General features: G+C 40.4%; 5 protein-coding genes across 7 annotated transcripts; 3 read left to right on the forward strand and 2 right to left on the reverse strand.

The window, feature by feature from the left end:
• The first annotated feature begins 14,871 nt into the window (after positions 1-14,871).
• mtmr7b (myotubularin related protein 7b) lies at positions 14,872-29,866 on the forward strand. 2 transcript variants are annotated; one of them, XM_084345411.1, is made up of 14 exons: positions 14,872-15,162; positions 16,178-16,303; positions 17,918-18,080; positions 18,206-18,363; positions 20,377-20,505; positions 20,783-20,917; positions 21,291-21,423; positions 21,532-21,641; positions 23,166-23,291; positions 23,447-23,496; positions 24,192-24,392; positions 25,196-25,330; positions 25,776-25,902; positions 27,547-29,866. In XM_084345411.1, the coding sequence occupies exons 1-14, from the start codon at positions 15,139-15,141 to the stop codon at positions 27,919-27,921; spliced, it is 1,992 nt and encodes a 663-aa protein (XP_084201537.1). In that variant the 5' UTR covers positions 14,872-15,138; the 3' UTR covers positions 27,922-29,866. The 2 variants fall into 2 exon arrangements, with proteins under 2 accessions (XP_084201537.1, XP_084201538.1); XM_084345412.1 differs by having other exon boundaries at positions 25,776-25,948; positions 27,547-27,699.
• A 1,489-nt stretch (positions 29,867-31,355) lies between these two features.
• Positions 31,356-39,020, reverse strand: pmm2 (phosphomannomutase 2). The gene is made up of 8 exons (XM_084345430.1): positions 38,699-39,020; positions 36,938-37,049; positions 36,757-36,833; positions 36,463-36,554; positions 36,174-36,273; positions 35,335-35,410; positions 34,995-35,110; positions 31,356-32,453 (listed from the first exon to the last, which is right to left on the reverse strand). The coding sequence occupies exons 1-8, from the start codon at positions 38,771-38,773 to the stop codon at positions 32,349-32,351; spliced, it is 753 nt and encodes a 250-aa protein (XP_084201556.1). The 5' UTR covers positions 38,774-39,020; the 3' UTR covers positions 31,356-32,348.
• A 3,757-nt stretch (positions 39,021-42,777) lies between these two features.
• Positions 42,778-45,647, forward strand: LOC311274692 (high mobility group protein B2-like). Its single transcript, XM_084382581.1, has 5 exons — positions 42,778-42,886; positions 43,686-43,845; positions 44,281-44,429; positions 44,547-44,721; positions 44,925-45,647. The coding sequence occupies exons 2-5, from the start codon at positions 43,699-43,701 to the stop codon at positions 45,099-45,101; spliced, it is 648 nt and encodes a 215-aa protein (XP_084238707.1). The 5' UTR covers positions 42,778-42,886; positions 43,686-43,698; the 3' UTR covers positions 45,102-45,647.
• A 3,748-nt stretch (positions 45,648-49,395) lies between these two features.
• wdr17 (WD repeat domain 17) lies at positions 49,396-80,926 on the forward strand. Of its 2 annotated transcripts, XM_084364469.1 has the most exons (32): positions 49,396-49,484; positions 58,058-58,186; positions 59,274-59,457; positions 59,571-59,801; positions 60,019-60,129; positions 61,194-61,334; positions 62,163-62,285; positions 62,826-63,013; positions 63,124-63,292; positions 63,958-64,049; positions 64,846-64,928; positions 65,049-65,135; positions 65,354-65,518; positions 66,095-66,210; positions 67,786-67,872; positions 68,134-68,283; positions 68,370-68,500; positions 69,688-69,813; positions 71,953-72,108; positions 72,802-72,866; positions 73,668-73,800; positions 74,031-74,119; positions 74,324-74,423; positions 74,621-74,760; positions 75,635-75,746; positions 75,872-76,013; positions 76,738-76,840; positions 77,014-77,115; positions 77,976-78,074; positions 79,737-79,804; positions 80,102-80,199; positions 80,294-80,926. In XM_084364469.1, exons 2-32 carry the CDS (start codon positions 58,064-58,066, stop codon positions 80,411-80,413), a joined length of 3,834 nt encoding a protein of 1,277 aa, XP_084220595.1. In that variant the 5' UTR covers positions 49,396-49,484; positions 58,058-58,063; the 3' UTR covers positions 80,414-80,926. The 2 variants fall into 2 exon arrangements, with proteins under 2 accessions (XP_084220595.1, XP_084220596.1); XM_084364470.1 differs by lacking the exons at positions 79,737-79,804; positions 80,102-80,199; positions 80,294-80,926 and adding an exon at positions 78,546-78,642.
• Positions 80,927-84,460: 3,534 nt separating this feature from the next.
• hpgd (15-hydroxyprostaglandin dehydrogenase) lies at positions 84,461-102,757 on the reverse strand. Its single transcript, XM_084343356.1, has 7 exons — positions 102,417-102,757; positions 101,362-101,485; positions 98,587-98,693; positions 94,095-94,191; positions 87,167-87,243; positions 86,904-87,067; positions 84,461-85,108 (listed from the first exon to the last, which is right to left on the reverse strand). Exons 1-7 carry the CDS (start codon positions 102,507-102,509, stop codon positions 84,985-84,987), a joined length of 786 nt encoding a protein of 261 aa, XP_084199482.1. The 5' UTR covers positions 102,510-102,757; the 3' UTR covers positions 84,461-84,984.
• Between the last annotated feature and the right edge of the window lie 20,856 nt (positions 102,758-123,613).

The following is a 123,613-nucleotide window of genomic DNA, read 5'->3' on the forward strand; positions in this document are numbered from 1 at the left end:
TGGATCCAACATGGGTGATTGAGCAATCCACTGGCCCAGTAAAGCCAATAAGATGACTTCATGTCATTCACTGTGATGTGAGTGAATGACTGAGACCAATATTTAACATAGCCAATCTGGTTGATGTGAGAGGGTTAATTGTGATAAAATCATTAAGTATTGTTTGTAATGTTAGAGCACATTTACTGCAGAGTTCAGTCCAGTTGTATGGAACTACTCAGATCCTTTACTGAAAGGGAAGTAAGGAGGTCTCGAGAAAGACAGTTGATAGTTGAGTCTTAATTCCAGGTCATGAAATACTGCTGTCTGGTTTGGTGTCTTGGGTAAAAACATCATCGATTTAAAGAACATGAGTATTACCAGTAAAAAGTGACAAATGCATTGCAAGTAGGCTCAGGTACTTGCCATGCTAAATGGCCCGCTTCAGTGTGTTAAAATATGGAGCCTTCAAGGTCCCAAAACATTATATTTTTATCTTCAGATAGTAATTTGTACACACAAGTTGCAAATGTGTGAAACCAGATGAAAATAAGCTAGCACTTCTGTTAGTACTCCAACGTGAGTAATCAGCATGAGAACTGAGAACACCTGAGCAGGAATGTTGGGCATTTAATCTCTAACAAGGCATCATTAGCTGATCTTACATTTGTATGTTCATTAATAAGAGCAGTTAAAGAAATGTAGTCAAGTTAAGTACAATATTCATTTTGTTTCATTCAATGTAGAATAGAAGTATAACATAGCATGCATTCAAAGTTGATATACCCAAGTATAATACTTGAGTAAAGGTACTAAATTACATGTTGATGAAGGTTCATCCAGGTCATGTTAATACTAAGTGCTATATCATAGGCATCCAAGAGGTTTCTTCAGTTCTAACTAACTGGAGGGGAGTGGCCGGCTTTAAACCGTGTGTGGGTATGACCTTACAGAGTCATTAAGGTCACGTGTGAGTTGTTGACCAAACCGGCCTCCCTGTGGGTCGTTAGGCTAGGTGAGTCTAGTTACTTTACACCACTGGATCAGTATCACTGCCCCATGAAACGAAATACTCGCATAACCCCTGTATGCTGACTGCTTAGCACCAAACAGACAGTTAGCAACTAGCTTGTAAAAAACCAAACATTTAGCAGCTATTGAGTCACATTTTTTCTCAGGAGCTGGTAAAGCTCAAAACAGAGTTAAAAATGATAGTGAACATTGAACTGACATTCATGAGGTGACCATAAACACAGTACCAAATGACTGTTGAAGTTGTTCCGTTTCTGCGAGACGTGACTACAGACCTAGGGATGTTATATTAAAATCTGTACACAGTGTCGGATGCTGAGCCTCACTAATTCCTATGAAAGCTGCTCAGTGGTATTTTGAAGCCAAAATGGCTCGACTTCCCGGCTATAAAATTACCCAGATCTTCCATGTTGTGGGGCCCATAGAGCGTACACACTGGAGACTTTCGCTGACCAAGCTGGTTTACTTCCAGTTTCCAGTGCCTAGCTAATATGAATAGGGATAAAATAATTTAAACTTGTGGCTCTGCTAGACTTTCCCAATTTTATTGGACCTTTGCAGGGGATGTGACGCTCCTTATCCACCATTTTACACCTGCTTCTTTCACAATGTAAGCTTATGGGAAAAAGTCTTCTTGGGCCCCAGTGCATCACATGACGATGTAATCACATGGTTTGGCCACTATAAAAATTGTCTTCAAAGCCTGCTGCGCTTTCTCTGGGTTTGTACAGATCTCTGTTAGCCTACACTTTAGCCATAAAGTGTTACAAGTAATTTTGAATTAAATGATTACGCTTCATGAAAACTACTTGAGAAAGATGAATTTCAAAATTGTACATGTGATTTCTTGGCTAGGCTACACATTCATGGTCCAGCCCCACACCAGCTATTTTTCCTAATCTTTAAATACCACTACATAGGCTTATGGTTCCTCTCACTGACTTGTACTGCATTCACAAGTGATCACTGGCACTCAGTGTTTTCAATAGGCAAGGCTCTGAAACACAACATTAAACATGAAGCTAAAAATCAGCATCAGGATTTAAAATCTGTTTTTCATCCATATCCACATCATCTTCACATCTGAGTTTTTCATATTGCTTCAATAACTATCATAAAAACATATTAGTCTATGCCTACAATGTAACCATGAATGTACAGTGAAATATGGGACAGGGCCAAGTGTGTGTGAGAGTTGTGAGGACAATGTTGAGGTGAGTTAAATCCCAGCAGTCATTACATAGCACATGCTACAGCTTAAAGAAGAAAACACTGAAAACTTTCAACTTGACTGTGCACGCGAGTAGACAACAACAACTGTGTAGGCTTAACTACATGTACACGCAGTGCAGGTTTAATTGCACTGTAACCACACACACAAAAAGTTTTAGTGTTCCAGTTGCTCAAAATGTCCTGTGTGCTTCAAACTGCCTCTACGAGCCACACCATGGGACTTTACATTATGAATCTAAACATTTCTCCACGTTCTCACACCGCAGTGCAGACAGGAATGAACTAACACAATAATCTGATTAACTTTGGATCTTCAAAAGGCCTGAAGTACTCCACAAGTGAAGCCAAGAGGGTCGCATGGGCTGAATATTTAAGCTTTCGAAGCATGTAAAGGCTCAAGGGACAATACATGCGAGTACAAAACATGCACCACATACACACACTTTCGCAGATAAGGTTGATAAAGGAAATACTTACAGTAAATGACAAATTTAACACACAACCTATGGAGCAGTTTAGATGCAGCACCTGGTCATCAATGTTGTTATGGCTCCAAACATTTAGCAAGTCTTTAACTCGACCGCTCTGAGACAGCGTGTGTGTGTGTGTGTACACAAAGTAGTGACTTTACTGTGAAGCTGGCAGTGATGGCAGAAGACAACATCATCTCTCAGCCATTGGTCTTTGTGGAAACTCAGACTAAAATAGATAGTCTAATCAGTTCCTGCCTGTCTGACACAGGAAGTGTGAAGGGAAAAGTGTGTGTGTGTCTAGCTGTCATGATAAACAGTCTCATTGAGAGCACTGGCACCACTGGCTGCTCTCACAAACACCACAGCTCTTTTCTCAGGTGGATCTGAAATTTTCATCAGCATCATGCATTGATCCCAGCTGGATAATTGGCATTTCGGAGCACAAACAAAGGCATTTATGGGAACCGGTAGAAAAAAAAGAAATCTCCATCCAGATGTGCGTTTAAGCACCGTTTCAGAAATAATCTCTGTCCATACAAATAACCTGAAGACACAGATCTCAAGGACTGTCATGTACACTGGACATGCACTTGCCATTCTAAACCAGAAGCAGATTGTGTACTGTGGTTAGTTGCTTAGTTACAGAATAGACAATGAACTAGGCAGGGAAATGTGACTGCTCTTCACTGAATCTTTTTGGATAATGTGTCAGCAAAACATTGTCAGCACCTGTTTTTGTGTCTTTTTCATCATTGTATTATCAAATGTCCATTTGTGTCTTATTATAAGTCTATTGCCTTTTAAAAAGGTACGATGTGGTATTACGAGGACTGGATAGGCTTGCACTGGCTGGTTAGCACGCTAACGTCAGTAGACAAGCCTATTATCCCCTCATCCCTAATGTCTCTTGTTTGTGTATCTGCTTATATGTTTAATAGTTTGTACTTTCTGTTTAGATTACTGGATGGAATTTCATGTTCGACCCAGGAAGACTATAGAGGCACATTGATGTGCTTCTAACAGAGATCCTTAAATAAACATAAAGAGACATCTCTGCAACAAAGCAGGTACAAAGATGTCTATAGCAGTGGTCCCCAACCACCGGGCCACGGACCGGTATCGGTCAGGGGGTCATTTGGTTCCGGGCCGCACAGAAAGAATAATAAATTAATTTATTCAATTTCCGTTTTATTGACCATCACACTCTGAAAGAGGTTTTATTTTGAAAAAACAGATTCTCTTTTAATAACATCTGTCTCTTCCTCTTGACGCGCTTGGCACGTACCTGTCTCAGTCACCTTATACCAAAAAAATTAAGCCCTCAAGCTAACTAAAATGAGTAGAAAACAAACGTCTTTGGAGAGCTACTTTGCAAAGGGGAAAAGGCCCAATGATGAGACAGAAGAAGAGCCTACGACTGCCAAGAAAAAGAAAGCTACATGTAGGGAGAATGACAACTGTCTTCAAGTTGGCTGATAAAGTGGCTGCATTCAATGCCAAACTGGAGCTGCGGGCACGGCGGGTGAACAGAGGGACATTTGACATGTTTCAAACATTAGCAGGGATTTTGGAAGAGACTGAGCCTGGGCCCTCATTCTCCCACCTGGTGAAAGATCACCTATCTCTGCTTTCAAAAGAGTTGGAGCGTTACTTCCCAACGACAAATGACCCACGAAATGCGAAGGAATGGATCCGCAGCCCATTTGTAAACATGCCTGGTGCATCGAGCATGTCCACGCTGGAAGAGGATCAACTGCTGGAGATTGCAAACGACAGGGGCCTTAAAGGAATAGTTCACTCTAGAACGAAATTCAAATCATTATCGACTCACCCTCATGCTGATGAGAAGTCCGGTGTAGTTTTTATTCCTCAAAGTGCAGCTGGAGACCCGCAGGGGTACCGTCCTGCAGCAAAAATCCATATAACGGGCGTCAATGGTGTCCGAGAGGAAAAGGTCCATAAAAGTACACAAAAACTTTGTAATATTCCTCCATACTGCTCGTCCACTGCAATCCAAGTGTCCTGAAGTGGCGACATCCAGAGTTTAGTCGAAACAACGTCATGTAGTACATTTTTCTAGCCTTAACAGTCACTATACTATATCTGCCTGGAGGCATGCTCTCGCGTGCACGTGAGGTTCCCTCACACCCGCTCGCACTACGGATTTGGGTATGGATTTTTGCTGTAGGACGGTACCCCCGCGGGGGAATGAATGAATGTCCAATAATTCCACTGTTGAACAGAAGAAAAGTCGGACACAAGTCCACTGAAGTTGTTCCCCTGATGTTCATGAACTCTTCTCTGGTAAAAGAGCTCCAGGTATCACAGCAGAAGACAGAGTTTGTAAACAAAACAAGACAAAACAACGCGCACCAACACACCGAGGCAGCTGTCTGTGGCACCACCTTAGATCACCCAGCAGAACATGAGTTATTCTCCCCAACAACACCTGAAGGATATATAGTATCTGGCTCTTTAGTTGCTAAATGCTCCACTGTGTTCACCAGCCAGTCAATAACTTTGTATGCTATGACTATTTATATTTATCACAATATTTAGAATATTTATCACAGCTTTTTGATGAATACAGCAGCCTGCTGAGTATGACAACTATGCTGATGAGAAGTCATAAAACCAAAACGATGAGCTGAAAGTGACTAAAAGCTCCTTATATGCTTGCAGAGCAGAAGTTTTTCTGTGAGACAGTGCAGATCTGATCGCTTTGAACCAGCTCATCCTGATTGACAGTTAACAGTCACTGGTGTGGTGAAGACTGTTGTGGAAGTTTAAGGTGCGGTTAAAAAGGGTAAATGGCATCAAAGAGTGAAGAGTTGCTCTGTTCGTCCGTTCTTGTGGATAGTAGCTCCATTAATCACAACAAGTTACTATGTTCATCCAAATAACAAGTCTGGGCAGAGGAGGGTAGTCAATTACCTCATACACATTCACACACAAAAATGCCAATCAAGACTTTCTCACAGACACAGTTCTCCATGCACAGCCTCATCTGAGCACACAATCACACTCCTGAACAAGGAGTGGCTGTATTAGACTTGTAGAAACTTGGCACCACTTAGCTCTACTGCCAATGAGGCAAGTGCTCCAGAGTAGGTGACGAGACTACAACAGTTTGCACATACAGGATAACTCTATTTTTTAAGAAGAGCCACAATAAAAGTGTATCGTTAATGCTAGAAGCCGGGATTAAAATGGGTTAGCTGCAAGACAGAACACCAACTGATTCATCTTACTGTTAGTCAGTCTGAGTAGACAGAAGAAAGTGAGACTGAGCCAGAAAGATTCAAATTGTATATGCAACAACGGTATGTTAAAGCTGCTCTAGGCAGGAGTATTATGCATATACTAGAGATGCACCGATCGATCGGCAACCGATCGCAATCGGCCGATAATGCCCCTATCGGTTTTGATCGGAGTTCTCAAAATAGATCAAAGCAGGCCGATCAGATAACGTTTCAATATAGAGACAGTGCATTGACTGCATGCATTCCCACTTCTCAGACCCAGGTCTCCTAAGGGGGCGTGGCAGTCTCTACATTGAAAGGCGGGCAGGCGAGGAGGGAGGGGGAGAGAAAAAAAAAGCATCAACACTGAAAATGGCGTCGCCGGTATGGGAATTTTACAATGTGTCCGAAAAGGACAACAAATTTGCAGTTTGCAAGGTGTGTGCAAAGGAGATACCTCGAGGAGGAGTGCTACAAAAGAATTTCAACACAACGAACCTAATAAGACATTTGAAAGTTTCTCACATCGCGGAGTATACGGAGTTTTCGAAGTTGGCTGCTGCTAAGTCAGCGAAAGAAAAGGAGCGTGCAGCAACCCAGACGTCACTAACTCAGCTGACTGTAAGTTACAGTGTACATAGTTCTAATTCTCATTTGTATGACATATTTATTTTATTTTTCAACAAAAAAGATGTAGCTAAACTCCAAATTGTGTCTCTAAGAAAGAGCCTCTAGAGAGAGTAAAATGTTTATTGTTGGTGCACATAATCCATTTTTTATTTTAAGATATAATTACTTTTTCCACAGGAAAACTAAGGTTTATAGTTTACAACTTGTAAAATGAAATGTTTACTGTTGTCTGTGTTGGTGCACTGCACATGTTGTGTGTTGTTGTTGTTGTTGTACACAATTATTGCCACAAGAAAGCTTAAGCTATTAAGCTACAGTTACTATGTAAGCTTAGTCCAAGTTGTCTCTAAGAGTCTCAGCCTGCAATAAAACAGTGGTCAATTCATGATACTTTCTCATCTCCTAATTTTTATACTTAATAATACAATGTCAATGTTGTGAAGAAGAATCATTAATTAAATATATGAAAGTTACACAAGACAACAATATAGAAGAATTTATGGATTTGACGCTGTGATCGGTGATCGGCAATATCGGGATCGGCAGATACTGCTTTCGGTGATCGGTGATCGGTGATCGGTCCCAAAAATCCTGATCGGTGCATCTCTAGCATATACCAGTGTAATCAGCCTAAATCTACAAATATCATTTGTCTGACATTTTAGCTTATCAACAGTGGCATGTAGGCAACAGAATTTAATAAGAGCAGCGATCCAACTCCAAACATAGTAGTAAATATGAGTATAGCACCGATTTACAAAAGGTGACCAAAAGTCTGACACCACACTGAAATTCTCCAATATTGTCACATAAACCTGGAAATATTCAGAAAGTTTGAGGATAGAAAGGAGAAAGTGAAAGTGTCAGATTGTTATTCTAATGAGAGAGGGTCTTTCTCAGCATCAAATCATGACTAGACAAAAGGGTTCTAAGGGAGCAGTGCATGTACATCCATTATGTTGTACAGAAACTGGATCAGTTGTATCCAAAGCACGAGGAGGCAGAGCCATACTGAGCACAGCACACCATCAGGAGATCAATGCATCAAGCTCAGTTCACTGAGAGATAGAAAAGTTCATCACAGGTACAGAATTTACTAAATAAACAACACGAGTCCAATCAGCAGTGGTCCTGTCAGAAGGTGGGCTAAGAAATACCAGAGTTCCACGGTGGACGATGCAGAAAGTCCTATTTACTAATGAATCACAGTGATAGATTAGTGTCAGTAACAGAAGGGTGTATGTGAGGAGACGAACAGGAAAGAGAATGATACCACAGTGCTTCAAACCCACAGCGAAACCTGCTGGTGCGAAGATTCAAGTCTGGGACTGTTTTCAGAATCCTGCAGAGAATTGACTCCTGCCTGACTGAGGAGAAACACCACTCCATTCATGCTCCGACCTCTGGTTTGATCTTTGAGGAGAAGGTTTCATACTGCAACAGCATAACCAGCCAACACGCAATTCAAGGCTTTCACAGAACCACTTAAATACCAAAGAAGACCAAGGAGTCCTGACTGTCATGGACTGTCCTCCACAGTCACATGACCTCAACCCCATTCAACATTTATGGGGGGCTCTTGAAGACTGAGAAAGCCAAACATTCTGTGACATCACAAGAAGCTTTGTGAAACATTGTCAAATCATGCTGGGAGAACACGAGTCAGCAGGTTTCACACTTACTTGTGGAGTCCATGCAGCTTGAGTGCATACTGTCATTAAAGCAAAAGGTGGACAAATGAAATACTGAGATATTCTGACATTCATGGACATTTCGTACTCAAACTACTGAGCTGACATTATCATTGTGATGAATAAATAGTTTTACATTTGAAACAAATGCAAAATAGAAGTATTTTGAGCAGTGGTCAGACTTTTGGACCCTACCTTACAAAACAGTGGCTTGTAACTACAGAATTTAATTAGAGTAGAGATCCAACTCCAAAAAACTTTTAATACCCCTTTTCCACTGGTCAAAAAACCCACTTAAACCCACTAAGATCAGGCTTTTGTGTGCAATGGGAATGTGCACACTCTGCACCCAGGTCAACCGACTCTGCAGTGGACACTGGTTTTTAACACCTTGGCTCGGCTCAGCTTTGATCTAAACTTAAAGCTATGGTCTACGATTTGAAAGATTTGTTATTATTATTAACATCATTTAGATGGTGGTTATGACCCAATAGTACCACCTACACAATGTGAAGAGTAAAAGGAACCAAAAAAATCCATTCTCTCTAGTGTCTGTAAAACTGAAAAGAAATTGATCCAATAGGAACCATCCGGCCCGGATGGCTCCTATTGGATCAATTTTCCGATCCAATCCTCGCTCACTCTCCTGCTCCTGCTCACGTCTGGTCCCGACCCACTTCCGCATTTGAAACTACAAGCGGACAAGAGGTTTGTTTTGCCCTGAGCAGTTCAGCTGCCTCTGCTCGCCCCACCGACAAAGAGTCAAAGAAAGAAAGTCTGTCACTGAAAAGACACAAACCGGAGATGTGAAACAAAGAGGTCTCAAACCGAATAAACATCGGGTCATCGTTTGAACGGTGGCGAAAGGTCCGTGAAGAGATGGACCCGGTGCTGATACAGCGGCGTTTCTGTTGAGCAGGTAACCTTCGTCTCTATTGTGGATGTTGTGACACAGATAACTTTCATGCCGATGCTGCTTATGACTGTGAAAGCTGCCGTTAGTTTGTTTCTGTGTTATTAGACGGTGTCCGTCTCTGCAGTATTGTCAACACTTGTTTACTTGTTCGACGGAGACGTTAGCCTCTATGCTAGCATTGTAAGCTAACAACAAGCTAACATTGCTAACATGTTTACACCAAATCAGCCTATTTATTTGCTCGTGGCAGCTAAATGAAGCAGCAAGTAAGATGAATGAATGGATGGATGAAATCCCAACGCGAAGCGGAGGGGTTTCGGATTTATTTCCGGATTTTTATCTTATTTGTCCGGATTTATTTCTCCATAACAACCTCTCGCCCGGTCACTGCTCAGCTGTTTTGCTAACCCTCCTCCCGGTCTTGTCCGTTTGTTTTCTACGAAGCCTTTGCTAAATCAATATGATGGATTATCATAAACGCGTTACAATGTGTGTATGTGTGTGTCTTATCTGTCATAAACAAGAGATTACGGTTTACGGACACGTTTGTGCCGCGGTCTGTGTGAGTGTGTGTCCTAGCTGCTGTCTGGTGCTGCTCAGACAGCAGCTGGGACACACAAAGTTGCTCTGAGACTCACACAGGTTTGTTTTTCAGCCACAATGTGGAAGCGATCGTTGTGCTGAAAGCTGACGGCAGCATCCGTTAGTCTCTTGGCCCTCAGTAACTTTTAGAAGTGGCTAACTTAGCTGTTGTAACTTATTACGTAGCTGTAAGGTAACGTAGCTGTAGCATGCTAATGACGTTACGCTAGCTCGGCTGTGGAGCTTAGCTGTGGACATTGTAATGACTTACAAGATTTACGTTAGTTTCAACGTGCATTGTAATAACTTTATCTGTGAATCCGACATCGTTACTCCGCATTCAAAGCTGGGCTGTATTTGGTTTCTGCCGGCTTGTTGCTCTTGGTGCTTGTTGCGGGACGTATAAAGTTCGTTGAAGAGAGAGAAAAAAAAAAAAGCTTGTAGCCGGAGGGGGTGTGTCGCGGGACTCCGAGGGGAGAGCGATACGAGCTCGGAGGGGAGGGGTTAAGGAGCACAGAGGGGAGGGGTGTGTGTGTGGGGGGGATGCTTTTTTCAAACCTTTCTCAGATCGTAGACCAGAGCTTTAAGACCCAGGTAAACATGTTAAATTCTGCCGTGCAAAGTGGTGACGCGTCTCTTCTGTTACAACTGTTTCTGACGCGTTTGTGACGTAAACATCTCACCTGCTCAGCTGCTGGAAAACATTTTGCAGAAAATGTGGAGCAAGATCCTTTTGTTTGAACAATTATTTTATTTTTTTTAAAATGTGTGTGACTAATCCTAAGATGCCCTTTAAGCAGTGGGATTCAATGTGAGACTGAAGTCAAAAGATATGAGGACTGATTATAGGCAACAATCATTTATTCTGTGACTAAGAAGAGTGGGTCTACTTTGTTCACTAAAGGAATTCAGTATGGGCGACGAAGACAACTGTACATTGCAGATTGTGTTGCCTTATTCACACTTCTCTGCCAACATTTTTCACTTCAGGTTTAGGTCGTGCAGTCTTTATGGAATGGATTTTGTGTCTTTAATTTTGACCATTTTAAACCTAATAAGCTAATACTATTCTTTTAATTAAGTTAAATTCTTTAAGTAATCGTATGATTGGGTGGCATGGTACCCAGTCACATAATAACTGATCCCATTTTCATGGTTATAACCCAGGACTGTTAATGTTTCTTCTCATTCAGAGAATAACAAGTTTAATAAGATTAACTAAGAACTTAATACTGCTTGGTTGGAGCATTTCTTCCCGGACTCAATGTCGATGTAGACTTAATGTCTCTCTTTAAAGGTGATTATATCCATCAACACCTAACTCCCAGTATAACCTGTAAAAATCATGCACTGCAGGAGTATCAGCTGCAGTGATAAGCAATTCAAGACATGCACCAGCATCAGGAACTGCTGTGGTAGAGTGTACCGTAGTTTGTCAAGGACAGAAATAGATCACTGGAAGACTGAGAAGCATATCACCATGATGAAGACTCAAGCTGCAATGATCAACCCATTAGTGGATCAGAAGAAACTTAGTTGGCAACAATTTTGACAACTGACTGATCCTTTTAGTGATTTTTCCAACAAAAACATCAAACATTTTACTGGTTCCACCTTCTTATATGTAAAGGAATTTATGACATTATATAAACTGTACTAGGGTTTTGGACTGCTGGGTGGACAAAAGAAGAAATCTGAAGATATCACTTTGGGCTTTGGGAAATGCTTACAATGTGACATTTTATAGACTAAACAATTAATCGATTTATTGTGGAAATAATCAGTAGGTTAATTGATAATGAAAACAATGGTTAGTTGCAGCCCCACTAAATACTGGAAAGAAATAGTACCCCTTTGTCTTTAGGCTCAACGGGAAATGTTTATTGCTCAACTTAAAAGGTCTAAAACTTTTTGTTTTTTGAAAGGCAGAAATCAGCACTTAGAATGAAGTGACAGGTTGAGTTATTGTTCGCCCCATTACCTTGTTCTGTGGAATAGAAATTAGCATTCAGCACAGGGCTCAGAGTATGTGACAAAGAAGTGGAAGAGCCTCCTTGTATCACGCACACAAAGCGCTCGACCATTCCAAGAAGCACTGAGTCTTTATTTAATCCTGGGCAGCCCTGCCTGCAGGATGATGCAGAGGACAACCTGTTATGTAACACTCAGAATGCTGCTGCAGCACAAATGTCCATTACACACCGGCACACTTCACTGCATGGACACACACAATGGACACACAATGCCACAAGCAGCACCACGGACATTACTGCAGAATGCCACTCAGAAATGGCAGCAGGCGGCCGTGGACATCAGTAAAGTGAAGCCTCAACAGCCACATACAAACACTCATATATAGTGTAGGCTGGTGATGTAGTTGATAAGTGTCCACACATGCACAGTGCGTGCCAAAGAGCCAAGACACACACCTGAACACACACTGCACCTGTGCACACAGACATTAGGCCTAAGAAACATAAAATCACTTAAAATCCCTAAAAGAAAATCTGCTACTGACAATATACAGTAACAAGCCTGCTGATGATAAAACAGCACAGAGGATGGAACTTTGCTGGCTGCGATATAAACCCGACATTCCTCCTCCAACGATTACGCTACTGGTTGAAACCTGAAAAGCCTTGAAGAAGAAAGCATTAACTTTTGGCCCTTTATATATTAAAAACAAAACAAAACAATACACACACACAATAAAAAATATAAATATGAAAACGTTGGGTCGATTCGTGTCAACTTGTTCCCTTAGAGAAACGCCGACATCACTTTTCCTCGAAATACGTAGTTCACTGCAATAGGCAAGAGGTGACGCCAAACTCCGTTCAAAAAATTGTCAATTTAATGCGGTTTGACTGCAGCGATACTGTATGGTAGAACATACTTTAAGCTACTCTGCAAATATAGATCTCCTCCTTTGCTTCATCAAAGTGTAAATACAATGAAGCGGCACTTTTAGCAATTATTGCTAAAAAAGCTCGCTGTCTTTATTCCACCACACTACCACTGCCACGCAGGGCAATATCAGGCATCATCAACACATTATAAAGTTGAAATTGTGGAGCTTTCTGTATCATACGGATGCCGAATTTGCCATAGAAGTCTGTCGACCGCAAATAAGTGTTGAGTCAGTTTTAACGATGTACCTGCCTCCACCGGTAAACGAGTCAACACTAAACCCTCACATTTTGCAATGGAGTCAGTCATTGGTGTACCTACCTTTGGACGAAACAGCACATATCAGGCTAGTTCTCCACCCGTCATCATCAGGACAGCTAGGGTATCAGTGCAAAGTCACTCATGCACAAAATGTAAATATCAATGGACTAAACTATCACTTACCGTCGTAGCTATTAGCAACCTCCTGACTGCAGCTGTACCTGGATGCACACCGACCACAGGGGGGACGCGTTTACATCACATTTCTGACGCAGATTCTCCAAATTCCATCAAATATCCTGATTCCTTGTGGGCGGAAATGCTACTGACTTATTCCTTTTTACATGAGTGACCGCTGCAATCCTCCAGTCTGATCAGCTGAGTCACAAGGAACACACACACACACACACACACACACACCTGTGATAATCAGCGCTTAATAGATCTAAATAATCACCACACCCCCGGCCTGCTCACAGGTTCAGGGACTATGTTGGTAGGTGGAGGAATAAAGTTTGGTAAAAAGTTTATTTTAATGTAAGCAATGAATCAGTGAACTCCTGATGCTGATGTTGTAAAGCTGTTATCCTCTACAAACCTTTACTTGTATTACAATATATATTATTGTATAATTTTCTATTTCATCATGAATATTTGTTATTTCATGTCAATTCATTTTTATTGACAGTAGCTGATAATGGATGACAAAGTGCTCCACCTTACTGCAGATGTAATATACATTCAGCAGCACAGATCACCTTACCTCACCTGCCTACACGATGGATAGTTTTATTTCTAACACTGCCATCTAGTGGCCCAAAGAAGACTGACAGTGGAAGTACAAACAGTGGAATGGGAAACTGGTTCATATAATGGTGTAAAAATGAGTTGACAGTGTTGTTATAAAACAATGTCTCACTAACAATCTTAAAGTGCTATAGAGTGTCAGTGTTCAGTGCAGTGCAGTGCAGCTTAGTCATGTTACAGTTCAGGAAGTAAACCATTTACAGATTAGAAATTCAGATATATAAATGATGAGAGTGCAGTACAGATAACTAAAAACACAAATTATACAATTCTAACATATCCCAAGAAAATAGAACACAAATGAATGAAGGAGAATAAAACAAAAATGGGAAATTATTGGTTATCTTGTTGGTATCGGCCATGAGAAGCAGGTAATTAGTTACAAGTATTGGCTAAAAAATAAATATCTATCACTATTGAATATAACAAAATTGCACTTCGTCTTGCTGTAGAATGTTTCATTGAAACAACCAGGAAGTAGTAGTGATGTCATTTTATGAACTTACTAGACTTTTCATAAAAAGACTCACTGCCAATAAAATATAAAGTGAGACAACATTCATAAAACTGACAAACAGGTGAGAACCAACATGACACAGAATAGGACAGGAAAATGAAAATAAAATGACAAAATGGAAACACACTGAATATGTTTGGTATATAAAGAAGATTTTTTTCCTGTCTCGTGCGCTCAAAGACAGTCAGGTCAGGAGGGTGGAATTGCGCACGCGCAGCTGAGTGTGATCCTTGGAACGCACGAGCACGCTCTTGGCACGAGCTGTGAACTAGTATCAAGTGTGCAAAAATAAGTTATTTGACGCTTAGTCCCGATTTTCAAAATAAAACTCAGGTTTTAAATTGATACAGAACAACAGTCGATAGTAGTCATTTTCCCGCAAAAGTATCCTGAACAATGAACGATTGTTACCCATATACGCGCTTAAAAACAAGGATGCAGAAATGCTCTGTATAGTATAGGCTACTCTATCTGATTGGAATGCCAGTAATTTAATACAATTTTCCCTCTGAATATACTGGGTTTTATTTTGAAAGGCAGAACTGGTGGCCGTGCATGTAATGCTCGTTACCTTGACGGTGGTGTCGTTACTCAGTAACGCAGCTGTTATTAGGGACCGAGACAGAGGGAACTCGGGTACCGTTATCGCGGCCAGTGGTAGTCCTTTCCCTCCAGATTAACCGAACAAACCCGGGATACAGAGGGGCGGAAATCATGGGAAATAATCCAGGGCAAATGTGGAACAGCAGTCAGGGAGATTACACCTCATTTACTGGAGTGAAACAGGGAGTATAACCGCTGACGGCAAAACCACAAAACACGTCGGGCTGCTCTTTCTCCATCTCCACCATTTTGGTTGTCAGTGATGGAGCACATCCGGACGCCCAAGGTAACAACACTCTGTTTAAACCCCAGCTCATTCTTGGCTTCGTCTTTGTCTCGTCGCTCTCGCTGTGTCTATTCGTTTATCTTTATTTGGTGACACGCTCCGTCCTTCTACCAGCTCTACCTCCATCCATCTCTCCATCCCATCTCCCTGCCTCCGCCTCACGGAACAGTGTTCACCAATATATGTAAGACACCCCAGAACTGTCGTCTCACTGTTATCACGGGCTAGCCTGCACAAACACGTCCCTGGATGACTTCATGCTAGCAGTAACGCTGCGTGTTGTGTCGCCGTGGACTTTAAACCCTTGCGTGTGTTCAGGCTGTAGGACTGCCCCACAGGGAACAATCTGTATGAAGCTAACACCTTGTGTCCGATAATGGACCCAGCCACCGAGCTTGACTATTTATAAACACACCTGCGCATGTGGCTGTTATGATGCTCACGTGCTTCTCCCTCCTGCCTCCACAGGCGTGCAATTATTTTATTACTTAAGGAATATTAATATTCATCATACAGACGAGATATTTTGCCCTCGCACACCTGCCCAACCATGACGTAGCATTGGAGGAAATGCCACCATTTCCTCCTGCCTGCCATCCTGGCACAGGCACACAGGCCTCATATGGACCCCATCCAACTTATTCACTACATCATAATGGTCTGACTGTTTATAAAGGACATGCATGGGTTAACAGGGCAGGCAGAGAATGCAGGATCTGTAATGATACATGCATAACAGAGATCCTCATAGGTTCCCACACTTGACAGATGAGGCTATACCAACACCATGAGTTATTGAATGACCTTGATTTTCAGACACACTTTGATTTGAGCTCAGTAAACACTGTCATCTGTTGAGTCATGCCAGAGGATATGACAGGCTGTTTTACAGTTAAATAGCCTGTGTTTATGTGCATGTGTTGGTGAGTGAAGAGAAATGCCATATCTTAACTGTTCGTCGTGTTTGATCTGCATGTTTTTTCATCTCGGATTTCCGCTTGTGTGATTCTGGCAGGTGGAAAATGTGCGTCTCCTGGACCGGTCATCGGGCCAGAGAAAGGCCAGCGTTGGGACTCTGTATCTGTCTGCCACACACACCATCTTTGTAGAGAACAACCCGGAGACACGCAAGGAGACATGGGTAAGCTGGAAGTAGGGCCATGAGCACTTCCTATAACACTTCATACATGTCACAGTCTATGTGGATCAATCAATTTATTATATTAGTAATATTATTATCATCCATTTTATAGTATTTCTCCTCATCCATCATCATATCACTGATCACATCTCAAATAGCTTCCTCCAAAGTAAATCCTGACTTTCTTCTTAAATTTGCTGACTCACACCTCAGTCTTGCTCTTGATTGGCTGTTCCTAGAGCCGAGGCTGTCGACCAATACTGCTGCTCCATCTGTAGTGAATGGGCAATCTGATTTAGACACGTGTTGACAGTTCTTTACACAACATCCTACAGACATGCAGACAGATTCATAACTGCAAGTAAATGGGAATATGAAGACATGTTGTTACAAAAATATAACCTGAAGAAGCATTCGTTTGACAGGTAAACCTGCTGGATATGTTACTGAAACATCCAAATAGTTTCTCCGAGCAAGATGTCAAACATGGTAGTTTGAGTTGTGTGAGATGAGACAAGATCATTTAATCTTTTCATCCTTTGACTATTGAAGGAAGGCTGAATAAAGAATGTAGTATAGCTGCAGGCGACAACAGGCCACGCTCAGAGTGATGTTACTGCCAAAAATGTTCTGAGTCAAATTCAGGAAATGCATTTGTTTATTACTCAGATAGAAAATGAGAGATTATCACTGTATAAAAAGCATCATCGTTGAGTCATTTTTAGACTTTTTAATACAGAAATGTTACATAATATAGCGTTATATTCAGTAAACATGGAACAAAAGGAGAAGCGCATGAAAGTGAAAGCAGTTGAAGACATAAACCGATTACAGTGGCACACACCGGCCTCAGTGGTAGCCTTTGGCCTTACAGCTTCAATATGACATTGTGCAGCTCCTCCTCGTTTGTGTTATTACATTTGGAGGAGGATGGTGACAGGGTTCTGGGAAGGTGGTTATTTTTTAGATTAAGGTAAGTTTGAATCAAGCAGAGTGAAATCTCCATCTTCATATCTTTTAATATAAATCTCCCAAAGAGTTGCAATTATTTCATCACGGAGTGTGTGAGGGCTGAGTTTCAGATACAGGAAGAAAAGATGCCCCCTCTCCTCATGCAGGAGGTGGTGGAGGACACTGCCCCATCCATCTGGACCTGACTAGATAAAACAGGCATCCAGGGGTGTCAGATTTCACCCAACAGCCGCTGACTGCATTTGCAGGAACAAAGAAGACATATTTCAGTTAACTTGTGTCAAAACAAAGCAGCTAATAAAGCAACCGTCTACTTCTTCTTCTTCACTGCATGTGCTAAGAGAAGACGAGGAGCTTCCTCATTAACTGATGTTGACATTCCTTCCTAAATATTTTAGATCACGAGACAGATTACACAATATTGTGACGCGTGTTGATGCTGCTTTTGGTTTTTATTGTGCTGACTTGAGCACTTACAGATAAAAACCTAATTCAGTTAGTTATTAAGCCATTCACAAAAGGAACTGAGAGACAAAGTAGAGCATGTATATGCATGGATAAAGAATGTCCACAGAGGATAATGAGACGTGTGTGTGTGTGTGTGTGTGTGTGTGTGTGTGTGTGTGTGTGTGTGTGTCTCAGGTGCTGCACAGTATGGTGAGCAGTGTGGAAAGGCCACCCACCATTCCTGCAGGAAGTCAGCTGGTCCTGCGCTGTAAGGACTTCCGGGTCTTCCAGATCCTCATTCCACAGGAGAGAGACTGTATGGACGTCCACACCTCATTGGTCAGGTTGTCCCGACCAGGTGTGTGTATGTGTGGTTAAGTGTGTGTTGGTGTCATGTCACGTAGCTTTTGCAGTATGTTAAGCTCATTTAAAATACAGATTTAAAGTGACTCTCCTCTCCTCTCCTCTCCTCTCCTCTTTCAGAGAAATACAGTGAGCTGTACTGCCTGTCCTTTAATCCCAGTGTGAACAAAGAGGAGAGAGAAGAGTCATGGAACTGCGTAGACCTCATGGCGGACTACAAGAGGATGGGAGTTCCTAATAACCTGTGGGTCGCCACAGCAGCCAACAGTGAATACAGGGTCAGTCTCATGGTGACTTGTGCATGTGTAAAAATAAGAGTCAGGTATAAAAGTGTTTTTAAGAGGAATTGGAAAACTGCTCAGTTGTTATCTCTTAAATTATTTTTATAGAGTTGGGGGGTCTCAGTATGCTTGATGAAAGTGTTAGAGAATAAAGCTACTTCCTACATTACATTTCTGTAATATACTCTATGGTCTGTAGCTAACGTGTTTCTCTTGTTAGGTGCAGTGAGTATGCCCTGTACTGAGGACATTTACAAGGTCATAGATAAGATAGCACAAGCCTCCTGTCAGCCTCACTGACTTTCATCAGCAGCTACCTCCTCTAACATGTGGAGACCATACAGTCAACTTTTAACTCACATTAACTCACATTTCATAAGACTTTTGCTTTTAGATGGTTTATTACAGAAAGTTCATGAAACCCACGGTCAGTATAATCATACACTGTCACTGTTTGACTAATGGATGGAATTATAGTGGAAATAAAACTTTCAGCCTTTTTGCTGGGGACCCCCTGGAACCTCCTCCAGGACCCCTTGGGGTTCCTGGACCCCACTTTGAGAACCACTTCCATACAGGAATAGTTAAACATTTTGTAAAATCACCTTTGTTGCTGAGAGTTAGATGAGAAGATCAGTGCCACCAAGTATGAGGCTACCCCCAGCAGGTGGCTAGCTTAGTTTAGCACAAAAGCTAGATCTACTAGTCCCGGCAAAGAAATATTCCATCATATAACCCCCTGTAAAACACCAGTTTTTACACAGAGAAATACATTGTTTTCAGTAGTGAACTTCACAGGTGTTGTAAGCAGAACTAGGCTGTTTGTTTTTTGTTGTGCTAACCCAAGCTAACCGGCTGCTGGCGGTAGCTTTATATTTAGCGTACAGGCATGAGAGCATCTCAATCTCCTCATCTAACCCTCTGAAAGACAGAAAGCCATCCGCATGTTTCCCTGGTTTATGTTGAACTTCTTATTTTTTCAGTTAAAGTGTTTTCATTGCAGTGACACATACAACAGGTGATTGCACCATCATTTACTTCTCTCTCCTTCACTAACACATAAAACATTTAAACAGAGAGGAGAAAGTGATGCTGTTGATGTGTGTTTGGAATGATAGCTTATAGACTCCTAACATAATAATGCACATGGTTATCAATCCATGTTCCATAAGCAGGCAGAGTTATAGAATTTAATGTTTTTTACAGACTCAAATGAGATTTGTAGAATGAATTAATTTTTGATGAAGTAACACTGTTTTAATTTAAGATTTGGTTACTTTTCCTGACAGAAGTGTTTGCAGTGCATGGTCAGTTCATGGACTGTTAAACATCTGACGGTAACTTCCGTTGTTAAATATCAATATTAGGTCTGTGAGGGTTCAAATAACATAGAAGACTTTGAACCTAGTCAGAAATATCTTCAATAGTCAAAGCTTCAAGAAATGTATGTACAGGACACCACAGAACTGATGCATTACCTTACTCAGAGGCCTGTCACTTGGTGCTGGTGATTGTAGTAAGTATATCAGGAACAAAAAAATTAAGCAGCAGACTGACCATTGTAAGAATGTCTAGTAATCTTTATTAATGAATACTTTTGTCAGTGTTCTGTATTTTGGTCTTGGTCTGGCGATATTATCAGTCAACATTGGCCTATCACAGATTGATCGTATGTACGTACAGTATATGTTATAATAATAATAATTATATTAATAATATTGATAATAATAATAACTTTATTTAAAGAGCACCTTTAAAAACAGAGTTAAAAAAGTGCTTTGACAGATAAAGCAAACAGCAGGACATTCAGGATAAACAGTCAAGCCAAACACGAGGAAGCCGAGATTATTTTAAAACAAGAAGGCAAAAAAAAAGTAAACTGTTGGTAGGATGCTTGTGTTGAGTCTTTTCATAGGATTTATTGACAGTATAGCCAAACCAGGAACTCAAAAGAACACTTTTGTTAACTGTGAACTCATGTGTATGTTAACATGTGTGCGCCCTCTCCAGGTGTGTGAAACGTACCCCTCAGAAGTGTTCGTTCCAAAGTCGGCCACGCCTCCCATCATTGTGGGCAGCTCGAGGTTCAGGAGTCGAGGACGATTTCCTGCTCTGTCCTACTTCCACCAGGACACACTGGTCAGTGTGACACACATGCACACACATAGAGGAACTATTACATGAATAAATGTTTCTCAGAAGATCGGACTGTGAACTTTCCCTTTAAATAAGAGTTGAAGAGACAACATTATCCACATAATCTAAATCATATGGTGGAAATAAATGAATGCAAAGAGAGAGGATCTTAGCAAGATATGATGATGATGGTGGTGATGATGGTGGTGATGATGGTGATGATGATGATAATGTTGATGATGGTGATGATGGTGATGATGATGATGATTGATTGATACAGGCAGCAGTGTGCCGGTGTAGTCAGCCACTGTCAGGCTTCAGTGGACGCTGTCAGGAGGACGAGATGATGCTGCAGTCTGTGATGAAGTCCAACCCTGGCAGTGACTACATCTATGTGGTGGACACCCGGCCAAAGGTAACCCACACATGTTCACACACACACACACACACACACACCTTGGTGACCATGGCTCGGTGGTTCAATCCTGACCTCTGTAGTCTGCCTGTGTCCTTAGGCAAGATACTAAACCTCAACTTGCTTGTGTGTATGAATGGTTATTGCTCCTGATGAGCAGGTAGCCTCTGCCACCAACCAGTGTATGAATGTGTGTGTGAATGGCTGAATGCTGACTTGTGTTGTAAACTGCTTCAGCATTACTATATAAATGAAGTCCATTTACAATTTACTCACACACTTCCTCTGGCACAGTGAAAAATACCAATATGCAATGAGCTATACTATTCTCATACACAGTTCTGTGTGTGTGTATGTGTGTGTGTGTCTCCAGCTGAATGCCATGGCGAATCGGGCGGCAGGTAAAGGCTACGAGAACGAGGACCACTACACCAACATCAAGCTGCAGTTCATTGGCATTGAAAACATTCATGTAATGAGGAGCAGTCAGCAGAAAATCATTGACGGTAAGAAGAAGAGTGTGTGTGTGTGTGTGTGTGTGTGTGTGTGCGTGTGTGTGTGTGTGTGTGTATTTGTTTGTAAACCTTGAGTGTCCCTTTCTCTCTTTCATGCAGTGGGCGAGATGAGATCTCCATCCATGACTGACTTCCTGTGGGGTCTGGAGAACTCTGGGTGGCTCAAACACATTAAAGCCATACTAGATGCCGGGGTCTTCATATCCAGGGTGTGTACACACACACACACACACACACACACACGCGCACACACGCACACGCACACACACACACACACACACACACACACACACACACACACACACACACACACACACACACAGGCAGGCACTAGGGATGTAATGATTTTCAAAGTTTCTAGATTACAATGCATTAAATGATTTCACTATATTCTCTCTGAGGATAAGTAAATCACATGGACTGTTTTTAGAGCTTGTATTTGATGCTGTCCCCACAACATTTCTTTGTTGGCTTTAGTATTTAACAGTTGCTGCCTTTTCAAACATAAGTAGGTCTAATATAGTAACTAAATAATACAGAACAAAAGTTTTAGTAAAAATGAAAGAAATCAATTAAAAACATCTCTTATACTTGCTTTGCTGCCGGTTGGGGTGCATAGAGTGTGCGCACTCAAGACTTCTGCCAACTCGAGCCGACTAGCTTCCGGTTTAACACCCGGCTAACTTGAATGGGGATAAAATAATTTAATCGGGCTGCTCTTCTAGACTTTCTAAATTTTTTTGGACCTAACGGATCAAATCTGACAGTAAAACGAATAATTTTGCGAGGGGGTTGTGAGGCTCAAAAATAATTATCCACCTTTTTAGACGTGTCTTTCACAATGTTAGCTTATGGCAAAAAGTATTTTTGGGCGCAGTGCATCACGTGACGATGTAATAATTACATGGTTTGGCCACTATCAAAAGTGGCTTCACGGCCATTCAAGTGGAATTCGGATTTTATCAACCTGGGCGGGCTGCCCAACTAGAGCCTATGTATGAGTGACACTGTGTTCAAATTGCTGCTTCCCTAAGATGGACACACTCTTGATGGGTTAAGAATAAAACCCATGAGTAAATACAGCAAAGAAGCTGAGATGTTTTCAGCCTAATCACTTTTGGAGGTACACAAAATCAACTGTATGCCTCATGTCAGTCGTGTTATGGAAGTATTCACAACACAAAACAATACTTTCCATATTGTGTACGTCAGAGATGCTTTTCTCAATGGAAGACAGATACATAATAAAGATGCATGAGAAAAAGACTATTAAATGACAGATGAAAAGCCAATAAAAATGACACATGCAGCATTTTGATACAGCATTTTGGCCTAACTCAGCTCTTCAGTTAGTTCAAAGTTTACAAAATTCTGTGTGTACAGCACTGGATGCTTTCCCATCGGGGAAGTTGAGGTTCATTAGTGGGCTCCATGCTTGACCTCATTATAGCGGAATGGGTTCTGTAACTGAAAGAAGTAATCTGAGCCAAATTAAAAAAGGAGCCTGAATGTGAATTTGTCATGTGTTTGTATAAAACACCCTGCGTGCTGTCTCACTCAGTTCATCAACTGCAGGATCGAACCTTCCAGTGGAACTTATTTTCAGGCATTGATACTTTTATTCCAAACACTTTTCTATCGTTTGTGTTCCAATTGTAATATGACATTTCATTGTTATGTTTATTGACAGGGCCCAGGGCTGACAGTAACTCCCTCTGTGTCTCTCTTTCCAGGCAGTTGCTGATGAAGGCATCAGTGTGTTGGTTCACTGTTCAGACGGCTGGGACAGGACGGCCCAGGCCTGCTCTGTCGCCAGTATACTGTTAGACCCATTCTACAGAACCATCAAAGGACTCATGGTAACACACAGCACTGATGATCCCTCGTTCTTATTCTGAGGCTTTCTCGCTTCTTATCTAATCCTCTTCTTCCTCTCTACTCTTTCTCCTCCCTTCCTCTCCCTGCTTGTTGTATTGCCCTACTTCCTATTTCCTCTTCCTCTCCTCTCTCCTAGGTGCTTATAGAGAGAGACTGGGTTTCCTTTGGACACAAGTTCTCCCACAGGTCAGTAGCTTGGTCTGACTTCAACAGTGTCTGCAGAGCAACATCGTTACAATCATTCTGAGTGTTTTGTAAGATAGGCCAACCATTATCCTCCAATAGCTGAACCCAGTGGTTCCTTATTTTGCATGCATTTTTGCATTTTATGATGAAATTTGAAAGGAAATATTGAAATAAAACAAGAGTTAGCCATTTAAAATCATATTTTACAAACTACAATCAAAAAGTTCCAGGCAGCAGATTAATAGAAGTTGGATTTCCCTTTTGGTTAATTTGGTCTCTGTAGATGAAGTGTGTGTGACAGGCAGAGAGGCAGAGAAAATAGAAGGCAGAGAGAATAGAAGACAGAAAAATAGGTTTCAGGTCAACAAATTTGGTTCAGTATGAAAAACCAATTCCTATGTTTTTCCTAACTGACTGAGTTCCCTTTCTCCACAACTTAACGTGGAGAAAAGTTATAAAGGTATAAAATGTGTTTTTTAAACAAATCTATCTATGAATTTGTACAATCTCTGCTGCTCTTTAGTTGCTTTTTTGCACTGATGCTGTCTTAGTCACATCTTTAGAACTGAGAGTGCTGATTTCTGGCATACATGTTGCATCTCTGTCCTTTCAAAATTGAATAAATAATTGCGTAATTGGTTTTCTAAAGAGCGTGTGGTGTGATGGACAGTTAAGACAGAGCTGTGTCCCTGCAGATACGCTCACCTGGACGGAGATCCTAAAGAGGTGTCTCCCGTCATTGATCAGTTCCTGGAGTGTGTGTGGCAGCTGTCTGAGCAGTTCCCCTGTGCCTTTGAGTTCAACGAGCGCTTCCTCATCGCCATACACACACACGTCTACTCCTGCCATTTTGGGAACTTCCTGGGCAACTGCCAGAAGGAGCGCAGGGATATGAGGTGGGACTCACACATACAGTAGACACACTGGATGGTCTGAAGAGACTTGTTAAATCTGTGTAATCAGAAATAAGTACAGTAGGTATAGATTCATGAGTGTGTTTATTATAACTATTATTGAAATATTGTGTGTCATACATATACACACATACTTGATGTACACAGACATACACTCAAGCCGACATATGCACCTTACTGCCACTGATAATGTGTCTAAATAGTCAGATATTTACAGAACTGCTGGTTTTATTTCCACTCCGACACTGTTAAACTTCAGTGGTCTGGTTTTGTTTAGCTCAGCTCTTTTGTGGTTTGTAAAAATTGTCACAGTTTATAACCATAAAAGGTCAAAATGTGTAACTTTCCAGTCCCACTGAAGTTCAATTAGGAAGGTACAGAAAATAGCAGCGTGTGACTTTCTTAATGACGCAGGACAGTAACAATCATATAATCAATTCATTTAGGCTTCACAGTTGTCCTGTCCTGAGTTAACTTCTGCAGCTAAAGAGAAGATGATAGGGTGCTGAACTGTACCGTGTTAAATATTGAATATGTATTCACATAAAAATATTCCCAGACTCTGATACAGATTTCCATTTAAGTTTTAGCTGTGGGCTTTAGTATCGTGGAGCTATCTGTCATGTTAACATGTGGATGATTTCAGTTTGGCAGACGAGAATGTGTTTAAAGAATACATATGTGGAAAAGCAGCATGAGTCTCTCCAAACTCTTTTGTAATCCCAGTGCAGCTTCATACAGATGTTGACTATGCGTGGGTTGGTGTGTGTGTTGTCTGACTACAGGCTTCGTGAACGGAGTCATTCTGTGTGGCCTCAGCTGTGGAAAGACAGAGCTGAGTACAGCAACCCTCTGTACAAGGCCGAGATGAGCCAGACTCAGGGGGTCCTGAGACCCAACACCACCCCCTACTGCTTCAAGTGAGTTACTGCAGCATACACACCTACTGAAACCACATTACTGTGCTCTGCCACGGACTGCTCAAGCTATGTATGATAAATATGTAGTGGTTCATATGTAAAATCATAACATTTGTGTTGAGTCATGTCGTTTGATCGTTGAAAGGACAAAATAAACAATGCCTTTCTAAAATACAGTAAGAATATGTGACTAATATATTAATGTAACATATGTCTGGATTATATTATATTACAACTATTAATATATTATATTATTACTTTATATTATATTATATTACATTACTCCCGACAGCATTGTATGGATTCATACAGCAGAAATCCTTGTTCTTTCCTTTCCTCCATATCAAAACAGGATGTGTTCCTGCTCTTTGTCCCTCAGACTTAATCTACAAGAAATAAAAATAAAAGTATAAGTATAATTAATTCCCTCTCTCCTCGTCTTCAGAATGTGGAAGGGTCTCTACAACCACGTGGAGAAATCATCGCCTCCTCGCCAGTCACCTGCCGACTTCCTGTCTGCCGTGAGGGAGGAATCCCAGCAGTTGGAGGAGGAGCTGACCAATCACCAGGAGGTACCACCAGGAGGAACCGCCCACCACCACCCGGGCTCCAGACAAGGCATACAATACACAAAGACACCTCCTGCTCCGACACCACCGTCACCCCAATTCAACATCCATCTCTCCAAACAATCCGCCAATCTCTCAGAGTTTTATAAATCTAATGTCTCTGGTCCCATTTGTGCCCTCATCCAAACAAAAAAATACAACTGTAAACAACACACAGTACATGAAGACTAGCAGTGAATTAGGACTGTAAACAGAAAATCAGGCAGCACTATGTTTTCCTCATCCTGCAGGATTTGGAGGTGTTGAAGTTAAAATTTCCCAGTTTCCAACTGGAATTCTCAAAATGTAGTTTAACTTTTGTAAAAACAAAACAAAACCTGTCAAAATGTGCGTAGAGCACAATCAGAACAGAAGGAAAACGTACATAACATACATCTAATATACACACAGTACAACACTGAGCCTGAGGTGTGACAGTATTTCACAAATCTGAGGACAATAAATCTGCTTTATGCAACTAATGTCAAATGAAAACGACTGTTTACAGTATAACTGTGGGTTTGTAAGATTATTCGGATGACATCTCTGGCTTCTTGTTCAGGGAACACACTCTTGCTTACTGTTAATTCACTTGTGTGTTTAAGGTTCAGAGTGCAGCAGAAGGCTGTTTTCACATTCCTCTTTCTTTGTGTGTAACACAAGTTTAACAAATGTATGTATGAGCCAGATTTGTGACCTCACAACTACTTTGCAACTTTGCAGCCTGAAGTGCACATCGACTGAGAATGGAGGAGTAGGAGACATCTTCAATCCTGCAGTTTAACCTCTGAAATACTTGCATATTCATAGATTCTTAATGTATTGATTAGGGAGAAGGCGGATGTCATTTTAAGAATATTCAACTCATAAGTTTCACATTTTACTGGAAAAAACAAATCAGAAACAAATTATTATTTTATCTCATTGTATTCCCAAAGATAGGCACTCGAACGCTGCAATCATGCAGGATTTTCTAGAATAGATGACTAATCAAATGTATGTGAAGGTGCAATATGTAGGAACTGGCTACCTGTCAAATTCCTACTCAAAACAAAGAGGGCAGCATATCCTCATAGAAACCACTTACTGCTGCTAACTGTAGCTGCTATTAGCAAGTTAGCTCAGGTAGCTGTGCAGCTAGTCCGGACCAGGGGAGTGTTGGTGTTCACATTGCAAGCACAGGAGCTTTGGACCAGTAGAGGCCAAGGCTAACTGGTTAGCAGGCTAACTTCAGTCAATATCTCTGCAATACAAATCTAGGAGATCAAAAAACTGTTGTTTCTTCACATTCAGTTGATACTCGTATGTTTTGGCATGTTTTTGAATGCTTCAACTAAATTCTTACATAATGCCCCTTTAATATTTGTGGCTCCTCATTGGAGAATAATAAACCAAAGCCTGACATCCTCAGTCAGGTTAGAACAGCTAAGTGTCAGATACTGGTGTGTGTGTACAGTGTGTCCAACTGAAGTCCAGCCATCCACATTCCCCTTGTAGCCTGCTCAGCATACACAGTGAGAAAAGAGTTTATTAACGCTGCTGATAAATGACTGGACGACATCTCAGCTAGTTAAAGAAAGTGTATGTGTTTGTTCTGTCTGTCCACAGAGGATAGCAGCCCTGACAGGACAGCCAATCACGTGGGAGAAGATCACGGTTCCGAGGAGGAGGACTAGTCACCTGCGGCAGAGACACTGCGGGCCGGACCCGCCCACCACTTACACAGACCCAATCACCAGCCCTGCACAGGACAACAGTCACGCACTCTCCTCTGTAGCAGCCAATCACAAGGCTCAGACCAAGGACCCCGCCCTTACCCTGCCTCTAGGGCCGCACAGCCATCTGAAGAGTCACGACCCTGATGACCTCTCCACCTGCAGCGACCTGGAGTCAGGCGTGGCCGACCTCAGCAGCCGCTCATCCAGCGGCGGGGACGACAGAAAGGACCCGGACTCAGATGAGACTGTCTTTACTACCGCCTGACTGAAAAAAGGGAAAGCTGCCCTTTAGCTGGAAGATGAGAGAGGAAATCACATCGTCTTAAAGTAGATCCCCAAAATATTTATTGAAACAGCTGCAGAGGAGCAGAGAACGACTGTGATGGCTGCTGACTGACTGAGAGGTAGAGGGATTTTATGTTTTGTTTTCTAGTGGTCTAAAGGGAGATACCTCAATGGCTGGTTAACAGTGCAGCTTTTAGATGAAGGCACTGAAAGACACCATTTTAGTGTTTTCATTTGACTGTTTTTTAATTTCATATTTTGTTGCAGTAGGCCAGATAGGCTCCTTTTTTATACAGGGATGTTTTTAGGTAGGCTCAATTACTGTCATTTGTACACACTGTTACTACTGTGAGATGGACAAATGTTAATGAAACCAGCCTGGTGATGTGTGCCACAGGCTTGATGAGGGGAGTGAAACAATCTGATGAAACACTTGTAGATTTTCAGACGGAACAAACACACTCAGTCCATGTTTATCATGTCAGATACCTTTCTACATGGTGGAAGATTTGCTGAATCATTCATTTACAACCAGTCTTCCTTCTTCAGTGTAAATTAATATGCATAATAGTACTAGAAGTAACAGTATCTTGTCCGAGGTACTTCTTTGTCGGGCAGCAGATATCTTAACTTTAAGGAACACCCCCCCCCCAACCCCCATTATTATTATTATTATTATTATTGTTATTATTATCATTATTTCTTCTAACTTGTCCTGGACTCCTCAAAAAACATATTACTCCTTTAAACAGAAATCAGCCACTAGGGGTCAGTATTTAGGTTTGAACAGTTTGAATGTAACATATCAGTTCAGATCAGAGCCCAGAGAGTTCAGTAATGATAATGTGGATTCTCCAAAAGGCTCTTTTAAAGAATACAATATGCACTCTCAGCTATAAAAGTATGAGAGGAAGAGAAAAGATTGTCAGGCTGACCCAGTTAAAGCATTTGGTTATTAGATCAGATTATGAGGAGCAGGAATCAAAATGTGAACAAAAATATTTATGTTTACAACAAATGCTGCACTACAGCATTTTTCTTTTGTCTGTGTGCAATATATCATTTAAAAGCCATTTATTTTTGTTATGTTTGACTGTACTGTATAACGTTCAGTAAGGACCTGATGTCCACACAGATGTAAAAATACCAACTGAATTGTTCAGATGAGAAAGTGTTTATCATGAAATCCAGTGAAGTTAATGTTGAATATCAGTATATACACTATGTTTCACTGACGTCCGCTTTAAGAACTTGAGAGTTTATAGCTTGTGTCCTTCCAGGTGATCTGTAACTTTTGACATTCCCACTTCGATGAATTACCAACAGCAAGAACAAGTGTCTCAGTTTGTTTCATGGTCTTACACTGTCCAGAGGGGTCTCTCTGTGTGGAAGTACATTGTGATGTTGGTGTATTTAAAGCTGACAGTGAGCACCTCCTGTGGCTCCTTGTTCTACTCCTTGAATGTGTGTGGACAGAAACACACACTGACTGAGTCGTGCATCTTAAAGCTACCGACCGTTGGTGTGTTCACTGCTGAGTAGCCTGTGGGACTGAACAAAGAATGTGACCAAATATTTGAGCACATACTGTCATGTAGCCCAATTTTTAAACACTGAATATGACCAAGTCAAGAAAAACAGAAAAAAGGTTTTGCCCTTTTTCCATGTTGGTAGATTTGGAAAAGTTCTCGTATTTGCAGCTGTCGAGCAGTGTGGCAGATGGAAGAAGGCAACAGAAGAGCATTATAAATGTCACCATGCTGCTTGCTGTGTGTCACAACACTGACTGAATCTAAGGAGTTGAAAGTCCCGGGTTCTCCTCTCCCTCTCAACTTGTACATTTCACCATAGCCTGTGGTGTGTGTATACGTGTCCTGTATCCATTGATGTGAATGATGTATCAATAAATGCACTGTTAAAGGGAAGGATGTGCAGCATACTGAGTCTGACGTATTCTTCAACATGACATATGAAAGGCAGTTTGAATTGTTTGAACATCGTAACATTGAGAATTCTTCCTTTATTGGTTCAGATCAGTGCAAGCAATATGAGAAGGGACCGACAGTGAGAGAACTTTAAAATGTCAAGACCCTTTTCCCGCTCATGTCATGGATCCTTTTAGAAAATGAATCTGAAAACTTCTATTAAATTCATGGGACCATGCAAAACTCTATAGCTGTGCTCCAAATATGTTTCACATGATGATTTTTTCTTTTTCATCAAATTTAATATTTTTTGTGATTCTTTGTTGTATATGTATATTCTGAACTTAACCAATCATGTCTTTTTCACTGAATTGGGTTGAAAGTCTCCTGAACATCCAAGAGACCCTAAGTGTCATTTACAACATGAATTCATCTGAATAGTTGTCACTGAATATTTATGGTAATTAAATTAATAACAAATATTTTTTTACCCAAACAAAAAATATATCATTTTCAAAAATTCATATCTACACTACTGTTAACTTTGTTGCCACATAATGTTGCTTCTGTGTAGTATTAATTTAGCTCGCTCACATCTAGAAATGATCTGGTCCTTTATAAAAACCGGGTGCCACAGATCTTATTAAATACAGCTTTGGAGCTGAAAACAAACACCTTTTTAACATGATTATTTTCATTTCCTTTTAAACTTTTTTATGTGAAAGTTAATAATCATTGCAGACATATAGAATGTTAAAGATGTAATGTTACAGTACTCCATCATTTAATATATTTTTTAAACAAATCATTTTTCACTCTTTTCACTGTCGTAGTATTACATTCAGTGTTTTATTTCATCAGTAGATATTTGTTCTGTGTTGACTTCAAGCTTTTCTATCTGTCTGATACCTATTGAGCCTTTTTTTTTATTGGATTCAGGACATTATTAAGTCACACTGTGAAATGGTTTGGTCCGTTTTGTACTGGATGTTGTCATCCTGTTCCATATGCCAGGATATAATATTAATCTTAGTTCCATAGCTCAATACACACATATATTATTTCACAATTTAAAAATGTCTGAATTTTAAATTTATCTTACTCATTCAGCCACTGACCACAGAATACGTCCATGTAAGACTACAACATGCTGATGCTGCTTCTCACAGAGAACTCTCAGTCTGGCCATCAGGGAGCACCGACAACTACAACACGTCCTCTCAGGACATACTGTATCTTGGCTACGATTGTTAAATAAACATGTTCAAGGCATCCTTTGCAGGAATTGTTTTCGTTATACAGTTGAGTTTAAAAAAAAGAAAGGAAGCAAAATATTATTGTATTTTTAGACTTTCAAATATCAACATAGGCCTCAAAAATATCAGTGTCAGTGGGACTCCAAGCTACAAAGCATATATTCATTTTCATATATGATCTTTTTCAGTGGTGATTTATAATTCATAAGATACAAAAGAGACATGACACTGAGCACTGTTCCCTGCTTTTATTGCTCACTGTTCACATCATTCACAGCAGAACCCTAAATGTGTTGGGAACATCACACGACTGTGTAACACATTACTTCTCAGACACATTCTCACATTTAGCATAAAGAACCATAGGGGCCGAGTTAAAGTCTTTATGACCTCTTTCTGTCTGCTGCTGTGACTCTGCAGGAACAGTTACACAACATCACTAAGAATCATTTTGTACTTTTTGCTGTGTTCCACTGACAGCAACAACACTGTTTATGAAGCTTTTTCATATAAGCTGTTCCATAACTCAATCTGATGGCACCCAGCAAGTGATGTGTGTTCTTGTTCCAGTTTGTTCGGAGCGATGAGTGTAAACAAACAAAGATAAGAAATCTGCAAAGACTTAAAGATCAATCCAAAGAAATGGAAGCCATGGCACTGGCCACATTTGACTGACAGATCAGCTCTGAGGGAAAAAAGCAGCATCCAGGTGTGTTTGTTAGTGACATGGTTCCAGTAACTGCTCTACAATTCAAAATGACATGCTAACTACCAGTCCCCAGTCAGAGGCACAGTGGCTCATATGGCTGCTGTGGTTTAGTCAAAAGCATTCTGACCTGTAATACATGGAATGACAGATTCAAAGTGATTTCCAGGTGAAAATTAAAAGCTGCATTACTCTCTGCAAATGACTAGATTACATCAATGAGGGTTTTGGCTCAGTGTTTATCATTAGGTAATGCTGATTATAGGAAAAAACCCAACCAAAAATAAAACCCAACCAAAAATAAAACCCAACCAAAAATAACCAGAAATCTCACCTTTCCCTCGACATTACCAAGGACACCGTGACAGTGGTTCTTTCTGCATTAAATTATCATTATTATTTAATTTATGAAACCCTTAAGGTCAGATCTGAACACATGAAGCCTGTAAGACGTCTTTTCCTCTCTGTCTTGTAGAAGTGACGGGATCATAACAGTGATGGCTGTGAGCTGTGTCCTCTCTCATGAGAAGAAAAGCTGCTCACAAAGTCGTTGTGTGTCCTCTGGACAGGAGACTTCATGGCCGACGGTCCGAGGGTCGGAGTAGATCTCATAGTCGTTTCCTCCCTGGAAAACAGACAGACAGACAGACAGACAGACAGACAGACAGACAGACACACACACACACACACACACACACACACACACACACACACACACACACACACAAACAGATTAGCTTACCCAAACTTGGGTGATCTAAATCAGCACTATCTGAAAGCATCTGCTTGATGTTTGCACCTGGCAGAAGTTAATCTTTCTAACAGTGTTGAACATTGTGAAAGAGTCTATTTTAATCCAAACTTCCCATCCTAACCTAACCATACAGTGACAGAGAAAACTGAGATGAGACAGAAAATAACAAGTGAACTTTGTGTAAAAGTACAGCAATCTGTCCTCCCAGTGCCTTTCAAGCCACAACAGCTTGTTCCAAAGGCAGACTGAGTCGCTTTTTGCTCAGTTGCAATGACATCCCCTGAACAGCACTGATTATGATGTCCAAGGAACAACACCAACACATAAACTGTTGAATCGCAGATTACTCTAAGTCCAGCTGCCACACAAACAAATCCTGCTTCTGTGGGATATATGTGTGTCTGGATCTTCTTTCATTTATACATTCTGATGCGGATTTGTGGGAAAATGTCCTCAGGCTATCCCTCCTTCTGACTAAACCTCCAAACTCTCTCCAAAGAATAATGGTAATAAGTGTCCCTTCAAACAAAAGGCCTGGCCTGGTGGGTCAGCTGATACCTTGGGCCCCTGGGCCTGTGTAATGCCAGGGCCAAGAAAGTGCACTGTGCTTGAGCACGATACGGAGTGCTCACACTAGTCAAACAAACTGGACTGTGGGGGTTAAACGTGCTTTGGCACGGTACAGATTGCCTAGTGTGAGTGCACCATTTGTAGGTCAATGCAGTGATCCTTCCAACAACTGGATATTTTTGTCATTTACACAAATTTGTATGTTAGCTATTTTTTCTTCATAGTGCTGCCTCTGCCAATCAGATACAATCTTGTTTTTTAAAATGTATCATTGTGACCATTGTACCAAGAATGCCCTTCTTGCTTTGTGTCATTTTCTCTCCCCACCATAATAAGGAAAGAAAACATTATTGTGCCGTTGGTGAATAGTCATGAGAGGAGTACTGGAGAACTGAGAATGACGCTGTTCTGAATTTTGAAGCCACTGTTCTTGGATATTCTTTGTGTACTCACAGCAGTCTACTGTGACTGCACTGGATGAAAAGGGAGCTGTTTCTGAATGGGGATGGTCGTCAGTTAGAGTGATCCCTCATCAGGCCTCAACAACCCACCACCTGATGTGATCACTTTCACAGCAGCACAGCGTGCGAACAATCAGGTACTCTGGAACTCTGGAACAGTCTTGTATTGACCTGGGCGTTAACTCACAGTTTAACATAGTCAAACTATGAGTTGATGGGTGGTTAACAAATACATACAGCTTTCAATGGTTTGCACCCTGACTATTTTAATGGGATACACCTACACTCCCAAATCCTACAATGTTTTTGAACAGTTTTAAAACATCAAGAGTCCACACGTATTTTTGGAGACAATATTTTCAAATCCAGACAAGGGTTTTAGTAAGGTTTCATCATCTCTGTGCATAACACACTTAAAATAAACACCTATTACATGGCTGTGTACATACACTGAACATATGTATGCCGGTGTCAAAAGAAGGCAGGTTGTATACTCTGGTGGGTTGCCTGGTTACAGAAAATACTATAACGATCTGAGTGTCTTTCTAAATATGCACAATATAACACATACACAACACATACACAAGCGTTTGTGTGTCTCCCTCATTGTTTCAAAAATCTGTTTCTGCCCATCCAGAAGCACACTAAATTTTCCGAAATATCTTCACTTTGTAACAGTAAACATTTACGCCTGTATGAACGGCCAAGACGCAGAGATAAAGCTATGTTTTACGAAACACCCATGTACAATAAATCAAGAAGGGTCTCTTTAAACCACACTGAAGACACAGAGAGTGCATGATAAACAAAAAAAATTCATTACCTTTATAACCACGTCACACTCCACACTAAGCTTTACAAATACTGTTTGTGTGTATGTGAAAATGTGTTTTTCAGGTTGTTTTCACAAAGATCCCCATCCACAAGAGACGAAACAACAAGAAAACAAGTGAAAATCCGAGCTACAGTGTGAGGCAGGTGTGTTTAGAACATGTGTTACACTGTGGCTGAATTCACAACAATACATCTTTTCCATCTTGGTCTTGTTCATAGTGGCTCACAACCAAAGCCAAACATTTCAGAAGTGCTCCACAGACTGGATAAACCTGTTAGAGCTCAGCAAGGCAGATGGCAACAACTGAGAGAAAGGGCTGGGCTGAGATGTAGCTGGGTTGGTGTGGAGCAACATAATGATTAAAGGCTGTAGGTGTCAGCCACAGCACCAAGCACATATCATAGACTTCCGTGCATGAAGCATGTGGTCTAAAACCACCCATTCTTTGGCTTAGTACTCCGGCAGCTCTATTCATATTCTGTCTTTGGAAGAATCTACATGTACTCAGGAATCATTGTGCCGTCCTGCAGTAGTTAGCATACTCACAGGTTTGGTCTTGTCTCCAAAGAAGTGAATGGTTGAGTACTTGTCCTTCTCAACAATGCCCAGACAGAATCTCTTATCCCAACCGTCAGGAAACACGTCAAAGCTGATCTGACCTCCTGCAGAGAAACAAAGGCCCAGAGGCAGGGAGAGATGACGTGGAGGATTTACATCACACTGACACAGAAACACACACAGGTGACCTGATGAGTTGTAATAGCACACAACTCTGAAGCAGCTCCTGATGCCGTGACCCAGCAGGTTTAAACAGATTTAAGTTGCTTTCAAAAACAGATTCACTGTAAATACAATCTGTATTTATACAAAACTGCAGTTTACTCACCGATTGAAAAAGACAGTCCTTTCCCTTTGAACTCTTCCTTCAATATGGACACAAACTTCTCTCTGATTTTCTCTTTCTGTAAGAAGCAAACAAAAAATAGACAATTCCAGCCCCGCAGATTTCAGTAATTCTTAGCGTTGCCTCAAGCTGGCAATGATATAAGCAATGCTAAATAGAAGAAAGTACTATTTTACACGTGCATTCAATCACAATCTTTCTTTCCTGTAAATGTCTCTGCAAACACAAGGCAAGGTTTAAGGGGCTCTATGAAACAATTTCCCTACGCCAACAGAGGGCAACAGTAGCTAACGCTTGTATAGAAATGAAGTCTAAAGTTTACCAAAGTAAACCTAACGGCCGACTTTGAGCACAACACACAGATTCCACAGAGCCCCTGTAGAGTTGCATTACTTAATTTTTGGTTTCTGGTCTCTAGCCACCTGACAAATGTAACTAAAATGTTCCCTCTCCTTTTATCTCAGTTTTGGTCTCCATCAAATCCTGAAAAAACATCTGGCACTTTATTTGCTAAATGCTCCACTCTGTTCACCAGCTAGCCTCTGACTGATGTTTGGTAGCGAGCAGGTAGCAGGCAGTGGGTTTATCAGAGCGTTCGTAGCTTAAAGCAGTGAAAATGAACCAATACAGTAAACATGAGGGTCATAAAACCAAATCAATGCGCTGAAAGACAGTCCAGAAAGCTGTGGGGAACTGCTGAGTCAGGTGATAATTCTCCGCGGTCTCATCACTAAAGGTGACCACTATCACATCACACACAATGTTAACAGTGCAGCTTTAAATCCAACATTTTGGCTGGAGTGTGAATGTGTGAGTGCTACCTGATCGAGCTCGTAGAACTCTTTCCTCTCTTCCTGTGTACAGCTGCGTCCAATAGGGGAGACGTTCAACATGCCGTTACGAAATTCAATGAATGTCCCCCTGTAAAACATTACACATGACAGTTTAGTCTCATTCAGGCTAAACCACATCATTACTATACATGATTATTCTACACAACTTTCACAGCCTCAGCACTCCTCAATGCCCATTACATCAGGACTACAATACTGTAATTCCAAGCAACAAATAAATGTTGACATTGAGATCAGGACTCTGACATGTCTGTACCTCTTCTTGGGCAGTTTGATCTTGGCCATGTAGTTGAGACAGAAGTTGATAAAATCTTGCAGTAGCTCTTCTCCCATGTGGGCCTGGATGGACTGACAACAGCGAACAGACACAGTAAACTTCCTGGGTCCGGTCACCGGAGGTAACATCATCATATTCAGGATATCTTTGTATTTGTTTTTTATTAGATTACGATAGAAAATCATCTTTAATCTGTCTAACAAAGAATTTGATGTAACAGCTTAAAGCCTTTGCAAAAAAGTGTGTGCTTTGGACACATCAAGTAAGTCTTACCTGGACAGAGAGAAACTGTCCATTCCTATAGGCTTCAAGACCATTCTCAGCAAACACATAGTCCACTTTCTGGATCACTGCACACATGAACATACAGAAGAACAAAGAGTCCAACTGATTCAAACTTGAGGGATGGATGTGTATAACTGGTCTACTGCAGGGCTATAGGTGTGTGTCTCACCATCATCTCCCAGCTGCTCTTTGATCTTGACGAGGTCCGACCCTCCCACCACTCCCACTCGAACACAAGTCCTCAGCTTCTGAAGGAACTCTGTCATCTCTGGAGACACACGCTGTAAACACACACACACACACACACACACACACACACACACACACACACACACACACACACACACCAGTTTGTGATGTTTTCCAGTCAGGATGCTTTTCATTCTTTCAAATTCCCACTTAAAAAAAACCTGTGCTCACTTTATTCTTCAGCCTTTTACAATTGACTGAGACTGTCTATCATTAGTCATAGTACAATCACCTATTTGATATTTCTAGTGGTGTTATAATATTTTGTGAGGCCGTGATTGTAATTTAGGTTACCTGTTTTTTGTCTGTTGCACAATTGTGATTACTAAACCCTCTTATGATGCATTGTGCCTTTTTTCACAATAATGCTCCACACACAGTTAACACATACGGTAGTAATGCACAATCACACTACCGCCAACTCAGAAAACAGACATTAGCACAGGAAGATAAACATGCAGTGGTCTGTTGGGTCTTAATGAATAAGCAGATACTGACTAACAATGACTAGATCATTTGTTCCAGTAAAATGTAAGTAATTAATAACACATTATATATATTCACTACTATACTATTATGAACACATCAACACTATTCTATTTTTTTAACTCTAATTGATATTGATAGATTAAATTTAAGTTACTAATTACTTCACTGTAATCTTTGCAACATATCTGTCTGCACACTCTCAAATCTTCACTTGCAGATTGATGAAACCTTGATTTTGTTTTGTGAAATTAAATTGATTTGTTGCAAACTTGCAGAAATGTTTGAGATTTATTTAGATGTATTCAGTTTAACTTTGCTTTATCAGGCAAGACAAAACTTAAAAGGAGTATTTGTGAAGCTGGTTGTACTGGTAGGTGGAACCACGGGAAACATGACAAATGGGTAACCAATTTACACATTATTTACAGGTCATAGGGAGTACTGACGCATATGTGAATGAAGTAGTATGAAGCCTTTTGTGGCTCCAGAGGAAGCTGTAATCGGATAAACTGCATCCAGTGGTGTCACTGACTGGCTAAGTTGCATTGTGGGTAACATAGTCAACACGTTTAGAAAAGCAGTCCACTGGGCTATCATTACACTCTTATAACACTGTTGGACTCATTATGGACAGTTACAAAACAAATGATCCAAATCGATGCAGCAGAACCACAGATATCACCTTTTTATTCCACACATTATTCTTCATGTTCAAAACATGGTGCCTACATTACCCACAATGCAACTCGGCCACTACGTGAAATCACTTGAGGCAGTTTATCAGATTACATGCAGCTTCTCTGGAGTTTATACTAGTTTTTCACATATGCAGTAGTACTGCCCGGACCTGTGGACGCACTTTAATGTGTACATGTATATCCCCTTCAAGCTGTTTGATTTAATTGTCCGCGACACGTATGTTTATGATGCACAAAGTGAAAAACACCAGCGCCTATAATCACCAGAGGTTTATACAATTTATAGTAAACATGAATATTTACAGCCAAACCAAACAAACTGTCAGATCTAGTTACTAGGAAGCTTTTCGTCCAGCCGGAAGAACAACAATAACAACGTGGAACCGGATGTTGCTCTGACATGACGTGCTGTCAGGTGTGAGTATGAATGGAGTCAGGTGTAACGTTACGATTACACACACACACACACACACAGACACACAGACATTTAGTACCTGTCTCGCTGCTGTGAGCGTGCCGTCAACATCAAAGAGACAGAGCGTGCTGCTGTCCACAGCGAAGTCACCCATCTTGTCCGTCTGTGTCTCTAGGCTGCTGTCTCACTGTCCCTCCCTGTGGACACAGTCCCTATGTCTTCCCAGGGAGCACTGATCACTCGGTGTGTGTCCACAGTCTGTCCGCCTTTGTCCCAGTACTCGTCTATGCTGTGGTTCCCTCCACAGTGTAATCGAGCTGCACAACCGCTGAGAACAGCAACTCGCCAACTACAACTACCAAACACACACTGTCTTCTTCGTCTGTGGTGTGTACCAGTGGACCGCGAACAAATGAGGTCCATGCCGCCACCTGCTGCACCGGAGCGTGTAGAGGACGTGGAGCTGAGGCCTCTTCCTCTTACTGCAGCTCAACCGCGTGCAAAAAGTGTCAGCTGAGGACACGGCAGTGTTGGAGGAAGTACCCAAAAGTCATACTTGAGTAAAACTACAGATATCGTGGTAAAATACTACTTTGGCAAAAGTGAAAGTAACGCATACGTAAAGCCTAGTACTTCAGTAAAAGTCTTAAAGGAGGCTATCTGACATTAAATGTAGGCCTACTTCAGTATCAAAAGTAGGCTATGGTATGTAAATTATACATTTATTTATATATATGTATGTATAAACGATATACCATACTGTATGCAGATCCAATATTCTGAATTGTTTTTTTGTTTTTGTTTTTTATTAAATAAACTAATTTAAATATGTGCTACTTTGGCTAAGTGCTACTAAGTTATCAAATAAATGTAGTGGAGTAAAAAGTACAATATTTGCCTCCAAAATGTAGTGGAGTGGAAGTATAAAGTAGCAGAAAATGGAAATACTCAAGTACAAGTACCTCAAAACTACTTTACAGTAGTTCCCTCAAAACAGTACTTCAGTAAATGTATTTAGTAATGTATTTATTCCATCTATGGGATACTGTGAAATTTAGGGTGACATTAAAAAACAGTTTCATAAAAAACTTACAAACTAGAATGGCACTCAGTAGAGCACATACCTCCACCAAGACCCACCAGTCCCCTTTTAATGTAATCAATCTTAATCCAGTATCAAACCCTGGATCACTCTAAATTTGAAAAACCGAGCCCAGAACTGTTTAACCATAGTTTAAACTCACGATATCTAGGATCTGCATTAAATTATACCCACTCATAGATACTAGCCACCTCAATATGGCAGATTTCCTTCACCAAGATCCACGTATTATTCCCTGAGAAATTAATGAAAATGTTGAAAAATGTCCTATCTGACAATGTTAAAGAAAGTGAGAAGAAAATCTTGGAAGTGTCCCTTTATCTGGATCCTCACCATAGGTTAATAGGGTCTACCCTGGCCCGAGACCCATCCTCCATCCAAGCCTGGTGGAAAACCATTCAGTACTGTTAGTGTAATCCTGATGACAAACCACACAACAAACGGTGAAAACAAAACCTCCTTGGTGGAGGACAAAACACGGTGCCTCCTGACTGCAACAACATTAAAGCATGTGCCCCTTTGGATGCCTCAGTGGTAAATTAACCATGATAAAGTGCCCTCTATGGTGCCCTCCCAGTGGAGGAAACAGGATGTGATGCTCTAAAGGGTGCATGCAAAAAACTGTGTTGGTCTCTACGTCCCTTTTAAATAATGAATAGTTTCCTGTGTTTTTTTTACAGAGGTGCAGTCGTTGTATAGTAGTAGTCCACCACTGCATACAATGTGCCGAGGCATGGAAATGTTAGACTGCTGAGCAAAGGCAGGGTGTTGGCATGCTTTGTGGCTGAAACTGAAATATAAATGTTCATGTCACAACACAAGAGTCAGACAGCCACACAGTTTGCTTTATTTTCAGAAGATGAGAGGAAATGCACATCACGACCCTCTTGGTTGACATCACATTGCATCGTAATGACCTCTACTCAAAGCAATGAGAAAAGCACAACTCAGCGTGCGATGTGAAAGCAGCCTACATGCTTCAAGGTGGATCTCGGAGGGGACTGTACACACTCTACTGCTGTGAAACAACAAATGTTGGGGGGTGGAGAGGTTCTCATCACCCACACAGAAACGTTTGCTTCACTTTCGTTTTAGAATGTTTTGTCCTAAACTTGACAGGAGAACTTTATGTCCGAAGAAACTTGTTTTAGGCCTGAAGGCTCTGTCGTTTTAACAGAAAATAACACTCAATAATATCAAATTGACTTTGCACTTCATTGTTATCTATGTCACAGATTTTTGGGCTCGGGAGAAAACCTCACTGGAGTCAGTCAACACAATCTTTTTGCATTCATCCAAACGTGTCCAGGCCCCTGTCTAAAGGTACATGATGCATCTTTCCCCTTTTAGTGGTTTTAATAGAAGTTGACGTTGTTCTGTTTACCCACTGAAGAAAAAAAAGTCATTTTACTACGAGGAGCTCACTGTAGATAATGCCTGTATACCTCATACATCCACTAAACATCAATACAAGGGCTGGGCAATATAAAGATAGTATATCGTTATTGTGATGAGACTTTATATTGTCTTAGATTTTGGATATCGTTAAATCGTGATATAGCATACTGCATTACAGTACAGTGATGTTATTTTTGGAATTTCCACGACTGTTCTTCTCGTTCTTATATTTGTCTTTACTCACTTAGTCATTATATCCACATTATTGATGACTATTTATCAAAAATGTTATTGTGTTAATATTTTGTGAAAAAACAATTGAGACCAATGTTGTCACAACAGAGGATTTTTCTTCCAGTTGTAGCATTAATGAAGTGTTTTTGAGGAGATTTAAAAATATTGAGATATATATCGTATATTGAGATATAGCCTAAAAATATTGCGATATCATTTTCTGGCAATATTGCCCAGCCCCAATCAATACATCCATCCTCACACACCCCTGCACATCCAGTCATGATGAAAAGGTCAGATGACAGGAGACATTAATTGTTATTACCCTACCAACACACAGGAGCTGTAGTGTTTTTGCAAATCTGTTTTTTTTATTGCAATGGAAATCAGTGTGCCTGCAACAGTTGTGAACACTTAAATTGTTGTTGCATTATTATGTCATATTAATGATGAAAAAATAGATGAACCACAATACTGTTGCTGTTGTTCATGGATTCATATTTATGATCCATTATATTTGGGTGATTTATTTATCAGTTTGGACGGATTTGGGGAGAAGACATCACACCAATCTGGCAACACGGTTCTTAAGCCATGAGCATGAGACTAAACTCACTTCACTGCTGATCCAGAATGCACCCTTCCTCATTTGTGGTTAATATACACAACTGTAGCCATGATGTAAGTGAGCTAGAGTGAGAAATTTCTCCATTTACAAGGGTCCCTTCATTTGATCACAGAAACAATCCAAAGCCTAGAGATCTTCAAACTGTGCAATCAATGATTTGCAGCAAAGAAAGAATATTAAGATCATGCTGTCTTTTGATAGAGGGTATGTCTTAATATGAAAATGTATGTATATTATATATATATGTATATTCAGTCAAAATGCAAGAAGTTGATAGTAGCACTCAGAATTAGTTTGACTTTGCACTCATTGGATGCAAATATGTACGTATTTGGAAGGGAAAATCTACATCGGTAGGTCTTATTTTCATGTCTCCTTCCAGTGAAGCAGCCAGTCATCTGTGCAATAAACAAGTGAGGACTTTTGTTTTGACTTGAACAAAGAAGTGCAGTTTGAGTTGTGTTTTTGTAGTGCAACTCGTTGAAAAAAGGGGGAAAAAATGGGTCCTATAGTTGTTAAGGTGCTGCTGGTTGTCTCATCTACAAAACAAACGCGAAAACACACACGAACTCCCGACCACACATCAACTGATAAACATATTTTGACTCGGAGCAAACAAAGGACCTTTCGCGCCCTATGTTTAAAAGCCCAGTTCAACCAATCAGGGGAATAATCATGCACACAAACATGATGCCTTGATCGCACAAAATGCAACCAATCACCGCACTGTGTCTTTCCTGCACCCTTAATTCAAATGTAAATGCTTAAATCTGACCAATCCGCTGACCGCGGGGAGGAGTTGTGAAAGTACTTGTAGTTAAGTTAGTTCGGCCTCGCAGACACTGACAAAACAGTTGCGCCTTCTTCCTCATTCAGTCGTTTACGAGTTGTGTTGCTGGGAACAGGTAAGGTTTGGTTCTTTTGCATTTGTATTGAACTGATTTTGTTAGTAAAAGTCACCGGTGTGTTCTTAAGCATTTTGTTGGCGAAGACGAAATGTCTTATTTATGCATATTTAACAGTTAAAGCCTATTCGTGATTCCGTCGTTATTGGTAAATCACAACGTTACTTAAATGTCGGGAAGAAAAGTATCGGACTCTAGTATCTCCATAGTAATGTTTTAAGCAGTCTGTTTCGATAGCGTTACAGTGACCCAAGAGTGTATAGCTGTATGCGCAACATGCAGTTACAACGCCATTTGGTCTGGCAACTTAGCCTGCTACACGACGATAGCTCCCGCATGCTCTCCACAAGTATGAAACGAGTCGCCACACGATTTAAAGTCACCATCGTCGTCAGTTGTACTCTAGTTAAGAAAGGGTAGCAGTCGGATGTAATGAAAAGTATTGGCCTTTATGTTACTTTCTTGGTGAAGCGCTAGGCGCAGTTTAGTTTCGGCGGGAAGATACAAAATGGTGGCCAGTCTTTTTGTCCCAGTGAAGTAGAAATCCGATTAGAGCCTTAAAACACCCTTTGGCGTCTGCTTGCCCGGTTTGAGCTCCGGCAATGTTATTTGCGATTCTAGAACTACGACGGCAAAAGTTAAAATACACATATCAGTTGATATTAATATTAGGCTAAACTAAAGGTTAAACGTATTTGTCTTACGAATGTTGAATTACCGTGCAGATATAAGCCACGATAACTGTTACTGGTATTTCATGTGATTTATATGTATTTTTTTAATTTGGGAACGTTTGTAGATCAATCGCAACCATGAGAAAGGACCCAAAAAAACCAAGAGGCAAGATGACCTCTTATGCCTACTTTGTGGCGACCTGCCGCGAGGAGCACAAGAAGAAACACCCAGGCGCCGCTGTAGGCTTCGCCGAGTTCTCCAAGAAATGTTCTGAGAGATGGAAGGTAAGTTGACACCAGTCTCATGAGTTTTATATAAAGGATTTTGAAAGCTTTTGATTTGTTTCTAATTATTTTTTTTGGGGGGATGGGCATCCATATAAACCAAAACTATTGAGTTGTATCAGGCAAACGAGACTGTTGGCCAACAAAAGCACCACATACACAGAAATTGTCTTGACATGAGTCAGGGGATATTTAAGTGTCACTGCTTTGTTGTCCCCCACCCCTCCCCCCCTCAACATGGCATTTTCCCTGTCCATAATTTGATGGTAGGGAGATGTTATGTACAGATAACCTCATAAGGATACAGTTTTGCATAAGTAGTCTTCATAAATGCAACTTGAGATGCAGATATCAATGCAGTTCAGATGTTTTTGTAATGTAATTTGGAAGTGTCATTTTAGGACATTAAGATGTTTATGGTTTCTGTTTTTGTAGACCATGTCACCCAAGGAGAAGGTAAAGTTCGAGGACATGGCGAAGAATGACAAGATTCGCTATGACCAAGAGATGAAATCATATGTCCCCCCTAAAGGGGAGAAGAGCAAGAAGAAGAAGAAGGACCCCAATGCACCCAAAAGGCCACCGTAAGTCTTAAAACCTCAATGCCTCATGCATGGTTTTAAAAGAGGAGAGTTTAAAAAAAAATTAAAAAATCAGTCTCAAGCTACTTTTTGACACTAACCCATCCCCTGTCTCTCCAGATCTGCTTTCTTTGTGTTCTGCTCTGACCACCGTCCCAGGATCAAGGAGGAGAACCCTGGTATCTCCATCGGTGATATTGCCAAGAAGCTCGGCGAGTTGTGGTCTACACAGAGTCCCAAAGACAAGGCTCCGTATACTGCCAAGGCCGCCAAACTGAAGGAAAAATATGACAAGGTATCACTTGTTGTCCAGTATTCATGCATTGCACCAACAGGGTAAAGCAAAGTGGTGTATTTAAAAAAAAAAAAAAAATGCATTTCTTTCTACAACTACCGCATGCTATAGTGAAGGTAGTAGAGAAAAGTTTATATTTTCTAATGTCTGACTGTGCTTAGTGATATAAAGAGGTTGCATAAATTTTCCCTTTTCCTCAACAGGACGTTGCTGTCTACAGAGCCAAATGCGGTTCAGGGAAGAGTGATGCGGGTAAGAAAAGCGGCCCAGGCAGGCCCTCTGCCAAGAAAGCCGAACCAGTTGATGATGACGACGATGACGACGACGATGATGATGACGAGGACGACGAGGAAGATGACGATGATGAGGAAGATGACTAAGCCTAACCCTAACCCCCATGTTAAAAGGATGTGAATTTTGCAATGCATTGTTCAGCTTAACTCCAGATGGTTTTTTTTTTTTTGTGTGTGTGGATGATTCCAACAGTATAGCCTGCTGTCCCCATTGGTCTGCCTCTATTAGATATCAACACGTTCCTTTTCAAATTCAGGGATTTAGTTTTTATTTTGTCACTTAGTCCCCCATGATTTTTTTTATAAACATTTTTCTGCTGAGCTTGGGTTTATTCCATCTTTGATCCTTGTTGCTATCTAAACAGGCAGCCAGATATGGATTTCCTGTGATAATGGAATGAAATTCCTGTACAGGCAGTGGACAGCAGCAAATTGTTAAAGTTTTAAAAATGTATTGTTTCTGGAAGCACTGCTTATGTTTTCTGTTTAGTGGTGCAGTTTCTTCACTGTCATTTTACTACCGGGGTTATCTGTAGTTTGAAGAGGTTTGCAGCAATTTTAATGTGTAACTTTGGAATTTTCATGTAGAACGAATTTTCATTTTGTAATAAAATTTTGTATATTGATGATAAATGTGTAATCTCTTATTTAAGAAAATTGTTAATAAGTGGGCATCTTAACTGGAGAGGAATTCTTACAGACAGTAGGATACTGGCAGCTATTTTTTAGTTTTATTGCAGCATCTCTTGCTTAACCCGTAAATGACTGACTTTTTAGTATGTCATGGCAAAGTTCTCAAGTTTTTTTCTGTTGGAGGCAGTCGACGTGGCTATACATCAATAAATTGTTTTCACAAATTTACCATGCCTGAATTGGTAGCCAAAGTAGCTTTTTAAAGGGCAAATCAGTGGAACATTCATTTGACACAAAATACGAATGTTACACAGGAGTGCACATTATCTAAGTTCAGAATCCATTGGTACAATGCCTATGATGTAACTAGTCTTTGATACTGCCATTTCTGTATCTCACTATATTAACCAATAAGTCACATGGGGTTACTCATTTAATCATCACATGTTCAAATAAATGTATGCACTTAATGATCAGACTAGGTAAGAAATGATTATAAAATAGATTTCCAAAGTTGTCTAACTCATCATCCATATCATTTGTCCAGACTTGCACCCATCTCCACTGTCACCACTCTCACAGTCTGAAGGCTCCATGTTAAGACTGGCACTCTGTGTCAGCTGTTATTAGTAATTCAATAACCTTAACAGTGAGTCTTTTCAAAAGTGCACCCACACCAAGTCAAAATATGTTTAAAAACAAGCACCTGGCTTTGGGCTTTATTCTTCACTTTTGGGAACATGCCTCATACCCAAACCCCAATAGATAATATTTCTTCTATTTGAATCTACATTGTAAGAGTCCAGACGAAATTTTTTAAAAATGGGTAATTCTTAGTGCATTGTTTTCCACGCGTGCAGCAACCTAGCTTAGCTAGGAAGAGCTGTAAAGGAAATTATACATTTCATTGTTGACATTAACAGTTCAAACAACAAAGGTAAAACTACTAATATTTCAATCAAAGACTTGACACAACACAAAAAGGATACTCGACAAATCGGCACCTAGGGGTTGTGGAGGGGGTAAGGCTAATTATTAGTCAAGTAACTCATTAGGGCCATTCAGATGTTGCATACAGACAGAAATATTAAGTGTGGTGCCTGTTGACTCTTGAATATGTAGCTGTATGCTGCATTCTACATACTGACAAATTTGTCCCGATATTATGGACTATCATCTGTACTAATGGGCAGTTGTAACTCAGAACGTGGTGTAAATAAGCAAAATAAATATAATTCCTCAGTCCACAATATTTTTAGTCTGAATGTTTTCTAACGGCAGACAAATCACTGTAAACGCACCACAGACTGTAACAATTACTGTTAGGTCACGCAGTACCTACTGTATGTAATGTCTTGCCTTTCTACATCTTTGGCAGTTATAACAATATAACACAATCATTCTGTACAATAATGATGGCAATGTGATGGTAGTTATTTCTTTACTTAACAGGTTAGTGTCAGTTTTAGATTTGCAAAAATGAAATGTAGGACATGTATTATGGATAAAAAGGCATGTACTGTCATGGTCCATGGTTACTTTGCACCCAGTCATAGAGGGATAAGGTTGTGTTATGTCCAGTTGTACCTTTTTTTTCACTAAACCCCTCAAATATCAAAATAATCAAAGGTGTGTTACTTTGTATATTTACAGGCAGACTGACCATTTGTCTGGCATCACAAAACATGCAAAAATTCAGTCTTCTCGCTCAAATTATTGTGAACTGAGGAGCTGTACCTTGTTTATGCCAAGTTCTTGGTAACAGCTACCCAGTGGTACTGATAATACTACACAATATTAGGACAGTATGTAGAATGCAGAATAGAGCTAAACACAGGCTCCACACTTTATATATTCAGTTCAATTCAATTCAACTCATATTGCTTTATTGGCATATGTACTTATTGCCAAAGCAAGCATTTTGACGTGTAAAAGCTAAATACTAATTAGAAAACATACCATAGCCCAAATGGTGTGCCTTGAGACACGTCAAGGTGTGTAGTCTGGTGGCCTGCTCTTCTTTTTATGTGTACTAACTACAGTTTGTCTGTTGTTAGTCATAGTACAATTACCTGGGACACACAGGCCATGTTTAACTACAAGTAAATGATGATTCTGACACATTTGCTAATTACCTAATGACTGCTGTCAGACGCATTATATCATGACCCAGCTTGACTTGATGTCAGCAGACCTTTCTTGTTTCAAGACATTTTTAAGGTTTAACACACTCTTTTCTACATCATTTTAAAACATGGTTATTCAAATTAAAAACTGGTTGAAATATTCTGACTGCACTGCAAAAAAAATGAATAGTCGTTTTCTCAATTACATTATGAGACTGTGGTTTTTGGTTAATCAGCCCAACACTTTATAAAGCTGTTAAAATCAGCTCCAAAAACACCAACAACAACAAATGCTGCCCACATATTAATGCATTGTGATAATCATAATACTACACCCAGTAGGACATTTGTTAATTTATAACATTCATCTCAATTACCCACAATGTGAGTTGTTTGCTTCTTTTGGTTTCAGAGCCATGGTTAGGGCCATAGATCATCAATGAGTCAGGCAGACTAGACTACCATATTCAACTGTCCCTGCACTCTCTCTACTGCTCTCTCTGCTACTAGGGGACACAGGGCCATAGTTCAAGATAAAACAACATATTTTTTAAGCTAACACATTAGCTAATGTCAGCATTCAACCACATCCTAGCTAACATTACCATTTGATTACATCCAGTGTGTTTTACTTCTAGGCCTAAAAATGTGTCCAAGTTGTGTAAAACTCATGTAAAACTATCAAAGATAATGTTTGCCAGGAAGTGGCTGAATGCTAACATTGCGTGTTGTTTAATGCAAGATAGTGGGTTATCAAATATGCTGTTTTATCTTGAAATATGGCCTATCTGATTTTCACTATCTGTTGCCTTTACAGTTGCTGATCAATCAGGATGTTTGATTCATTTGTGCTTCATCTATTAAATTGATTTTTGATGATGAGTTCAGCAGTCTCAGCCTGGAGAAAGAAGCTGCTCTGTAGTCTGGTGGTACAGCAGCAGATACTTCTGTATCTTTGGGTGAACAGACTGTGTCTGGGTGGGTGTTGTCTCTTAGTATCTTTGGGCTCTGTGCAGACATCTCACTTCACTGATGTCACTGATGCTCTGTTGATGGTACCAGTGATGTTCTGGTGGTTTGAAGCACCCGCTGTAGAGCCTTCATGTCCTGGGCCGTGATGAACCATGCCAGTTTGTGATGTTTCCAGTCAGGATGCTTTGCATGCTCCTCTGTAAAAGTTGACCAGAATCTGGCTTCAGAATTGAGCCTCTTTAGTTTGTGTAGGTAGTAGAGCCTTTTCTGTGCTTCTTTAACCAGGGGGGTGATGTGTGATGACCAAGCTAGGTTCTCAGTGATGATAATTCTAAGGAACCTAAAACTGTTCACCTGCTCCACCTCAGCTCCACTGATGTGGACAGGGGTGTGTGTCTTTGCCTCCTTCTTTCTGAAGCCAACAATCAGCTCCTTGGTTCAGCTGGCGTTGTTCTCTGTGCACCACTCTGTAAGATTGTTGATTTCCTCCCAGTGAACCCTGGATCATCACACTAATCACCACACTGAACAGAGAGAAGCTACTCACTTACACACCTCTGAATTTACGCAGAAACGGTCTTACTGGCATCTTGCATGGCCAATGGCTGATCACACTGATTATTCCCACGGACCAATCACTGCCGCCGTTACGTCCCATCTCACGCGGGGGGACGCTGAGCTGGGAGCATTTCAGCACCTGGGAGCTGTCCGTTGAACACGAGCCAACTGACCACTGACGGTAAGAAGAAAAAACACACACACATCATGCCTGCAAGCGCTGTAACATTAATACGACTCAACAACAACAGCACACACAAGACATACGTGTGAATCCTGCTAATTGCTCGGTATCAGCGACCTGTCGCTCTGTGGTATTCCGACGGATCTGCGACACTCAAGTGTCTCAATAACAGACAGTTTGCACACGGATTAGTTTATGCAGCTGAAACCTGTTGATGCCATCTACATACCAGCGAAATACAAGAGAAACAACCGCGTCCAGCGGCGAGTGCTGGCACAATTTGGGGTTGAAACAGCTAGCAGTTTACAAACAGGATTAGCATATTGATTGTACAGTGCTTCAGACGAGCAGTTGTTTTAGGCTATTGTATTATTGTTATTATTGTTATGTGTAAAACCAGGGTTTTTTGGGTCAATAATAGGTTCTTGCCCGGTGAATGCCTCTCCTGTTGTCCACACCAACAGCACAGTTTTGGGGATTTGCATGTGAAAAATATGTCTGTCGTCTGGGTTAAAACCGGTCCTTTATGAGCCCCAAGAAATCAATAAACTGCAGTAGAAACAGCGGTTTGCTAAAGACCTGTAACACAACTTCAACATGTCAGTCAGGTTTTAGGCTTTGTGTCGACAGCTATCTCACCTGAAAATGACCCAAACCGAGCTGAACGGAACGTTACCCGAGGAGAGGACCGGTGTCTAACGATGACCGGCCATGTTTAAGGAGCTGGACAGCCCCATTGTTCGGAGCTACACTTTTAAGGGACAACTCAAATATTTTAAAATAGCATACCTTTCATGACAGTATCTATACACTGGCTGACTGTAGGCAAATCTACTGTATAGGGAATATTTCCTTGTAAAGAGGAAGTCCTGATTGTTTTCCTGGGAACACATTTAGTTTTAATAGACCTCTCTCAGGACAGACAGATTGACATGTCAAGGCAGGGAAAGCACTGGTGTGATTAGTAACAGTAACCAAGGCTAGGTGAGCCAGGACCAGGGTCGTGCTGTTGTAACTGCAGGCTAACTGGACCCTGGAAACAGAGTCATTGTTAATGTTAGTTGTAGGGGTAGACCGATGATCAACCTGGGCCGACATTCAGCATTTTTCCAGTTATCGCTATCAGTGATTTTTCTGTCTGATTGCAGATAAAATAAACTGATTTAAAAGTGTTCTACTTTGGCTCTGATGCAGCTTCCTCTCACACACTGCTCCACCCTCAACACTAACTGAATGGTAACATGTCACGATTAATAGCCTATAAACACTGAATAATCTGTACAGTTACTAGTAACTAAATGTATCAAATAAATGTAGTGAAGAGGAAGTATAAAGTAGCAGAAAATGGAAATACACAGGTAAAGTACCAGAAAACTGTATTTGAGAATGTTACCTGAGTAAATTGTACTCAGGTTTAGTCCATCACTGGTTGTTTTAAATCATTTTTACTGCATATTAATATCCCAAATATTGGTTTTCATTCTCCTTGATTTCTAATAATCGGTATCAGCCCTGAAGAAGCCATATCTGTTGACCCCTAGTTAGTGGTTCTACCTGTGCCTTCCTGCTTCAGTGAGTCAACATGTCAGCTGTTAAACAGCCCATATTTTACAGACGAAGAAAATAATTGAGCTCACCAGTTTTGGATGTAAGACATTGCTTGATATTGCTGAGAAAACAGTTTTTTCCCTGACACTAATCAGTTACACAGCAATGTCCAAGGCCCAGTGTGTGTGTGTGTGTGTGTGTGTGTGTGTGTGTTTGTGTGTGCTTTATCATACCACACAGTGCATTACTGAATTCTTTATGAGGCATTTTGATTGATGAGTGACTTATACTGTGCTGACACCTTGTTGTGTACCTCCAGTCTTTAGAGGGTAAAGCTTGAAGAGACAGTTATACACACAGATGGATCTGATGAACTGCTGAACTGCTTTGCAGGGGTGATTTTTCCTGATGCCAGTGCTAAGCAGCTATGTGTGCCATCAGAGTGTTAGCATGACAACATTAGCCATTTAGCACTAAAGACAGAATATAGTTGAGGCCGATAGGAACATCTTTAGTTTGGATTTATTTGGTCATTAATGTGAAGAACGGTGGTCGACAGTGTTTTTTAGGGAGTTGTTCTTTGATACACTGTATAACTTCAGCTGTTGACCTTTTTTAAGAAAGGGTTAGGGGACTAATAGAAGACTATTAAATTAAATATGAATCACGTGGCTATTTGCTCCTCCTGCAATAGGTAAATGTAATTTAGGACTGTCCTCCACATGATAGAGCTCGCCTGGGTTCTATCCCCTATTTAATGTCCTGTGAGCTTTTTTGTCCCACAGCACCCTGATGGCTGTAATGTCGAACATTGGTTATTCATTAAAGCATTTTTTTGCATCGTAGGTACAAATGTGCAACGATCTTCCTACGCACCTGTACTTTCATCATTGTCAGCACCTCGCAAACATTGGTGTGCGCTCCTCTACTCTCTCATCCTGAATGTACTTCTGTCATAAATCAAAATACTGGACAAATTAAAGGTTTGATCTGAGGATGGCACTAGAAAAGTTAAGGAATCACTAAAGTAGAGCCAGACCAGAAATCATTTTCGGGCCTGATACCAATACTAGGAAGTAAACATTTTCGATATTAATATTAAGATTGGCTTTATTTATCCCACAACTGGGAAATCCACATGTTACAACAGCTTGAGATGCAACCACATAAGTAAGAATCAGAAAAATATGCATAGAAATATTAAATAGAAAATAAATAGAAAAACACAAGATATTTACAAAAACAATAAGATATTTACAAAAAACAATAAGATATTTACAAAAGCAAACAAGTGAGTGGAAAGTGACTGTTCATGTAGTGCTTGAGTTAAACAGTCTGATGGCTGTGAGGATGAATGAGCTGCGGTAGCACTCCTTCTTACACAGTGGCTGATATACATACATTTTTTTGCAATGATCCTGCAAATGTGGTTATCACACACTGACAAAGATATGAACTGGAGGCAGGATGCTTTACAGTTAAACAATAAACTTGATCATCTTAAATAACATTAGTAAACTTCACTTGGAATTTAATTGTAATAAATTATTCCAAACATCTTTTTCTGTATCATAATCTCTAGACCATTATCAGGCAATAATACTGGCAAACCTATATGTCGTTCAGGCTCCATAAGTTTAAGAGATTTTCTGAGGAGGACATGAATGTGGGTAACAAATTTGATAATAGTCCATTTAGTAGACAAATAACTGATTGAATGACCATGTTAAGTTCAGTTGTTATTACAGAGTAACACACAAACGTTGTACTACAAATAGGTTACCACTAATACACAACACCCTAACTGTATTTGCAACCACTGCACTATACCAAGAATTTTAACCATCATCTTATTAACCTCACCTGATGGTGTCATTTTCTACAGCCATTACACTGTGACCTCACTGTGATAAGTTGAAGCAAAAATGTTGTATTTTGCCAGTTTAATGTGCACTCTGAAGCAAACACAAGTATGAGTAACACAATTTAGTTGCTTAGTGCTGCCTTTTAGCTTCAAATCAAGTGGTGACTGTTCATTAAAGCTTTGTAAGTAGGAGCAATAATGCATGTGTTGTCATCAAGCTAACAGTCCTGTGTGAGACATCTCTCCAGCCTCATAAATTCTCTTGGAAGAAGAGCTAAATCCAAACCCTACAAGAAACAGGCAAAAGAGATGAGAAAAAATCAAGATGGTAGCACATTGTGACATTAGAGGAATTAAAGCTTAAACCTTCATCTTGGTTCAAAGACATCACCTTGATGACAAATACAAGTAAAATGTAATTATTGGATGCCCAGTGAGGTCCACTTGTAGCATAACGTTCCTCCATCAAAGTGCTGTGCAGTCATTACTGTGACGATTGCACATCATTACTGTTTAGTTGATCGCACCATTATCTGATCACAAAGAGAGGGTTGGGGAGAAATTTATATGTAAATCATCCATTTGCATCTAACAGGAAGAGGTTACAGGCTAACTGGTCAACACCTTTTTGAAGATTACCTTTGATTGAAAATCCCTGCTCCCCTGTTTCTCTGTTTGGGTGAACCAGCCCTTTAGAGATAATCAGTCACATTGTCTCAAAAAGCCCTTTATGAAGCCTAAAAACTGGTATGGAATCAACTACAGCAATATACCAAGTACAACATACAGGTCCCAGTTCTTCGTGCAGGTTCGTAGACTTAAGACACTGTTACATCTTTTTGGATGGGTCAGAGATGCTCATGAATCTATTATCATCTCTCAGAGCATCTTACTGAAATACTTTTCAGAAATACCCTGCAGGAACAATGAGTTGGTTTAATGAAGCTAAAGATCCTTTTGGGTTATTTTGGTTTGAAAAATCCTAAGATTAGCTAAGTAAAACAGAAGAAACCAGGTTTTCTACAGGGTCCTTTTTTAGGACTATTGTTTTGAGGATGTGCAGCTGCTACAAAGATTACAGTGCCATCATTTAAACATACTGTGTGCTCAGTCACTACTCAGTTCCTCACAGTAACAGTATTCAATCAGTGGGTAAGCAGCAGTGTTAGCCAATCACAGCAGAGATTTAATTAATCCTCTCTACATGCCTCTTTCTCTTTAATCATCTTATCCTCTTCAACCTGTGGATCTGGGTGGTACGTTAGCATGTGTGAGAGTTACTCCGGTAGTAACTGATCTGTACACTGTAATTCAATCCATAATCCATGATAAATACTGTTTAGGGAGGTACTGATTTCATTTTGATTAGTGCGTTTGGTGTTGCACTAGACTGCACAACAGCTAACACCTAACAATACAATGCTTGTCTTTTGTTTATCCGTTCATTGTTGTTTTCAGTAAGAATGTCTGGGAAGAACAGCAAAGGCTGCGCTACAACTCAATCACAAACAAGGCCTAGTCAAAAAGCCTATATAGCTGATATAATGGGAGGTACCTTATTGTATCTGGTACGCTACAGCAAACAGGTTAATGTTTATGCTCCAAATTTTGATGAGGCTGATGAGCAGCCCCCCCTTCTTGGATACACATTTGTTGATTTTTGGAGGGGATTTAAATTGTGTCCTTGACCTGTTACTTGATTAGTTTAATCCTCGCAGTCTATCTCAATTGGTTACGTCTAAGACATTCTCTGACTTTATGTTGCACTATGGCATTGTCGACCCTTGGAGACTCAGCTATACTTTTTTCTTTAAAAAAAATGTTTTTTTCTCCAGTACATCATTCTTATTCTAGAATTGATTTTTTTTTTTTTTGATAATACTCTTAACACCTGTGTATTTGACGCCGATTACTTAAGCATAGTAATTTCCAACCATGCACCTGTGTTTTTTGATATTCAGTTAGCTACCTACAGACGTAGTCCCCCACCTTGGAGATTTAACTCCCTTCTCTCGACAGACAAAGAATTTTGTCACTAAATTTCTATTGATGACTTCCTTGCCTTTAATCAGAACGAATCCACGTCTTATTCATTACTGTGCGAAACACTTAAATCATATCTTAGGGGGCAAATTATTTCTTACTCTGTGTATTCAAACCAAAAACTAAATTCTAGACTTAATGAGCTCTCATCTGCAATTAGTAGTCTTGACCAGAGATGTGCGCTGAATCCCTCTCCAGAACTACTTAAGGAGCGTCTTGACTTACAATCAGAATTTGACCTTATCTCTACCAAAGAGGCAGAACGTTTGATACTCCACTGTCTCTTGACGAAATAATACATTTGATCAAAACAATGCAATCCAATAAGGCTCCCAGCCCAGATGGGTTCCCTATTGAGTTTTTTAGGACATTTAGTGGGCATTGCTCTAATTTATGTTCAGTGAATCATTGGAAAGGGGTTCATTGCCACCTAATCTGATGCAAGCATCTATAGCGCTTCTTCTCCAGAAGGACAAAGATCCAACTTCCTGTGGCTCTTACAGACCATTGTCTCTGCTCAATGTTGATGTAAAGGTGTTGGTGAAAGCAATTGTGTCACGTTTGAAGAATGTGTCACCTCATACTATATCTGAAGAGCAAAATGGTTTTATAAAGGGACGCCAATAATCTTTAATATTCGCGCACTTTTCAATGTTATCTACTCTAAGCAGTCGTCTTAACTCCAGGAAATTGTAATCTCCCTGTATTGCTGAAAAATCATTTGACAGGGTAGAGTGGGAATACCTGTTTGCAGTATTCAAAAATTTTTTAAATGAAACATTACAACCTGCTGGAAAATTTGAAGAGTTTGTGTCAGCTTTACACAAATGTAGGTTGCGGTGGTTGTTTAGTATGCCTACTTACACAGACCTGTGTTTGTTACACCAATAGAATGAGCTGGTCTCAGAATTAAGTATCAATGTATACCTCCAAAAGTTTTATTTAGCACTTATTGTGTAACAAAAAAATGCAACTGAACAATGGTGAATATATGGATACATAAATAGTGTAACGGACTGGGTTGATTATGTTATGTGTAGGTCACTGTGTGATATTGTGTGTTAACCCAAGGTGAAATGTTAATGTTAAGGCAGTTACTGAGTTTTCCTTAATGTCAGTGAACATATTCCAAGTTCTGAAACTGTGAAGCCTGTCAGTCATTTTTAGCTACCTATGACAGGGCGTGTGTGAGATAGCTTGTCTGTGATTGGCTGAGAGTGAGAGAGGTCAGGGTTGTTTGAGAGGTCAGCGGGTGAATGCATGAAGGAGAGATGCTAGTTGTGTGTGTGCACAACTAGCGAGGCAGACAGTTTTTTTTACTATTTTGGCATTGGCTACGGCCCACAGTAGTTTGTGTTGATGTGATAAATAAAGAAAGAGAAAACCCGGCTGAACTTCTCGTAGCTCCTCATTTAGAGATGCTACAATATATATACATAGTGGTAATTATTTTGGTCTTTACAATATTAACAGCGTGCAGTAATTAATTTACATAGACACAAATTTAATATATAAGATAAATGGCAAAAAGGGTTTAAACTAAACCTCATTTACCCCATTCGTTGGAAGCAGGTGGCTGGAAATTACAAATGGCTCCTTGAAAGGGGGAAATACTGCCCCCTATTTGGTTGGACTGGATGGCTGGTAATTACAAATAGGTCCTTTAAGCCATATGAAAGAAAATGATTTTATTTTATCTTTAAACACCTAGTCGATCGCAAAAATCAAGACTGCATGGGAAAAGGAATTGGGTCTGCATTTGAATTATGGGTTGTGGGACAAAGCTATAGATGGCGTTAGGTCTTCCACTTCTTGTGCACGTTTTGGACTTAACCAATTTAAAGTTCTACATGGGGTTCATTTCTCTAAGTCAAGACTCTGAAATATATCCTGAAGTGGAAGACAAATGCGATAGATGTCATGGCTCTCCTTGCCATGTAAATCATGTGTTTTTTCTTTGCCCAAATCCACATGGTTTATGGTTTAGTGTTTTTAACATTATGTCTAATGTTCTTGGAGTAGCTTTACATCCATGCCCGCTGATCGCTATATTTGGGATCCCTGATAGTTCAGTTCCATTAAGCTCTGTACAATAAGACGTTTTACATCCTTTGCATCTTTAATTGCCAGACATACCATTTTAATGCACTGGAAATCTTTTGGGTGCCCCTCTATTTCTCAGTGGCTTAAGGAAACCATGTTCTTTATAAAACTGGAATAAATCAAATACACACTGAGAGGATCAACTGAGAAGTTCTTTCATAAATGGCAACCTTTAATTTCTTATTTTCTAGAACTTCAGGTGTTGCCCGATTGAATAATCTGCGTGTGTGTGAGTATATGTACGTATGTGTATGTTCATTTTATGTATCTTACTGTGGCTGAATTTGTACTTTTACTCTTTTTCTTATCCTCAGGTTTTCTTTGATTTCTCTTCCACAGTATTGTACTTGTTTTGTTTTGTCTTGTTTTTCCTTTTGCATGTATTTAACATGCAGAATCATATTTCATACGTTTTTGTTCAGTTGTTATTTTCCCAATAAAAATATTTTGGAAAAAAAAGGTTGAATAAACTAATTTAAAAATGTGCTACGTGTATAGGCTTAATAGCCTATACACACTGAATAATCTGAATCACAGTAACTGGATGTATCAAATAAATGTAGTGGAGACAAAGTATGAACTACCTGAAAATTGTACTTGAGTGAATTGTACTAAGGTTTATTTCATCACTGGTTGTTCTAAATTTTGACACAAAAATTCTCATTTTTACTGCAAATGAATATTGGTCCTAAATATCAGTTTTCAGTCTCTTCGATTTCTAATAATTGATATCAGTTTCGGCCACGAAAAAGCCATATTGGTCGACCCCTAATACAAAACACAGCCACTAGTGTCTCAGCTGACAAATGATCTGTGGATACTGTTTAAAGTTCTAAAATCAACACTTGCTTGTCTACAAACTCATAGCTACAGAACAACTAAACATTTAACAGAATATTAAATAAAGACAGAACAAATGCTAAAAGATTTTTAAAAAAAATGTAAATTTTGTAAATGTAAAATGACTTAAATACAGCATGATTAGTGTGTGCATGTGTTTGTGTGTCTCTAGGTGAGGATGGCCAAGGTGAAGCAGGTGGGCTTGCTGGCAGCAGGCTGTCAGCCCTGGAATAAAGATGTGTGTGCTGCTAGTGGAGACCGCTTCGCCTACTGTGCAACTTTGGCTATATACATCTACCAGGTGAACTTCATGTGTGTGTGCTTGTACATTGTGTGCCAACAGTAACACCAAGATACATGTTTTCTGGATACTGTAAACCCCACACAATGTATTCATACAACAGTGTGATGAACCCCAATCTTCAAGCAGAATTACTAAAACATTCACACACAGTGCACTGCAACCTGTTAGTTCCATGTAATTGTTTTCTTGGTTTAGTCCTTTTGTTTGAAGTGTCCACAGTTCAGGACAGAACTGAATCACTGAACTGAAATCCTGTAAAATAAAATATGTAACAATTCTGCATTAAGATGTTTAAAAACAACTCAAACCCAGAGAAATTCACACTTACACGGCTGCCATGCAGGGTGCTGCTCATCAGAGGCAATTTGGGGTTCAGTATCTTGCTCAGGGGAGCCGGGGAGTCGAGCTAGCTCCGATTGCTGGACGACCCGCTCTACCTCCTGAGCCACAGCCGCCCCTAAATATACAGACTGAATAAAACTTTAAAACATTACCTCGTCCACAAACATCAAGTAGATAGATTTTCTTTGGCAATGGTGTTTGTTATTGGTGTGTTCTCCACCAGTAAAGTGATTTTTCACCTTACGTTACTTGTGCAAATGTTTATTTGCCCGAAACAGCCATTATTCTTGTGTACATTAACTGTTAACTAGCAAGCAACAGCACGCACAGTATGTGTGTCCCTGTGTTTGAATTAGGTCAACCTCTCACTAAACTCAGCACTCACCACAGACTGTGGTTCTCTCTCGTCTTTTTCCCCCTCCACCTCCTGTCAGTAGACAGCATTACAGTACATAAACACTGACAGTGAAGGTCACCTCAGCACATCGCTTCAGAGCCGGCCGGCTCCCCCCGCTCCATCCAACCCTCCCCACAAAACACTTGGCAAACATCTTCTGTTTTGTTTTGATAGACTAGGGACCCCACAGATATTGTGCTGCAATCTTTGTAATGACAACTGCAGAGAGGTTTCATAAAATCATGTCACCACAGGATTTATGTTTAACCAACCACAGGACCAAATCAGAGCTGTTTATCTTCCTTTGTTAAGTTGCTTGTCATTTCTTCTGTCTCCTTGTTGTAGTTGGACCAGCAGTATAATGAATTTAAGTTGAGATCCATCATGTCAGAACACAAGAAGACCATTACAGCCATCAGCTGGTGTCCTGACAACCCTGATCTGTTTGCGTCAGCCTCTGCTGATAACCTGCTCATCGTATGGAACGTAGCAGAACAAAAGGCTGTAGCAAGACTGGACAATACTAAAGGTCGATGGTTGATCTACACCAGGTTTTATTGGCACACTGGAGTGGTTTAGGTTAGATTATTGTAATGTCCTCACCTCCTGTCGAGTATCACAGCGTCTCCTCTTCTCTCCCAGGTGTCCCCACGTCAGTCAGTTGGTGCTGGAACTCAGCTGACGGGGTGGCGTTTGTCTCCCAGCGTGGTCCACTGTATATCTGGGTCTATGGAGGTCCTGACCCCGGGGTCACAGTGCATAAAGAAGCACATTCCTTCCTGTCTGATATCTGTCTCTTCAGATGGCACCCCACCAAAAAGGGCAAACTGGTGTTTGGACACACAGATGGAAGTTTGTCTATTTTCCAGCCAGGTGTGGATTTTTTCCTCAACTCATTTAATTAAATAAAAATTAAACACATTGTTACTCGTACATTTGTATATTTGCTGGAACAATTTTTTGAATAACAGTCATTTCCTGGCAGCATATACTCCTAACTATAAGTTTCATGTCACTACTTCCCTCTTCAGGTTCTGTGAGAATGTAAACACACACATCTTCATGATTCTGTCTGTCCTGTCTTGCTTAGGGAGCAAAAGCCAAAAGCATGTGCTGCGTCCAGAGTCACTAGAGGGGACGGATGAAGAGGACCCAGTCAGTGCTCTGGAGTGGGACCTTTTGTCAACTGACTATTTACTAGGTTGGACAAACTATTTATCCTTTGAACCAATTTGTGCAATTCATGTCAATCTCTTCATAACTCATTAACCAGAACACAGACATGTCACAGCCTGTTACCATTAATTCTTTCCAGCATGTACACGTTCATAAATAGATATCATGTCCTGAAATACTACTTTCACCATTCTGACATACAGTAGATGCTGGCTGACCCAATTTTAAAATGGCTGCTTTTCTACAATAAGAGTATTTCGATAATTAACGTGTAATGTAATGTGCAGTTAAAGCTGGGGTTGGTAAGATTGTAGAAACGAGCAAGAGTTGACTGCTACTGCTATTTCTGTTCACTCTGTTAAATACCACAATCATATAAACACAAGCAAAACAGCCTTAAAGAATGTACCTCAGTCTGAAAGGACTACCAGGTGTGGCAGTCCTTACTGCTGTAGGTGTGTGGTTTGTGCTAACTGATTTTGAACGACAAAGACATAAAAACAGTTTGTCCCTGTCTCTTTGCGATGAATTTTGCTGGTGACAACAGAAAGCGCAAAGTCCCACCACTTCTTCAGGATACATTAACTCCCTGACAACTGCCACACGCTGCTTTCACATGTCATTGTTGTACTTCATCTTGTGTGTCCAGTGCCCATCCCAAATTAGATTCATTGATCAGTTTTTCTGCTGCCCTTAAGGTAGAACCTTGAAACCTAAATGACTGATTGTCTTCCGTACATTCATAATCTCACTACTAACTGTAACTGGTAGATGCTGATGCTGCCTGACTTCCTGTGGTGCACCGAAATGTAAACAAATATCTTAATCTTAAGACAGAAGAGTATTTAAATTTAACTAAAACAAGACATAAGGCAATAAGACACACAAAATAGAAGAATAAAGACGCTTAATGTTTTATACTACAGCAGTTGTTATTGTGTGACAAAATTAGTACCATAAAATAACATGCTAGCATTCAAAACAGTGAATCCTGTCTATTCATGTGACTCATTCAGTTACTAGTTCTAACAAAAATCTGTGTGACTATAATAACTAAATGATGAACACATCCTCTCTTCTCTCTCACAGTGTCTAATCTCCATAATGGTATCAGGCTGGTGGACAGCGAGGCCTTGGTTTGTATCACGTCCTTCTGCTTCCCCTCAGCTGCTGCATCAGTTCAGTGTCTGGCCTGGGTCCCCTCTGCACCAGGCATGTTCATCACCGGAGGTAAAGACTGTGTGTATATTCTGTGGGGAATGTGTGATTGTCATATGTTTAACGCTACAGGTTGGACTTGCTGGTATGTGAGACATGTGGATGCCACAATGCCTTCTGTCTGTGTATAGATGCATCCTTACTGGCATATTAAAGAGTACATTTGGAACCCTAAAACCATAATACTTTGTATCATACAACCATGTAAGATTTCTGCATTAAAATGCCAAAAACGACTCGACCTTTGTTCTACACTTTGTCTTCTCAAATTATTCCAAATGTTTCCAACAATGTTCAAACCAGAGAAATCCACAAGTTGACTCAAGGTAACAGTGCATTTCATTTGGTAGCCTGCCGCTTTAACTTCCAGGAGAGTCAGAGAGTGAGGAAGTGAGTAAGAGAATGAGACGACACATAACATGGAGAAAACTTTAAAACACTAACTCGTCTGTGAACATTCGTCCCTGAGTCACATCAATAGATTTTCATTGGCAATGGTGGTTGTTTAATAGTGTATTCACTACAAGCGTGGCATTTCTCATGAGAATTTGACCGCAGGATCATCTGTGTTAATTGGTGTTACTTTCTTACTTACTTCTAGCAGTAAGCTCCGCTCGGTACTCCCCACACAGCACTCATCAAATGTCTTTTGTTTTGATCGGGAGACCCTAGCAGCAGAAATGATATATTGTGTTTTAAGATAGCAGATGGAGATCATAGTAATACCACCCATGTGTTATGAGAGGACAAGTTTAATGACCAAGAAAAATATTCAACACATTTGCATTATGGAAGAGACCTCGATGTGTTTTCACTATTTTGTGTTTGTCTGTCTGTCAGACTCCCAGGTTGGAGTGTTGAGGGTGTGGAATGTGTCTCGCTCCACTCCTTTGGACAGCTTTAAACTGAAAAAGACCGGATTTCATGCTTTGCATGTCCTCAACTCCCCTCTTGCCAAGAAAGGTAAAAACAAGATGATTGACACAAAATCCACATCTTCAGATTTGTGCATCTTAACAACAAGTGCTTGTGTACATTCAAAGTACATTCCCTCATGTTCTTTATTTTTAAGAACAATTTTGTGGTACTTTTGGGACTTTATCTGAGTATTGCTATTTTCTGCTCCTTTATACTTCCACTCCACTACATTTTGTGGGGAAATCTAGTATTTCTTACTCCACTACATTTATTTGATACCTTTAGTTTCTAGTTTCTTTCCAAAAAAATGCATTTTTTATTAATTTATTTTATTGGCAATCGGATATCAATCCGATGTGTGTGTGTGTGTGTGTGTGTCAGCCACCAACACATTACAGAAGAGATTAGAATATACTTTTCTTTTTCTTCTTGAATATAAGCTGTGTGAGTATAAAGAGCAGTAGTACTTGTCTTCATTCAATGAGCTCAGCAGCACTCTGTCCCTGAAATAAGCTTGAGACTGACTGTTAAGAAATGTAAGGATTCTCTTCTTTAAGATTTCTAGAATATTTTTTCTCTCTACAGCACAGAGTTCCTGTTCTCCCAGTAAAAGTCAGCACACCAGTTCCACCAGTGAGGCAGTACCTCCCCCAACCCTGTCACAGAACCGGTCCTTCTCTCTGCCTCCTGGCCATGCTGTGTGCTGTTTCATGGATGGAGGGGTGGGACTCTATGACATGGGGGCCAAGAAGTGGGACTTTCTACGAGACTTGGTATTCACATGACTGAATGAACAAACCAATAACAGAACATATCCTGCTCTGTGTTAATAACTTAACTTATGATTTCTGGACTCTCTCTCTGTGTTTTATTTTGTTTCCAGGGTCATGTAGAGACTATATTCGACTGTAAATTTAAGCCAGATGATCCCAACCTGCTGGCCACAGCTAGTTTTGATGGAACCATCAAAATCTGGGACACAAACACACTAACAGCTGTTTACACCTCCCCTGGCAATGAAGGAGTGGTCTACTCCCTGTCCTGGGCTCCAGGTACATTCACACCACACATCCACACACACAAGCACATGCATGCATACAGCACATGCAAAAAATGGTGTGTGAAACCTTTGCAACCAAGAACTGTGGAATGACTCACATACATGACATTCATGAACGCCGCCTTGACATCCCAGCCCACAAAAGACAAGTACTCAGGCTTCGTACGGTTTCTGGAAATCCTTGATATGCTTAAATTTTAATATGATGTCTTCAAGATCTGAAAAGTGCTTGGATTTTTGGTAAAGTACTTGAAACTGCTTGAAATTGTAACTGCATTACTTTCATGAAAATTCACTACCTGACTGAATAGTTAAATTTTTAGCCCGGCCTCATGCTGCCCTTCATTTCTGTAACAGCTAGGGAAAGAACACTGAGAAAAGAAAACTTTTAGGGGGCCGCCCAAAAAATGAACAATATCTATTTATGATATTTTTAGAATTAAAAAAACAGGTTTACATTGCAAAATGCATTGAAATTTAATCTTATGGTGCTAGAAAAGCTTGAAAATGGACCTTGAAAAAGCTTTAAACATGCTATTGTGACACCACCTGGTCAGGTTCATTGTTAAAAATGTGTCCCATCCCAGCAACAATATCTCAGTAAAGTGTATCATCATGTGAAACTTGATGGCCTGTCTGTCTGTGTGTGTTTTGAAGGAGACCTGAACTGCATTGCAGGGGCAACGTCTCGTAATGGAGCATTCATCTGGGATGTCAGGAAAGGAAAAATCATCACGCGCTTTAATGAGGTTACTTTGACCCTCAGTCCAAACTGTCTGTTATACTGAATCTGTGTGAAAATCACCAGTGTATCACTGAGCTCAATCAAATTATTAGTTAAAACGTAGCTGTTGTCACCATGTTTTTTGTACTGACAAAAGAATTGTGTGTTGTTTTTATACCAATAAGAGAAACGTTGTCCTCATAAATTGAAGAACCTGTTCAATCAAAAAGTAAAATTCAGTCATTATCATGTTGGTGGAAAGTCAGGTGAAGTTTTCATTGTCCACAAAACATTTCTGGAGCTTCACAGCAAAACAGCGTTGCAGCATTCTCCTAACTCCCAACTGAGTTAGCTGGGGACTACCAAAACAACATAAAATAGCTCCATACAGCTCATCCACCGTAAACCAAGTCTCTGGAAGATCAAAGTGATTTTAACAGGGTGTAAACCCTCCACGTGCGGTCAAGCTCGTGCTCCCACTTTAGACAGGTTGCACACGTTTAGCTTAGCAGCTACAGTGAAGATTTCAGCTTTAAAAATGGTGTTAATAAAAATGGTGCCTTTTCAAGCCTGGGCTACACCAGATGAACTGTATGGAGCCATTTTATGTTTTTTTGGGTTGTTTATTACATTTTAAAACAAGTCCCCAGCTACTTTAGCTGCAACGCTGTTTTGCTGTGAAGCTCCGGAAATGGATTTGTGGACTATGAAACTTCACCTGACTTCCCATCTGAATGTGAGGAGGAGATGATGTTCATTATAATTAAAATTTTTGGGTGAACTGTTCCTCTAAAACTTGACACCTCTCTGTCATCCTCCAGCATGGTAAGAATGGTATATTCTGTATATCATGGAGCCATAAGGATTCTAAGAGGATTGCTACCTGTAGTGGAGATGGATTCTGGTAAGTTCTCATCTTCTCTACTAAACCTCTTTTCTGACAAGAGTTTGTTCTATTATGAAGGAAAGCATAATGTGTTCTTCATAGAGAGTCTTGCATGTTTTTTTACTTTATTGACAACAGTATCATCCGGACCATTGATGGTAAAATTCTCCACAAGTACAAACACCCTGCTGCTGTATTTGGATGTGACTGGAGCCAGAACAACAAGTAAGACCTCAATACATCGGCCATCTTTCTCAGTGGGGTAGTCACTATGCATTAGACAGTCACCTCATGCTGCAGCTGGGTACGACTGGCAGACCTTTTAACTATTGTTCTGTCAAGTGCATTAATATTGTCAAAATAAAAGTGTTGTGTCATCTGGTAGTTGCTAACACATGGCCACAGTTTCATACATAACCTCCTGCCTTTCTCGCTCTCTGTAGGGATATGATCGCTACAGGCTGTGAGGATAAGAATGTCCGTGTGTACTACCTAGCCACCAGCTCGGATCAGCCACTGAAGGTCTTCACTGGGCACTTAGCTAAAGTATTCCATGTTCGCTGGTCTCCACTCAGAGAGGGCATACTGTGTTCTGGATCAGATGATGGGTGAGTGCAGACACAGAGAGCTAGAGCAATGCAGGCTGGTCAAGATGAGATGGACATTCAATGGGGAATCTGCTTTACTGCAGCAGCAAATGATAAGGTGCAAAAACAAGAACAGGGGATCAAATACAAATATTAACCATAATGCATATGGAGAAAATGTGTGAATTACAAGATATAGACAATGTGTTTTAACAGCCTGTAGGTATTTATTGGCAATTATGAAGCATGTAATGTATATCTTCTCAAAAGGTAAATGGAATGGAAAATCTGCCGTGAGTTTTGAAAATCTCATGATGAGAAAGATCATTTGTCTCTTTTCATTGTTACTGTAAATCAATGTTTGAGTTGTTTGAGGACAACATATGCACATGCTAGCTAGATCAAGATAAGTATGATAGAGGTGGTGGTGCCTATACCAACTTTGTCCACAGGGGCTACCAGAATAAACAACAAATGAAAGTTCCTTGTAGCTGCTTTAATACACCTGCAGTTTATATGGTTAAATCAGGCATTAGTCCTTGAGGTAATCATTTACAATTAATTCAAAAAATATTCCATGTGTGTCTGTCTGTGCAGTACTGTTCGTATATGGGACTACACACAGGATGCATGTATCAATGTGCTGAGTGGTCATAAAGCTCCAGTCAGAGGCTTGATGTGGAACACAGAGGTTCCCTACCTGCTCATTTCAGGTAATGCCACCACACGAAATGTTTGATTTTCCAACTGTTTTCTTTTATAGGAACATGTTTGTGATCAGCACATCATCATTGTCTACACTGTTGAGCTACTTGTGTTCCTTTTTGTCTATCCAATGAACTCCACACAGGCCAAGAGATAATTAAAAAGATACTGCTGTTGTGTTGATATACTGTATTTAGACATTTTTGCTTTCCAGTGACATAACAGCTGTCACCATTTTTACAATGCCTTACAAAGTCACAGAGCACAGAGAAAGTGACCTCCATGTCTATAATGTGGTTGGGTTTGAGGTTTATGTTTAGTACCGACTGGCTCTGTAAAATTGTCTAACAGAGCTGCATGAAGGGAACTAACAAGCAAGTAGCTCTGCTGTCAGAGAAACATTTCAGTTAAATTTTGTCACAGTCACCTGATGATAAGAAAGATGGTGTCTACATCTGAAACTTTGTTATATATTTCAATACTCTATGGTAGTCTCTATAAAATGTCATGTAACGTTTGATAAGGAAATAAGTAGGTGATGACTTACAGTGTTTTAAAAGGTACACTCTTATGACCCCACTGACTGCATCAGTAATGCTAAAGGTGCTGACAGTAAAATGCAGCTCTTTAGTAACATCTAATGGCAGCTGTAGGAAAACTGCAACAATGTCTCCTCTGTAATCCTCAGTGTTTAGAGCAAATTATACTTTGGAATTTCAGGTTTACCATCAGTTGCCTAAAGCTCAAAAAGGGCTTCTCGGAAGACCTGCAACTTCATATTATAACACTGTTTTCTACATGTATCTAACATCGCCACACTAGTCCACACCTTACCTCATACAAATTATTTCAGAGACATGGTAATCAAACTGGTGGTGACAGCTAGAGATACTGGGCTTCATATACAGCGTGTCATGAATGTGTTTACCTCCTGTTTAAGCTGAAAGATGGATGGCAAGACACGGCACAGCTACAGATGTTTGTAGAAGGGATTAGCAAATTACCACATTCTGCTTCATTTATTTTTTACACAGCGTTCCAACTTTTTTTTGCACTCTGGGTTGTTAAATGCTGATCAATGTGATGCTTAAGCCAGCTGACATTTCCTACTGTATATCACTTCAACAGTAAAAAGAATTACCTTCATGGTTAATGTTAAGTACAACAGATGTCTTTTACCTCTTCAACACATATAATCTCTGCATTTAGTTTGGAAGCTTTTTACAATTTCCTCCATGATTTTAAACTCGGCCTGTTTAAAATTCTTGAAATCTCTGCAACCACTCAGCTGACAGATGGTACAGCTGACAGATGGCAGGCTTTACTGATGTATTGTGATCTACTTGTGCATAGAGCCAATAATGATATTACAGATACAAATTTGATTGTAGTTAAGAAAGAGGACATTTTGTCTTTTGTTGATTCACAGTCCAGGTCTATATGTGTTGTATGGTGTTGTACTTTAGGTTGCTGGTGTTTTACTGGCAAGCGTATGGTGTAGAATAGACTGCACATTAAAGTGATGGGACTACACTGTCAGAGTGTGTTGCATTGACGTTGTAAAATGTTGTGTTTTTCTGTAGGTTCTTGGGATTATACAATCAGAGTGTGGGACACAAGAGATGGCACATGTCTAGATACAGTCTATGACCACGGAGCTGATGTCTATGGTAAGACAGAATCATAGAACGAAACAAACTATGATACTATCAATACTGCAGATACATGTCGGGGTGTCACCTACAGTGTGTGATGAATGAAGTTGTAAAAAGGCAATAAAAACTTAGAAAAAGTTACATGAAGTGTTATACAGTCAAATTGTAACATACAGTAAAGAAGTTTTGTTTTATGTACCTGTGACCTCTACCTGCTGCACTACCCCGTTACTTCTATAAAGACAAGTACTTACAAGGCTGTGCACGTGTCTGTAGGTCTGACATGTCATCAGAGTCGTCCGTTCACCATGGCCAGCTGTAGCAGAGACAGCACAGTGAGGCTGTGGTCTCTCACACCCCTCATCTCTCCACTGCTGCTGAACATCCTCACCGAGCAGCCTTGGGAAAAGATCATAGGAAACACAGGTGAGAACAGACACCTCATCTCTTCTATTTCACAGTGCTCTGTTCTGAAACCTCATTTAAGCATGCTGATTGTGTGCTCTCTGCAGACACAGCGATGGTTCCTGGCTCACCGCCGCTGCTCTGTGGGAAAGTGTCGCGAGACGTCAAGCAGGAGCTGGATAAACTGAGCTTAGACATCAGGGCCAAGAAACTGCGCTGGTTTTCTGAATGCTTTTCGGTAACTATGTTCTGAATTCTCATTTATAACTGCTGATGTTATAAAGGGCAACTACTATTGCATATGTGAAAAAAGTAGTATAAAGCCTTTCTGCATGTAATCTGATAAACTGCCTCGAGTGATGTCACTCAGTGGCTAAGTTGCATTCATTCATTCACTGTTGAACTCATTACGGACAGTTTAAAAACTAATGATCAAAACCAATACAGCAGAACCAAAATACCACCTGTTTTATTCCACACATTTGTCTTCCTTTTCAAAACCTGGTATCCACAACACCACTGAGTTAATACATCTATGATAACACCCAAAATTTATTCCATCTAGCTTCCATAGCTTTTCTGTGTTTTTCTCTCCCTCTGCTGGCCTTAAAGTGCAACTTCAGGCTTTTATTTCCTTCTGAGTTCTCATAGCATATAAAATTGTTATTAAGTAATAACAGATAAGGCATTTTAAAGCTTACATGTGTTTGATTTATTAGTAATGCAGCTTTCTTAATGTTCACTTGCAGGGAGCTCTCATAGCTAAGAACAAACTATATGTGTGTAGATTATGAACATAAACATTCAGAGGTTAATTGACATTACTTCAGTCATCTTACATGTTGTCCAGAACCATCAGTGCAGCTTTATCCATGAGGATGAGGCTCATTTTAAATGTTTGACTTCTGAATGTAATTTGAAGGTGAGTCAACAGACGGCTCTCTCCTGCACACTCTTTATTTCTCGTTTGTTTAAAGGAAATGCACATCAAACACAGAGATTAGAAGAGAAAAGGCCTCGATACAGCTCCTCTACACTGAAAGGACATGTAGAAATCATTGTGTTCTCACTCTGTTGACATTAAAAGCCAGTGAGAGGAGAACTGTGTTGTGTTACATTTAAACTCAAGCCAGATAATAAAAAATTTCAGTTTTGATTTGAACGAAAAATACTAAACAGAAGGTGTACAAGTGCATTCCCAACCATCTCTCCCAGTTCACTTTATGTCTTTAAAACTTTGTCATTATTGATCGCTGCATATGGTGGAACACTGCATCCACAGCAACAATAACAGAGCCTTTAACAAGGTATGGCATGTTGTAGATCAATTGAATAGGTCTAACTGTCAGATCCTGTGTGTGCATGCTGCATGTGTGTTCTCTGTGTGTTTCTGAATACATCTGTGTGTGCTTTATCCTGCACCAGCCTCCAGGAGGCAGCAGTAACGTGTGGGACTTGGTGTCGGTCATCAATGGCCAGGATGACTCGTTGCTACCAGCCAGCTACAGCAAGGGAGTGATGCACATGAAACACCTGCTCAAGTTTAAAACGGTGCGTAGCTCTTATGAAGGTCATCATGTGTGTAGAAACCCTGACAGAGCACACTGTGAACTAAGGTTTGCAGCAGACACTGAGCCATAGAAGTGTACTTCAGAGTTCTGTATTTCACTTGAGGAGCAGTGCATACATTTGCAAATAATGTTTTTGCCTGCCTGATTTTTGCCCCACTAAAAAATGTACACAAGTTCAAATACAAACAGCTGAACCAACACACACAAAAATTTACACTGTGACACTCGTCACAAAATGTGTAAGGGTCATTTCATGTCAACTCATCTAGGGCCTCCTAGTTTATGTCATGGATTTTCTTGAAAAACATCATGTTGACACCTCTATTAATTTCATGGCACCGTACAAAATCCTTTAGCTGTTCTCTAAAACTTAGTTAGTTATGGATTGTTGAAGTTTTGCCCCCTTCCTTGTATGTGTATTCTAAACCTCACTAATTGCTCATTTTTTCACTGGATTGGGTTTGATTTGTCCTGAACATCCAAGAGACCCTAAGGATCTTGAAATTGTGAAATAATATATGTGTATTGAGGAACTAAGATGAAGATTTTGTCCAGGCATACAGAACAGGATGACATCTGGTATGCAATGAACCAAGCCATTTCAAGTTGTAACTTGCAAATGTCCTGAACCCAATGAAAAACAAGGCTCAACAGGTGTCCGACAGATAGAAAACCTTGAAGTCAACACAGCACAAATATCTACTGATGAAATAAAACCACGGAATGTAACATTACAGCCAGTAAAACAATATCTAATTTTAAAAAATCATAAACAATGAAGGAGTAATATAACATCTTTGAATCTTTTTATATACATGCCATGAATGTCAACACTTTCACATACTAAAGTTTCAAGGATATCAGATTAATCCTTCTCAGGAAAATCTACACTCAAAATAACTCAATAAGTGGGTTTGTCAGCTCTGAAGCTATATTTAACAAAATCTGTGGCAAATCATGGAAAATCCATGGCATGAGCTGGGAAAAGTTCTGCATTTTGGGTGAGGTTTGAGATGGTTTATTGGTCGTTATGCAACATATGGTTGCATAATGAAATGAAAGTTTGTAACCCCCTTCATGCTACACAAACATAGAACATAATGCAGTTATTATATACAACTATACACAAACACATACACAACCAGGAAATAATTCTGTAGTGCAGTTTTTAAATTTGTATATGGAGGATTGTAAAAAGTGGCAAACAAGATGGTGATAGTTTTCATTTTTATATTAAAAGTTTGACATCAGGTAAACACTTTCCATCCATTTTGTCAGAGTGTGAGCATCAAGCATCGATGTTATAAACACAGAGTCCACCCCACCTCGTCCAGCCGTAGTCCTGCACTCTGTCGGCTCAGAACACAGTCTACCCGTCCAGTGCAACAACTGGATGTTGTGGTGGGGGCAGTGTTCAAAAGGTGCCATGGGCAGTGATTGTCTCAAAGTCTGCTACTTTCTTCTCCAATGCTGTTAAATTAAATTCTGTCATAGGTATACTTGTTTTCAGCAGTAAAGATGAAAAAACAAAAGATTAAAAACTAAATGTAGCAACATTTGAAGGAGCTTGCGGTCGCCTCATCTGCATCTATGCTGTATGAATGTTGCATGTATAGAGACAACACTTGTCTCCTGACAAAGCTCTGCAGAGTAATCTGGCCAGAAATAAGAACAAGCACGTTACAGAACATACATTTTTTATTTAATTTAATTTTTATTGTTTATTTTTACAGGGACAGAACACTATTAAAAGTAATTGCACAAGAGTAAGCTAGTAGCTAATTGCATCTGTTGTCCCTGGGTAGGTAAACAACAAAAACATAAAAACAACTAGACTATATAAAACAGCAAAATCATATAAATATAATAAAAGCTTATGATAAAAATTACAGGACTACATTGGGCCCACACTGATTAAAAACTATACTAGTGCCATTCATGTCTACCTCTACAACAAACATCCTGACTGCTGGTTTTTAAGTACCTGCCCACCAACTGCAGGTGGAATTTGGCTTTCTAGCTAACCCTTATTCACACACTAACTAGCTCTATTCAACCGAAGTCCATTTAGAATATTTGCCTTCACTTTTATTTCATCCTCTTGTTCTATTTCTTTCAGTCTGAAGCCCAGGAGCTCACTATAGTCAAGATGTCTAAATTTGGAGGAGGTATCGGAGCTCCAAGTAAAGAGGAGAGGCTGAAAGAAGCAGCAGACATCCATCTGAGACTGGGACAGATTCAACGATACTGTGAACTAATGGTGGAGCTGGGACAGGTGTGTAGTATGTGTGTCAGTGCCTGTCTGTGTTTGTTTGTGTGCTCATTTTTCTAGCAAGAAAGCACATGACTTGACACAAGCGATCCTGTCTGTGACCAATTCAGTATTTAACATGTTCATTAATGATTGGCTCTCATGGTCAAGTGGTTTACAATGTCACAAGTGTGACATTGGCAGGCTCCACCTTAGTCCCTTTTTTATTCTTTTATACTGTGTCAAATGCAAAGGAAAAACAAAAGCTTTAAACTGAGAACGGTCTCCTAGCAGTCATTAAAACACTGTTGTTTCTGATGTCTGCACCACTGTTTTGTCTTCACTATCATGGAGCCAGTGAAGCCAGCAAAATGCTTTGCTTGTCACAATGGAAACCCAGGTGTCTTAAGCTGGAGGTGAAAGAAGATGAAAAGATGAAAATGGTCTGTTATTGTGGACTTCTGACAGAGTGGAGAGTTACAGCAGGGGCAGGCAGACAGCTGCATGCATCAGCGGCAGAGACAAAAAACAGGTGTAGAGTTTCACATCTGGCCATCTTCCAATAGTTTTTAACAAGCCAGTCAGTTCTTAGCTTGAAGTATATGTGGTCACAGCCACTGCAATGATTCTATTATAAGAAAACGGTCAATGTGAAATGAATAAAAGACTGTATTGATAATGGGATTTAAACTAATAGTGAATGAATCTCTCTTTCAGTGGGAGAAAGCATTATCTGTAGCACCAGGAGTGTCCATGAAGTACTGGAAGAAACTCATGCAGAGGTAAGTCATGTTTAAGAGCTGAACCAAACCCTTCCTGACACTATGTCAACATAGAATACATACTACACTTCACAGAGGGGAGAAGTTACCAGTGTTGTAAAAAATATGGTGTTAAAATATTACTTTAGTGAAAGTGAAAGTCAACCACACACATAGAACTTCAGTAAAAGTCTATAAGTATCTGATATTAAATGTAATCAAGTATCAAAGGTAATTATGTGACAATAAATGTACTTAAGTATCAAAAGCACAAGTAAAAGTAAATTATACATATATTTACATGTATGTTGATACTGCATACTTTGGGTCGACCAGTTGTCAATTATTGGATCCAATATTCATATTCAGAATGTTTCTTATTATCTTAATCAGAATGTTTTTTTTTTAAATATCCAATTGCTGATGAAATGACTTAATTTTAAAAATGTGCTATGTTGGCTCTGATGCAGCATGCAATCTGCAGAATAACTAGTAACTAAAGTTATAAATAAATGTAGTGGAGTAATAGCACAACCCTTGCTCTTTACTCAAGTAAAGTTCAGATGACTCAACTTGAACTTTGTATTACTTCAGTAAATTAACTTAGTTGCACTCCATGACTGGTTATTACATAGCTTCATTATGATGTATAGTTGTTGCTTTTATAGAATATACATTTTTCATCTTAATTTAACCGATTGTAATAAATGTATGTGTTGCAAGTTTATGTTCAAGTATAAAAGTATAATAATTATTATATGATGAATTTATGTTATACTAATAATGAATAGCATATGTAATGTAAATATGCTCGTGTTGCAGGAGAGCTGACCAGCTAATGGCTGAGGACAATGATGATGCTATCCCATACTGCGTTGCCACAGGAGACATAAAAAAACTTGTAACTTTCTTCACTGGCAGAGGACAACTGCTGGAAGCCTTAATAATAGCACAGGTACACACATTGACAGGGGACAGACACTGATGGAGTAACACAAGCTTTCTTTAGGGGCAGATGAATGCTATGTTTTAAATGAATAGTTACAGATGTGTGTGCATGAGGAGGAAGGGTGGATGAATAAGTAACAGGAGACAAAGACAGAGAGAAGTTCTTGAATATTGTTGATGGTTGTGATAATATTGATCAGAAATTTTAAAAATGATTCTAATATTCTTTTCTTTTAGGGAGCATGTGAAGGCAACATTCGTGCACCTCAAAGTTCTCCAATCAACCACACAACAAATGACGTGGATAACAGACAACAATACCAGAGGTTTAGCATGCGCTCACTCTCTCTCACACACACTCACACACACACACACACACACACACACACACACACACACACACACACACACACACACACACACACACACACACACACGCGCCTACACACACACGCACACACACACAGAATATTTGTGAGCTGATGTCATTGTTCACAGTCCCTGGCTCTATCTGCTCTTCTTCTGTCCAGTCTCCTCCATAAGGTGTGTAAGGAACTGGCTGAGTGGTACTTTCAGGATGGATGCTCTGTCCTGGCAGCATGCTGCCACCTAGCTGTGGACAACATCAAGGTACACACCACACACAAGTCAACATCAGTTACACACAAACAGTATGTTTGCATGTGTTTGTATCCACATTTTGCCCAGCATTAAGAATATCAGATGAAGTCTCAGATGTCTCTTCTTTATCATTACTGATCATTACTGATGATAATAAGAAGAAAATGTGACTTAAAATATGTGTGTATGTGTGTGTTATGTTTTAGTTAGCCATGTCTAGTCTGATCCGAGGTAATGAGCTGGAGTTGGCTGCATGTGTGGGTCTCGTCCTAGGAGAGGCAGCCAATCAGAGCACCGCATACTGCCTTGAACTCTTGGCAAGGAAGTACATGACCACACCAACATGGTATGTCTCCATCCGTGCATGTCCAGTCAGGGAATACACTATCATTGTTTTGGAAACCTTGGAAGTAATTCAACTAACACAGGGTTGAGTTTTGGCCTACTTTTAAGTACTTTGATTCTGATCTATTCATGTTGCAAACCCCACCATGAATGTACTCATGTACAGCTGGCTGATAACCAGCTTCATGTGATGAGTTAACTGAGACTGCCATCATTTGGTTTGGTGTTAAGACGACTGTATTAATCTATTTAAAAGCTATTTTTGATTTTGCATCATAGCACATGATTGTGATAGTCCTCCCGGCCAAAAAAGCGGTCTAAATCTTGGCAGGCCCATAATCTTTTGCCAATTAATGAACTATAACACTGCTACAAGCTCATTTTCTGGGCTGTTATAACTTAACACTGAGAATTTCTCATCTATGCTGAAAGAAAAAATCTTAGCAGGCAAATACTGCATCCACCTCTTAAGTTTTATTTTCTCAAACTTTAGGGTGAAACACTGTTCACATTTCACATTTGTGAATTTCATATAGTTATGCACTGAAGCCCTAGTTGGAACCCACTGATAGCCATTACAGGCAGACCACTGGTCTCTGTGGAGCAGGGAACTAATTTCGAACATGCAGCCAAGCCTGTACAGTAGGGAAGAGCTACAACCTATTTCAGCTTGGACTTAATAAATCAGCCAAAATTCACCTCTGCATTTATCACTTTGAGTGACTACAGATGAATAAGTAGCTAAAGTTAAAGAGCTCCACCTTTGCCTGTACTAGAGTGGAGCTAGGGCTTCAGTGCACAGCTGTACATCTACAGTGGCTACTGAAGGTATTGTCTGTGCAAAGCACTTATATCTTTACCATGTTTACATTTAGGGAGCTCTCAGCTGACCTACTGCAAATGATTCCTGACAACCACATTTTATTGGCTAAGCTGTGTGCATTTTACCCAGGAAGTGCAGCTGAAATCAACCAGTTACATGAAAGGGTGAGTAGGTGATCATTAAGTTAAATCTAAGACATGTTTTAGATGAGATGGACTGGAAACTGTTGATGATATTATCAATTATGATGATTGTATTGACAATGATTATGTGTTGTTTGTCATTCAAGTGCGGTCTGCCTTCATTAGAGGAGTGTAAGGCCCTGGCAGAGGCAGCCATGTGTGAAGGAGATTTGTTTTCAGCAGTTAAATTCCACCTGCTGAGCTCTGAACCCGAGAACGCCCTACAGATAGGGATAGATCACGTCAAAGGTAGTGACAACTCGTTTCATTGTGTCTGTGTGTGGTTACCAAGCTAAAGTAATATCGGCACATTTAAGTATGATGATTTAAGTTCTTGATCCCCATCAATCCTGAGCTAAAAAATATTTCAAAAACTAAACATTTTAATTCTGTTTCCTCTGGAGAGATTCCACTGTCAGAGTCACATACTTAATATAATAATAGTTTACCCTTTATTTACAAACACTGAGGCATTACAATAAATATTTAGTTCTGCATTATTATAAAAAATATAGATCATTTAAAACCCTACATGCATTTTTGGCAATGGTCACCAGGGAGTTCAGTGAGCCCCCTGAACCAATTCTAACTGCGCCTGTGCTCACCCAACAATAAATGTGCATCTTGACTATTAACATTCACACACCCTGTCAGTGTTGGTGTGATTAAAAACAGTATTTTTTCCAACACGGATATCAAATTTGATTCTTAAAGTAGCCTTTTTGTTATATTTTATTATCAATATTATACAATTTAGCCATAGATGGTTCTCCAACACACCAGTGCAGTTAAAGCGTGAATCTGTGAGCGATGTTTCCAAACCAATCTTCATGAAGACACTGCACTTTTTAATCGATATGACATAGAATGCAATGAATTACATTCAAAACATTCATACAAACTGTTAACATAAGAAAATTAGCCAAATTTCACAAAGCTTCGTAAACCTCTCTTTAATTTTCCTCCTCACCAGAACAACTGACTGGATCTGATTGGACGGTGGATAGTGTTCAGCCAATCCTGGACCTGATGAGTTACATTAGAACTGACCGCCTTATCATGGCCAAGTTAACTGAGTAAGAACAATTATGACTGTAGGATTACATTAATAGTCATTTTAATCATTCCCCATTATGCTGTTAACTTCCATACACTGTGTGTGTGTGTGTGTGTGTGTGTGTGTGTGTGTGTGTGTGTGTGTGTGTGTGTGTGTGTGTGTGCGTGCGTGCGTGCGTGTGTGTGTGTGTAGAAGCCGCAGTGAGCTGTTGATCCTGTGTGGTTATATTGGAGGTCTGCTGGCCATTAGAAGACAGTACTCCAGCATTGTACCTGCACTCTACGAATACACCAGGTAAGCAACTGTGTGTGCTAAGAATTTTTTTTAACTTTTTAAACTCTGAAATAGAGCATTTCTGAGGTGTTTTAAAAGTGTCAAGATGGCGTGCTGCTGTTTAAATTCAGTTCAAACCTTCAATTTTGTTTCAGATTGGTCTGTGGTCTGTCAGCAAGTTTATGAGTAATGTACTCTAACGGCACAGGACTGACCAGATGACTGTGACTATATATCTATAGATAGATCATCAATATTTCTATTGTATTGTATTGTATTTTTATCCTACTGTTTATCATATGTATGAAGTAAGCATAACATATCATGTAAGTACAGCTGTACCTATGTCAGATCATGTGTTGCTGTACCTGTGTAACTAGTTTAATGCACATGGTGTTGTACACAGATAAGCCATCAGATCAACTTAATGATAAGTAGTTCTGTGACTTTTAATCACTGTGCACCAAAGTTAAAATGTAACAGCCAAATAGATTCAGATATTTGATAGATGGATGGTTCTCGAGATGTGTGAAGAACAGACAGACAGACAGACATATCTTTGTTTTTTGTTGTTTTTGAGTCTTTGGCACTCAAATGTTTTATATCACTTGAACATAACATTACATTAGCGTACAGTACATTAGTTTGACAATAGCTGTATGATTGAAATAGGGTTAAGACTTTACAGGAGGAATGTTTTAAAAAAATAAGTGTAATACAGCAATAATGGCCTCTGTGTTTTCAATGATAATCTGTTGCCTGATGTCAAGCTGCTCCTTCAGCAGTTTTGCACTTGGCACTTAGTTGACATATTCAGTTTGAAACTGGATTAATGGTTTGTGAGTCATTTTAACCACCATGTGTTTCTGTCTGTTTCTCAGTCAGTTGTTGAAGAGGAGGGAGGTGTGTGTTCCTCTGAAGATTGAGCAGCTGTCTGTGGAGCTGGATGCCTGGAGGGCCTGCACACAAAGTAACAGCAAGTAGGTTACACACACACACACACACACACACACACCAAACTAATATTAATACAACTAAATGTTAATTATATCACCATGAAGTACAGTGTAAAAAAAACTTACAAATTAACACTAATTAAGATTTTAAGAGGAAGATGGTGATGTAGCTGCACTTCCTCTTCATCTATCTACTGTAAATGATTCAATGATGCTAAAGAGGCAGCTGGAGAAGAGGATGCTGTCACAGTCACGACTCTCTACTTTATCATCATGCTCAGTCTCAGCTGTCCAGTAGAGCCAAAAGCTAAGGCCACAACGAGGGCTATTACCATGGCAACACAGGAGAGGAGAGAGTTAAGATGACTAGAGATACATGAAGAGCAGCTGAATCACCTCTAGGGAGACAGATGTGTCGTTCTGAGAGATGACAAAGACGGGCATGTTGCTGCCTGACTGACAGGAGTGGTGGCTGAAGATAACCATCTCTTTTAGGTATCAATGACTTGTTGATGAGGAGAGACTGGATCGAGCCTCATCATGCTCGCACCCTGTGCTGTGGAGCTTCGTTACAATCAATCCAGACAGAGAAGCTAGAGCGTCATGACAGAGAGCCATCAGACTTCATGAGGTCTGTGTGTAGGAAACAGATTAAAAATGGCCAGAGTTAGATATATAATATGGAGAATTTCTGCATTAAAATGTCTCAAAACAACTGCACCTTATATATTTTGTTGAGTTGTGTTCATATATTATCCTAAATGTTTCCAACAATGTTTAATCCAGACAAATCCACAAGTTTACTCAAAGTTACGGTGCGTTTCATTTGGTCACCTGTCGTTATAACTTCCAGGAGAGAGTCAGAGAGTGAGGAAGGAAGTCAGAGAATGAGACCATACCAATGTGAATTTAATGTGTCTGAATTCAGGTCAACCTCTGACTAAACTCAGGACTCACCAGAGACTCTGATTTTCCCTTCTTTTTCCCCTCTCTTCTCTGTCAGATTAAGTTCATGAAGTAAAGTACATGTCCCGTCTACCTGCAGGTCAACATTACAGAACATAAACACCCAACGATGGAGGTCACCTCACTGCTGCAGTCAAGTTGCTAAACAGGAGTGAAGATAAATCAGATTTTTTAATTCCAAAAGTTAGGAAAAAGACTCCCGCACACTGTCCACTTCACTTGCAATTAAGTTAATTAAAGTTTCGGTACTTAGACCTTGAAGGCTTCACTCTGTAAATTCCAAAAGTTAAAAAGTAATCTCTAAGCTTTTCTTGCGTCGGTAAATGGCTCCGGATCAGAGCAGAATCTGAGGTGACTCCGGGTGTTTATTCCTGTAGAAGGTCTGGATCTGTACCAACTCTCTCTTCCAGAGCTGGAGGCTCTGAGCAGCTGAGCAGTGGAAGAACTTAGATCTACATCCTTTCCAAAAGAAGTGTCAAGGGTGGCCCAGGGGATGAATGGGCCCAGATATAGACACGTCCGAGGCATTGTCTTTGCTGCAGACAACTTATCTTCTATTTGGAAATATGTCCCACACTTTTAAATCTATGTGCATACGGTCAAATGTTTATATGGCAGGCATAGCTCCAGTGACTGTTGTCATCACTACAATATCTCTACATTGCTTATGTGCATGTGCACAGCATCACAATTGTATCTCTGTCTGTCTGTTGTCAACAGTCCTCCATCAGAGTGTCAAAGAGAGGAGTTCAGCTGCCTAGAGAGGAGAGTCCAACCAACAGATGCTGGTAAACATAACAGTTGTAAACACAGTTTATCAGGGAAGTTTATGGACATTAAGCACCGCTTATAAAGCATATAGTAGAGTTTGGTGTATATTTCAGCAACATCACCCTAAGACTGAGATGTTGAGTTAGTGATTGACTACTAGGGGTGTCACGGTTCTCCAAATCCTCAATTCGATTTGATTTGATCAATTTTAGGGTCATGATTCAATTCGATTCTCGATCTTTTCTTATTCCAAGATGACAATGCCACGGTTCATCATTTCCCATCATTAAACATATTTCCTTTCTCTCTCTCAGCTGCGTTAGTCTTGTGTGGTGCTGATTATGTGACAGGCTCTAATCTGCCGAGCCACTCGGATGTTCAGCTGTCCTGTTTCACTGGACACAGAATACAGGTGTGTGTTTTGAGACTTCATTAGTCTGTGTGTATCTACACTGATAATATTGTGACTACTTGTGACTTTCCTTCTCCTTCTTTTTAATGTGCAGGGTCCAGTGCTTTTGCTGGAGGACGGTAAATCAGCAATCTCTCTTAATGATGCTCTGATGTGGGCAAAAGTCAACCCCTTCTCCCCTCTGGGAACAGGACTCCGCATCAACCCCTTCTAACACACACACAAAGAGGACATTCCAAGGGAAGGGTTAACATATTGGAAGGAAGAAACTAAAGCCAGAGAGTGAAGTGTAGTCATGGAAAAGAAAAATGAAAACTGGGCTGCAAATTACATTTTTGTTCTTCAGCAAACCGGCCAACTGTTTTATAATTTACTGAGCCAACAGATGTGTTGACATCAACAATACATTTGTGATTCTGTGAGGATGATTCAGTTTCAAAACAGCTCATGGTTTTGGTAGATTTTGACATTGGATAGCTTAGCTGTTACGTGATGAGAAATTAGCCAGCATAAACATCATGCTTTATTTTTGAAGAGGGAATCGTATTGAATGACATCTGTGATTTTTTTGGTAGGATTCCTTCTTTTCTCCAGCAACAATTTTCTCAAAGTATGAGTATGTATATATACAGGGTATAAATCTGAATGACTTTCTTGTATTGTTGTAAAAAAAAAGAAGATACTGGAATAAAGCAATCACTGCAGATTGATAGGATATCCATCCTGAGATTGACTTGACCTGATTGTGTTCCGCCAATATAATATGCGAAACAGTAAAAACATAAATGCTACATTGCAGATGCGTACATTGCTAATATTTTCCAATAACAGCTACTAACAGTCGGCAATATTCATGGATTCATGAGTGGCAAACCCAAATCAAACAAATCGTCAAGTAACTTTACTGGCTTCATCTGTGTTACATATGAAACAGTGTATTGATTAAAGGAGCAGTTCAGCATTTTAGGAACTATGACTGTTTACTTCATTAACATGTCAGATGAAAGATTGAAACCACGCTTATATTTGTAAGCTAAATATGACCCTGGAGCCAGCAGAGGATTGGCTTAGCTCAATTTAAAGACTGTAAACAGGGGAAACAGCTGGCCTGGCTGTACTGTTCAAAGTTCAAAACTGCTGGACTTCTGCCAACATTTATATTTATATGCTCACTGTGTAGCACACTGTATCTTGTTTTTTGAATTTGTACACAAAAAAGCAATATAAAGATTTCGATGTGTGGTTTACAGGGAGCTGAAACTGTTGTCTTGTGAAAAGAAGTTATTTACACCCTTTGTAAAACTCAAATCTTGGCTGTAGCTGCTGAGCTAAAGACACACCCTGTTTGAAATGGGTGCATGAGCACTTCACCCATCTTTCCATCAGCATGTGGGTGTTCAGAAATTGACAAACATTTAGATTTTTAGTTGAACGGTTCCTTCAAGCACACTGTTTTTTGGATTTTGCATGTATATCCAGGTGGATCAAACCTTCACAGCAGCATCACATATGATACTATGAGTCAAATTAAAATTCAAACTTAAATTTTTTAATGTGTCTCGTAGATGCATAGACCTAGCTGCCTTTTTGCTTATTTCTGGTGGAGCACAGGCCTGGTGGCTGGCACCAATACCTAAATGCCTTTACACCGTAGTCTAATGTAAAAATATTTCTGTGACAATAAGACTTTTTCTTTGTTTCAGGCATTTTAAATCAAAAACACCCAGAAAGCCCGGCAGACTTTTGAACAATGGTTCAGTCAAACTCCATTCACCATCTCCATCTCCAATATACCTGAGTGTTTGATGTGGAGGGTTTATCATATTAAAGGACGTTCAAAATCATTCAATCATTATGGGCGACTGCTTATCCTTTGCAAGGTTGCGGGGGGCTGGAGCCGATCCCAGCTGTCATTGGGTGAGCGGTAGGGTACACCATGGACAAGTCGCCAATTAATCACCGGGCTGACATACAATGACAAACAACCATTCAAACACACATTCTAAGACTGAGTATCCTCACTTGCATGTCTTTGGACTGTGGAAGGAAGCAGAAGTACCCGGAGAGAACCCATGCAGGCACGGGGAGAACATGTAAACTCACAAACCTAGGACCTTCTTGCTGTGAGGCAACAGTTTTAGCCACTGCACCGCTGCATTGCCCTGTTCAAAATCAATTCTCAGTAAATGAAAGGAAGCGTGCATCCCTGCTGACACGCAAAAACTTTAATCTCTGATAAGCAAATGTCAAACAAAATTTTTGCTACGTTTGTGAAAACTGTTGCTGCAGAGGTCACACTGCTTCCTGGAGAGAGACCGGTTTGGGAAAGTGCCAAGGAGTTATGAGGAATGTCAACACTGACTGAAGGGCTGAAGTTGACTGACACTGTGTCACAGCTCATGGTTCACTAGAGTTTGTGTAAAGAAACGCTACATTTGACATTTGGCTGTACAATCAAACATGACTCCACTTAAATGACTTGCTAAATACTGCTGCTTTCTCTTTGTTGATCGGGACACTATCATATCAGAAATATAGTTTAATGCAGCTTTCTGAAATAAATGTGTTTTTCAAATATTCAACTAAAGTCCAGAGACACCATTCACCCTATTACAAGACATTGAACCATCAAAATGATTAGTAAAATGTAAAATGATGAGTAAAAAAGTTACATAATGTTGGAACATAAGGCACATAACTCATCCTTCTTTATTTTCAAATGAACTCACCTATCAACTTCATTTATAAACTAAATAAACTTGTTACAAAGATTTCCACTAGGTATAGGTCTATATGACGGTAAATTAACTGAATTTAATTGCTCCAACGGCATTTTAGTTGAATTAAACAATTGAAACTCTTGTCCTTGACTGTTATCTCACTATTTATGTCCTTGCATCACGCTGGTCTTTTATTTTCAAAGAGACCACGGAGCTGTCCATCATTGTTTTGAGTTTTAATCTGTCCTCACATGAAGTGATCTTCACTGCTATCTTTTCTACAGAGGGGAGAGTAGGTAAAGATACGGAGTTTTGTGTTCTACCCCCATCAGCTTTTCGTGCATACACTTAAAGACAGTACGGACATACTAACGAATATAAAAACACGAAAGGACACAGGTAGGTAACAGCGAAAACAGCTAAGCCAAACAATTCAAAAGAAAATTTAAAAAAGAAAATAAAACAAATAAATAAATAAGTGGAGAAGCTACAGTATGATTTTGGTAAGGCTATACCCAGGAAGATGAACTTTTTGGCCTCATGCTCCACTGAAATTTTACATTTCAGCCTCCTGGCAGTGGTGTCCGAACAGCAAAATTACCAGCATGTTGTTTTTATTCCCACCATCACTTTTATATTTCAGTATGCTAGTATGCTTTCAGAACCAATAGATCCACAGGATTTTATGTCAATTTCCTCTCACTCAGTCTTCACACAACTGGAGAAAAAGAACAGCTACTGTACATCAGGATGCTGTTTGTTGACTTGAACTCTGCATTCAACACAATCTCACCCACGAAGCTGATTGGACAACTAAACACTCCGGGCTTTAGTACAACACATTGAAACTTGATACTGGACTTCCTCACAAGCAGACCCCAAGAAAAGTTCTTATTGGCAGTCAAACTTCCTCTACATTAGTGCACAGCACTGGAGCTCCCCGGGGCTGTGTGCTCAGCCCCCTCCTGTTCACACCGTAAACCAATGACTGCACTCCCAGACATTGAGAGAACTCTTTTGTGAAGTATGAGGATTATACTTATATACATTATAAATAAAACAATCAACAATGTTGAGAAAGAGGAAATCAACAATCTTGCAATGCTGAGAGAGTCAAATTCACAACAGAGCTGTTCATAGGCTAGTTATAAGCTGAACATTAAGTATTACATACTTGTTCAGTTGTCTGATAACAGAAACTGAAGATATATTGACAGACAAGAACTCTTTTGTGAATGTTGCAGACTGCAGATGTAACAGGCTGTCACTTTGCAGAGTAACTGTATGTGCAGCAACATCACAGGCGGGGCTGTGTGGCAGTAAAATGAAGAACTTCCTATTGACTCACACATCTTTAAACCTGGCTGTGGCTGATCATACAGAACAGATGTTGTCATCAATTTGCATTTATGTTGATATTGAAATAATGATTTGATCAGCTGGGCTGCATGAAGAAGAGATTAATGTTATCTGCTTTGTTGGTCATGTTTCACTAACCCAAACCCACTTGGAAACACTCATGGACACATGGACACACACCATCACATGGATACTGTGTTTTAAAATGCACTTGGCGTAACGTAAACATAGTGAAGTTACAAATAAGTATCATATATCCCATTACAAACTATCCCATTAGAGTTTTTCTTTATTTTTTTTAACACAAATCATATAATCAAGCTGTTCAATAATAATTGTTACAGTTACTATGAAAATACTGTTTAATGAAAGCAGCTGGATAATCAGTTCATATCCTGGCTGGCACTGAAAACACTGGACTTTTTGAAGTAACTTTGCTTATAACTATGATCATCATTATCATAATATTAACATAATTATTAAAATCAGGCAGACAGTGTATGTAACTATTAATTGGATCGCATTCATTTGAGACAGGTGTAAATAAATGATGAGGCATTGTTCAGGTCAGTTTGTCCCATCCAGACAATGCTCCGACTGTGTTCTGATATGAACTTCAGCGTTCTGAACCAGTTTCTGCTCCATTGCAGTCACACAGGTTAAAGCACTGCATTGTTCTCCTCAGCAAAGTCCAGTATGTCAAGGCTCAAGCCGACATGGGTTCGTAGGTGTGGAAGTGGATTCCCTTGGAGCAGGTGATCTTCATCACGGCTCCATTCAGAGTGGTGTCCACAATCAGCCTCATCATGCCCTCTGCTATCAGCGATGGCCTGAAATAAACACAGAGGGGGCATTAGATGAAATACACACACCCTTGTTTTCATCACTTGTATCACTTGTACTACGTACACATTAATTTCCTGGAGCCTAACCATAACTACATGTCTAATGTTAACCCTCACCTAAACTCTTCAGTCTTAAGACACACACACACACACACACACACACACACACACACACACACACACACACACACACACAGAATATTTGTGAGCTGATGTCATTGTTCACAGTCCCTGGCTCTATCTGCTCTTCTTCTGTCCAGTCTCCTCCATAAGGTGTGTAAGGAACTGGCTGAGTGGTACTTTCAGGATGGATGCTCTGTCCTGGCAGCATGCTGCCACCTAGCTGTGGACAACATCAAGGTACACACCACACACAAGTCAACATCAGTTACACACAAACAGTATGTTTGCATGTGTTTGTATCCACATTTTGCCCAGCATTAAGAATATCAGATGAAGTCTCAGATGTCTCTTCTTTATCATTACTGATCATTACTGATGATAATAAGAAGAAAATGTGACTTAAAATATGTGTGTATGTGTGTGTTATGTTTTAGTTAGCCATGTCTAGTCTGATCCGAGGTAATGAGCTGGAGTTGGCTGCATGTGTGGGTCTCGTCCTAGGAGAGGCAGCCAATCAGAGCACCGCATACTGCCTTGAACTCTTGGCAAGGAAGTACATGACCACACCAACATGGTATGTCTCCATCCGTGCATGTCCAGTCAGGGAATACACTATCATTGTTTTGGAAACCTTGGAAGTAATTCAACTAACACAGGGTTGAGTTTTGGCCTACTTTTAAGTACTTTGATTCTGATCTCTTCATGTTGCAAACCCCACCATGAATGTACTCATGTACAGCTGGCTGATAACCAGCTTCATGTGATGAGTTAACTGAGACTGCCATCATTTGGTTTGGTGTTAAGATGACTGTATTAATCTATGTTTATTGTATTGTATTTTTAGGATGGGAGTCTGCACAGGAAATACATCACTAACTACTTAAGTAGTGTGTGTGTGTGTGTGTGTGTGTGTGTGTGTGTGTGTGTGTGTATGTGTGTGTATGAGTGTTTGTTTTTGTCTGGGCTTGTTTTTTCTATATTTGTGGGAGCCCACTTGCACGGTGTCTGTCAGCTTTGTGGGGCCTATATGCTGGACCCCATGAATCATTCAATTTTAGGGTGACACTTGAGTTCAGGTTAGGTTGGGAGAGATATTTGTTTATTATGGTTAGGGTTAGAGTAAGTCTACAAGAAATGAATGTAAGTATATCTAATGTCTAGAGTGTGTGTGTGTGTGTGTGTGTGTGTGTGTGTGTGATGAGGAAGTCATCTGGCCTCAACTTCCTCTGTCACTAATCCCTCTGCTTGTCTCTGAGCTGCACAATTTGAACTTTGAAAGAAGCCTACCTCGGAGTCATAAAATAAACAGTTTGGTCTCTGGTGTGGAGCATGGAACAGTTCTGATTGATGCTCAGCACTGACTGTAATCAACCCCCATAATGAGGTGATGAAGGGCCAGGGCACATATTGATCTGATCATGGTTGTCCTGTTAATCTAAAAACATCATAAATAACAGGAGGGACCACTGTACTGCACAAGTATAGTTTTGATACTGTAAGTACATTTAGCTGATTATACTTCAGATTTTGAATCCACGACTTTGGTGTTTTCACAGTGTGGTATTTACTTTAACTGAAGTAAAGGATCTGAATTCTTCCTCCGCCATGATAAATTCACACCATGTGAAGTGAGTCACATGTGTGGGAGTTAACTCACTGTAAAACTCCAAACTTTGTCATGCTGCGTCTGAATTCGTCCTTGAACTTGACAAACTTTCCCATGTTGTCCTCGTGTTCCACTGAGTGTAGCAGAGGAGTGTCGACGAAGGCCGGGCACAGGACGTTGATACGGACGCCGTAGTCACCCTGAGAGGACGCGTCCTGTAAGAACAGGTGAGCTGCTGAGTTTTGAGTTGCCTGGAAGACATCCCATTCCACAAAAGTTAAAGATGCCATAAAGATGACGTGAGTGTGTCTTACCGCTATAGCTCTCGTGAAGCCAATGACTCCGTGTTTAGTAGCAGTGTAGACAGGCTGATGAGGAGAATGCAAGAAGGCTGATTGTAAAGAACAAAAGGAGACAAGAGAACAAACATGTTACCAGCAGCAACACAGAGCAAAGACCAGTCAGTAACAAGTTCAGCTTGGTGTCACAGATACAGCCTTCACTATAAGCTTCACTACATTACTGTGAATTCCTAACGTGCAGGCTGTGAAAGGAGAGCAATATGGAGTTTTTTTCTTTCTCGGGACACATCAGGGCTGTGTTGTTGGTTGGTTAAATTGCAGATGAACATTTTAAACGTAGTTGTATGTTTTTGTAGTATCATAGTTGCCATTTTTAAACGGTTTAAAAATATGGCAACTGTTGCAGTGCAGTTGAATGGTTAAGTTGACTCACTGTTCATGTTTTTTATACAATTCATATCAAAGAGTCCAAGGTAGGGGTTAGGTGTGTGTGTGTGTGTGTGTATGTGTGTGTGAGAGAGAGAGAGAGAGAGTGGGTGTGTGTGTGAGAGAGAGAGAGAGTGTGTGTGTGTGTGTGTGAGAGAGTGGGTGTGTGTGTGTGTGAGAGAGAGAGTAGTATAGAGTGAGTATAGTATATATTTCATTTGTTGGTGAATGCAGCTGAGTCTGTGTTCTGAGGCTTCTTGCCTTTATTTGTTTATTTTTGAGCTATAAACACGTCTGTAGCAGAATCGCATCAGTGTATTGTATAATGACATTAAGCTACTTTCCTTTCCTGTATTTCCTGAGATATTTTTTAAATACTTTTACTTAAGTAATTTTTTAAGCAAATACTTTAGTACTTTTACTTAAGTAATATTTTGACTAAGCTACTTTTACTTGTATTGGAGTAATATTTGACAAGGAGTATCTGTACTTTTACTCAAGTAGTGAAGTTGTGTACTCTGTCCACCTCTGGTGAACTGTTCTCCCCGCCTTTTCCATTCATTTTCTCCATGACCTTCATTTGGTGAGTAAGTGAACGTCACACATGAACACTGTTTGGTGAAAGTGGAATAAAGTAAGGTATGGACTGTTCTGGGGAGGCTGGAGTAGCAGGATCACTGATTATTGCTGATAACCACAGTTTATAGGACAGTGCTGTCACACCAGTGGACGTTTTCAAGATCAAGGCCAGTTTGCGGCCTAGCTATATGAGAGACAGTCTTCAATCCTGACTAACAGTGTTAAGGTTTACATTATTAAATGGATAACTATATAGGGTCTCATTTAATTCATATCAACTCAATACCAAACATAGTTATATTTAATTCATAATATTGCTTATAATCTGTTACCTAAATTTTATTGAGTAGATATTGCATATCTTTCCTTACAGTGAAGGCAAAGAGAGCTGCCTCAAAACAAGGGAGGAATCGTGTAAGTGTGGTGATGTAGAGAGGGGGCAGGGGACTTAGGGGAAGTTAGCGAAAAAGAACGCCTACAGCAGCTTTAACAGTTAAAAAGGAGAGAGAACTGTTAAAAAGATATGAACAGTAATAAACAAATCAGAAACTGCTGCAGGTATAATCAACTGTCCAGTCAACCATGTTTTAATGTATTTGCCTGAAACAGCTGAGGGTTTGAAATAATGTTTTTCTCTGACCTCCGCTTCTCAGCAAGACCAACAACAATAGCCAAATAACAAAATCGGCCAAATGCCAACGTTTGTGCTTGATTCTAACAAAGTAAAAAAGATAGAAAAAGAAACAAACATAAATGTCCTTAATGATCTGAACTTTTACACATTTGAATGGTTTCTTTGGCTGAAAGTGTGCAGGGGTAGTAGCTGACTGAAAAACATAAAGAAGATGAAATTAACGACTACAAGAACAATAGAGCTGTTGAATCAGCACTCAAAAGCAACCAAACAGGACTATAAACTAGATTAGTCTCACATGGCCCACCTCCACATCCAGAATCTAATGATGTACGTTACCAGTCAAAAGTTTGGACACACCTTCTCATTCAATGGTTTTTCTTTACTTGTATTATTTTCTACATTGTAGATCAATACTGAAGACATCCAAACTATGAAGGAACACATGGAATTATGTAGTAAACAAAAAAGTGTGGAACAAACCAGAATATGTTTTATATTTTATATTCTTCAAAGCAGCCACCTTTTGCTTTGATGACAGCTTTGCACACTTCTGCCATTCTCTCAGTCAGATTCATTGAATGAGAAGATGTGTCCAAACTTTTGACTGGTAGTGTAAGTCCTTCAGGACACTAATCACCTCACCCACCCACTACATACACACACACACACAAGTTGTGTGTGTGTGTATTTAATGTGTGTGTGTGTCTCCATGTCTACTTAAATGTAGACATGGAGACGTACACATTCTTTCCCCCAAAACAATATGCTTTGTAAATGTTTGACCGTGTTTGGACAAGTCTTTGTTTGTTATGGGAATGGCAAGTACACACACACACACACACACACACACACACACACACACACTGATGTTATCACAAGTGTGATAAGTGAAAAATGATCACCAGATGTCCTGCTGTTACTGGAAGCTCTACTGTTCTAGATCTACAGGATGATGTTTCTGACTACAAGAACATCCTCTGGAATCTCACAACAACATCACACAGCTGTTGGGACCCACAGATGAAGTCGTTCACTGTGGATTTCCAAATGGGCTCTGACCTGAACTCAGTTTCCCATAATACCCCAGTCTTCACACCTAGGTGCAAATTCAGCTTTGAGCTACTATTGGTCAGGGTGACAGACCCCCTCTGACCACATAGTCAAAAGTCCAGCTCCTTCCTTTGTTCCCTCTCTTCTCCAAGTGCTTCTCCACCTCTCTCCCCATGGGGCTGCCTGCCCTCAAGTTCTCTTCTTCTGGATTCTTTTGGGCCTAGCTACATTTCCAGCAGGCCCAAAGAACTTCTCCTCAAAGCAGCGACATGAGGTCCTGCTAGTATTCCAGATCAGTTAACACCTGCAGCTGCGACACAACAACAGATCTTGCACAGAAAGAACAGCATTCAACACTGGAATTCCAACCATCTCCTGCTTGGCTCATCAGCCAAGGAACCACCAGCACCTTTTCTTCAAAGACTGGTAACGTTGAACTGGGCCTAGATAGCATAGCATAGCACGGCTAAGCACAGGACTTTTAACTCTGGTTGATGTAATGCACATGTGTTCAAACTATGTGTGTGTCCACTGTTTGAGTGTTATTGTGATCTCAGGTCAGGTTATTGGTAGTTTGCTTTGCTACACAGCTAATTTGACGTTAGCTGAATTATGCTTCACACAGACTCAGGGTCTTTGCATGCAACTAACCATAACCATCTTCTATAACCTGGCATCACATCACACACACACTCCTTCAGCCTGGAGCATATCACACCCACATGTGATATCAGTAAGCACATGATGTGAGAACCACAATTGTGTCTATGTTCTGCCAGACACACACACAAACGCACGCACGCACACACACACACACACACACACACACACACACACACACACACACACACACACACACACACACACCTGTATATAGTACATGTTAGTTAGTGTGTTTTCATCTTTGTGTTAAATAAAAGGCTTTTGAACCTTCATGCTGTCTATTTAATATTGTACAAGAGTGACTGTTGCCAACCTCTACTCTGTCAAGAACTCCAAAATCCTTCAACCATTACAGCTGTTATGGTAATTTTGGTTGTAGTTTTTAAATTAATCATTAATCAGAGTTACAAACAGTTTAGTTTTACCTTTTATTATTGATAAAATAATAAAATTATTGATGGGCCGTTAACTCCTTTGGTTGAGAAAACAACTACTTAAGCGATGAATGATGAAGATAACAGGCCACTGGATATGAAAAATTCCATACAAATCATTCAAAGTGAAGAAGAAACAGGGTAGGTATAGGCAAAAGATACTGTCCTGGTGATCAGGTCTAGTGCCTTGCTAGAGTATTGGGGAGCTGAGTGATGGATGAGCTGGGTGAGCCAGCTGTTTACTGTGAAAAACTCACTGTACACCATCTGCCCTGCACCAAACGACAGGCAAAGATAGCAACTAGCTGGTGAACACAGTGAAACATTTAGCAGCTAAAGAGCCAAATCGTGTTTCTTAGGAGTTGTTGGAGACCAGAACAGAGTTAAATGGAGAGTGAATACATTGGACAGAAGGATTGAAACACAACTCCAAATGAATGCTAATGTTTCTTGTGTTTGATGTGATGTTTTGTTTTCTTCCCCAGGAGCTAACAGGAGCTGTCTGTCAGCCATTTAGGGCAGAGCAGAAGTTTCTTTCATATCATACGTCTGAATGTTTTCAGCTAATATTGCTTTAATCCCTCTGTCAGGCAGTGTCAAAAAACGTATAAAGAGGTCGTGTCATGCTTTTTGCTTTATTGTGTTATGTAGCATGTTAAAGGTCTGCAAAGTGAAAAAGCCTCTCTCAAAGTCACTCCATACAGTCTTTTTTCACCGGTACAGGAAATGTAAAAACTATTTACCAGTCTAGAATATATTCTTTAATTTTCTCTCACCAGAAACATCTGGTGACCTCTGGAATTTAATTTGTGACACCCTTGGGGATCCCCATCCACGGTTTATCACCAATGCCATAGGCTAAAGTGTAGCTTACGTGACTAAGTCGCACCTACACTATAGATTTAACTCAGTAGTAAAAACTGGGATTAAAGGTGACTGCAGATTGCAATCGAAACACCTGAGGGGTCTGAGGGTCCTGAGGGGCGTAGGCTTTGAATAGAGTGGGCTGAGCAGGTGTTGTTTTGGGGTGAAGGTTCCTCCTACAAGCTGCTGCTGCTACATTTGTGGGGTGGTAGCTCCAATAAAAAAGTCTATTCAGTGTCATTTCAGTCATGTTTGTGTGTGGAAGCTGTTCCTCTTCAAGAACCTTGTGTCATCTTTTAATGGAGATTCCCGACTGCTTTCAGTGTCATCACAAGGTCATATGGGCTTAAATATTGTGTTATGCATACATAATGCACACAGTTTGCCGCCTTGTCCCACAGGGTTTTTGAGTTTAGAAAAAGATTACAGTTTTTACAGACCTGGTGTAGGAAGTATTGGCCCATCAGGACAACATAAAACTATAAAAGAGTATAAATTACCTTGTAAAATGTGTGTGTGTATGTGTGTGTGTGTGTGTGTGTGTGTGTGTGTGAGTGTGTGTGTGTATGTAGAGAGCAAAACACAGATGAAGAGAACATTTTGGAGGAGTGTGAGCTTTTCCATGACGGAGATTGAGGTGCAGAATGATCCAGATCCAGTAGTTTCAGTTCTAGTGGATGACTGCCAACCTGTCATGATTGTTTTTTGTCTTGTGTGTCCAACACTACACACACTCAAGGAAGAGGGGAACTGTTTTCATAAGTTTGGCTTCCAGGGACTTTAAGAAATTCATCATCTCTGACATTTTGACATAAACAAATCTGTTTCTTTCCTTGAGAAAGGAGAATGTAAGGGGAGTCTCAAGCCGCGTACTTCCAGAAGTGTCACTAACGTTTCTGTGTCTCTGCAGACTTGTTTATCTTACAAATGTATTGCTTAGATGAAATTAGGCAAAAGTTGATACTCATATTCTTTATTCTGTAATTTTAGACTGCTCCAATTGCTACAATGCAAGCTCCCAGATCTGGACTCAAAGGGAAACAACAGCACATCTTCCTTCCAATCATCCAGCAAGGTCAGTTATAGTTATGTCTTTCTACAGTTGATGTTCCTTAGTGCAAAGTAGTATTAAATATTCCAAATTTTAACAGAACAATTCCCAGTGGCAACTTGAATAGCAGTGGAATTTTTCATAAACTATAAACCTTTCAAGTATTAGTAGTGAATACTTGGCTGAAAGGAGTATGTAAGGATAATATACTTTTACTCATGAGTATCATCCAAGTAAAATGTGTCAATATTTGCTCTCATGATGAAGGAGAATTCATCATAGGGTAGCTTGGTAGGATTTCTTTAATTGTTTAAAATGTATTTACTCTGAAAGAAAATATTTGACTTGGTTTTTCAGGTCCGGGGCCACAATGGGCACCAGAACCAGAACAGGGCAAGTACTGTAGGCAATGGAATCGGGCTCAGCAGTCTCTATGCAAATCATGACAGAGGTGAAGAGACCAAAGACGACGCGGACAGAGGAAACTAAGAAGAGATAGACAGCGACCGAGCGAGAGGCCAGAGAAGAAAGTAAATCTGTCTTTAAGTTATTGGCGACAGCACCTCTAAATAAAAGGCAGCAGACCGACAGACTTGTTGCTGTTGAACACTCAGTAAAGTTAGCTGGTTTGCTGAGTTATATGTCTTGTGTTGTTGCACTAGCTTGGTGTTTGGCTGTTAGCAAAGTTGTCAACTTGCTTGTTTTTAATCATAAGCCGAAATCAGCCCATTTCAACAGAGGTTTAAATGGTAGCATGTTACAGCCAGGTGTTACTCTCTCTGGATCAGGCTACGTCAGGTACTGTTACCATTTACCAGTTAGAGTTGTGTGCTCGTACAAACTTTGACTGCTGCATGGCACAAAATGTCTGAGCATACAAGTTTACTTCAAGACAAAAGTTTTCAAGACAAGACATTGTTACGAGTTTTGCTTGTAGTTAGCATGTAATGTTAGATTGCATCTGACAGATTGTTACAGTAACCTGGGGTTTGTATTATGTTATGACACTCAGAAACTGTGGGGGGCGCCAAATCACATGAAATGTGAATTCATGCATAATTTTGCTTCATGTTTAGGTTGTCATAATGTTCTCTACCAGTCAGGACAATGTTTATATCATCAGTCTGACCAACGTACAATCTGTGTAGAAGTAACAAGGCTGATCTTTATAACAAATTCATGATAAAAAATATTGTTTGTTGAATGAATATGTGCATACACATGTGAATGTGTTACCTGCCATCGAGGATACATTGATAATGGTGCCTCCTTTCTTGCCGTACTCTTGACTCATGTGTTCCAGTGCCAAGTAGGTCCCTTTAATTACAGAGGTCTATAAAGATAAAGAGACAAAATGGTCACAGTGGTAATCTTCACAACAGCCAAGTGCAGCAGGAAGTGAAACTGAAAGGAAAGAATGTGTTACCATACTGATAAGTGAGGGTGTTTATAGTGGAGAACATCTGTCCTCACTTCTGTCAGTTCTTGCAAAGATCAGCAAATTTGACTTTGGATAATTAAAGACTTCACTAGAAGCCTGATTATATGGAAAGACATCAGCAAAATACTGTATAATGACTCTTCCATCAAATATCTGCTATGTGAAGATGGAAAGCAACAGCATTATGATTTCTTTCTCTCTTTTTTTTTTTTTCAAATTCCAGCAAATGATTTTACTTTTTTTTTTCAGACCACATTACAATTCTAGACTCAGTACAAGAATGCTCCTGTTTAGTGGTGGAAGATGCTGACTGTGAATCTTATACCATTAGATGTACCAACTAGATGTGCTCACTACATCTCATGTTACCCTGCTCTTTAGATTCTGATATTTATTGTGGTGAGGTACACATTTTGGGACATTGGTGGTTGTACAGGAATGGATAGGGGGTCAAAAGGATGATTATGAATCATCCTGTTGGGATCATGAATACAAGTCATGTCAATTTGGCCAGTTGGTGTGATATTCTACTCCGAACAACTGAAATGACTTTGACTCCTGTTTTGTAATGTTTTGTTCCTGCTGTCACTAGCTGGAGCAAAACATTACAACTACGTTTCAGGAATTTACTCAAAGTGCATTTAGTGTGTATCTATCTCTGACTGGATGCCATGTCATTGCCATACTTACTTTATTGCACAGCTGTATGCAGAACAGCCCTCTGTATGCCTGTAGACCCAGAATCCAACAATGTGATAAGGTTCTGTATTGAAGCAGCTTCAGAACTGTGTTAACTCTTGTGAAGTCTTTGCCTTTAGAGTCATGGGGTTATGATGGTATATTGGGAAGCTGAACCTGTTTTACAACTGCTGGAGGTGGAGCTGCCTACTGGGATTCTACCAGCAGGAATGTAGTAGTTGGCCTCAGGCTTGATATGGTGCCATGGCAGGCTGAGAGGGAGGCCTGCTGATGTAATGCTGGAGTTGGTATGAACTGCCTGGAGGTGGGGGTGTAACATTCTGAGAGACCTGAGCTGGGGTCTTTTAGGGACAGTGAGGCCTCCAGTCTGACAGCAGCCTCATTATACATTATCAGCAGAACAAGCAGTTGTAAACCCACAGTGAAAGTGTTTCTGGTTGAAAAGGTCATCTAAGATCAGCAGCCACACATGATGTAATTTCAGGAGAGTTTCAGTTTAACATTTAAACCCTGCAGCCTTGAGAAAAAATGTATTACATTTACTTGAGTGCACTTCTTTTATGCACATTACATAAACACTGGACACATTTGCTAATTTATGGTATTTCGTTTTCTAAGGTTTTTTTTAACCAATTACATTTCTGAGTTAAAGTCATTATATACTATTTGTGATTTATTTAGGTGGCACAAGGTGTGGTATTTTACCATCAGGAATGCATTATAAAGTCATTTTACTCACCATTAGTAACTATATTTGACTTTCCTGTTATTATGGTAAATGCATCTGCATATAAAAGGCAGCTGTTTATTGCTAAACTAAATATTTTTCTGAGCGAAAAATTGACTCTAATATAATTTATTATAAAAAGAAAAACCCTGAACCTTTTTGTTTATAAAAAAGCACGTTCTTTTCAGCCAATGTTCTACTGCTGCCAGGTGGATTTATCTTCACTCTCGAGTCCCAGTGGAGGTGCCGAGACCCACAGTAATGTACTTTAATTCTCTCTTGTTTGACTGCTAATGGAGGGAAATGTACTTTACTTCATGAATATGCAAAGAATAGATGTGAAAAAGAAAAGAACAGGAGTCTCTGGTGAGTGCTGACTTTGGTCAGAAGCTAAACTGTACACAAACACGGAACACAAAACTTCAATGCCAGTTGCTGTTCACTTGCTTACAGCTAATATAGACTAATGTCTGTTTGGAGTGGATCAACCCGCAGTCAAACTTGTGTGAGTAACTTTAAAAAAACAGAAATGATTCTGTTATTAAACTTTGCAAACCCAAGGCGAAATCATCATCTTATTCTTGTGAACACAGTTAGCTTGTTAGCCTTTGCTAGCTTCTGATTGGTGGGCATGTTTCAGTAACCAGGCTTCATTCGGCTTGCCTCAGCTCCACCCACCCTCCACGTCTGTGCTCGTTTTTGATTTGTCGGCGCCAGGCACAGCCAAGATGGCGATGTCCAGTACCAACCACTGTGAGCTTTATTCTGGCTCTTCAGAAACCTGTGGGTGGCATCATAGTGGCCATGTCTACTAATTTTACCGTGAATGGTTGATACTATGGTTGCAAGTTTTTGGGATTTTGATATTCAGTTATCAAATTATCCTTCTGGCTTTTATTGGAGTTATTTGCTTGATGCAACAGTCTGTACATTGTGCCCAGAAGTTCTGTGAATTAGAGAATAAATATGTGATTGCCAGTTGTTTGTCTGTGACTGTGATGCAGTATTCAAAGCTGAACACTGTCAGCAGAATATTCATAAGGGAAGATTCAACACCTGCCTGAGAGAAAACACTGAGCCGCAGATTAATCGGGCAGTAACACCAGTTTCTTGTTGTCAGATTAACTAGAGACCTGTCTGTTTTCCATTACCTACTGGGACACTGGGACTGCTGTCCTCTGGTTCATGGTCTAAGATGCTGCCTGGGTCACTGGCATCCATTGTAATATCTTCCTTCCTCAGGTTTCTACTCATTAGCCTGTTTCAAATAGAGGTCGAGGAGAGACACAGGGACTGGCTGCTCCATTTTTTTTTAAGTAAAACAAAAAGTGCGGTCAGTTTGCTGACATACATGAATAACAAAAGGGTTCCGTTTTAAATAAGATTGTAAATGATCTGTCTCAAGCTAATATATCAGTGCTATAGTGACTGCTGGGTCATGTCCCAGTTGGACACGAAAACAATGGCTCAGCTGGCACAAAGTGATTTTGTCACTGATAACATGAAAAGTACTGCATACTTTAAACATAAGACTTTCAGGTCAGACAGGTGTGTTTCCAGGCATTTTCATAACATTCATTTATATGGTCAAAAAGTTGGACCTTTAAAGTTGGCTGACGTTATGACAACATCAGTCTTTTTTGGCCTTTTTACCAGAGATTAGCCTCCCGTGTTGCCCTCCATTTCCTTACTTAATCATGTCTCTCATCACCAGTGGAGGTCGCAGATAAGAGAATGTGTTGATATGGACTTTAAACATCATGCCAAAGGACTGCAGTTAAAGATTAGATACTACAGCTACCATTCCTGTCTTAACCTACTTATGGCAGCTGCTGACCCTGGCCCTGTGTGTGATTCTGCTACTGCAGCTCTTATTAAATGTGTTGACAGAGGTGAATATGGCAAAGCATAGGAGGATTCAGTTTTATTATTCAAATAAACTGTGACACTACTGTAAGTACTGAGTGCTCTCAGGTCATCAACCTGTGTGTTCTTACCTGTGATCACATCTAGATCACATTCCAACTGAAGTGTTTTGACTGCCTGTCTGCTCGGAGCTTTCCATGGCATTCCTTATCATGTAGACACATAGAGATAACCTGCTCTTTCTCAGCACAGTATCAAAAATGTGGAAGCTGGAAATTGTGAATGAATCAATGGTAATGAACAAATACACTCTCTCTGTTCTTTCTTCTCTTATGAGTGCATTTTGCAAGATGTTACACTGGTTTCCTCCAAGTGCTACATGTCCTCTGACTTCCACAGACATGTCAATCACAGTAGGTAATTGTTAAATTAGTTAAATTGAGTGCAGATAATTTAGGAATGAACGTTCAATTTGTAATTCCACATAGGTCAATTATACATCCACAATATTGTAATCCTAACATGTAGGGATCTGCAAGCAATCTCTAATATTTGTTTTCCTTGACGTGTAACTGATGCCTCTTTAAACTTCATAAAACCGTTGGTACATTATTATTTGAATTAATTTCAGTAAACTGCACCACAGACAAGACACCGGCTGTCATCGTTCACTCTGATCTAACTTTGCAGCTGTACTTCAGGAATTGTATTTTCTAAATCCCGGAGCCTGGTTGTCCATTGACTTGTTTACTACAAGTAGGATTAGCCACTGAAATGTTTTCAAATACAAATAAATACAATTATAGTTATTATTTTTAAATAACTGAAGTAATTGTTTATTTTGTTTGCACTGTTTTGGCCGGCAGATGGGCACATGCTTGTGTTCAGATGGCAGATGAGACAGGGAGATAATGCTGGCAGAAATGTGTGATTATTATGGGCTGTATTAATAAAACTGACAATACATTGCATCACATTCCCAACCTGAACCCTACCAGGTTGACTTGTATGGTCTTCTCCCAGTTCTTTTCATTGTTGATGCCGGCGTTGTTGATAACGATGTCCAGATGACCAAACTTGTCCACTGTGCTCTGGAAAGCGTCTGTTGCACGGAAACAAAAAGCTGTCAGTGAGAGCTGAATGACACTTCCTGATAAATCCATTTCAGAATTAAAAGCTACTCTCCCACTGTTTTACTTTCATTATGACTGTACGATGACCACTGTTGACAGAGGGGCACAGGCAGACATAGTGTCTACCATGACAGACTCATTACCAACACACATGCACATTATGAACAGATGTTATTTACTCAGACACAGTATACTGTGGTCCACTGAGCTACTCCATCTACTTCAGCCACAGCTGATATTCCAAACCATCCACTCCTAAATGATGTTCAGGTCTGTGAAGATAAGGTGAATGTCTCTATAACCCTGCCACTGACGTGATAAGAACGCATCACAAGATGAGACATCTACAACATGATCTCAACATGTCTGCGTGTTTTTATGTTTCTTAGAATGTTACAAATTAAATAAACATTTGATTGTATAAATTTGGAAAAGAAAATCTGACTTTGTGCATGGTGTAATTCAATAGAAATGGTGCTCACAATACTTGACTTGCTACTTTTTGCTGTGGCTATCATTGGCTTTCGCATCTAACTGATGTAAGCAAGTAACTCATTTAGCCAATGGCCCTATTTGCTGATGGGAGTCTGCCCACACTTCAACCTTGGATGATAGGGGAGGAGTCACTGCCACTGCCCAGTCACCTCCCAGTGAACCCATCTGGATAGCAGACTGGGACTGAACACAGGCTCTGAGAGTGACGGAGGTCAGTTTGAAGACAGGGGATATAGTATGGAGGTGATTTACAGCGGTTCTGACCAGGACTATGACTCCGGGGACGAGAAGACATGGAAGGAGGGGACAGGAAAGGCATGAAGCAGCAGAGAGAGAGAGAGTCAGACATCAGCAGTGGGTCAAAACGGCGTGTAGAGCCAGAATATTTTCACATCATACTCTGTGAACTGAGGATTTATTTGGGCAAAAACCAGAGGTGATTGTGGAAAGACAAACCAAGACTGTTTTTAATGATAAAATATTTCCTTTCTATACATTTTGTGAGTTTATTTTGTCTATTTATTACACTAACAGCTGAAACTACGCAGGCTATCACACTGTCACCTCTTGAGGTAGAAACATGCTAACTTCAGTAGACATCTCTGCACCACAGTACATAGACGTCTTTGACATGACATCAACACTGTTGTTTCTTCACACTGTTGATAATGTTAGTTCATTTTTTGAATAAATTAAACTTAAACTGAAAAGAATCTTACAAATTAATGTATGTGATTCCATTGTTCTCTTAACAATGAGGAGGAATCCCCTCACTGCAGAGTTAAACCCCTCCTGGTTTGTTTCCTTGTGTATGTGGCCAAACTGACCTAAGTCCTAAGACATGCCAGTTGAATATCCGCAGACAGACAATGCAATAGCAGGAATATTTGGGATACATATCTAGAGAATGAGCCACCGGCAGGTTGTTTATCTCCTCATGTGAGCAGACAGATAGGCTGGATACAGCTGAAGGGAGAAACCTGAGGTGGTAAAACCTGCATGTGTCGTCACCTGCCGCATTCCACAATTGGACACCCCACAATTAGAAAAAAAAAAGACCTGCCTTCAACATACTCATCTGCGAGGCATACACACAACTGCACATATACACACTTGCAAAATTGTACTGAAGAGACATACACAATTACTCTCTTCTAAACACACACACACACACACACACACACACACATTTACCCTTAGGTATGTTTACTTTGGTTACTTCCTTTCTTTGACATTACATAGACATACATTTATTTCCAAGAGATTAGAGCCCTAACCACTTGCCTAGCTTATCTCAAACTAACCCCACCCATAAAACTTAACCCTCACCTTTACCACTGACCCTAATATCAGCTTTTTCCTAACTGCTGACATGGCTCCGTGCAGGCTCACCCTGTGTGTCCACATCAACAGTAGTACTACTATCACACAGTTAGCAGCAACAGCAAACAGCATTCCACAGCCGTTAGCCTGCAGGGGTTTACTTTTCAATGTCAGACAATGAAACCTTGTTCCTCTCTCACCCTTTCCGAGACACACTTCACTTATGCTGACTTTAGTCTGCTGCTTTTTCTGTTTCTCACCCTGACACGCCCACACTCACATACATGCAAGCACAACCGCAGTGACAGGCGTGCAGAAAAGCAGAAGGTAAGTGAAGAGCATTAGTACACTCTGGCATGATATACATGTAGAGCAGTGAGCAGGCAAGTTGAACTGAAAAGCAAGACTAGACAAGCTGAGCCTTATCTGGACCACGAGTACAGCCTGTTGGTAAGACCACAGTGACCAGAGCCTGCTGTTTCCACATCGTTCACAGGTATTCTGTTGTAATCTGTTGGACTGAACCAGCTGTAAACTTAGAGAGCAGTGACAGTGAATCTCTCCAGGAAAAAAAGTTTCTACGCTTGCCAAAAATAGTCCCTCAGTAAGGCTCTTTTTAAAGTCACTTCCTCATTCATCATGATGAAGTTGAAAATGAGTCAGCAAGGTGCAACCTTCTCGTGAGCAGTCATATTCTGCAGGCTGCAAGCGTCAGAAGTAGTGAATAGAGTCTGTAGTCTAGTAGCATGTCTAAAGTTTTCATATCATCTCACTCAACAAGTAGTATGTGATGTAAAACAGTCTTAAACATAGTATTACCTCTCAGTGCGTCTCCATTGGACACATCACACGAAATAAAGGTGCAGTTGCCCTCTCCAAACTCGGCATCCAACTGTGCTTTGCATTCCTCACCACAGGTCTTGTTCAGGTCGACCACGGCCACCTGAGCCGCAAAAAAAACTCTGTTAGAGAGTTGAACTTTATTTTTTTTAAATTCACACACAGGCTGGATGAGAGCAGAGTCTAAAGTTTGTGTCCATCTCTGCAGAACCTGGTGCAAAAAAGAAGATCACTTTGGATAGCATTTACAGCTTACTATCTATCATCTGACAGTGTTACTCCTGTGGTCTGACTAGTGCGGCTGTGAAGAGCAGTTTGCTCAGATGGGGAACTAAAATACAAGACTAATGACACATTCATCTTACCACAGTCACCCTCATTTCGCATGTGTGACGGACGCTCTCAGAAACTGACTTTCCTCTTTCAAAAGCCTTTTTCACATTTCTTTTCTTGCCTTTGCATGCATGTTACTTCACTTACATCTACTTACATTTTAAAAGACAGCAGTGGAGTGACAACAATAATAATAATAATAATAATAATGATACTAAAGCATCTTATTTATATCTTATTTATTATTTAAAGCACTCAAGGACACCTTACAAGAGCAAGTTGAAAACAAACTAACAGCCATTTATCAAACATCAAAGATAATAAAAGTTTGCTAAATGAATTAAACATGACAAAGCTAAATTAGAGTGGATAAGAACATTAAGTAGTGTTGGTGTTGTCAGTTCATCCAGTCCAATAAAATCTCAGCAGAGATGCAGACAGTTCCAGTCCACTGAGAGGCACTCAGGTGAAATCAGAGCAGTGAGGTCAGAACAGGTTGTATTTGAGCAGCACAGATCATCAACGTCAAATGTAAGACTTTTAGCTGTCCACGCACACTTGACACACTATGTCAGTAACTTCTACAAAAAAGCAAAAGTTAAAGCACTTTGAGTTCATTTGTGCATTTTTAATGTCATAGCAATAAAATGTATGTTCTTACCCTAAAGTAATGAGGCTAAAGCAGACTGAGTAGTACTGACCTTGGCTGAGCTCTGCAGCAGCGACTGAACCACGGCCCTCCCAATGCCCTGAGCCCCCCCGGTCACCAGAGCCACCTTCCCATTCAGAGACATGATGATCCAGCACAGCAGCAAAACCTGTTACACTTCTTCCTTCTCTCTCACTCACAGTGAGTATTTTCTCTGCTTTTTCTCTTCTTCTTCTTCTTCTTCTTCTTCTTCTTCTTCTTTTTCTTCTTCTTCTCTCCTTTCTATGTCTCACTGAGTTTTCTTCTCTGTCTTCTTTTACTGTCCTCTGTGTGTTTAAGCACCTATCTGTTCTCCCTCTAACACAATCATAGGCTTTCTCACCCTTGTGTGTGTTTTCACTCTTTTGGCTGGGCTGTTTCCCTCCCTCTCTGACCCCCCTTCTCTCTCTCTCTCTCTCTCTCTCTCTCAGCTTATCAGTCTATACAAACACAGCATGTGTGTGTGTGTGTGTGTGTGTGTGTGTGTGTGCGAGAGAGAGAGAGAGAGAGAGTCAAAGGCTAAGTAAACTCCGTAGGTTAATAATTACAGGTTTTACCCAGCTTGTTGTACCTGCCCTGCTGCCTTCCCTCTACTTCATTTACACCTCCTCCTTCTCCTTCCCTCCTGCTCCTCCTCCTCCTGCCTCTTTATACACCTGAGCTCTTCAGACATGTCACTGTTTGCATAACAAGAATCTGTATTATTTTTTGACATGAATACAAATCCTTAACATCTGTTTAGGAAGCTGTCAGTCTCACATTCTCCTCCTCACTATGCATGTCCATGTTAGCTTATTGTGTGCCATCTGTGTAATTGCTGTTACACAACATGCAAGGCTGTTTAGTGAACGTTACACAAAAGTTCAGGTCTCTGCATGTTGATATTCACATTGAACTGAAATGAATGGAATAGCTGCTAACGGCTAATCAAACATGCAAAAATACCGGTTTGGTCCTTTCAGTCAAACCACAGTGACTTTTATTGAACTTGTGTGTAGTGATGTTATCATCTAGGACTTCCTAAAATAATAACACTGAATACCTTGGAGAATGTCAGATTCACACTCCTACATACTCTCCTCCTCCTTCCGTTGCACCCTTCCTTCCCTTATTCTCCTTATCTTACATCCTTCCTCCTGTCTTGAACAAGAATCTGGAGATGTGACCCTCCAAGTTTGTGGGTTGTGGGTTTTTGAAAAAAAGCAGCAATGTACTTCTTGTTGCTCAACCTTCCCTAGAAGCTGTTGGTCTGACCCACAGATTCCACTGGATAGATGTACTGTGTCACCGTCTGGATCAGCTTGGCCAGATGGGAAATGTTGAACTATCGTACCAGAGTTTTAAAATTATGGTATTATGGGGAAAGTGACCGTATGCGAGTCATAATGTGTAATTTTACACCTAACAATGTTTTGAGAAATAAGCCAATATAATTATTATTCTTTTTTTTTCATTTTGAAATTATTTAGCTGAAAATTTCCCACCACCTCTTCAGAGCCACTCGTCCAACTGACTTCATCAAGCCCCCAGGAAGAGCGCCAGGCTTTGAAGCCGGTTTTCATAGTGGCTAAACTGTGTAATTACATCGTCACGTGATGCACTGTGGCCCGAAGACTTTTTCCCATAAGCTTACACTGTGAAGGAAACGTCAGTGTGTAAAACGGTGGATACATTTTTTGGAGCGTCACAACCCCCACCAAATGACTTGTTTCACTGTCACACCTGCAGCCATTCTGTCCAATAAAATTTGGAAAGTCTAGAAGAGCTGCACGATTTAATTATTTTATCACGAGCAAAATATCTGTCTTGAACGCACCTCAGTCTGAAAAGTCTACCCAGCTAGACAGTTACTCTGGATGTGTGCTTTTTGCTAACTTTAGCCGCTGAAGGAGGCTGTCGCTGCTACTGGAGTGTGTTGCTGCTGCAGCGTCTCATTTATTGGCCTGAGGGCCTCTGTGTGCTTTGTGCTATTCGGTTAGCAGTTAAACGGCAGTCTGTCACTGCCACTGTTGCTCACTCATTATTTGGCACAGGGGCTGTATGCTTTGTGCTACTGAGTTATCAAGCTTCTGAAGAGCAGGCTCAGGGGCTGTGGTCTGTGAGTGCAGCACATCGTTGCCATCGCTAACCACACCAAACTTCCTCATGTCTTGCATGTAAGAAAGTATTGTTGGTACTCACATCTGTCAAGCATGTTAACATTGGGGAAATTTGGCTGCACTTTCTCTGCCTAATAGCTTTAGCAATACGTCCACCTAGCCCTGTGGAAGTCCAATCATTTTATATGGGCTGAATAAGGTGATTAGATAGGCTTATTAGAGACCTGCAACATCCACAGATTTTGGACATTTTTTTTTTTTCCAGAGCATTTGATAAATTGACTGCTGTTTGGATGTTAATGATTTTCTCAAAAAATTCTTCTAGAATAAGCCTAGCTTTAAATTATAAGACGGCATGACTGGGAGCCTGTTCATATTCTGCATTAAGGCCATTAGCTGGGCTACTCTAATAAATACCTGGGCTTAGGGGTGCATTCAAAACTGGCCTTGAGTGAACACAGCATACCTTGAGTGAGAAAGTTCAAGCTCCACACCAAACATAGATGGCTGGAAAGATGTCAAGTGAGACGAAGGTTCCATATTTTGCCATCCTGATCATATCAGGGAATGAATTGAAATGAGACAGTGTAGGCTAAAATCAACCACTGATATAAGCATCACATAAGGATCAAATCATTGTACATATGGCACTTTTGGCATTACTGATTGTACATTGTAAAGAAGACAATATTTTGGTGCAAATACGAGAATTATCATACACTGCTCTCAAAATTGTAGGGAACACTAAATGGTCACAGTATAACACCAGGTCAGTTAAACTTCAGGGATATCAATCTGTCCATTTAAGAAGCAAAAGTGATTGTGAATCATTTTCACTGGCTTTGGTGCAAATGAATGTGACAGCAGGTGCAGTGGAGAGGCAAAAGAGAGACAGCCCCCAAAAAGGGAATGGTTTTGCATGTGGTGGCCACAGACAGTTGCTCTCTCCTTATCCTTCCTGACTGATTCTTCTCTAGTTTTGTGTTCTGCTGGGGTCCTTGTCATTAATGGTAGCATGAGGCGGTACCTGCAGCCCAATCAGGCTCACAGGTAGTCTAGCTCAGGAGGAGCACTGCCAGAGCCCTACACAATGACCTCCAGCAGGCTACTGGTGTGCATGTTTCTGACCAAACTGTCAGACACAGACTCCATGAGGGTGGCATGAGGGCCCAACATCCTCTAGTAGGACCTGTGCTCACGGCCCAGCACAGTGCAGCTCGATTGGCATTCATGAGAGAACACCAGAATTGGCAGGTCCGCCACTGGCACCCTGTTCTCTTCACAGATGAGAGCAGGTTCACACTGAGCACATGTGACAGGCGTGAAAGAGTCTGGAGACATCGTGGTGAACTTTTCGCTGCCTGTAACATCATCCAGCATGACCGGTTTGGCAGTGGGTCAGCGATGGTCTGGGGAGGTATATCCTTGGAGGGGTCACACAGACCAGACTCCATGTCATAGCCATAGCCAGAGTATGTTCATTTAAACTGGAAGTGAAGAGGGAAAAACTATTCCAGCCTCAGGTCTTTATTGGACTGTGTTAGCTATCTGTCTAGTCTGGTAATAGAACATTAGATGAGGACAGGATAAACACTGTCACCACAAAAAGCAGAGAGAAAGAAAGGGATGAAATGAAGGGGTGAGAGAAATGAAGAGGAAAAGAAGGAACAAATGAACTAAACAAAAAGGATGAAGGATATTAAGGCAGGGGGAGCTCTAGCTCTAAGCTTTTATTTATTATTATTATAAATTATTGTTATATAAATCTTTGAATTGTTACTGCAGTGCCAACATTACATTAGTTGATACAACTGTGCACCTCACAATTGTGTCAGGTTATGAAATATATTCAATTAAAAACAGTAACCTTAAGTCATTGTCAGTGAGTCATTGTTTCACATTAATTTAGATATTTAACTAGATGTTTTTGGTTCTATGTGTTGGATTTTAAGTTATTTGCTATTTGAAATCTTAGCAATTATATTTATAGCCAAAAACAGTATATATCAAGTGCCTGTACCACAAAGCTATTATAAATTAGTCATCAAATACATTTCTATACTTTTAGCTTTTCAATATCTTCAAATATGTGTCGGGATGAAAATGTACCCATCATTTTTCTCATCTAACTTTATCCAGATAAAAGCGTCAATCCGCCTGTTAAAAGAAACCAGAATACAGGAAATGACATCTACTCTGTTAAAGATTTTCTAGGGGAGAACCCCCCAGAACCTTGTTAGACTGACCCATCGACATTCTAAATGCTTCCTATGCTCATATTTACAATAATAAAGTTGGCAGATTTACCATTCAAATTCTTAGTAATATTTGACACAACTGGTCCTTGATTTCAGACAGAGTCAGCAAAAGCAGGCAAAGCACTCAGTGACCATCAATGTACCTGCTGAAATGACAGAGTCAGCCTCTTCACCAGATGATGATCTATGTAAAAGACACTGAAATAAAGAAACAGCATTGTTCTTGTTGCAGTGTAGAGCTAGTTAATATAAGCTTTGACTCTTATTTCCTTCTAACATTTGGGTGCTTATCTTGTTCATATTTTCAAAGCATGGTTTCACTTTTAACACAAGCAGAGAAAAGGCTTAGGATGATGAAACATTCTCTCAGGTTACATTAATGGAGGCTGAGGTTGCTGGAATGTGTATGACCATGAGTATGGTCTCGACCTGCTCAATTTGTAAAGTGTCATGAGATGACTTTTGTTGTGAATTGGCACTGTACAAATAAACATTGATTGATTGAAATTCAATAAAGAGAGGAGCCACTACCGCTACCATAAACTCAGAAGCATCAGAAGCTCTGATGTTTTACAGTGAATGTGCTAGTTTTGACCAGGGCCTTTTATTACCCTTACTGTTGAGTCAAAAGTCAAAAGGTGTGGTTTGGTTTCATGCATGATAAGGATAGACAGCAGGCCTATTTGTGGGCAGCTGAGCAGCAGTGAAGCAGCCTGCTTGGTTTTGTTTGTCTCTTTGCTGAATGCACAGTGAATATCCTGCACTTTAAAACAGTTAAGTTAAAGTTAAGATATTTGAATAATAAATTACTTTAAAAAATGACTAAAAACATTTAAGACGTGTTTGTTTGAAAGTGATGATGTACATTGATGTTGTACATTTCTGTTTCTGTTTGAAGGTTTTCAACCTAATATCTCCTCCAATACAAAAATAAAAATTGAGAAGAGGAGAAGAGTTGCATCCTTGGCATCCTTTATGGTTGGCCAGGCCATTTTTCAAGTTTGGGCAGAAGCTGAGCAAAGTAAAACACAGGATAACTTGTCACTTACCCTGTAACCTGTGACCCCACAACCTCATCTTGTTAGCTAGTGTTCCTTGGCCTCAGAAGTCATTACTGTAGGTATTGTAATAAATGTGGGTTTTGTCCTTTAGCAGGAAAATACTGCCAGTGTCAGAGCCTTTAAATAATCGCACAACGGTATAGTACAAAAAGGACATACAAAAAAGTCATAACAGGACAGCCAATACACGCTTCATTTAAGTGAAGAACCGCTACACACAGGGCTAGACTCTAGCTTAAGACACACCATTTCAAACCACTGCACGCTAGCACCCTCAACGCAGGAGGCACTGCAAATTATCAACCACAGCAACCTGAGAAATCACAGCAATCCACAACACACCGTTTAAAGTGAAACCATGTGGACGTCCCGCTTATGACTTACAGTTGCCCCTCCCTCACCTGTAACCTACTCCCTCCCCGCACTATGCAAACTACACATTAGGCCTATATTCACATTATTCCTGACCTTGCGAGTTTACCCATGGTTCATAGCAGTAGTCGGTTATGCTCTTCTGGTTGAACTGGTTGAACTCTGTGTTTACGCTAGCGTAGCTGTCATGCTTGTGGATTTCTCATGGAGTGGGTAGATGACATGAAGCAATGGCCCGATGTTAGCTACATCGACATATTTAATTATCTTGTATTTTCTGAAGGTTTTTACGGTGAAGAATTACGCATACAAGCATACAAGTACCTGCACAGTAACAAAATAGGGAAAGTACTGTTGAAGAAACACAGCGAGTTTATATTTCTGAAGACAGCAGTAGAGCCCAGCCAGAGCGTCGATCAAGCTAAACATACAGCGTGGATAATGCTGAAGGAAAGTGGAGTCGTGGAATTTTCTTGTATTGTTGTGGCAACCAACAACAGCACATGTTGTACCTGAGCTCATTTTAAAAACAATTTAGCATTTATGACATAACGCTAGTTGTTTTGGGCTAGCTTGGTGGCGGCGGTCAGTCATGCAGTTGCAAGGCACTGCGGAAAGGAAATGGGTGAATACCCATACAGTACATACAGAAATACATATAACAACAATATTTAAACAATACTTAACTCGCCGCTATGCGAGACCCTCCCCTGGTGTCTGAGCTTGAGATGTCGTCCAACTCCCTGGGGAACGGCTTCGCCGGACGGTGTGGACAGAGTTCGGCCGGGCGTCAGTGTCATGCACGACCGCAGGAAGAACATATAATGAGCAGTAGCGGATACTGCACTCTTCTACAGTCCCGGCCCTGACTTTCTACAGGAGGCAGCAACCCTCCCCTCCTAACACAGGAACAACTAACCCCCTGCTCTGTCTTCATCACTGGCAGTCCTAAATGGCTGAAAAGAGTGCCGAGCTGCAGCAGTAAGATACTCTCAATGCCCCGTCTGCCCAGTCTTTTGTCTCCTTCCAATCCTCCTCCCACCCGCAATCACACACACCTGTATTCAATTCCATCAATACGTGAGTAATGCTCATTACGTCACTGATTGTGTCCCACAGCCCATTCACATCACACTTTCTCCTCTCTTGACAAAAAGGGACTCGTCCTCGAGTCACTATGGTGACATACGATAATCTCGCGACCAAACTGGTGGTCTCTGCTGACGTAGTGGACGTCCCTCCTCAACTGAGGACACACCAGGAAGTTGGTGTGCCTGCTCTGGACAGGATACAGTCACATCTAAAGAAGGGGTTGATTCAGAGGCTGATGGTTAGGCCCTCTGTGTTCCTACAGTGTCCGCCGAGGCAGGATTCCAGTCAGTCCAACTTGCTGGTAGTGTCCTCACTTCTACAGGAGCATCACGGCGGGGATGATAATGGTGAACCCAACTAGCACCAAACTGGACCCCAGAGCACTGATGTTGGCCGGATGGAGTTGGTTGATTCTTCTGTTCACTTCCTCTGGATGTTGATGTTGGATTTGATGGCACTGCCAAAGGAGAAGTAAAGGGTTTAAGTCGATTAAAGTGAACAACACTCTCTTGGCCTCCCTCCACCAGCACTAGCCTATAGAGCACATCTGTCACCCTGTCCACGACTCTAAAAGGACCTTAATACTGCCTCTGTAGTTTTGGACACACCCCACGCTTCCTGGCCTTATTCTGAACCCAGACTAGTTCCCCCTCAGAGTAATATTGGAAATTAGCCCTAAAATCATAGTACATTTTCTGTTGTTCTGAGGCCTTGGCCTGGTGCCTTTTGACTGCCTCTATTACAATAGACAAAGTGTCCCACAGCCTAGACACATAATTGTCCGCTGAGGCAAATGACTCCTGGTTGCCTACTTTTAACATAATGTCGACAGGCAAGACAATTTCTTGCCCAAACAATACCCTATATGGGGTGAAAGAGGTGCTTGCATGAACACTGCTGCAGTAGGCTAATATGACATAAGGCAAAAGCGTGTCCCAGTTCAACTGATTATCCTCAACAAAAAGAGACAGCATAGACAAAAGGGTATGATTAAAATGCTCAATTAGCCCATCTGACTGGTGGTGGTAAGGGGTTGTCTGAGATATATGCATATGCAGAAGCCTACATAATTCTTTAAACAGAGCTGACTCAAGGTTGAGACCTTGGAGTGGATACTGCGTGGTGCCCCAAATCAACACACCCGTTCTTCAGTCAAGACTTTAGCAATAGTGTGCACTTCCTGATTAGGCAGTGGAAAAACCTCTGTCCACTTAGAAAAATAGTCACCAACAACCAGAATGTACTTATTTTTTCCCAAGGTCTCAGAAAGAGGGCCAAGAATATCAAGTGCCACACGTTCAAAAGGCCGAGATGTAATGTATAATAGAACCAATAGAAATAGGTCTTCAACCTTTCCCTGCAATTTTTGCACCTCCAAATGGCCCCCAGTAGAAACACTGCGCAGCTGTTGTAAAACTTTAGGCACCATTGACTGAGGCAGCACCACCTGCACCTGTGATGCAGCATCAGAGTGGGCAGGAGGAATCCTCACTAGCCTAGCCTGCTGCACCTGAAGCTGGTTCCAAACAGGGGCATATTTCTGCAGGTCAGGATCTTCTGGCATTAGACTACCAGCCCAGTTTTTACAATCAATTATTTGCTGCAGCAAAACATCAGCCATCTGTGCCTCAGACAACTCATCCATTTCCCCTTCTTCACTGGACACTATAGAAGACAAAACCTCTTGTACTGCATACACTTTTGAGGTAGCCTTGCCTATCGTTCCTTGATCAGCCTGCTGCTAGTTTTCAAGAAAAGCTGGCAGCCTGGAGAGGGCATGCTGTGTAGCCTGGACGATGGACGATCCCTGCCCCTCCAAGCCCTGAAAATTATGCAGCCACCCCAGGGAATTATGGTCAGTGCGCAAAACAAATTCTTTACCTACCAAGCAGTGTCTGAAGTGTTTTGTGAAGGCCACCATACCTATGAGCTCTTTTTTAGTAGTAGCATATTTGCGTTCTTGCTTTGTAAGGGCCCTACTAGCATACGCAACAACTCGCTCCAGTCCTCCCTCTTCCTGAGACATCACTGCCCCAATCCCCACGTCACTTGCATCAGTGTCCACGATAAATGGTTTGCTGGGGTCTGGATAAGCTAGCACAGGGGCAATGATTAGACTAGCCTTGAGTCAATCAAAAGCACCTTGACAGTCCTCATGCCATCGAAAGCGCCTCCCCTTCTCTTCCAGCTGATGCAAAGAGCGAGCAATATCTGCAAAACCCCTTACAAAACGCCTATAGTATGAGGCTAGCCCTATAAAGCTCTGGACCTCAGTCTGGTTGGTCGGGACAGGCCACTCTCTGACTGCCTCCACCTTAGCTGGATCTGGCATCACCCCCGCAGCAGAGATGACATGAGGTAATGGACTTGTGTAGAAAACAAATCACACTTGGATAGTTTAACCTTAAGGTTGGCCTGCTGAAGTTTTCCAAGCACACCACCCAGGCGCATTAGATGTTCATGAAAAGTGCGGCCAAAAACAATTATGTCATCCAAATAAACTAAGCAGGTAGTCCACTGCAGATCAGCAAGTATTAAATCCATTAACCTCTGAAAGGTGCTGGGTGCATTACAAAGACCGAAACTTAAAACATTAAACTCAAATAGCCCCTGGCTTGTGGTAAAAGCAGTCTTATGGCGATCTTTCGGGTCTACTTCCACCTGCCAATACCCACTTGCTAAATCAAGAGTGGAAAACCAGCAAGCATGGTTAAGGCTATCCAGAGCATCGTTGATTCTAGGGAGGGGGTATGCATCCTTTCTAGTAACCTCATTGAGTTTCCTATAGTCGACACAGAGTCGGAGACCACCGCCCTTCTTTTTTACAAGCACGACTGGAGATGCCCATGGACTACAAGAAGGATGAATAACCCCACCAGCAAGCATTTGCTTTAAGTTCTCCGTCACCTCTTGCTCCGTGAAACTAACCTGCTCGCTGGCAGGTTTGCTTCAACTAACCCTGAGTTTCCCCTGCTCTTAAGTCGAAGCCTGCAGACTGAAGGTAGTGGCAGACATGGCGTGTCTGTTTCTCGAGGAGCCAGTTGATGTCGAAGCGCAAATACTTTGCAGAAATCTCCGTCGATTATCAGACCCCGATTGGATGTTTTATCATGCCCTGATGAGTACCTGTTTGAGCGTTTCCGTTTCTCTGCACCATCAATAATTTATCTAAACAATATTCTCAGCCCTCACATCGCTCACATGACTCATCGTTGAAATGCTCTCAGTTCCGAGCAAATTGTTTGTATTGCACTTTGTTTTTTTGCCAACGGCAGTTTTTTGTACAACATTGGTGATGCAGAGCATGTGTCCAAGGCAACTGTCTGTCGGGCTGTCAGAAATGTGACAGTGGCACTGAAACGACTACTATACAAGTTTGTAGTGTTCCCAAGTCACAGACCCACCAGACATCTCAAGGAAGCGTTCCACAGAATTGCAGGTATCAGTGTAAGCAGTAATTAATATAATGTCATAAAGCTTTGAGACTCGAAGTACTAATCAGTCAATTTGATATATTTTAGGGTTTCCAGGTGTGATTGGCTGCATTGATGGCACTCACACCCCCATCATAGCTCCTTCAATAAATGAAGGAGATTATGTGAATAGGAGATCTGTCCACAGCATTAATGTACAGGTAAGCCTAAATAGTAGCTTTTAACATTCCAAATGAAATATACTTCAATACAGCTATTGCAGCTAATTACTGTTCTCCACTGTGAAGATCATATGTGATGCAGGCTACATGATCAACAATGTGGAAGCAAAGTGGCCTGGGTCTGTGCATGACTCTCAAATTTTTCGTGAGTCTACATTGAGTGATAGATTTGCCCGTGGTGAGTTTATATACTGTACAGTAAAGCTATATCCTATGATCAATATTTTGTTTCCTCCTATTGCAACTAAAACATTAAACTGTGTCCTGTATTATCATAGGAGAGTTCGATGGTTACCTACTCGGAGACAGAGGGTACCCTTGCCAGCCCCATGTGCTGACCCCTTACCCTGACCCTGAGCCCGGCCCACAGCAACGCTACAACGTAGCTCACTGCAGGACACGAGCCAGGGTGGAGATGACCATTGGGATGCTCAAGGCCCGATTCCAGTGCCTTCGTAGTCTCAGGGTCACCCCAGAAAGGGCATGTGACATCATAGTGGCATGTGTAATCCTACACAACATTGCCACATTCATAGGGGAACAATGTCCTACTCTTTCCCCTGATGATCCAGACAATAATCCTAACCCCCCTGCTGATGCACAAGATGGAAGAGCTGTTAGAGACATGATATGCTTCAATCATTTCTAACTGACCCATCACCTCCCCAGTGTCAAAGAAAGACAATATGCCTCTTATTTTATGAGGTCTTCTTTATTTCCTGGAAGTACAAATGTTGTACAGTTAATCTTTTGTTGTTGAAACAATTGAAAATCATCCACCTGTGGGCACATCACCCACCCTTAACTGATGATCCAGCAGTTGTATTTCCATTTGTGTCTTTTTGATCTGCTGCCTTATGTGATCCATTTCCAGATTTGACTTATTGATTTGTGTTTGCAAGTACACCTTGTACAGTTGTTTCACAGAGAGCTATAGGAACACAATTGACGTTGAATTTCACAGTGCCATGTCTACTTAGTGTCATAGTAAGCTGTGGGTCAATGCTGAACAACATCTTACTGAGGTAAGCTGTGCTGTGGAGGTCGACAGACCCTCTTCCTCATTGTAATTTCCAGCATTGCTCTGTTAGAGAGAAAGAAGCTGCAAGTTGCATTGCGGAACGACACTATCGTAACTGAAACCAAAGTTATTTTAAAAAGGTGTAAACCTCAACGGGCCTTTCTGCATCTTCCCTCTCTGTGGCGGCAGATAGGGTGTCTTCATCATCCTACTGTAATAAAACAGAATTATTGTGTTATATCCTACACGTCATGAAAACTCTGTGGAATAAGAAGAGTACTTACAACAGCATGGAGGTCTGTTATAGCAGAAGGCTCCACGAGCTGATGATTACCCAGAAAAGTGCCCCACCTAATGTAATGAACCCGAAAACTCTGAGTTTGACAGCTCAGAGTTGGTCAACCTAGAGTTCAGGTTTTGACTCAGAGCTTGTTAAACTTGCTTCCTGAAACAGGCCCCAGGTTATTTCCAATGTAGTTATTTATTTATTTCTGAAATCCGCTGGGCATTTTCTACAATGTGTTGTGACCAGATTGCAATGCAGACATGCCAGGTGTAATCTGGGGGTAAGAGACAAGAGAAGACACCCAGTCGACATTAAGAAGTGGCTATCAACTTTATTTCCAATAGAATAGAACAATGTAAAATATGCACATCTTATTTTACAAAAAATAGTGTGTGTGCTCTACACTCTGTACTCAACAAAGTATGAGGGGTTTTCACCTTTAAACCTAACAAGATCATGACAGAATATCCTGTCAGCATACAGTATCTAATCATCAGTTTGTTTGCTGTTTTCACAGATATGTGAGTCTTAATTCTGACAGGGAAAGTACAACAGCAAAGGTGTTAGTAACGTGACGGTTCTTTTAAATAAATGTGCTTGAAAAAGAGGTTTGATGAAAAACAAAGATTGAGATATGAGATTGATCCAGGACAGAATACAGTAGAGCTGTGAGGTGACTGTAGTCTGCTTCATCCAGGGTTCCCGTGACAGATTTGACTTGAAGTTTTCACACTGAATAAAGTAGGACTTATGACATGAAAACAATTTAACAAAATATTCTCCACATATTCACACACTTTTACTACATTTGTACCACGATGCAAGAACAAATAGAAAGCAAACATAACAGTTTCAAAATTCATGGCTCACATGAATCAATGTGAAGCTTTTTTGGGCTTATGTATATACTTTTTCTGTATATATAGAGCTTATTGAAAATCCTGTGGGTAAAACTGCAATGGAAATCTAGTGGGGGAACCCATGGCTCCAGTACTTTTCTGGTTTCGGCTAAAGCTGTAGCATTCAGTTATGATTGGATCAGCACATAATGCCATCACCAGAAGTCAACGTCTTTGTGAAAACAGCAAAGGAAGGCATATTATGTATAAAAGTGTTTGAAAATCACACTTGTCAGCTGCCTCTCCCCAACAGCAACAAAAAAAGAAACACATTAAACTCAAGTCAAAAATCACAATGTCAGCCCACAGTGTCAAGACTGATACAATATACATTTTAAAATCTTTTAAAACCTTTTGTACAAAATATTCTTTGATCTACCATAGAAATGTACATATACAGTAGCATACAGTGTTCCTTACAGTGTGTCACAGTTAGAAACAGTGCAGTCAACTCATCCAAATTCACTTCAACTGGCTACTGAAGTCTGACCAGATTCTCAACAGCTTCACAGAGCGAGAGATTTGTTTGTGACGAGGTGAAGAAGGCTGGCATCAACTGCTCTAACACAAGTCATTAAAGGGTAAAATCTGATAAAGTGACTCCAGTGATGTCACTCAGTGGCTAAGTTGCATTGTGGGTAATGTAGGTGCCAGGTTTGGAGAAGCAGTCCACTGGTCTAACATTAAACTTAGGGTGCACTCACACTTAGCCTAGTGTCTCTGTACCGTGCCGAAGCACGATCGCTCCTCCTCCCCAGTCCCCCACTGGCCTGCACTCACATTGTTCCGGCCCCAACAGGGCCCGAGCACGGTTAACTCTTGTACATATGTGTTCATCATAACTGTGCTTGTGCATGAGCAACCGTACTGTGCCGAAGCACACATCTTCCAACCGTGCCAGGGCCAAGAAAGTGTACCATGCTTGAACGCAGTACGGAGCGCTCACACTAGTCAAACAAACTGGACTTTGGGCATGGTAAGGAATGCCTAGTGTGAGCCCTTAAGTGGCAGCCTCCCGGGCTGAAAAATGAACGGTGGCTCTGTCCACTATTTTATACAGTCAATGACTGAACTCCTGTAACACTGTTGGACTCATCATGGATCAAAAGCAATACAGGAGAAACAGAGATATGTCCTTTTTTATTCTAGCATTCTTCTTCCCTTTTCAACACCTAACACCTTAATTACCCACAATGCAACTTCGTAACATCACTGGAGGTAATTTATCAGATTACACGCATCTTACTCTGGAGCCACAGAAGGCCTGATACTATTTTTTTCACATATGCAGCAGTATTCTCTAAGACCTGTAAACACACTTTAATGTGTAAATTGGTGGAGTTACCCTTTAAGTGCAAGGCCTCAAATAGAAAACTCAAACACACCCACACAAGTGTTTTCACTTCTTCTGGTTGCGTTGACCTCTTTACAGATTAATGAGGTGCTGTTTGCTGTGAATTACACCAAACTACTGCACCAGTATGGATCAGAATAATAGTGATGTACGGTTCTTCATCATAAACAGGTGCAACAAAACCAAAAAAGCAGGGAAGTGAGTCAACCAAATAGTCTGGGCATGCCCACACAGTTCTGAGGAGAGATCTAATGAAGAAGTGAAAACACCTGTGTGAGTGCACCATGGGAGTGGAGAAGCTTTAAGGGCCACATGTTGTAAAAACAGACTATACCTGGAGAAATATTATGGACTATACTCAAGTAGACCTTAAACAACAACACAATTGCCACATTGCACACCACAGATATGTTGAAGCTTTGTGTAGTGCACTTTGTTAGGATAATGTTTTGGTCTTGAATACCTGCTTTGGTAGCCTCAAACATGACTGGAACTGGTCTCATTTTTCAAAAATATCAAGTGGTTTCGCACTTGCAAATGTTGAAATGTAGTCTTGAACTGTGGTCACTGACTTGGCAGCCTCCTCGCCTGCAACTCTGACACCAAACCCCTCCGCCTCCTGATATGAAAGTCAGGTCAAATACATATAAGGTGAGTGTAATTTGTAGAAATGTCAATATGGTATGGTGTGAGTGATTCAGTGGTTTGCAGAAACATTAACTAACAAACAAACCATGCAGACATTAAATATTTTCCACATAGATCTTGAATGTGTTTTCTTTCTGGACAGCCACTGTCTTGCATTTGTTGTACACTATGACAATCAGCTTTAAGCCTGTTTGAGACAGCTGCCTTGCTGTTATGTGGTGATGATGCCCAGACTTTTCAAAAATCCAAATAATTCAAATGAAGTACAGAAAAAAAAAATCAATACGCATACAAAATCAGCTTGATTTAGTATGCACACAGAGACAAGAAATGAAGGATGATGAGGAGAAAGCTGCAGGTAGATCTGAAGTTTAACTGACAGTGGAATTCACAAAACCACAAGTGCTCTATAATATACTGCTAGTAGGAAATGATAAAGTACATTGATTGCTTGTATTGAAAACAGTATACTATGACCATAAGATATAAGATGTTGTATGGACACAGCTGTAAAGTACAAACTACTAATATTCACTGCCTAGAAAAATGAGTGAATAATACATTTGAAATATCTAGAGGCAGTTATCTCCAATTTCTAACAAACGCCAGTCCTTGGTAGGAACTTGGCAGTAGACAACAAAAATGTCTTGACAAATGAAAACAACAAAAAAATGTTTTCATTTGAAGCATGCAAATATTTCTGTGGGGAAACACCGATGTAAATAACGCACAGCGACTGCACGGAAAGGCTTCATGTTAACAAGCTCACTGAACATCCTTCCAGGAAACTGTAGAAAGCTGTGCTTGAATGGGAAAATTGACCTTTCACTTATTTAACTCTTACAGGTAACTTTTGTGTGTTTTGGGACATTCAGGACAAGTCTGGTGTGCTCTAAAGAAATGTCAAACATTTACAAAAGCAAGCTGTAGCAGAGAAGTGAAAACATGATGACGGATATACAGATGACTGCATGTATGGTAGGGCACAGAGACAGAGAAATGTAAATGTGTCAAAGTGAATGTGAAATTGTAAATGGGATTGAAAAATACCAGCATGGTCCTTTAAAGTCTGGTTCACACGTGTGTGTTGGTGCAAAATGATTCACCAGCTGAACTTTGACCATTTGGAACACATCGTAGTTATGCTCAACCTGGATACATAACCACCAGCTGGAAACACTGATCAGTTATTGGAGGATCCAGAGAGAATGTCTGAGGCTCCACTGCAGCCGGCCACAGCAGCCATGAGGCTGGTCACACATTGCAGATTTTGTGTCAGGGGCAAAAAGAAACAATTCATGAGTGACTTTGCAAGTTTTCTGTCACACAGGAAGAATTTGTGTTGTGTAAACATTTTGGCCCAGAAGTTCTATATACTCCAGTATTTTATATTTTTGAATGTAATTTTCTTTTGTAGGCAGTAATTATTTTCCATTTTCAAGGCATTTACACTTGATAATACACATTTGTCTTTGCTATTATCTTTCATGAGTTGTAATAAAAGATATAATACTTGTCGTATGCACATAAAGGGCTTTTCTCTCAAACCTTTGGTCACAGATTTATTCAATTTTATAATAACATGTAATCTAGCTTTGGCAGTAATGTACTGTAACTGAAACATTTACACTAATAGAGGTTGTTTAAATGAATATGTTAGTGAGCACTTCTACTTTGCCAAGACTGGTCACAATAGTAGGCCACTCTAAAATGTGTTCTAATTATTTGACATGCCTTATCTTCAGTTCACAACAAAATGTCACAGATGTCGCAAGTTTTGAGGGAGCGTCTAGTTGGTATGCTGACTACAGGCATGAGCATGTAGGCCATGCAGTAACTGTGATGGTTTCAGTTTATACAGAATTTCTTTGGTTTTGCAAACCAACGGTTGAATCCGCTGTCAGGGTGGCTAGTCTCTGACAGTCATGCAGGTGGAGGTCCTGGGTGTGGTTGTATGTGGTCTGTTGTGATGCCAGTTGAATGTGCTGGCAAATGGTTTACAGTATGGTGGCGTAATTAACATTCAGCTCTGGTGGACATTCCTGCAGTCAGCATGCCAACTGCACACGCCCTCAAAGCTAACAGCGTCTGTGACATTGTGTTGTGTGATAAAACGGCACATAGCATTCAAAGTACAAACCTGTCAGTCAAATAACCCAGCTGGCACCAGGCGTCACTTTAACATCAGACAGATTTGACTCAAAAGTTGAACAGATGTAAACTTTAAGTTAATTTGGTTAGCTAACACTGCAACTTAAACTAAACCAAATTTGGTCCAACGATGTTAGAAGTTCACGTGGTGTGGATGCTGACATTATGACGTTTTACAGACGTTGGGTTTTGGTGACTTTTAAATCCAATCATAAATCAACGTGGGATGATGTTGGTGGTCAGCGGGGAAGCCTTCTGTGGGCACAGACAAAGTCTCAGATCTTTTATATCAACTCATGAGAAAAAGGAGCAAAAAAAGTTTGTATTTATTTATCAAGTGTAAATTCACTTCGAGATGCATGAGTGTGACCATCATCACTACTTACTTCGTTGGTATGGGTTAGGTAAGGGTTCTAAGGGTACTATACCCTTTGGTGGAAACACTATTTATGGTTACTATGGCAAATGGCATAGCACAAGCAAGTTTCACAAGTCAAAAAAACTAAAATACTACAGAATGCTTTCATAAGGTTTGGCAGGAAATTAAATGTAACTGGTAGAATAGGGCTAAAGCAGTAAAATCACTGGAGCACTCACTTTGTGGTGCACAGATTTAAAGCACTCATGGCTGTCTCAGTAGAAAGAAAGCACATCATGTAATAGTAGAGCACAGTGAGTTTTGCAGACTGCTCCATTGTTTCAAACACAAACAGTCTGAATGTTGCAGTCTCTGCTGATGTTCACAGCTGACAGGCATTAAAGGTGGAGCCAAGCGGTTTCCATGAAAACACAATGAACTTCTGCTGAAATGTTCTCTAGAGTCAAAATTTCATAAACCAACACTGAAATGGCAACAAACTTAATCTAATTGTATAACTACAACATTTGGTATTCCAAGAACTCTTCAGAGTTACTAATGGCAGTGACTGATACTGACTATTAAAGGACACAAGACACTTTACATCAATCACACACCACATGTCCTCCTCACACTTACTTTCACTGTATCCACCATCCCTCTACTTTAACACTGGCACTCAATGGCAAACATAATCACTGTCTAAATGATGTTTGATCCAGCATTGGGTTTCCTCCAAAATGCAAAATTCTGGTACAATGGATGCATATGAATGTAATTTGCAGGAGTAGGGGCGGCTCAGAGACACTAAAAAAACTTCACTTCTCCCATTATTGTTCTGGTAAGTTTGAAAGAATATTTCCACACAAACAAGAGAGTTTAGGATTTAGCTGATCCGGTGGAAAACTCATGGATGATGCCTCTGAGATGAACTGCTCTTTGCTCTTTGCCTTTTGTATGAGAAGTTCTCAAGTCAGAAGAGAGCTGTGTGAATGAATATGAGGGTGAAGCAGAAAGTCCCACAGGAGCTGTAGCATTAGTCACAGTGTAGTGATGTTTCAGTCGGCTGTACAGCCTTTTTCTATTTAATTGCTTAATAACAACAAGTCATGTACACTGTGTGGTTTGGTGGTAACAGCTGTGTGTGTGTGTGTATGTGTGTGGGGGTGTAATGAGTTTGAGATGGGGCTTTGGGGACGAAAACACAACATTGGCAGCTCAGCTGTAAGACACGAGTGGGCGAAACAGTGTGTAATCCATGTGAGTGCGTGTGTGTGTGTGTGCTCTGGTGGTTCCTAATATTGACTGATTAACGCCATACAGCAACTGCAGGCTTTTATCACAGCTGATTTTTTTTGTCTTCCAATGTCTGGAGCTTTAAGTTGGTCACTGTCTGTCAGTGGAGTATTAATCCAGTCTCCTCTGTGTCTCAGGCTTTTTTGGTCTCTGTCACAGTGTTTGAAGTCTTGAGATGGACTGAAAAGCTTCAGCTTACGGCAGATGTCTCACAGTAACAATGTCAGGGAGGTAGAACACCGTGCAAGGACAAAATTTTGCCCGTAAAGAACTGAAATTTTGATAAAAAAATATACACAAACTAACTTTGTGGTGCTGTAAGGGGGGTGCTGTGTAACACAATGATTTACCTTACTACCATCAGAAAACTGAAGATGGTGATGTTGCTTGAGTTGATTAATTGATCCATTTGTTCCTCTATCCGTCAGTTTGATCTAGTAACATACCTTAACAACTCCTGACTTCAAATCACCATAAACTAACACAACACATTCACATTCATGCTGCAGAGTTAAAACCTTTTCTTTTTTGGACAAGTTCAACTTCAAAGATATTTCCTAAGCTAAAAGGCCCAAAGTGCCATGAAATGACAACAAATACATCTGTGTTGTCATTTCAATGACTCATGTTTCATGATGAAACTTTCAAAGTCTCCTTCGTCATGGACTCCTGATTGTAGCACTATTATCTGACAATTACACTAGAAATGATGGTACCACCCATGTGGGCTGTGTAAGCATTGTAGCACACAGTTCTGATTTGAGTACACCTCTCACCTCTGTAATGATACACCAACGCATCAGTGGTTACGTTGCTGTCAGCCAGCATTGACAAACACATGACTTCAAGTACACTGAGCAGATACATGAAGAAATGACATTTCTCATAACTGCCCTGAATGACTCAGTGTCATTAAATGTGAGACCACGTCAGTGAAGTCAGTCATCTATCCACTGCTACGCTGTCAGAGGTGCAGCAGTCACACAGGTCTCGCCAGCAACAACTATTTTAAATGGAGGGGAAAACAAATCCACATGGGCTGAAGTGGTATAACTGCACAGGGTTTTTGTGCAGGGTTCTGCGGCTGTGCTTGTGTTATTTGTGTCCACCAGGAGCCACAACTACAGCCTGTCTTTTACAATTACAATTTGGGAATCCAGCTTGTACAGACTTCTACAGTCTATCAGTCTGCTGATGAGACGCTTCCACCAGACATCCACAGACCATTGTTTACTGGTTTTAATCTGCTCTGTCAGATATAAGCAACACTTGATCCATACATTGGTCACTCCCAATTGACTGACATACTGTTAAATAATAAAATGGGGGTCAGGATTTTGATTCTAAAGTGAAAGAAAATCTAGAATGGCACTGTAGCGTGCATACCTCCACCAAGGCCCAACAGTCTCCTTTTGTACTGAGTCATAGATACCAGCACCTAAATACGCCTGCTTTTCTCAATCTACAGTAGATCCATGCATTATTCCCTGCGAAATTAAGGAAACATGGACAAACAGACCTCATCTCACAATGTTAAAGAGAGTGAGAAAAAAGATGTTGGGTTTATGTTCTTTTTCAGAGATCCTTTTGATCCTATCTGTTGATTTATGGGGGACGAGGGTTCACAGATTTGAGAAATCAAACTTTGTAGGAAACTATTTGAATACCTGAAGGCTGGTATTTTTTGTTGAACTCTGGACTCTTTATTTTAGGTGAATATTGTTTAAACTTGCCTGTCCCTCATAATCAATTATTCTGTCAAAATGCATCTGCCTGTTAGACATAACTCCACCTGTAGGAGAGGAAATATATTCTGCTCTCAGAGCTCATTGCTGTCTGTAAGTTTTCTGTTTGGAGCCCTCCTGAGGTCTCTCTGCCTTCTAACAGTCAAAAATCACTTAAAGCAGCTTTAGAAAAATATAAATCTAATGTTGGCTGTCCTGACATTTAATAAGACATCTAAACTAGAGCACATTGCATGTGTTTAATTAGATTAAACTTGCCATCTATGGATCTCTGCTGAGAAAAAGTATTTGTGTTCTGGTGCCCAGGATGAGTCTACTGAATCTTAGGGTACTTTTCATGTCTCTTAAATTGTTTCCACGTTTCCCTCACTTGCCTTCTTTCCTTGCGTCTTAGTCTGGAATCGGAGAGAGATGCGAGGAAACCACGGGAGGAGAGAGGACTGAGGAAATCTGTTTTAAAACAAATGAGAGGTCCTTTCCTCTGCAGCTTATATATATACACACTACCAGTCAAAAGTTTGGACACACCTTCTCATTCAATGGTTTTTCTTCTTCTTCCTTTAAAGAAAAACCAATGAATGAGAAGGTGTGTCCAAACTTTTGACTGGTAGTGTGTATATACTTAAATTGTAACACAGAACAAAAAACTTGTGGAGAGATTTAAATAATCAATAAAATTAAACTGATGTGCCACGTGCGTAATTGCGCAGAGGTTTGTTAATGGAGAGACGCACTTGTATCGTTTCTTATAGTGCAGGTAATGTAATGTTTTCCTCATTAATGACAGGTATATTATTTCACCCACCAGCAGCCCATCTGATATCAATCACAATGTTTCCACAGATTTCCTGCGGTGTCCATGGATATAGGCTGTGATACCTGTGATCCACACATCATCACTGTGAAAAAAATCAA

This window comes from Pagrus pagrus (genome assembly GCF_965226575.1).
Source record: "Pagrus pagrus genome assembly, chromosome: 2".
NCBI classification, from domain to species: Eukaryota; Metazoa; Chordata; class Actinopteri; order Spariformes; family Sparidae; genus Pagrus; species Pagrus pagrus.

What these genes read in the sequence shown, in the direction of transcription:
- pmm2 (XM_084345430.1), bottom strand. Translation starts at nt 38,773, where the DNA reads ATGGGTGACTTCGCTGTGGACAGCAGCACGCTCTGTCTCTTTGATGTT. An exon ending in AGAGCAGCTGGGAGATGATG is followed by an intron (nt 36,834 to 36,937) that starts GTGAGACACACA and finishes TCATGTGTGCAG; the next exon opens with TGATCCAGAAAGTGGACTAT. An exon ending in TTGGAGACAAGACCAAACCT is followed by an intron (nt 32,454 to 34,994) that starts GTGAGTATGCTA and finishes TCTGTTTTCCAG; the next exon opens with GGAGGAAACGACTATGAGAT.
- mtmr7b (XM_084345411.1), top strand. Translation starts at nt 15,139, where the DNA reads ATGGAGCACATCCGGACGCCCAAG. An exon ending in GGACACAAGTTCTCCCACAG is followed by an intron (nt 23,497 to 24,191) that starts GTCAGTAGCTTG and finishes GTGTCCCTGCAG; the next exon opens with ATACGCTCACCTGGACGGAG. An exon ending in AGCTGACCAATCACCAGGAG is followed by an intron (nt 25,903 to 27,546) that starts GTACCACCAGGA and finishes GTCTGTCCACAG; the next exon opens with AGGATAGCAGCCCTGACAGG.
- hpgd (XM_084343356.1), bottom strand. Translation starts at nt 102,509, where the DNA reads ATGTCTCTGAATGGGAAGGTGGCTCTGGTGACCGGGGGGGCTCAGGGC. An exon ending in AGACCATACAAGTCAACCTG is followed by an intron (nt 94,192 to 98,586) that starts GTAGGGTTCAGG and finishes TTATCTTTATAG; the next exon opens with ACCTCTGTAATTAAAGGGAC. An exon ending in GCTTCACGAGAGCTATAGCG is followed by an intron (nt 87,068 to 87,166) that starts GTAAGACACACT and finishes CTGTTCTTACAG; the next exon opens with GACGCGTCCTCTCAGGGTGA.
- LOC311274692 (XM_084382581.1), top strand. Translation starts at nt 43,699, where the DNA reads ATGAGAAAGGACCCAAAAAAACCAAGAGGCAAGATGACCTCTTATGCC. An exon ending in AATGTTCTGAGAGATGGAAG is followed by an intron (nt 43,846 to 44,280) that starts GTAAGTTGACAC and finishes CTGTTTTTGTAG; the next exon opens with ACCATGTCACCCAAGGAGAA. An exon ending in AATGCACCCAAAAGGCCACC is followed by an intron (nt 44,430 to 44,546) that starts GTAAGTCTTAAA and finishes CTGTCTCTCCAG; the next exon opens with ATCTGCTTTCTTTGTGTTCT.
- wdr17 (XM_084364469.1), top strand. Translation starts at nt 58,064, where the DNA reads ATGGCCAAGGTGAAGCAGGTGGGCTTGCTGGCAGCAGGCTGTCAGCCC. An exon ending in GTCAACTGACTATTTACTAG is followed by an intron (nt 60,130 to 61,193) that starts GTTGGACAAACT and finishes TCTCTCTCACAG; the next exon opens with TGTCTAATCTCCATAATGGT. An exon ending in TCAACCAGTTACATGAAAGG is followed by an intron (nt 75,747 to 75,871) that starts GTGAGTAGGTGA and finishes TTGTCATTCAAG; the next exon opens with TGCGGTCTGCCTTCATTAGA.